The sequence below is a fragment of the Amblyraja radiata genome, unplaced genomic scaffold (assembly GCF_010909765.2).
Source record: "Amblyraja radiata isolate CabotCenter1 unplaced genomic scaffold, sAmbRad1.1.pri S31, whole genome shotgun sequence".
In the NCBI taxonomy this organism is placed as follows: domain Eukaryota; kingdom Metazoa; phylum Chordata; class Chondrichthyes; order Rajiformes; family Rajidae; genus Amblyraja; species Amblyraja radiata.
This window is the reverse complement of record NW_022630147.1, coordinates 755-144,933: the sequence shown is the minus strand read 5'-3', so window position 1 is coordinate 144,933 and position 144,179 is coordinate 755. Positions and strand designations below refer to the sequence as shown.

Sequence of the window (144,179 nt, the reverse complement as noted above, 5' to 3'; positions counted from 1 at the left end):
GCCGGTGTGGGTGCGCTTGTGCATTAGCAGTTGGCCGTATTGGGTGAAGCCCTTGCCGCACTTGGTGCAGGTGTAGGGGCGCTCGCCAGTGTGGAGGCGCTGGTGCTCCAGCAGGCTGCTGGAGCGGTTGAAGCCCTTGCCGCACTGGGCGCAGATGTAGGGACGCTCGTCAGTGTGGGTGCGCTGGTGTTTCAGCAGGTTGCTTGCGTAGGTGAAGCCCTTGCCGCACTGGACACAGGTGTAGGGCCGCTCCCCAGTGTGGGCGCGCTGGTGCTTCAGCAGGCTGCTGGAGTAGGTGAAGCCCTTGCCGCACTGGGCGCAGGTGTAGGACTGCTCCCCGCTGTGGGTGCGCTGGTGGGACAGCAGAAAGGCGGAGCAGGTGAAGCCCTTGCCGCAGTCGCTGCAGGTGTAGGGCTGGTCCCCGCAGTGGGTGCGCTGGTGCACCAGCAGGTTGTTGGAGCGTGTGAAGCCCTTGCCGCACTGGGCGCACGTATAGGGGCGATCAACAGTGTGGGTGCGCTGGTGCTCCAGCAGGCGGTCGGAGCGGGTGAAGCTCTTGCCGCAGTCGCTGCAGGTGTAGGGCCGCTCCCCTGTGTGCAGGCGCCTATGCACTTTCAGGTGCTTGGATGACTTGAAGCCTTTGCCGCAGTCGGAGCAGGTGAAGGGCCGCTCACTGCTGTGCACCCGCTGGTGCTCCCGCAGCCCCGACAACCGGGTACAGCTCTTGCCACAGGTGGAGCAGGCATAGGGCTTCTCGCCCGTGTGCACCCGCCGGTGGGTCTCCAGCTGACTCGGGCTCCGGCAGGCCTTGCCACACACGTCGCACACATAACGCTTCTCCTTGTTGTGCCCCGCCATGTGGTCCTCCACCGAAGCTCAGCCGCTCCAAGCTCAGCCCGCACACCGAGCAGATGGGTGGCTCACCGGCACCCTGGCCTCCCTAAATGGCCGCTCACGTCCCCGTCTCTCCGTCCACAGCAACGGCTCCTAAACCCTGCAGGAGGGGAACACAGAGGGTCAACAAACTGGCAAACAGGACATTACTAACGCATGAACATTACTAGAGCTTGAGGAGGGGGGGAGGGCAGGGGGGGGGGGGCGGTGTGAGGGGAGTGGGTGCATGAGGGGGGGGGAGGTGAAGGTGTGAAGGTGAGGTGGGAGGGAGAGAAGGGAGGCGGGAAGGAGGGGAGAGATGGTGAGGAGGCAAGTGGGGAAGGGGGATGAGGAGCTGCCCATCCCGCTCTAGCAACGGTTCCACGGTGCAGCTGGCCCCGCCCCCGTGGCTCCTACACCTCGTGGGGGGGGTGGGGGGGGAGGGGAAACAATCACAGCAGCTGCAGAGGCTGCAAACCTGAGATAAAACCTCAAGGGGGGCCAGACTACAAAATGCTGCAGTAACTCAGCGGGACGGGCAGCATCTCTGGAGAGAAGGAATGTGCGACGATTCGAGGTCGAGACCCTTCCTCAGACTGAGAGTCACGGAGAGATGTAGATGGTGATGTGGAGTTAAAAGCTTTTACATAGAAACATAGACAATAGGAGTAGGAGTAGGCCATTCAGCCCTTCGAGCCAGCACAGCAATCCAATATGATCAAGGCTGATCATCCACAAACAGTACCCCGTTACTGCCTTCTCCCCATAACCCCTGACTCCGCTATCCATAAGATCTCTATCTAGCGCTCTCTTGAAAGTATCCAGCGAACCGGCCTCTTCCACCCTCTGAGGCAGAGAATTCCACAGACTAACAACTGCCTGTGTGAAAAAGTGTTTCCTCGTCTCCGTTCTAAATGGCTTACCCCTTATTCTTAAACTATGAGCCCTGGTTCTGAATTCCCCCAACACTGGGAACATGTTTCCTGCCTCTAGCAAAGTGTGTCCAGGTTCAGCTCCTGAAGGACCGTGTTGGGACACTGGAGAAGCAACTGGATATCCTCAGGATCTTCCGGGAAAATCCTGGACAGAACCTGCAGTAAGATCGTTACACCGAAGATACCCAAATAGACAAGGGACAGGTCTGAGAGTCAAAAGGTGAAGCTGAGGCATAACCGAAGAGACAGACGTCAGGCAGAGCCGTGGTAGTAGGGGACAGACAGGGGTTTCTGCAGCAGCAGGTGGGAGTCAAGGATGGTGTGTTGCCTCCCTGGTGCCAGGATCCAGGACGTCATGGACCGATTGCAGAGCATCCTCAAGGGTGAAGGTGAGCAGCCAGAAGTGGTAGTGCATGTCGGCACAAATGACGTCGGGAAGAAGAGGAAAGACATTCTACAGCGCGATTTCAGTGAACTCGGAAGGCAGCTGAAAAGTAGGACCTCCAGGGTGGTTATCTCTGGTTTGCTTCCAGTTCCTCATGCTGGTGAGGGAAGGAACAGGGAGATAGAGGATCTCAATGTGTGGCTGAGGAGCTGGTGCAGGGAGCAGGGATTTAAGGGCCTGTCCCACTTACGTGTCCTTGGCAAGCAAATTACACGGCCTCGTGGTCGCGTTGAGCCGAGACGGTCCTGCGAAGGTCGGGCGCAATTACATGCGTCTCCGCAACCTGAGAAAAACAGAAACAAAGACATGGTGAGCACCTTGGTGTTAACCCTACTATGCTAGAGATAATAGATGCATTGGTATTGCAGTATGGTTTACTACTAACTAAGCCAGAAATGAGTAATAACATGCAGAGTGGAGTGGGGGTAGAGCCATTGTGATTGCCTCATACTCTGCACCATGTGAGGGTTCTGCAAGAGTGGAGCCTCCCACTTAGGGTATCACGAGGCAGGCAATGATATTAACACACTTTGTAAAACCGGCAAATCCCACACAAGAAACATTACAAAAATTGGCCTCCAGTGCTGAAACCTGGGCAAAGCAAACATGACAAAGTTTGATTGAACATTACAAAAACAGACTGGAAAATCTGGATGAGGTGTACCTGGAGGACCAACGAACTGATCGTGTGCAAGAGGCAGTCGCCAAAGCTTTAATCTGGAAGAAGAAACATTTTGGGTGATGAATTTAAAATCAGATCTTAGCGAAATAATTTTAAACCTGACTTCAGAGACTGGCTGGAACTGTGAGGCAGCCTGCGGGAGCCCCCTCCTCACAGACGGGCCCCGCCTCAACGTCCAATGTAGCTGTGTACATCCCGCAGAGAGAGAGACAGAGAGAGAGACAGAGAGAGAGACAGAGAGAGAAAGACAGAGAGAGAGATTGAGAGACAGAGAGAGAGATAGAGACAGAGACTGAGAGAGATAGAGATAAAGAGAGATAGAAACATAGAAAATAGATGGAGTAGGCCATTTGGCCCTTTGAGCCTGTACCGCCATTCAATATGATCATGGCTGATCATCCAACTAAGTATCCAGTACCTGCCTTCTCTCCATACCCCCTGATGCCTTTAGCCACAAGGGCCACATCTAACTCCCTCTTAAATATAGCCAATGAACTGGCCTCAACTACCTTCTGTGGCAGAGAGTTCCACAGATTCACCACTCTCTGTGTGAAAAATGTTTTTCTCATCTTAGTCCTAAAGGATTTCCCCCTTATCCTTAAACTGTGACCCCTTGTTCTGGACTTCCCCAACATCGGGAACAATCTTCCTGCATCTAGCCTGTCCAACCCCTTAAGAATTTTGTAAGTTTCTATAAGATCCCCCCTCAGTCTTCTGAATTCCAGCGTTTACAAGCCGAGTCTATCCAGTCTTTCTTCATATGAAAGTCCTGACATCCCAGGAATCAGTCTGGTGAACCTTCTCTGTACTCCCTCTCTAGAGAGAGAGAGATGTCTGTGCACATTATCCCACATTCGTTGTTTACTATTTGACAGTAGAGAGAGAGATGGAGAGAGGGGAAGGAATGATGGAGCCCACCCGAGATTGATGGTCGTGTTGCGGCGGCGGCGGGACCCGGCGCAGACCCGACCCCAGGCCCAGGCCCGGCTCCCCGAGCTCCGCCAACCCCAGGCCCAGTCACTGTCTCCCGGGTGCGAGGCCGCGGCCTGGACCCCCCGGCACCGAATCCCCAGCCAGCGCGCCCGCCCCGCCCGCCCTGATCCACCGGAGCCTCTCACCGCGTCCGGCCCGGCCCGGCCCATCCGGGTCCCCACTCACTCGCGGCTCATCCGCCCGCTGCCCGTTGCCCCGGAGACAGAGAGAGAGAGAGAGAGAGAGAGACCGCGCGGGCAGGGGCTCAGCCCGGACATGACGTCGCTGCCCCGCCCGTTGCCCCGGAGACAGAGACAGAGAGAGAGACCGCGCGGCGCAGGGGCTCAGCCCGGAAATGACGTCCTGCCCCGGCCCGTTGCCCCGGAGACAGAGAGACCGCGCAACGCGGGGGGGAGAGGGGCATCAACCCGGAAATGACGTCACGGCCCCGGCCGCCCGTTGCCCCGGAGACAGAGAGACCGCGCAACGCGGGGGGCATCAGCCCGGAAATGACGTCGCTGCCCCGGCCGCCCGTTGCCCCGGAGACAGAGAGACCGCGCAACGCTGGGGGGGAGGGGGGCCTCAGCCCGGAAATGACGTCGCTGCCCCGGCCCGTTGCCCCGCAGACTGCCAGGTCGAGCAGCGGGGCGGCCTCAGCCCGGAAATGACGCCGCGGCCAAGATGGAGCCGACCCGCACTAGACGGTGAGAGATAGAGGGGGAGAGGGACATCTGAGCGGCGGGGGGCTGAGAGGGGCAGGAATAAGAGGAGAGGGTCAGAGAGACAGAGAGAGGAGACAGTCCGGGAGAGGGTGAGAGGCTGGGGGTTGGAAAAGGGGTGAAGTGAGTAGCGGGGGGACAGGGAGCAAAGGGAGGGGGGAGGGATTCAAGGGGAAGTGGGTTTGGTGCCGAGGGGGATGAATTGGGGGTGAGAGAGGGGTCAAGTGAGTCAAGGAAGGGGGTAGGGAGCCTGGTGAGGGTTCACACTGGGGAGGAGGTGGGACGGAGCAAGGGGGGGTAAGGAGCAGGAGGCGGCAGCAGGGGTAAGGGGCAGGGAGCCACAGGGAGGAGGTCACATTGTTTGGGGGTGGGGATGGTGTTGCAGTTTAGGAAGTCAAATCAGGGCAGGATCTTCACTGTGAATGGCGGGGCGCTGGGGGAATGTGTGGAACCGAGGGATCTAGGAGTGCGGGTACGAGTTAGGCCAAAGGGCCTCTTTCCAACGCTGTATCACTCTCTGAGAAAGTGCTGTCTCTCTCTCTGCGGGTCAGAGAGTACCGGTGCGCCAGTGTGCCGCGCAGAATTATGAAACAGTTTCCTCCACCATAAACACACTCAATATGTGCCAGTAAAGTCCTGTTTGCCAGCTCTTTGTTCCCCTCCTGCAGGGTTTAGGAGCCGTTGCTGGAGACTCGGACGTGAGGGCCATTGACGGCGGCCAGGGTGCCGGTGAGCACCCCCTCCCCCCCAGCTCGGTGTACGGGCTGAGCTTTGATGGAGGACCACATGACCGGGCACAACAAGGAGAAGCGTTATGAGTGCGACGTGTGTGGCAAGGCTTGGCAGTACCCGAGCCAGCTGGAGATCCACCGGCAAGTGCACACGGGCGAGAAGCCCTATGCCTGCTCCACATGCGGCAAGAGCTTTACCCAGTTGTCGGGGCTGCGGGAGCACCAGTGGGTGCACAGCAGTGAGCGGCCCTTCACCTGCTCCGACTGCGGCAAAGGCTTCAAGTCGTCCAAGGACCTGAAAGTGCATAGGCGGCTGCACACAGGGGAGCGGCCCTACACCTGCAGCGAATGTGGCAAGGGATTCACCCACTCCAGCAACCTGCTGAAGCACCAGAACATCCACACCGGTGAGCACCCCTACAACTGTGCCCAGTGCGGCAAGGGCTTCACCCAATCCAGCTACCTGCTGGAGCACCAGCGCACCCACACTGGCGAGCGCCCATACACCTGCGCCCAGTGCGGCAAGGGCTTCACCAGCTCTAGCAACCTGCTGAAGCACCAGCGCACCCACAACGGCGAGCGCCCCTACACCTGTGCCCAGTGCGGCAAGGGCTTCACCCAATCCAGCAACCTGCTGCAGCACCAGCACACCCACAGCGTCGAGCGCCCCTACACCTGTGCTCAGTGCGGCAAGGGCTTCACCCAAACAAGCAGCCTGCTGGTACACCAGCGCACCCACACCGGCGAGCGTCCCTACAACTGTGCCCAGTGTGGCAAGGGCTTCACCCAATCCAGCAACTTGCTGAAGCACAAGCGCACCCACACCGGCGAGCGCCCCTACACCTGCGCCCAATGTGGCAAGGGCTTCACCCAATCTGGCAACCTGCTGCAGCACCAGCTCACCCACACCGGCGAGCACCCCTACACCTGCGCCCAGTGCGGCAAGGGCTTCATCTGCTCCAGCCAGCTGCTGTCCCACCAGCGGGTGCACGCCGGCGACCGTCCCATCCCCAGCCGGGTGTGTGGAGAGAGCATGGCCACGCACGCCCTGTCTCACCAGCACGTGCACACCAGTGGCCAGCCCTAGGACTGCCCTTACTGTGGTGAGGCGTTTGACAGCTCGCGGGAGTTGCGGCAGCACCGGCGGGCCGACGCCGGCGAGCAGCTGCTCCCACTGTTACAAGGGAGCATGGGGGCTGCGGGAGCACCAGCGGATACACACCAGAATGAGACCATTTGTGTGCGCTGAGTGTGGCAAGGGTTTCACCCGCACGTCCAGTCTACAGCAGTACTGGCGTACCCACAGCGGTGAGCGTTCCTTCCCCTGCCCGTCCTGTGGTTAGGGCTTCACCCGCCTTGTCCACGTGCTGGAGCACCGGCGAGTCCACACCGGCCGGCGCCTCTTCATCTACCCGCTCTGTGGCAAGGCCTTTGCCCGCTCCTCCAGCCTGCCGGCACACCGCCACGTGGATAGGCGCTGTTTAGGTAAACACAAAATGCTGGAAGGAATGGGTAACCTTTCTGGTCGAGACTCTCCTCTGTCTGACCCGAAATGTCACCCATTCCTTCTCTCCAGAGTTGCTGCCTGTCCCTCTGAGTTATTCCATCATCTTATGTCCTTTTTTGTAAACCAGCATCTGCAGTTTTGTTTTTAATCCTTTCGAGTTAACTGTATGCCATACTCCAAATGCTACCTGACCAATGCCCCTTAATGCTGCACATACACACTCCTCTCTCCTCATCTCACACGCTTTCTATAAGATTCTATAAGACCCCCCCTATATCTTCTAAATTCTAGCGAGTACAAGCCGAGTCTATCCAGTCTTTCTTCATATGAAAGTCCTGACATCCTAGGAATCAGTCTGGTGAACCTTCTCTGTACTCCCTCTATGGCAAGAATGTCCTTCCTCAGATTAGGAGACCAAAACAGTATGCAATACTCCAGGTGTTGTTTCACCAAGACGCTGTACAACTGCAGTAGAACCTCCCTACTCCTATACTCAAATCCTTTTGCTATGAATGCTAACATACCATTCGCTTTCTATCACTTGCCAGACTTTGTCCAACCCCCCATCTCTGTTTACCAGCTTCCTCCCCCCAGCCTCTCCAATCAGTCTGAAGAAGTGTCTTTACTCTAAACGTCGTCTTTCCATTCCCTCTAAAGTGGTGGAGGAACTCTGGGTCAGGCCGCATCTGTAGAGGGAAGGCAATCCAAGGCGACCACTCCCACCTCTCCTTTCCAACTTTCTCCATCCCCCACACCAAGCAGTCTGAAGAAGGGTCCTGACCTAGAATGTCGCCTGTCCATGCTCTCCAGAGGTGCAAGTTACGCCAGGAGATTGTGTGTCTTTTTGTAAACCAGCATCTGCAGTTCCTTGTACCTAGACTAGGCGTGCATTTCACCCTACACTTGCGCTCGGTCCGCCAAGACATGCTGGATCTCCCGGGTGCCAACCATTTTAACTCCCCTTCCCATTCCCACGCGATCTTTCTGTCCTGGGCCTCCTCCGTTGCCAGAATGAGGTGGCACGCAAACTGGAGGAAAAGCACCTCATAGCTTACAGCCCAATGACATGAACATTGAATTATCCAAGTTAAATGGACATCCTCCCCCCTCCCTCGTGGGCCAACTCTTTGTCATTCCTCTGTCTTTTTCTCGCTGACCGTATTTTAAGTATGTTTTAAAAGTGTGTTTTAGTGTTTCTAGGTTTGTTTTACATGGGGGGTGGGGGGGGGATTGGGGGAATCCCAATTCCATCATGCGAGGGCTTCGGACATCGGACCGTCGGCAGCATCGAGAGCGGAGGGTTCAACAGCCCCCACCACGGGTGAACAAACGAGGAAGATGATTGAACTTTATTACCTTCCATCACAGTGAGGAATGTGGATTCCGCTGAGGTGGATGTTTCTGTTTACATTTATTATATGTGGCTGTGTGTCTTGTTGCTTTTTACTTAGTATGGCTGTAAGGTAACTCAAATATCACTCTACCTTGATTGGTGCAATTTGAACTTGAAAAGCTTTCCTCTATATCTATCTATCTCCATAATTATAAAACTCTGATCTCGGATGTGTGTGTGTTATTGTTTTTTGTGTTGTCACATCTTCTCGAAAAAACAATGCGTTAGGGTATCAATTAGGGGAAGAGGGGAGAGGAGGAAGTATCAAATATTTATTTAGTTGAGTTTCCACGCTCTATCTCCAAATTAAACTAGTGTGTGAACGGGCGATCGCTGGTCGGCGCGGACTCGGTGGGCCGATTGGCCTGTGTCTGCGCTATATCTCTAAACTAAACTAGTGTGTGAACGGGAAATCGCTGGTAGGCACGGACTCGGAGGGCTTGTTCCCGCGCTGTATCTCCAACCTATACCCGCACTCTAACTCTGAAGTAAAAACAATAAAAGAGCAAGGGTGATATTTTGGGGTGAGAAAATGACCGTTTCCGCCCCATATCCTCGAAAAATGGCCTTTCTCGCTTTATTCTGCGGTCTTCTCTTGATGATCGTGATCTTCTCTGGAATTGTGGTGGGGTTTCGGATCAGGGTGAGTGGATAGAGAGAGAGAGGGGGATGTGAGAGGGGGAAGAGAGAAAGGCGGGAGAGAGGGGAAGTGAGAGAGGGGGAAGAGAGAGGGGGGAGAGAGAGGGAGGAGAGAGAGAGTGAGGAGAGAGAGAGTGAGGAGAGAGAGAGGGGGGGGGGGTGAAGAGAGAGGACAGAGAGAGAGAGAGAGAGAGAGGGATATAACTTAGCCAAAGCCCACAACACAGGCCCGGAGTCTATAGACCAGGCTTGGGGCCCACAACACAGGCTCGCCTGGAGCCTATAACGCAGGCTCGGTGCCTACAACATAACCATGAGGCCCACAAAACACAGGATTGGAGGACAAGAACGTAGGCCAGAACGAAGGCCAAAGCCCACAACCTGGCCCGGAGCCTTCAACACAGCCCGAGGCCTACACCACAGGCTCTGAGGACCAGAGCTTAGGCCAAAGCCCAGAACTTGGGTCAAAGCATAAAACACAGGCCTGTAGCCTATAATACAGCCCTGTGGCCTACAAAACACAGGCTTGTGGCACCAGAACTTAGGCCAAAGCCCAGAACTTAGATCCCAAGACTATAACACAGGCCCAGAGCCTATAATAAAGCCCTTCTTGCGAATGAAACATAAATAAACCAAGGGAATAGTTGGATCTCAAGCCGGGTGTTGAGCAGCCAGGTTGTCTCTGCCTCAATGTCTGCCAGGCCCTGAGTTCCATTTGTTTAGGAAGGAACGGCAGATGCTGGAAAATCGAACGTAGACAAAAGTGCTGGAGAAACTCAGCGGGTGCAGTAGCATCTATGGAGCGAAGGAAATAGGCAACATTTCTGGGCGACTGAAGAAGGGTTTCGGCCCGAGACGTTGCCTATTTCCTTCGCTCCATAGATGCTGCTGCACCCGCTGAGTTTCTCTAGCACTCTTGTCTACATGAACTCAGTTTGGTGGGTGGTAGAGCGGGCACTCAGAGATGACACGGTTGGCTGTCTGTTGTTCTGCTCCGCATCCACAGACTGGGCTCTGGCGGGGCCCCCATCTCCACATGCTGGCATTGAAACGCCCATCTCCAGTACCAAGTCTGTTGAGCTTCACCCATGCTCCTCTGGGGAGATCAGACCCTGGACAGCTTGTATCTGGTGAAGAGATGTAGCTGGGTAATGGAGATGAGGTTGCCTTCCATTTCTGTGACTCACTTGGTGGCTATCCAGTGTACATTTGTCTCAGTTGGCTGAATGGATACTAGGAGTTGTTTTCCATGTGGAGCAAAGGGGTGACGGGACTTCAGTCGGGCTGGTCTCTGCTCTCTGCTGATAGCCTGATGGAGGAGGTGATTGATCTGCTAGCCCTCAGAGCCTATAATACTGTCCTGTGGCCCTGAATTTAGGCCCAGAGCCTACAACACAGGCCCTGAGCCTATAACACAGGAATGGAGCCTATAACACGGGCCTGGAACCTATAACGCAGGCCTGGAGCCTATAACACAGGCCCGGAGCCTATAACACAGGCCCAGAGCCTATAACACAGGCCCAGAGCCTATAACAAAGGCCTGGAGCCTATGACACAACCCTGGAGCCAATGACACAGGCCTGGGGCCTATGACACAACCCTGGAGCCGATGACACAGGCCTGGGGCCTATAACTCAACCCTGGAGTCTATGACACAGCCCTGGAACCTATGACACAGGCCTGGGGCTTATGACACAGGCCTGGAGCCTATGACACAAGCCTGGGGCCTACGAAACACAGGCTCGGAAGTTTCAGAACTTAGGCGAAAGCCCAAAACACAGGCCTGGGGCCTAAAATACAGGACCTGAGCCGACAACACAGGCCCGGAGCCTATAAAACAGCCCTGAGGCCTAAGAAACAGGTCCAGAATCTCAGAACTTAGGGCAAAGCCCGGAAAACAGACCTGGGGCATAAAACACAGGCCCGAGGCCAACGTACAAAACCTCTGAACCAAAGAGCATTATTGCGAGATATTTTTGTGGGTGCTTACTGACAGATGTAATATATTTGTGTATTTATGCTTAGAACTAAATGTTTTAGAGTGCAGCTTTTTGGGCCAAAAAACAGCAATTAGATGCCGAAATAAAATAAAGCATGATTCCCCCTTTCTCCCCATCTCTCCCCCCCTCCCCCCTCGCTATCTCCCCACCCTCTCGTTTGGCGTAGGGCGGTGTCCGTCAGAGGGGCGGGGCTACGGCTCGACCTATAGGACGCAGTCGCCTGTGGCTGGGACGCGGCTCTGATTGGTCGGACGCATGGAGGGGGCGGTACCTGGTCCTTTGTGACGTCGGGGCAGGAGGGGAAGCGGAACCTGTCACGTGAGGTGGGTCCGACTGCTGCCTGGTGCGGGGCCGCGGCCGACGGGACGAGGACGCTCAGCGACAGGAGCTCAGGTGGGAACAGCCGCTGCCTCTCAGCCCCGCGTCCTCTCCCCATCCTCTCGTCAGGCCTCCCTCTGCTTGAAATGCTGTGAGATTGGAGTTGCTGCCTGGCCTGCACTCTGCTTGATGTGCTGTGAGATTGGATTTTATGCCTGGCCTGCACTCTGCTTGAAGTGCTGTGAGATTGGATTTGCTGTCTGGCCTGCACTCTGCTTGAAATGCTGTGAGATTGGATTTGCTGCCCGGCCTGCACTCTGCCCGAAGTGCTGTGAGATTGGATTTGCTGCCTTCCCTGCACTCTGCCTGAAGTGCTGTGAGATTGGATTTGCTGCCTGGCCTGCACTCTGCTTGAAGTGCTGTGAGATTGCAGATGTTGCCTGGCCTGCACTTTGCTTGAATTGCAGTGATATTGGATTTGCCACCTGGCCTGCACTCTGCATGAAGTGCTGTGAGATGGATTTGATACCTGGCCTGTGCTATGCTTGAAGTGCTGTGAGATTGGATTTGATGTCTGGCCTGCATCGAATGATGACTTTTGAGTGAATTCTCAAATTTTCTGTTAAAATTTGAACGCTCTATCTCTCTATTGTAAAATTATATATTTTTAATCAACAGCAAACAGCCATCAAGAGGCAGTGAACAGCAGAACACAACAAGAGGCACAACAAGAAATAACTGAATTTAATCAATCTCATCTTTAATATATAAATTGTTGTTATATTTTAAGGGTCATTCACATTTTAAACTTGAATAAACGTTTTACCTCTTGCCATGCCTGTATGTTCTTCGCAATTGGAACCTAATAGGCAGGAATGGCTGCGCTGTCAGAGAACCACTAATAGTGCATTTTGGGGGGGAGGGTGTGTTGAGGGGTGATGGACTGAATGCGTGGGGGGAGGGGGAATGACGAGCAGAGTGCGTGGGTGAACGGAGGAAGGGTGACAGTGAACTGGCACCACACCAGGCGTGAGTGACTGGAATGCCATGAGTAAGTGAACTACCAGTCCACCAGCCATGAGTAAGTGAACTGCCACAGGATCCCACTCGAAAGCTGATTGAAATGGCCATTAATTTACTGCAATTGAAAACTAAATTCCTTCCATTTGGCCTATACATTAATGTCAATGAGATTTAAAAATCATGTTTTTTGTGAATTCTTTGTGAATGTTCTTTGGACACTTAGGCTATTTAAAAATGTTAATCTTTCCTTAAGAAATGGATAGATGTTTAGATCTAGTAATTGAATTTTGATGAAACATGATTTTCTTTTTAAGTATTTACTATTTGTTTTAACGTTTAACTTTATAATTTCTACCCTTTTTCTAAAACTGCAAATAATAACTTGTTTCTGTTAATGCTGTTCAGTGTTTTTTTAAATTACATTGTAAACAGATGTCTCCAAAGAAGAAATGCAAAATTGTCAATCCAAAAGCCCAGCCAGGCATAGCTAGAGTTCAACTTGAAGTGAATTTCTCTGTCATGCCCGAGTCTATGAAGGATCATAAAAATGGACACATCTTGTACTTGTATACCTCATTTGGAAAAAGTCTGCCTGAAACAGAGAAATCGCTAAGTTCACATTTCTCTTTGTCAGATGCAGAAGGTTATTCATGTGGTGCTGTTAAGTTAAGAGTGCAGGGTCTCGTTAACCGGACTTTGCTTAAGTTTAAAAAACTCACCAATCCCAAGGAATTTGGTGCATTTATGGAAATTTGTGATGAAACTTTTAAACTCCAAGAAGGCAGTCAACACATTTATTTAGATGACATTCCACCGCCTGGTGCTCAAGATCCTGAACCCTTGACATCAGCTGAAAGCCAAGTGCCCATATTTCAAGACACTGAGGATATGGACGAATGAGTCATAGTCTGCATCCTCCATTGAATCTAGCAACGCCAACGACAGCTGCTGCCTCACCTGAACCAGTGCCATCGACATCTGGTGTTTCAACAAGATGTAGCAGAGAATTTCTAAGTCTTTCACCAGGGAAACAGAAATTGAAGAAAAGACTAAAGTTTGTGTTAGAATGCAGGGCTGCTCTTTCAACCGAGTATCACACAAAGATCAGTGAACTTAGGGCACGGTTGAAAACTCCCAAACGTATAGTTAATCAAGCCTCAAAGAGAAAGCAAATAGATTTAAAGGACAGAAAGATTCAGGAACTCAACACCAAATTACGTGATAATACTTTGGCACGAGAGCTCTCTAACACCAAGGCAGAGTTTTTGAAACTTAAAAAAGCACACAGACAATTGTTGATGTTGCGTGGCAGTACGAAAAAGAGGAAAATTGCTTCGATTCAACAGCTCAGAAAATGTCAAGAAAATTTAAAGGACAGGGAAGAGGATGTGAGACGCCTCGAATGTGACAATCTTGTCCTCAAAGAAACAATCAAAACTCTGCAGGCTGCCAGTATTGTCAAGGCAAAGGTGGGCCAGAAAACTTACTCCTCAACAATAAGGATGCATGTGTTTGACTGTATTTTAAACAAAACTCCCACAGCAAACATTCCAATCCTGATAAGCCAGTTCTACAAGCGGAGTGGACTTCATCTGGATTATGTTCCTCAACGCAGTGCAGTTGAAGTTATGGCCCGAGATTTGGGGGCTATTGCTGAGTTGCAAACAGCAGAGATGCTCCTTGCAACAAAGGGTTTGACTGTGGGTTTTGATGCAACCACCCAGGAAGAGACCCACATTAACAGCATTCATTTCACCACCACAAACAAATGTCTCTCTGCAGCAGTCGAGGAATTGGCTGGTGCACTGCTGAGGACTATGCACAACATATTTGTGAAACAATTGACAATTTGTGTAAAACCTACACATATTTCAATCAGCAAGCAAATTATCAAGAACCAGACAAAATATAATCGCCAACATTTCAAACACAATGAGTGACAGGTTGTGCAGCAAATCATGCTGCTATTACAATTGTGAGTAGTGAGTGGGGTAAATATTTGAATGAGCTCTACTGCCACTTACATCCTCTTGACTCCTTTGATACATCAGTTCGCTCAGCCCTAAAAATGCAGAAATAATCCGGAGGACAATTCTTGTTTGGGAAAGACTGTCTAGCAGTAAATGCCATTCGTTATAAAAACGGAAAAGGGGACCCAAAAGGATTTGTCGCATTTTTAGATGACAGGAACATCCCCCGAGGTGTCCTCCCACGGTACCGTGGCAACAGATTGCACATACTGTTTCATATTAGTGGCAAGCTAATAGAATATTATGATGACTTTGTTGCACTGCTGAATAGCGGAACATCCTGTTGAAAAGCGCCATCCTCCATGACTTCACCCAGGCTGAAGCAAAAGTAGAACTTCAGATATTGGGCTTACTTGGCAAATATCTGACTGGGCCTTGGATGAAGCGCTTCTACACTTCAAGCCAGAATTAGATCAACCATGTTGATGGCATCAAAGTGTTTAAAGGGGTGATTGCTGCTCTAAAGGAAACCACAGAAAATCCAGAGAAATTGATATTGGCAAGGGAAGATTTCTTCGGTGAGGAGGTACATCTTGATGCCACATTGAAAAAGCTTTGGGAGCTACCAGTGCATCCACAGTTCAGTTCAAAGATGAGGAGCTGTCTTCAAGCTGTCATCACTGTGTTGGAGAGGCAGTATAGTAAATATTTTGAACTTGATGTAACTGAGAAACTGAAGGAGGAGACTGCATCAGCAAGATCACACAACATTGATGCGGAGGAGATAATGGGGATGTTTAGCTCATCGAAACAAAAATCTCCCAATGCCACCATGTGTTATTTGTCATGTAGGATGCGGGCCTGCAAGAATAAAACAGTCAATTACCTTGATAATTTCGAGGAGCATCGTAGGGATGAAGTGCTCTGTAAGGCAGTGACATGGGGGAGAGTGCAGAGGAACACACGGAAGAAAAAACAGAAGGTATTGAGAGCAGAAATCATCAAGCGACAGAAAGGCAAGGAGCATGCTCGAGACACGAAAGAGAGGAAAAAAACAGGAAAAAAATTGAAAGAGACTGATTTAAACAGCATTCGCAGAGATTATCCGAATTTGGACTACTCCAAATGTGATGATCTACAGGACATTCTTAATGGGAAAGTAGTGGGCAGAAAGGCATGTCATGCGTGGTATGAAGATCAAATACTTGTAGTTTACAATGTCAAAATTGAAAAGTTGTAGCATTCATTCTCCCAAGCATAGAAATGGGGAGTGTTTTCCAGTATTGAATATTCTTATGTAGTTTATTCAGTAAGGGTGGGAAATTTAGTTTAAATAAAGAGGTATATGTCTTAGTTACATAGATTCCTAAGTATTTAAATTTATCTTTAACTATTTTAAAAGGGGATTGTTGTATTGTATGTAAATTGAATCTAAAAATGATTTTTTTACCGCAACTGCTGTACCTACTTCAATTAATTCCGATATATATCCCAAAAACTTTTTTCAAAAAAGTCGATTCCATTGTTACAAGTTTTGTCTGGGATTATAAGAATCATAGAATAAGTAAAAAACATTTATGTAAATCAAAGATAAATGGAGGTTTGGCTTTGCCAAATTTCTTATTTTATTTTTGGGCAGTCCATATTAAAAACATGAATTTCTGGCTGGAAGAAATGGATCAACAACCAGATTGGCTAATGATGGAAAAGGAAGACTGTCTACCTTTTGAAATTGGACCGATCATATTTGCCCCCACAAAACAGCACAAAAAAACCTATAAAGAAAACCCCATAATACATAGTGGAATACGAATTTGGAAACAAATAAAAAAAGATTTAAAATTGAATAATATACCACTCTGCCTTCCCATTGTAAATAATCCTTTATTCAAATCATCCTTTATGGACAAAGGTTTCACACAATGGAAAAATTATGTAATCAAAAATATAGGACATCTTTATGGGAAAGGTACTTTTCTTTCATTTCAAGAGTTACAACAGAATTATGGACTGCACTCAAATAATTTCTTCAGATATCTACAAATTAGAGATTATGTTAAATCTAATACACAAGTCTACAGGAATAGGGAATCAGAAATTCTTGATGAATGTCTGAACTAATACTGAAAAACTAATAGCTTATATTTATAACACCCTACTAAACAACGAGGTACCACCGACCGAACCATATAGATACAAATGGGAAAATGAAATAGGTCACCCTATCACGAAAGATATGTGGGACGAAAGTTTACAACAAATACATCAATGTTCATTAAATACCAGACATACTTTAATACAATTCAAGGTCTTACATAGACTACACTACTCTAAAATAAAACTAAATAGAATCTTCCCACAAATCTCTCCTATTTGTGATAAATGTCTACATCTAGAGGCTAATTTAACACATACGTTTGCAAACTGTATAAAACTTAAACATTTCTGGACTGATATTTTTGAAATAACTTCAGAAGTTATTAATACAAAACTGGACCCAGACACAAAATTAATAATACTTGGAATATCAGAACAAAGCTTAACACTCACAACAAACCAAAGAAATTTCCTCAACTACAGTATAACAACCGGAAAAAAAATAATATTAAAATTTTGGAAAGGCCCTACAACCCCCACAATTAAAATGTGGATTACGGAAATGTCGGAGACCCTATACTTAGAAAGAATTAGACTTGTCTTAATGGACAAACAAGATATTTTCCATAAAATTTGGGCTCCATTCATTAACTATCTGAAGGGATAGATTGGCACAGCACGAGGACCCAACTGAAACTTGAACTCAGGAACAGATGAAAAGCTATACTTTATAACCTACGAACCTATCTCCATTGACGTATTACAGGTAACCCATTCCACCTCCCTTGTTTTTCTGTTGTGTTTTTTTTCTTTTCTTACTTTTTTATTTGTAACTTTCTACCCTCTCTTTTTCCCTCTTTCTATAAAAAATAAAAACACTAGAAGCAGAAGTAATTGATAATGGAAAATTTTAATAATGTATGACTGATGTATATGAAAAGTTTTTTTTACTATAATATGTAACTACATTTTATAATATGTCTACTAATAAATTTAAAAAAAATAAAAATTGAAAAGTTGAGGAAAAACAACGTGTACAGAGTTGCTTATTGGTTGCAATCTGAGGAGTATGATGATGCTACTGATTATTATATGCCAATGTACCAGCTAGCAGCTGATCTTCTCCATAAAAACTTGGTATTTTGCTAGAAATTGTAAATTATTTACTCATCTATAACGGACTTACAGCATATAATACAATAATATTAAAGTTCTGATCTTGAGAATATCACATTTTTGAATTTTCAATGCAGTCTGGTTGTTTATTACTATTTCCGTCACAACGGCCGATTTTGTAATGAGCTACAATTAGGTAACTAATTATATGCTTTCATTTCAGGTCATCCAAGTAAGATTGTTTTATATTTGTTTCAGAATGCTTCAATCTATGATAACTGAAAATTTCATCCAGTTCTCTTAATTTTTAAGAAATTTATGGGCTTTTGACTGTCCTCGATCACAGCTTTTGTAGAATGTCAATAGAAAATCAATAGGGAACAAGATGCTAATTTCCGAGTATGAAAATGGCCATAACTTTTTTAATACTTGAGATATGAAAGTGAATTAGGTATCACATTAAACTTCTTTTTATGCTTTATCTGATGGGATAAATTGCAGACTTGATTTTTTAAATCTCAAAATTTTGTAACGTTGCTATCTAATTTGAGGAAGGACATTCTTGCTATTGAGGGAGAGCAGCGTAGGTTTCCAAGGTTAATTCCCGGGATGGCGGGACTGTCATATGCTGAGAGAATGGAGCGGCTGGGCTTGTACACTCCGGAGTTTAGAAGGATGAGAGGGCATCTCATTGAAACATATAAGATAGTTAAGGGGTTGGACCCGCTGGAGGCAGGAAACATGTTCCCGATGTTGGGGAGTCCAGTCCCTCGCGGCCGACCACCACCATGGGACTGGAGCGGCGTTTCCTGCCGGGAGCGGCCGGGACTACAGCTTGGGCGGCGGCGCAGCGCTGGGACCCCATCACGGAGAGAGCGAGCGGGCGGGCGGGCGATGCCCTCCCTACCTGGGTCGCCTCGCCATGCGGTAAACTCCGGAGCTGTGTGTGTGTGTGACCGCGCGCCCGCCCGCCCGCCGACTCCAACATGGAGGAGCTGTGGCTGCGGGAGTCGAGTGGAGCCGCGGGCGCGCGGGCGGCGCTGGATGTAAAACACCGTCCAGTCTGGGATCCCACACCCACGGTCCAGTTCAAACCCAAACTGTTTCTGTAACCGACTCCTCGCGCCTCCCGCCCTTTACGCGGCCAATCACACGCTGTCTCCAAGGGGACTCGCGTCCAATCACATAATGAGGTCACTCGGCGTCCAATCACACGCTGTCTCCAAGGGGACTCGCGTCCAATCACATAATGAGGTCACACTGCGTCCAATCACACGCTGTCTCCAAGGGGACTCGTGTCCAATCATATAATGAGAACACTCGGCGTCCAATCACATAATGAGGTCACTCGGCGTCCAATCACACGCTGTCTCCAAGGGGACTCGCGTCCAATCACATAATGAGGACACTCGGCGTCCAATCACATAATGAGGTCACTCGGCGTACAATCAGCCGCTGTCGTCAAGGGGATTGCGTCCAATCACATAATGACGTCAGCCGGCGTTCAATCACATAAAGACGTCAGTCTGCGTCCAATTAGCCGCTGTCGTCAAGGGGATTTGGTCCAATCACCGACCAGCTCCCCTTAAAATTCGCGCCGGTCTAATTTCAGGCCAATCACCCGCTGTCTCCAAGGGCGTCGCGTCCAATCATCAATCAGATTCCCTGCAGATTCCTGTCCATTTGACAAACCGGTCGAGTTCCAGGAGCAGAGGGGAAGGAGGAGAGGAGTCAGTAAAAGCACGCAAAGGTAGACCGGGACAGTTATTCCAGCACTTTGTGTCTATCTTCTCAACAGATGCTGCCTGACCCGCTGAGTTACTCCAGTAATCTGTCATAGAGTGATACAGCGTTGCAACGAGGCCCTTCGGCCCAACTCGTGCCCGCACTCCTCGATCCCTCGGCTGCACACATTCCCCCAGCGCCCTGCAATTCACAGTGAAGATCCTGCCCTGGTTTGACTTCCTAAACTGCAACACTCTCCCCACCCCCAAACAATGTGATCTCCTCCCTGTGCCCCCCTGCCCCTTACCCCTGCCGCCTCCTGATCCTTACCCCCCTTTGCTCCCTTCCCTCTCCTCCTCCCCACCCCACACAGCGAGAACCCCAACAGGCTCCCTACCCCTTCCTTGACTCACTTGACCCCTCCCTCCCCCCCGTTCCCTGCCCCCCAATTCATCCCCTTCGGCACCAAACCCACTTCCCCTCGAAGCCCCCCCTCCTTTTGCTCCCTGCGTCCCCCGCTACTCACTTCACCCCTTTTCCAACCCCCAGCCTCTCCATCCCTTCCTCTCTCTCTCCCTCTCTCTTTCTCCCCCTTTCTCTCACTCGCCCCCCACTCTCTCTCTCTCTCTCCTCACTCTCTCCCTCTCCCCCCACACTCCCGTCCCCTCTCTCCCCCTCTCTCTCGCACTCTCTTATAATAATAATTATTTTATCTAATGGTGCCTTTCAAGAAACTCACATAAGATGTAATACAATAAGCAAAAAAGCACCAGTAATTTACAAAATCAACAATAACACATCCAATAAGCAACAAAGCATAGCACAACAAGTTAAGATTGATATAACATAAGATGCAGTTGTTGCGGTTAGAATTAATAAGCTAGTTTAAACAGATGGGTTTTCAATTCAAGAGAGTTTATTGCCATGCGTCCCAGAGAGGACAATAACATTCTTGCTTTGCTTCAGCACAACAGAATATAGTAGGCATGAATAAATACGGAACAGATCAGTGTGTGAATAATCAATTGAATATACATATACACACATAAATAAGCAGATAAAGTGCAATGGGCTATTAACAATCTGAGTTTTGTTTGAGTTGAGTTTAATAGCCCGATGGCTGTGGGGAAGTAGCTGTTCCTGAACCTGGATGTTGCAGATTTCAGGCTCTTGTACCTTCTCCCTGAAGGCAGCGGGGAGATGAATATGTAGCCAGGATGGTGTGGGTCATTGATGATGCTGTCAGTCTTTTTGAGGCAGCGATTACGATAGATCCTCTCGATGGTAGGGAGGTCAGAGCCGATGATGGACTGGGCAGTGTTTACAACTTTTTGCAGTCTTTTCCGCTCCTGGACGCTCAAGTTGCCGAACCAAGTAACGATACCAGCGGGCAGCATGCTCTCTACTGTGCACCTGTAGAAGTTCGAGACAGTCCACCTTGACATAGCGACTCTCCGTAATCTTCTCAGGAAGTAGAGGCTCTGATTTCCTTTCTTTATAATTGCATCTGTGTTCTCGGACCAGCAGAGATCTTCAGAGATGTGCACACCCAGGAATTTGAAGCTCTTGACCCACTCCATCACCGACCCGTTGATATAAATGGGACTGCGGGTCCCCATGCGACCCCTTCCAAAGTCCACAATCACTTCCTTGGTTTTGCTGGTGTTGAGAGCCAGGTTATTGTGCTGGCACCATTTGGCCAATCGGCCGATCTCACTTCTATACTCTGACTCATCTCCATCAGTGAGACATCGCACAGCAGTGGTGTCGTCAGCAAACTTGATGATGGAGTTCGCACGATGACCGGCTACACAGTCATGAGTATAGAGTGAGTACAGCAGGGGGGTGAGCATGCAGCCTTGAGCTGGTGGTTGGTTAATCCTCGCTCCGGCCCAGGCTGCCATCGACCAGTCGCCGCTCGGTTCACCCTGGCCCTTTGGACCATCGGCGCTCAGCTCACCACACCTGGCTTCGAGGACCACCGGCGCTCGGCTCACCACGCCTGGCCTGGAAGACCATTTGTGATCCGCTCGCCTGCCCGGAGGACCGCTGGCTCCCATCACGGAGTGATATCACTCTGCATCGTCCCGTATCCTTCACTCCCCCTCTTCCCCCTCCCTCTCCTTTCCAGCTCTGTTCCCTCCTTTCTCTCTCTCAAACGGCCCGCACTCCTTCCCTCTCTCCATCCCCAGGACCTGTTCCCTCAACCCCTCTCATCCTCCCCCCCCCCGCCTGCCCCCTCACTCTATCCTCCTCCACCCCCTCATTCCCACTGTTCCCTCAATCCCTCTCATCCTTCCCCCCTCCTGTCCCCTCACTCTCTCCTCCTTTCCCCCTCACTCCCAGTTCCCCCAATCCCTCATCCTTCCCCCACCTGTCCCCTCACTATATCCTCCCTCCACTCTCACTCCCATTATTCCCTCCATCCCTCCCTTCTCTCTAGTCCTCCATCCCCTCACTCCCTTCCACCAGCTCCTCCCCTCACTCCTCCCTCCTCATGTTCCTGCACATGATGCACTCTCCTCATCCCTCCCTCCCTCTACCCCACGCTTGTTCACTCCCTCTACTCCTACTGTGTTCCCTCATCCCCTGCTCCTCTCTATCCCTGCTCACTCCATCCCACCCTCCTCTCTAGCCCACCTCCCTTTTTAACTCCTTAATCCCATTCTAGCCCTTATCTCTCTACTCCCTCTACTGCCAGTGTTCCCTCACTCACCCCCCTTCTCTAGCCCACCCCCTACACCCCAACATATTCCCTAACCCCCTTCAACGACTCACTCTCTGCTTCAGTTTGCAGCTTTATTTTATCTCAAAAATACTTTATTGAGGGAATAAAAATATGAAATATATAAATACAGAATATTCACCAACTTGCACAAGTAGTGAAGTGTTTCCTTCGCCATTCTTTTGCAAATGGAACGTGAATAGGAAGTGGGTTTTAACATGAATTGTAACAGGTTTGAGCCCAGAGACGGGAGGGTGCAGTCCCTCTCCCCCACTCCCCCGCCCGCACCCCCATCCCTATCACTCCCACCCCACCCTGTCTCTTACCCCCCCCCCATCCACCTCTCTGTCTCTCACCCACCCTGTCTCTCCCCTCCCCCTGTCTCTCTCACCTACCCGCCACCCCCTCCCATCTCTCCACACCCTCTGCCTCTCCACATCCCCATCTCTCCCCCACCCTCCATCACCCCATTTCCTCTCTGCCACCCCACCCTCTCACCACCCCTCATTCTCTCACACGATATATCTCACACTCCTCTCTCCCCCCCCCCGTCCCCACCTCCATCCGTCTCTCCAACCTCCCATCTCCCCCCCCCCCCACTTGTTTCTCTCGCCCCCCTCCCCCTCCCCTCCTCGTCTCTCACAGCTCAGCAACGTATTTATATGCAGCAGCTTCTCCAGCGTTGACCACACATTGTTGATGCTTAATCCATTCCTCGGGGGTGGCGGGATTCCAACTTCCTGCGCCCACTCCCCGGGACTGGAGGAAAGGGCTAGTGAATGGTCACCGCCACCACCGCTCTGTGACCGAACCAGTCTTGGCTCTCTGCGAGGAGGAAGAGTCCGCAGGGCAGCTCCATGTGGAGACCGAAGATAGACACAACATACTGGAGAAACTCAGCGGGTCAGGCGGCATCTGTGGAGAGAAGGAATGGGCGACGTTTCGGGTCGAAACCCTTTTTCAGGGGAGAGGGAGATAGAGATAAGGATGTGTAAGGTGTGTGAACGAGAGAAAGTGGAAGGAGATCAAGGAAAATGTAGGATAGAGCATTGTTGGAAAAGAGAGGTGGGGGCTGAATAAAGTCTGGTGAGTGATAGGTGGATACAGGTGAGGGAGGGGGTGATGGGCGGATGGGTGGAGTAAGTGACTAAAGCTGGGGGTGAAAAGCAGACAAGAAGGGGGTGAGATAAAGGGAGGGATCATAGAGTGATACATTGCGGAAACAGGACTTACAGCCCAACTCACCCACGCTGACCAAGATGCCCCATTGGTCCGCGGTTGGCCCATATCTTGCCACGGCTACAGGCCCTTCGGCCCATCAACTTCAATGTGACCGCCAAGTACCTATCGCAGGATTGAGCAATGCGGGACAGGAAACCTTTGGTCCATCCAGGTTTGAAGTGGCCAATAAGGCGAACCCAACATTGAGCCATGCCACAAGGAAATAGGCTCTTCGGCCCTTCGAGTTCATGGTGAGCGCCAATAACCCATCCCAATATTGAGATGTACAGGACAGGAATAGGCCCTTCGGTCCATCCAGTTGGTAGTGATCCATAAGGCTAACTTTACATGGAGCTCTAACGGCAGGTAAATAGGCCCTTCGGCCCATCAGTTTCATGGTGTCCACTAAGTATCTATCCAGAAGTATCGTGACTTGCAATACAGGACAGACCCTTCGGCTCATTATCCCCATGATGGCCGATTACGCCGGCTGGTGGCTTTCGCAACTGAGGGTGCAGCGGGCTGGTTAGGGGGGGGGGGGGGAGAGAAGGTGGGATGGGGAAGGTAGAGAGTGAGAGGAGAGAAGAGAGGGGCGGGAAGGAGAGAGGGTTGAGAGTGTAAGTATTGGTGAGAGGGGATGAAGGACAGGGACTGGAGAGAGGAGAGAGGGGCGGGAGTGGGGGAGAGAGGGTTGGAAGCAGAGAGAGAGAGTGGAGAGGGGCAGGAGGGGGAGGGCATGGAGGGAGGAGAGGTAGGGGCAAGAGGTGAGGGAGCGGACAGAGGGTATGGATGGGCGAGTGGGGAGAGAGGGGAAGGAAGGGAGAGAGTGTCAGGAGGGAGGGAAGAGAGGGGAGGCCTAACATCATGGAGCTGGAGGCTTTGCTTGAGACTGACTTGGAGCCCCATCGCGGGGCCGTGGACTTACCATCATAGAAACATAGAAACATAGACATAGAAATTAGGTGCAGGAGTAGGCCATTCGGCCCTTCGAGCCTGCACCGCCATTCAATATGATCATGGCTGATCATCCAACTCAGTATCCCGTACCTGCCTTCTCTCCGTACCCTCTGATCCCCTTAGCCACAAGGGCCACATCTAACTCCCTCTTAAATATAGCCAATGAACTGGCCTCGACTACCCTCTGTTGCAGGGAGTTCCAGAGATTCACCACTCTCTGTGTGAAAAAAGTTCTTCTCATCTCGGTTTTAAAGGATTTCCCCCTTATCCTTAAGCTGTGACCCCTTGTCCTGGACTTCCCCAACATCGGGAGCAATCTTCCTGCATCTAGCCTGTCCAACCCCTTAAGAATTTTGTAAGTTTCTATAAGATCCCCTCTCAATCTCCTAAATTCTAGAGAGTATAAACCAAGTCTATCCAGTCTTTCTTCATAAGACAGTCCTGACATCCCAGGAATCAGTCTGGTGAACCTTCTCTGCACTCCCTCTATGGCAATAATGTCCTTCCTCAGATTTGGAGACCAAAACTGTACGCAATACTCCAGGTGTGGTCTCACCAAGACCCTGTACAACTGCAGTAGAACCTCCCTGCTCCTATACTCAAATCTTTTTGCTATGAAAGCTAACATACCATTCGCTTTCTTCACTGCCTGCTGCACCTGCATGCCCACTTTCAATGACTGGTGTACCATGACACCCAGGTCTCGCTGCATCTCCCCTTTTCCTAGTCGGCCACCATTTAGATAATAGTCTGCTTTCCTGTTTTTGCCACCAAAATGGATAACCTCACATTTATCCACATTATACTGCATCTGCCAAACATTTGCCCACTCACCCAGCCTATCCAAGTCACCTTGCAGTCTCCTAGCATCCTCCTCACAGCTAACACTGCCCCCCAGCTTAGTGTCATCCGCAAACTTGGAGATATTGCCTTCAATTCCCTCATCCAGATCATTAATATATATTGTAAATAGCTGGGGTCCCAGCACTGAGCCTTGCGGTACCCCACTAGTCACTACCTGCCATTGTGAAAAGGACCCGTTTACTCCTACTCTTTGCTTCCTGTTTGCCAGCCAGTTCTCTATCCACATCAATACTGAACCCCCAATGCCGTGTGCTTTAAGTTGGTAAACTAATCTCTTATGTGGGACCTTGTCGAAAGCCTTCTGGAAGTCCAGATACACCACATCCACTGGTTCTCCCCTATCCACGCTACTAGTTACATCCTCGAAAAATTCTATAAGATTCGTCAGACATGATTTACCTTTTGTAAATCCATGCTGACTTTGTCCAATGATTTCACCACTTTCCAAATGTGCTGCTATCCCATCTTTAATAACTGACTCTAGCAGTTTCCCCACTACTGATGTTAGACTAACTGGTCTGTAATTCCCCGTTTTCTCTCTCCCTCCCTTCTTAAAAAGTGGGGTTACGTTTGCTACCCGCCAATCCTCAGGAACTACTCCAGAATCTAAAGAGTTTTGAAAGATTATTACTAATGCATCCACTATTTCTGGAGCTACTTCCTTAAGTACTCTGGGATGCAGCCTATCTGGCCCTGGGGATTTATCGGCCTTTAATCCATTTAATTTACCCAACACCACTTCCCGGCTAACCTGGATTTCACTCAATTCCTCCAACTCCTTTGACCCGCGGTCCCCTGCTATTTCCGGCAGATTATTTATGTCTTCCTTAGTGAAGACGGAACCAAAGTAGTTATTCAATTGGTCCGCCATATCCTTGTTCCCCATGATCAACTCACCCGTTTCTGACTGCAAGGGACCTACATTTGTTTTAACTAATCTCTTTCTTTTCACATATCTATAAAAACTTTTGCAGTCAGTTTTTATGTTCCCTGCCAGTTTTCTTTCATAATCTATTTTTCCTTTCCTAATTAAGCCCTTTGTCCTCCTCTGCTGGTCTCTGAATTTCTCCCAGTCCTCCGGTATGCTGCTTTTTCTGGCTAATTTGTACGCATCATCCTTCGCTTTGATGCTATCCCTGATTTCCCTTGTTATCCACGGATGCACTACCTTCCCTGATTTATTCTTTTGCCAAACTGGGATGAACAATTTTTGTAGTTCATCCATGCAGTCTTTAAATGTCTTCCATTGCATATCCACCGTCAACCCTTTTAGAATTAATTGCCAGTCAATCTTGGCCAATTCACGTCTCATACCCTCAAAGTTACCTTTCTTTAAGTTCAGAACCATTGTTTCTGAATTAACAATGTCACTCTCCATCCTAATGAAGAACTCAACCATATTATGGTCACTCTTGCCCAAGGGGGCACGTACAACAAGACTGCTAACTAACCCTTCCTCATTACTCAATACCCAGTCTAAAATAGCCTGCTCTCTCGTTGGTTCCTCTACATGTTGATTTAGATAACTATCCCGCATACATTCCAAAAAATCCTCTTCCTCAGCACCCCTGCCAATTTGATTCACCCAATCTATATGTAGATTGAAGTCACCCATTATAACGGTTTTGCCTTTGTCGCACCATTTCTAATTTCCTGTTTGATACCATCTCCAACTTCACTACTACTGTTAGGTGGCCTGTACACAACACCCACCAGCGTTTTCTGCCCCTAAGTGTTTCGCAGCTCTACCCATACCGATTCCACATCCTGCAAACTAATGTCCTTCCTTTCAATTGCGTTAATCTCCTCTCTAATCAGCAACGCTACCCCACCTCCTTTTCCTTTCTCTCTATCCCTCCTGAATATTGAATATCCCTGGATGTTCAGCTCGCAGCCTTGGTCACCATGGAGCCATGTCTCCGTGATCCCAACTATATCATAGTCATTAATAGCTATCTGCACAGTCAACTCATCCACCTTATTACGAATGCTCCTTGCATTGAGACACAAAGCCTTCAGGCTTGTTTTTACAACACTCTTACCCCTTATACAATCATAGCCTGTGATCCCTTGCCTGGGATCGACGCTCTAACCGCAGCCCGTGGTTTTCGACAGGTACGACTAGCCCCGAACCGGGGTCCGATCGGCCGGCGCGGGAGGTGAGATCCCGTCCGATGTGGGATCCTGATCACCCCCGCCGCGGAGGGTCTGACCGCCGGCTACGGGAGCCAAGATCGTCCCGACAACGGAAGGTTCAAGTGCTCCGACCGCAGGAGAACAAAGACGGCGGCGGGGAATCGACGGGCTGAAGGGCCTGTTTCCGTGCAGTATCTCTAAAATCAAAACAATAACCAGTGACTTGGTCTCCACCGCAGTCTGTGGCAATGAATTCCACAGATTCCACAATTCCACTAATGAAATCATTGGTACCCATGTAGTCGATAGTGTATTTGCTCACAGCTGTACCTAACAAACAAAAGTTGTTTACTGTTAATTGTAAAGATATGAAGCATAGGAGAGATATCTGCTCCATGTATACTGATATAGTAAGCGCGTTATATGTAGGCAGTAAGCCCTATTGCAAGCATAAAGGTAAGACACATAACATCAGGCCTGGCTGGAATAATTATGTAGCTGAGTATCACACTGAAGCCCGTGAAGCCACCAAATCACGGGCTATGGCAGGTAGACCCAGGCAGGGGCCTGTGTTTGAGTACAAGAAGCTCACTAATGCACGGTATAAGTATGCTGTTCTCTTCATCTGTAAAAATGAGCAGGCTACGATGGCTGATTCCATGGCTAAGAAGCTGCGAAGTAACCATGCTACAGATTTTTGGAAAGAAGTGAGAGTTCTTAACAGTTGCAAAACATGTTAAACTCGCCCATGCACTGTGGATGGATCTCCGGAACAGCTAAATTATGGCGACACCATTATAGTACTTTATTCAACTGTGTCCAAGGTGACTTGTACAGGGTGGACAATATTGAGAGTAATAACTCAATGGTGATTATGTCACATGAGGTGTCTCAAGCCATCAACAAGCTGTCCAACAACAAAGCAAGTGGCTTGGATCATATATCTGCTGAACATCTTAAGTATGCGAGTATGAGGATAGCTCCTCTCCTTGATATTTGTTTTACCGGCTTTATGATTCATGGCTTGTTACCAGACTCATTGTTGTCTGTTCTGTCAGTGCCGGTCATTAAGGACAAAGCTGGTAAAGTAGGTAGCCTAAATAATTACAGACCTATAGCTTTAGCCAGCATATTGTCAACAGTTTTAGAACGAGTTCTGCTGCTTAGAGTAAATTAGTTTGTTAACTCCACAGATAACCAGTTTGGCTTTAAAGCTAAACATGGTACTGACATGTGCATATATGCCCTAAAGGAGATTGTAAACAAATACAGAGGCAACAACTCTTCAATCCTTATGTGCTTTATTGATGCCTCCAAAGCCTTTGACCGTGTTAATCATAGAAAGCTGTTTGTTAAAATGTCAAAGAGGGGTGCCTAAATACATTGTGAGTATTCTGGCCTACTGGTATGCCCACCAGAATATGCAAATAAACTGGGGGGTATAGGGTCTCAGCCCCATTTAGAGTTAACAATGGTGTTAGAATTTTGTCTCCAGTCCTTTTTAATCTTTATATTGATGATCTGTCCAAGCAATTGAAAGCATGTAATACTGGGTGCGTGATTGGTAAAAATTTTATGAACCATATTCTGTATGCAGATGATCTTGTGGTCTTTAGTCCATCTAGCGCTGGTCTCCAGCAGATCCTATGTTCTGTGTATGGTGCGGAACATATTAAATATAATGCTAATAAGAGTGCTGTTATGATCTGTAGAACCAAAGAGGATAAATTTCTAAAATGTCCTGATTTTAAATTTACTGACAATAATCTTAGTGTCTGTAATAAGGTAAAATACCAGGGCATTTTATTACAGAACAAATGAGATGATGAGGATATTTATAGGCAACGACGCATGCTGTATGTACAGGCGAATATTCTCTTGCGTAAATTTGGTTTGTGTGTAGTTGTGGTGAAGATGTCGCTATTTAGAGCATACTGCACACCACTCTACACTGCGCACCTGTGGTTGAACTATGGAAAGACACGTTTGCAGAGACTATAGTTGTCATATAATGATGCCATGAGAACACTGCTACGGAAACCTAGATGGTGTAGTGCCAGTAACATGTTTGTGGCTACAGGAGTCAGTTCTTTAGAAGCTATCCTAAGAAATCATATGTATAAATTCATTTACAGGAGAAATGGCTCTAAAAATGTAATTATTGTGGCCTTGTCAAACATAAGGTTTAGCACTACACGCTACGAATCCCAACTGGGGAGACACTGGTATCGTTGTCTCGTTGTAGGACATTGATCATTCTTTTATTTTGGATTTTAATTCATGTATTGTGTTTTTTTTTAAATATATAATTTATGATGCTTTTATGTGATACACTAAGATTTTATATATACTTTATGATATTTTTTAATATGCAATGCATTTTTATGTAATGTTGCCCCTTGTCTGGACCTTGAGTCCGTAATAAAGTTTATTATAATTATTACTACACAGTATAACTGTCAGCTAATTCTGCTGTGAAGTCAGAGAACTGGTGAGCAGTTTTCTGCTGCCATCTCTCCATGATACCATGCAATAAAATCTCGAAGCAAATCTGCGAAGTGTCAGCTTTTCATTTTCCTGCAATTTCCCTCTGAAAGAATTTCTTCCACAAAAAGAGACATTTATTTCATTGAAATACAACTTGGCTCCAGCGGGTTGACGAGCAAAAGTACTTATTTACTGCAGACGGAGTCTTGCGGACGTTCAAAGGCGGAGAACGATATCCCAACATTTGGAGTCGAGGCGGAACTGCCGGGGAACGGAAAGCGGTGACTCCGGATTAATCCTGACGCCTTTCGCCAGGGAGGAGAAGACAGTGGAATGACAAAGAGATTGTCCACATTGGGGGATGTCTCCTTAATTTGGAGAATTCAATGTTCATGTCATTGGGCTGTAAGCTATAAGGTGCTGTTCCTCCAGTTCGCGTGTCACCTCACTCTGGCAATGGAGGAGGCCCAGGACAGATAGACCAGTGTGGGAGTGGGAAGGGGAGTTAACATGGTTGGCAACCGGGAGATCCAGCAGGCCTTGGCAGACCGAGCGCAAGTGTAATGGGAAATGCACGCCTAGTATAGATACAAGGAACTGCAGATGCTGGTTTACAAAAAAGGACATAAAGTGCTGCAGTAACTCAGCGGGACAGGCAGCATCTCTGGAGAGAAGGTCTGGGTGACATTTCGGTTTGAGTCTGAGGAGGTGCTCGACCAGAAACGTTACCCATAAAGGATTCAAACATCGCCTATCCACGTGGTGGTTTGCCAGCAGGCTGGAGGAGCGGGGAAAGGCCTTGCCACAGAGAAGGAAGACGAAGGGGCGCTGGCCGATGTGTACTTGCCGGTGCTCCAGCAGGTGGTCAAAGTGGGTGAAGCCCTTGCCACAGGGCGGGCAGGGGAAGGGATGCTCACAGTGTGGGTACGTCGGTGCTGCCATAGGCTGGACATGCAGGTGAAACCCTTGCCACACTCAGCGCACACAAAGCGTCTCTCTCTGGTATGTATCCGCTGGTGCTACCGCAGCCCCCATGCTCTCTTGTCACAGTGGGAGCAACTGCTCGCCGGCGTGGGCCCGCCGGTGCTGCCGCAACCCCCGTTTGCTCTCCAACGCCTCACCACAGTACGGGCAGTCGTAGGGCTGGCCACTGGTGTGCACGTGCTGGTGAGACAGGGCGTGGGAGGCCATGGCAAAGCGCTCTCCGCACACCGGGCTGGGGACGGGACGGTCGCCGGTGTGCACCCGCTGGTGGGACAGCAGCCTGGAGGAGCTGGTGAAGCCCTTGCCGCACTGGACGCAGGTGTAGGGGCGCTCCCCGGAGAGGGTGCGCTGTTGCTCCAGTAAGCTGTCAGAGCGGGTGAAGCCCTTGCCGAACTGGTGGCAGGTGTAAGGGCGCGCGCCAGTGTGGATGCACTGGTGCTTGAGCAGGCTGCTGGACCTGGTGAAGCCCTTGCCGCACTTTGTGCAAGTGTAGGGGTGCTTGCCGTTGAGGGGGCACTGGTGCGCTAGCAGGCTGCTGGAGAGGGAGACACCCTTGCCACAGTCGCTGCACGTGTAGGGCCGATCCCCGGTGTGCATCCGCCGGTGGGTCTTCAGGTCATTCGCCCCCTTGAAGCTCTTGCCACAGTCGGAGCAGGTGAAGGGCGTCTCGCCGGAGTGCACGCGGTTGTGACGCAGCAGGCTGCTGTAGCGGGTGAAGCTCTTGCCGCACTCCGAGCAATTGAATGGGCGTCCTCCTGTGTGAACCCTCAAGTGGATCTCCAGCTGGCTCGGGCTCCTGCAGGCCTTGCCACACACGTCACACTCATAACGCTTCTCCTTGTTGTGCCCCATCATGTGGTCCTCCATCAAAGCTCAGCCCCTCCAAGCTCAGCCCGCACACCGAGAAGTTGGGCGGAGGGCTCACGGGCACCCTGGCCGCCATCAATGGCCGCTCACGCCCCTGTCTCTCCGTCCTCAGCAACGGCTCCTAAACCCTGCAGGAGGGGAACACAGAGGGTCAACAAGCTGGCAAACAGGACATCACTAACACATATTGAGTTCGTTTATGGCGGAGGAAACTTATATAATTCTGCGCGGCACACTGGCGCAGCGGTATAGCCAGAGACCCAGGCTCGATCCTGATTATTGGTGCTGTCTGTGCGGACTTTGTACGTTCTCCCCTTGACCTGCGTGGGTTTTTACTCTGGGTGCTCCGGTTACCTCCAACATTTCAAAGGCGTTCAGGGTTGCAGATTGATCGGCCTCTGCAAAATAGCTAAATTATCCCTAATTTGCGTAGGATAGTGCAAGTGTACGGGGTGATCGCTGGTCGGTGCGCACGCTGCATCTCTAAACTAAACTAAAGAAGGGTGCCGACCCAAAACGTCACCCATTCATTCTCTCCACAGATGCTGCCTGACCGCTGAGTTACTCCAACACTTTGTGTCTATCTTCTCCGCAGATGCTGAAAGTGGGCTGAAAGATGGCAGATGGAGTTTAATGCTGATAAGTGTGAGGGGCTACATCTTGGCAGGACAAATCAAAATAGGACGTGCATGGTAAATGGTAGTGAATTGAGGAATGCAGTTGAACAGAGGGATCTAGGAATAACTGTGCACAGTTCCTTGAAGGTGGAATCTCATGTAGATAGGGTGGTAAAGAAAGCTTTTGGTGTGCTGGCCTTTATAAATCAGAGCATTGAGTATAGAAGTTGGGATGCAATGTTAAAATTGTACAAGGCATTGGCGAGGCCAATTCTGGAGTATGATGTACAATTTTGGTCGCCTAATTATAGGAAGGATGTCAACAAAATAGAGAGAGTACAGAGGAGATTTACTGGGATGTTGCCTGGGTTTCAGCAACTAAGTTACAGCGAAAGGTTGAACAAGTTAGGTCTTTATTCTTTGTAACTCAGCAGGTCAGGCAGCATCTGTGGGCAAGAGAGACACAAAGTGCTGGAGTAACTCAGCGGGCCAGGCAGCATATAACCATATAACCATATAACAATTACAGCACGGAAACAGGCCATCTCGGCCCTTCTAGTCCGTGCCGAACACTTATTCTCCTCTAGTCCCATCTACCTTTCAACCTCTTTCTGCAACTTAGTTGCTGAAACCCAGGCAACATTCTAGTAAATCTCCTCTGTATTCTCTCTATTTTGTTGACATCCTTCCTATAATTAGGCGACCAAAATTATACACCATATTCCAGAATTGACCTCACCAATGCCTTGTACAATTTTAACATTACATCCCAACTTCTATACTCGATGCTCTGATTTATAAAGGCCAGCACACCAAACGCTTTCTTTACCACCCTATCGACATGAGATTCCACGTTCAGGGAACTGTGCACAGTTATTCCTAGATCCCTCTGTTTAACTGCATTCCTCAATTCACTACCATTTACCATGCACGTCCTATTTTGATTTGTCCTGCCAAGATGTAGCACCTCACACTTATCAGCATTAAACTCCATCTGCCATCTTTCAGCCCACTCTTCCAATTGGTCTAAATCTCTCTGTAGACTTTGAAAATCTACTTCATTATCCACAACACCACATATCTTAGTATCATCTGCATACTTACTAATCCAATTTACCACACCATCATCCAGATCATTGATGTACATGACAAACAACTGTGGACCCAACACAGATCCCTGTGGCACCCCACTAGTCACTGGCCTCCAACCTGACAAACAGCCATCCACCATTACTCTCTGGCATCTCCCATTCAGCCACTGTTGAATCCATCTTGCTACTCAACCATTAATACCGATCAATTGAACCTTCTTAACCAACCTTCCATGAGGAACCTTGTCAAAGGCCTTACTGAGGTCCATATATACAACATCCACTGCTTTACCCTCATCAATTTCCCGAGTAACCTCATCAAAAAATTCAAGAAGATTAGTCAAACATGACCTTCCAGGCACGCGGTCTATAATACACCCCTTTCAGTGTTGCTACACCTTTCCCATTTCTCAGTTCCACCCAAATAGCCTCCCTAGACGAGCCCTCTAATCTATCCTGCCAAAACACTGCTGTACTATCTTCCCTGACAAGCAATGCAACACCTCCACCTCTTGCTCCTCCAATTCTATCACACCTGAAGCAACGAAATCCTGGAATATTTAGTTTTCAATCACAGCCCTCCTGCAACCATGTTTCACTGATCGCCACAACATTATACTTCCAGGGTACACAAAAATGCTGAAGAAACTCAGCGGGTGCAGCAGCATCTATGGAGCGAAGGAAATAGGCGACGTTTCGGGCCGAAACCCTTCTTCAGACTGATGGGGGGTGGGGGGGAGAAGGAAGGAAAAAGGGAGGAGGAGGAGCCCGAGGGTGGGGGGATGGGAGGAGACAGCTCGAGGGTTAAGGAAGGGGAGGAGACAGCAAGGGCTAGCAAAATTGTGATAGAGTCTGGGTAAGGATGTGGTCGTACAGTTGGAGGGCAGGGGGGATCACAGAGGTTGTGCAGTTAAAGAGGAGGGTGTGAAACTGTCTCCGGAGAGAGGAGGAGACCTTCTTCAAAGTAGGCATACCTTGAGGAGATATCGCGGTGGAGTAGACAAAGTATTGAAGAAGGAACTGCAGATGCAGATTATACTTCCAGGTGTCAATCCAGACTCTAAGCTCATCCACCTTTCTTACAATGCTCCTTGCATTAAAATATACACATTTAAGAAACCCACCCCCTCGTATTCTCTGTTTATTATATTTTTCTTCTTTCTCCCCTACATTTTGTGTCTGAGTGCTACCATTCTCTGCCTCCTGCCTCACACACTGACTACTAGCTTTCCCTATTTGAGTCCATCCCCCCAACCGTTCTAGTTTAAAGTCTCCGCAGTAGCCTTTGCAAATCTCCCCGCCAGGATATTGGTCCCCCTCGGGTTCAAGTGCAACCAATCCTTTTTGTACAGGTCGCACCTTCCACAAAAGAGGTCATAATGATCCAGAAACTTGAATCCCTGCCCTCTGCACCAGTCCTTCAGCCACGCGTTTATCCTCCACCTCGCTCCGTTCCTACTCTCACTATCGCGTGCACAGGCAGTAATCCTGAGATTGTTACCTTTGCGGTCCTTCTCCTTAACTCTCTTCCTAACGCCCTAAATTCTCATTTCAGGACCTCGTCTCTTTTTCTACCTATGTCGTTGGTACCTATATGCACCATGACCTCAGGATCCTCTCCCTCCCATTTCAGGATATTATGGACACGTTCAGACACATCCCTGACCCTGGCACCAGGGAGGCAAACTACCATCCGAGTCTCCTGACTGCGTCCACAGAATCGCCTATCCGACCCCCTGACTATAGAGTCCCCTATTACTATTGTCCTCCTCTTCTTTTCCTTACCCTATGAGAGGAAAAAGACCAAGTACTCTGTACAGGCAGCTGAAGCTGCCCAGAATGGCTGGAAGACCAAGATTTTCCCAGTCGAAGTGGGATGCAGGGGATATGTTGCTACATCGACGACCAGGCTATTAAAGAAAATGGAGGTGAGGGGTCGCTCCCTCCAACAAGCAATCAAGTCATCTTCAAATTCTGCAGAAAAAAGCAGCAATTGGATTTGGATCTAAAGGAGAGATAACAATTGTGTTGCAAGATGAAGACAGGAGGGTATGGAATTGTGGGAGGTGTAACCGGGACGCCAAGTCTCACCCTTGAGCCCCCTGGAGATATTGTGGGCGTATCAATGAAACGTCAACGAAGGAGGGTGCCCACCTGATGACCCCGATGACGTACCTACCGTACATTTCACCACTCCAATCCCACTGCAACTAGCAAGAGAGCCGACTTACTACAGGGATTGAAACATCAAGTCCTATTAGCTCTACTGTTACTAAACAATCATTCTCCCCCCACTCCCCTCTGCATGTTATTACTCATTTCTGGCTTAGTTAGTAGTAAACTATATGCAGTACTAATGCAGTAAAGTATAGCATCAATTATGTCTAGCGTAGTAGGCTTAAAACCACGGTGCTCACCAAGTCTTTGTTTTTCCCAGCTTGCGGAGACCACCTGCCGAACTCTTCCCGACTGGGCAACGATTATCCAGTTTCGCTATCACTCTAGCTTCATCAGGGAAAGAGATCAACTTCTAGCCGGTAATGGGTTTTAAAGAGTAGGTTGATGTTCCTCCCTATCTGGGTTTCCCCCTCCCATGTGCTGAGTCCTAGTGTTAAGGTTCAATTTGCTTCAAACAGATGACAACACAAAAGTTAGTAATACAGTAACGTCTTTATTTCGCCAGGTGGGGGTGGGAATCAACTCTCACAATATGTAAAATACAGACTGCAGAGTCCCTCTTTCCCCACACACAGAGGTACTGTTCAATCAGACATATTTATACCCTAATAATCAGCAATTCAGCAATTCTTTATCTTACAGAGCATTGTACAGTCTCTTGCCTGTTATTGTGCTGTGATCTCGATAGTGTTGCAGAAGAAAGGCGAAAACATTCATGTTATTGTGCTGTACTCTTGCTAGTGCTAGTGTGAGGCTTTACTTAAACTCTTTAACTAAAACTAAACTCTTTAAAGGCAGACCCTTTAAAAATAGCTCATTATGAAGAAAAAACAATTTCAAATTAACAGATTTTTTTTCTGAGATAAAGGCATTTCCAATTCTCATCCGACACCGCAATCTGAATCCCACATGGCCAGTGTGCAATTCAGATCTCTCTTGAATTCAATTCAAAAGGTAAGAAATAGGAAGAAATCAAAATTAAAATACCAACAAGGTCACCAATCCTAATGCCAGGTCATGCAGCGAAGAAAATGAGCAGTCTCTTTGCTGATCCACATCCGCTGTTTAATAAAAGTTGAGAAGATAGAGAATAAACAGTTAATTTCCACATAGATCGCCAATGCATTTCTGAAGAGCAAAGGAAAAGAAAATAACTGTGCGTCTCCACCCCCACACAACTGCAACTTCTTAGAGACACTACCTATTAAACCATATGAGACTCTACAAAGATTTATCACGTAAATGAGCACGCTCAATCAATGACATCCTATTTCATCGGAATTGTAGGATTCATTCAACATTCACCCAGAACCGGTTCCACAAACAAGTAACAGTCTTGAAACTCACTCACTCTGCATCCTCTTCTGTGACATTCACTCACAAATTTCCACACCTCACGCAATATGCTGAATCTCAGATATTCACACACTTTAAAGCAATAAAATTCTCACTCAAGAGTAAAACACAGTTATACACACCTCAAGGAAATCATGCAAAACTCTTAAAACTTTGATACGCCCCAAAATGTTCATAATTTGTTCATAAATACAGTACATACTGAACAACGGTCTCAATCCAAAACACACATTCCTTAAATCCCACTCCCCCTCTCTCCCCTCCCGCCCTCTCTCCCCCTCTCTCAACGGCGCAGCCCCCTTGTCTCCAAATATCTTTATACGTGGCAAAACGTTACAATAATTAAAGGTACACAAAAAAGCTGGAGAAACCCAGCGGGTGCCGCAGCATCCATGGAGCCAAAATTAATTAACTAAGTTACATTAATTAACTTTACATTCCCTTGTCTGACAGACTGTTTTGCCTACTAGAATCTTTGGTTCTGTGGGGACCGATGTGCAGAATTCGTAATCTGCTGTGTGGGCAGTAATTTCAGTTAGGGCATTTCCCCCCGGAGACTTTGTTGTGGCCATTTGTATGGGCATTGCACTTAATAATGGCCAGTTGGTCTAGGAGGGCTAAGGCATGCAGTAGCTGGTGCAGTAACCAGCGTTGTTTTTAAGTTGCGAAAGTCTTCTTCTTGTTGGAATGAGGTAGAATTGCTTGGCAGAAACACCAGCAACAGTAGTTTAATGTATCCTTCGTTCCATAGATGCTGCCTCACTCGCTGAGTTTCTCCTGCATTTTTGTCTACCTTCCTTATTTACTGAGTTAAATCTCCACATAAACTACAGGTCTGTGAGAAAAACTGGGGTCAATCATGTTATAAACCTCTGAGTGGATATATGAGGTGAATAATTAATAAACTCTCCATCTCCCGTCTCTCCATCTCCATCTCTCCCCCACTCTTCCCCCTTGCTGTACATAATCAATAAACCCCCGTCTAAGGGGGGTAATCAATAAACTCTCCGTCCACCCTCCCTCTCTCCACCTCTCTCTCTCTCTCCCCTTTGACTTATTCCTTAAGTACCATGGGATGTAGACCATCAGGCCCTGGGGATTTATCAGCCTTCGGTTCCATCAGTCTACTCAACACCATTTCTTCCCTAATAACCATATAACCATATACCAATTACAGCACGGAAACAGGCCATCTCGGCCCTACAAGTCCATGCCGAACAACGTTTTTCCCTTAGTCCCACCTGCCTGCACTCATACCATAACCCTCCATTCCCTTCTCATCCATATGCCTATCCAATTTATTTTTAAATGATACCAACGAACCTGCCGCTACCACTTCCACTGGAAGCTCATTCCACACCGCTTCCACTCTCTGAGTAAAGAAATTCCCCCTCATGTTACCCCTAAACTTCTGTCCCTCAATTCTGAAGTCATGTCCTCTTGTTTGAATCTTCCCTATTCTCAAAGGGAAAAGCTTGATCACATCAACTCTGTCTATCCCTCTCATCATTTTAAAGACCTCTATCAAGTCCCCCCTTAACCTTCTGCGCTCCAGAGAATAAAGACCTAACTTATTCAACCTATCTCTGTAACTTAGTTGTTGAAACCCAGGCAACATTCTAGTAAATCTCCTCTGTACTCTCTCTATTTTGTTGACATCCTTCCTATAATTGGGCGACCAAAATTGTACACCATACTCCAGATTTGGTCTCACCAATGCCTTGTACAATTTTAACATTACGTCCCAGCTTCTATACTCAATGCTCTGATTTATAAAGGCTAGCATACCAAAAGCTTTCTTTACCACGCTATCTATATGAGATTCCACCTTCAAGGAACTATGCACGGTTATTCCCAGATCCCTCTGTTCAACTGTATTCTTCAATTCCCTACCATTTATCATGTACGTCCTATTTAGATTTGTCCTGCCAAGGTGTAACACCTCACATTTATCAGCATTAAACTCCATCTGCCATCTTTCAGCCCATTTTTCCAAATGGCCTAAATCACTCTGTAGACTTTGGAAATCCTCTTCATTATCCACAACACCCCCTATCTTGGTATCATCTGCATACTTACTAATCCAATTTACCACCCCTTCATCCAGATCATTGATGTACATGACAAACAACAAAGGACCCAACACAGATCCCTGAGGCACCCCACTAGTCACCTGCCTCCAACCCGACAAACAGCCGTCCACCATTACACTCTGGCTTCTCCCATTCAGCCACTGCTGAATCCATCTTGCTATTCCTGCATTTATACCCAACAGTTTAACCTTCTTAACCAACCTTCCACGAGGAACCTTGTCAAAGGCCTTACTAAAGTCCATATAGACAACATCCACTGCTTTACCCTCGTCAATTTCCCTAGTAACCTCTTCTAAAAATTCAAGAAGATTAGTCAAACATGACCTTCCAGGCACAAATCCATGTTGACTGTTCCTAATCAGACCCTGTTTATCCAGATGCTTATATATATTATCTCTAAGTATCTTTTCCATTAATTTGCCCAGCACTGAAGTCAAACTAACAGGTCTATAATTGCTAGGTTTACTCTTAGAACCCTTTTTAAACAATGGGACAACATGCGCAGTACGCCAATCCTCGGGGACTATTCCCGTTTCTAATGAAATTTGAAATATTTCTGTCATAGCCCCGGCTATTTCTACACTAACTTCCCTCAATGTCCTAGGGAATACCCTGTCAGTACCTGGAGACTTATCCACTTTTATATTTTTCAAAAGTGTCAGTACTTCTTTTACTTTGAAACTCATAGTATCCATAACTACTCTACTCGTTTCCCTTACCTCACATAATTCAATTTCCTTCTCCTTGGTGAATACCGAAGAAAAGAAATTGTTCAATATCTCCCCCATCTCTTTTGGCTCTGCAGATTGCTGCCCACTCTGTTTCTCCAATGGACCAATTTTATCCCTCGTTATACTTTTGCTATTAATATAGCTGTAGAAACACTTTGGATTTACTTTCACTTTACTTGCCAAAGCAACCTCATATCTTCTTTTAGCTTTTCTAATTTCTTTCTTGATTCTTTTTACATTCCTTATACTCCACAAGCACCTCATTTACTTCATGCTGCCAATTTTTACTGTTTCCTTTCAACCGAACAGGAACATAAAGATTCTGTACTCTTAAAATTTCCCCTTTAAATGTCCACCATTTCTCTTCTACATCTTTCCCATAAAACAAAATGTCCCAGTCCACTCCTTTTAAATCATCTCGCATCTCATCAAAGTTAGCCTTTCTCCAATCAAAAATCTCAACCCTAGGTCCAGTTCTGACCTTCTCCATAATTATATTGAAACTAATGGTATTGTGATCACTGGACCCGTAGTGCTCCCCAACGCATACCTCCGCCACCTGTCCCGTCTCATTTCCTAACAGGAGGTCCAGCACTGCCCCTCCTCTAGTAGGTACCTCTATGTATTATGCAAAACCTATCCTGCACACATTTCGCAAACTCCAAACCATCCCGCCCATTTACAGAATGTGTTTCCCAGTCTATGTGTGGAAAGTTGAAATCTCCCACAATCACTACCTTGTGCTTACTACTAATATCTGCTATCTCCTTACATATTTGCTCTTCCAATTCTCGTTCCCCATTTGGCGGTCTATAATACACCCCTATAAGTGTTGCTACACCTTTCCCACTTCTCAGTTCCACCCAAATAGCCTCCCTAGATGAGCCCTCCAATCTATCCTGCCAAAGCACTGCTGTAATATCTTCCCTGACTAGCAATGCAACACCTCCACCTCTTGCCCCTCCAATTCTATCACACCTGAAGCAACGAAAGCCTGGAATATTTAGTTTCCAATCACAGCCCTCCTGCAACCATGTTTCACTGATCGCCACAACATCATACTTCCAGGTGCCTATCCAGACTCTAAGCTCATCCACCTTTCTTACAATGCTCCTAGCATTAAAATATGCACATTTAAGAAACCCCCCGTCTCTTCTTATCTGTTTATTTCCTTTTTTTTCTTTCTCCTCTTGTGACCGAGTGCTTCCCTTTTCTGCTTCCTGCCTCCCATTCTGTCTACTAGCTTTCCCTATTTGAGTCCCTCGCCCCAACCATTCTAGTTTAAAGTCTCCCCAGTGACCTTTGCAAATTTCCCCGCCAGGATATAGGTCCCCCTCGGGTTCAAGTGCAATCCATCCTTTCTGTACAGGTCCCAACTTCCCCAAAATGTGAATTTTCTTCAGTTGTTCCGTCACCCTAGATCCTCTGGCCATTAGTACATCTCGGAGATTGTTTGTGAAGACAGATCCAAAGTACCTGTTCAAATCATCTGCCATTTCCTTGTTCCTCATAACAAATTCACCGTTTTCAGTCTTCAAGGGTCCGAATCTGGACTTAACTAATTTTTTCCTCTTCACATACCAAAATAAGCTTTTACTATCCTCCTTATATTCTTGGCCAGCTTACCTTCGTACCTCATCTTTTCTTCCCGTATTGCCTTTTTAGTTATCTTCTGTTGCTCTTTAAAAGTTACCCAATCCTCTGGCTTCTCGCTCGTCTTTGCTATGTTGTGCTTCCCTTTTATTTTTATAATGTCCCTGACTGCCCTTGTCAGTCACGGTCGCCCCTTACTCCCCTTTGAATCTCTCTTTCTCTTTGGAATGAACCAATCCTGCACCTTCTGTAGAAATACCTGCCATTGTTGTTCCCCCGCCTGTTAAGGTGCAACCCATCATTTTGTACAATTCGCCCTCCCCCCAAAACAGATCTCAATGGCCTAAGAATCTAAATCCCTGCTCCCTGAACCAGCTCCTCAGCCACACATTGAGATCCTCTGTTCCTTCCCTCACCAGCACGAGGAACTGGACGCAAACCGGAGATAACCACCTTGGTGGTCCTGCTTTTCAGCCGCCTTCCGAGTTCTCTGCAGTCACGCTGTAGAATGTCTTTCCACTTCTTCCCGACGTCATTTGTGCCGGCATGCACTACCACTTCCGGCTGCTCAGCTTCACCCTTGAGATGCTCTGCAATTGGTCCGTGACTTCCTGGATCCTGGCACCAGGGAGGAAACACACCATCCTTGACTCCCACCTGTTGCCGCAGAAACCCCTGTCTGTCCCCAACTACCACGGCTCTGCCTAATGTCTGTCTCTTCGGTTATGCCTCAGCGTCACCTTTTGACTGGCAGACCTGTCCCTGCACTCTTCAGGTATCGTCAGTGTAACGATCATACTGATTGGGAAGATTGAGGGGGGATCTTATAGAAACTTACAAAATTCTTAAGGGGTTGGTCAGGCTAGATGCAGGAAAATTATTCCCGATGTTGGGGAAGTCCAGAACTAGGGGGTCACAGTTTAAGGATAAGAGGGAAGTATTTTAGGACCGAGATGAGAAAATCATTTTTTAAACAGAGAGTGGTGAATCTGTGGAATTCTCTGCTACAGAAGGTAGTTGAGGCCAGTTCATTGGCTATATTTGAGAGGGAGCTAGATGTGGCCCATTTGGCTAAAGGGATCAGGTGGTATGGAGAGAAGGCAGGGATGGGGTACTGAGTTGGATGATTAGCCATGATCATATTAAATGGCGGTGCAGGCTCGAAGGGCCGAATGGCCTACTCCTGCACCTATTTTCTATGTTTACTGTAGGTTCTCTCCAGGATTTCCCCGGAAGATCCTGAGGTCATCCAGCTGCTTCTCCAGTGCTCCAACACGGTCCTTCAGGAGCTGAACCTGGACACACTTTGCTAGAGGCATGAAACATGTTCCCGGTGTTGGGGGAGTTCAGAACCAGGGGTCATATTTTAAGAGGTTGTAAACCCTTTAAGAGGTCTGAAGAAGGGTTTCGGCCCAAGACGTTGCCTATTTCCTTCGCTCCATAGATGCCGCTGCAACCGCTGAGTTTCTCCAGCACTTTTGTCTACCTGCCATATTTTAAGAATAAGGGGTAAGCCATTTAGAAAGGGAATGAGGAAACACGTTTTCACATAGAGAGTTGTTTATCTGTGAAATTCTCTGCCTCAGAGGGCGGAGGCGGCCGGTTCTCTGGATACTTTCAAGAGAGAGCTAGAGAGAGCTCTTAAAGATAGCGGAGTCAGAGGATATGGTGAGAAGGTAGGAACGGTGTACTGTTTGTGGATGATCAGCTGTGATCACATTAAATGGCGGTGCTGGCTCGAAGGGCTGAATGGTCTACTCCTGCACCCAATGTCTATGTTTCTTTGTAAAAGCTTTTAACTCCACATCACCGTCTACACCTCTCCTGTGACTCTCAGTTTGAGGAAGGTTCTCGACCTCGAATTGTCGCCCATTCATTATCTTCAGAGATGCTGCCCGTCCCGCTGAGTTACTGCAGCATTTTGTAGTCTGGCCCCCCTTGAGGTTTTATCTCAGGTTTGCTGCCTCTGCATCTGCTGTGATTGTTTCCCCTCCCCCCCCCCCCCACGTGGTGTAGGAGCCGCGGGAACGGGGCCGGACGCACCGTGGCAACCGTTGCTAGGGCGGGATGGGCAGCTCCTCATCCCGTTTCCTCACTTGCCTCCTCACCATCTCTCCCCTCTTTCCCGCCTCCCTCCCCTTCCCCCTCACACCTTCATCTCTCCCCCCCCCCCCTCACCCACCCGCCCCCCTCACATCCCCCCCGCGCCCCCCCTCCTCAAGCTCTAGTAATGTTCATGCGTTAGGAATGTCCTGTTTGCCAGCATGTTGACCCTCTGTGTTCCCCTCCTGCAGGGTTTAGGAGCCGTTGCTGTTGACGGAGAGACGGTGATGTGAGCGGCCATTGAGGGCGGCCAGCGTGCCGGTGAGCCCCCCATCTGCTCGGTGTGCGGGCTGAGCTTGGAGGGGATGAGCTTCGGTGGAGGACCACATGGCGGGGCACAACAAGGAGAAGCGTTATGAATGTGACGTGTGTGGCAAGGCCTGCCGGAGCCCGAGCCAGCTGGAGACCCACCGGCGGGTGCACACAGGCGAGAAGCCCTATGCCTGCTCCACCTGTGGCAAGAGCTGTACCCGGTTGTCGGGGCTGCGGGAGCACCAGCGGGTGCACAGCAGTGAGCGGCCTTTCACCTGCTCCTACTGCGGCAAAGGCTACAAGTCATCCAAGCAACTGAAGGTGCACAGGCGCATGCACACCGGAGAGCGGCCCTACACCTGCAGCGACTGCGGCAAGAGCTTCACCCGCTCCGACAGCCTGCTGGAGCACCAGCGCACCCACACTGTCGCTTGCCCCTATACGTGCGACCAGTGCGGCAAGAGCTTCACCAGCTCCAGCCACCTGCTGGTGCACCAGCGTACCCACACCGGGGAACACCCCTACACGTACACCCAGTGCGGCAAGGGCTCCACCTGCTCCACCAGGCTGCTGTCCCACCAGCGGGTGCACGCCGGCGACGGTCCATCCCCAGCCCGGTGTGAGGAGAACCCTTTGCCATGGCCTCCCGCGCCCTGTCTCACCAGCACGTGTACACCAGTGGCCCGTCCTACGACTGCCAGTTCTGTGGTGAGGCGTTTGACAGCTCGCGGGGGTTGCGGCAGCACCGGCGGTCCCACGCCGGCGAGCAGCTGCTCCCACTGTGACAAGAGGACATTGGGGGCTCCTGGAGCACCAGCGGATACATACCAGAGAGATACCCTATGTGTGCGCTGAGTGTGGCAAGGGTTTCACCCGCATGTCCAGCATGTGGCAGCACCTGCGTACCCACAGCGTTGAGTCTGCCTTAACCACCTTAACACCTTAACCACCTGCTGGAGCACCGGCACCCTCCACACCCGCCAGCGCCCCTTCACCTTGGTTCTTGGTTCTTGGTCCTCCAAAATATTCCAAATGGAATTTAAACTGGAGGTGGAATTGGACCTGCCCGCTCTGTGGCAAGGCCTTTGTCCGCTCCTCCAGCCTGCTGCCACACCGTCACGTGGATAGGTGCTGTTTAGATAAATACAAAATTCTGGAAAGAATGGGTACGTTTCTTGTCGAGACCCTCCTCAGTCTCGACCCGAAATGTCACCCAGTCCTTCTCTCCAGAAATGTTGCTGTCCCGCTGAGTTACTCCAGCATTTTGTGACCTTTTTTGTAAACAAGCATCTGCAGATCCTTGTTTTTAATCCATTCTGGTTAACCGTCTCTGCATCTTCCCCAAAGCCTCGACATCAGACCTGTAATGGAGTGACCTGAACTGTATGCAATACTCCAAATGCTACTTGACCATTGGCGCTTAAAGCTGTACATATACATTCATCTCTCCTTATCTCACATCATTTTATCTCATTTTCTCTCGCCTATGTCACTTACTTCACTCATCTGCCGATCACCCCCTCATCTGTTAACATAGTGTCAACCTGAAGAAGGGTCCCGACCGAACTGCCACCTATCCATGTTCTCCACAGATGCTTCCTGGCCCGCTTGAGTTAATCCAGCACTCTGTGAAGTCTCACCTATCCATATTTGCCACTGATGCTTCCTTACCTGCTGAGTTACCCCTGCACTCTGAGAAACGTCACCTATCGATGTTCTCCATAGATTCTGCCTGTCCCGCCGAGTTACTGCAGCACATCATGTGACGACAGATGGCGCAATGGGCTAAATGTTCGGCTGGCGACCGGAAGGTGGCCGGTTCGAATCCCGCTTGGAGTGCATACTGTCGTTGTGTCCTTGGGCAAGACACTTCACCCACCTTTGCCTGTGTGTGAATGTGTGTGAATGTGTGTGAGTGATTGGTGGTGGTCGGAGGGGCCGTAGGCGCAGAATGGCAGCCACGCTTCCGTCAGTCTGCTCCAGGGCAGCTGTGGCTACAGAAGTAGCTTACCACCACCGAGTGTGACTGAGGAGTGAATGAATAATGCGATGTAAAGCGCCTTGAGTATTAGAAAGGCGCTATATAAATCCCATCCATTATTATTATTATTATCACGTTAGAGTCATAGAGTGATAGTGGAAACAGGACCTTCGGTCCAACTTATCCACATTGACTAATATGTCTCGGCTACACTATTCCCACCTGCCTGCATTTGGTCCCTCCAAACTTGTCCTATCTATGTACCTGACTATAACTGTTTTTAAAATGTTGGGATAATCCCAGCCTTAACTATCTCTTCCGTCAGCTCGTTCCATGCACCCATCACCCTCTGTTGAAAAGTTAGCCCTCAGATTCCTATTAAATCTTTTCCTCTTCACCATGAACCCATGTCCTCTGGTCCTCGATTCCCTCACTCTGGGCAAGAGTTCTGTGCATCTAACTAAATTTTGATCTATGCAAGATTCCAGCATCTGCAATTTCTTGTGTCTCCCGCACCTATATCCATCAATCACTTTTGGAGAAGCGTCTCAACCTGAAACATCACCCAATGCAGCCCGTCCCGCTGAGTTACTCCAGCATTTAGTGTCCGATAGGCTTTGTCCAGCCCCCATCTCTCTTTTCCATCTTCCTCCCCCCCACCCTCTCCAATCTGTCTGAAGAAGGGTCCTGACTCAAAACGTTGTCTGTCCATTCCCTCTAAAGCGGTGGAGGAACTCAGTAGGTCAGGCTGCATCTGTAGAGGGAAGGGAATCTAAGGCGACCACTCCCACCTCTCCTTTCCAACTTTCTCCACCCCCCACACCAAGCAGTCTGAAGAAGGGTCCTGACGTAGAATGTTGCCTGTCCATGCGCTCCAGAGATGCAAATTACTCCAGGAGATTGTGTTTCTTTTTGTAAACCAGCATCTGCTGTCCCTTGTATCTAGACTAGGCGTGCATTTCACCCTACACTTGCGCTCGGTCCACCAAGGCCTGCTGGATCTCTCGGTTGCCAATCATTTTCGGCAGCGGCAGGCCACGGCAGCTGTAGGCCACGGCAGCGGCAGGCAGCGGTAGGTCACGGCAGCGGCAGGCAGCCGAAGGCCACGGCAGCGGTAGCGGTTGGCCATGGAAGCAGTAGGTCACGGCAGCGCTACCTAGTTTCAATTGCAGACGATTATGCAATCGAGAGAGGGAGAAGGCGACTATTCTCATTTTTGTTGTTAGTTAGAGAAGACGACATTTTAAAGAATGAAGACGATGAAATTGTAATGCCAGAAGACATGGTTCTATCAGCAAAAACATTGTATTGATTTCATCTATCTTGCATTTGACAATCCTGCAGAATTACCTTCAGAATCAACATGGGGGAGAGAGGCCGGGCAGAGAGAGGAGGGGAAGAGGAGGAGGGGAGAGGGGAGGGGTTGGAGAAGGGGTGAGTGGGATAGGGAGGAGAAAGGTGTAGGGGATGTAGATGGAAGAGAGGTGGGGGTCGAAAATAGGCCGGTAGGAGAGAAGCCAAGGGGAGAAAGGCCAGGGGGAGAGAGGCCGGGTGGAGAGCGGCCGGGTGGAGAAAGGCCGGGGGTGAAAGTCTTCAGTCCACAGCCCAACTTCACCTCCGGTGGCGTCTTTTGAATAACGGTACGAGGAGTGAGCGGTCGGGGTTGGGACGTCACTCGCAGCGCCTCGGCACGCAGACCCTTTGTGAGCTCATCAGCGAAAGGCAGTCGTATTTAAATTCAAATTTTTGTCTTATTTTTGACCATTTTCAATAATAACTCGAGAAATAAAGCAGGAAATGTTCAGATAAGGCGGGTTGGACTCCACGGGAAAAATATCTCTCCCCCTGGCCTCTTTCCCCTTTTCCTTAAACTGTGACCCCTTGTTCTAAACTTCCCCAACATCGGGAACAATCTTCCTGCATCTAGCCAGTCCAACCCTTTAAGAATTTTGTATGTTTCTATTAGAGCCCTCCTCAATCTTCTAAATTCTAGCGAGTACAAGCCGAGTCAATCCAGTCTTTCTTCATATGAAAGTCCTGACATCCCAGGAATCTGTCTGGTGAACCTTCTCTGTACTCCCTCTACGGCAAGAATGTACTCCAGATGTGGTCTCACCAAGACCCTATACAACTGCAGTAGAACCTCCCTGCTCCTCTAATCAAATCCTTTTCCTATGAATGCTAACATACCATACGCTTTCTTCACTGCCTGCTGCACCTGCATGCCTACTTTCAGTGACTGGTGTACCATGACACTCAGGTCTCGTTGCATCTCCCCTTTTCCTAATCGGCCACCATCGGTATGTTTGAACTATCGGCGTGGATGAGAGAGTCACGAACGTAAAAGTGACCGAATTGCACTCACTGGGAATTTAACTGCGTGAATCAGCTCAGCCCTGAATTTACTCTGGGTCAACACGTAAATACACGTGTTGGTGCAGGTACTGAGCAGCTGCAGGAAGGTCGACGTGACCCTTGTGATATAGTATATACCGGTGGGGGTGTAGTCAACTCGCAGCTTCGCAATACCCGTGAAAATGAAAAATATGGCCTGTGCTGCCCACAGCAATATGAAAGTGCCCGTGATACTAAAGAGTAAAACCACAGATTTCCTGCGGTTCTCCATCTCCGGGTCCTTGTAATTCTCTCCATTGCTGCGGCCACGGAGACCCCTGCGGACTCTGCTGGCCGCTACAATCCGCCTGACAGTCAGCACATTGAGCAGAAGAATCAGAAAGAACGGGATACACGGGATTAGAACGCGGTGCATGACACGATATGCGACCCAAGCAGACGACGTATAGTAGGTGGATTTAACGGTGCAATCCCAGGGAAGATTATCAAATTCGTTCGCTGCTTCGTACTTAAACCACTGCGGGACATTCTCTAAACAGCCCAGCACAATCACTGCCCCGATAATCACAGCCGCCGTGTTCTCAGTGCAATATCTTGTTTTCAGCTTCTCACAACAAATAGCCACAAACCGATCGAAGGTGAAGGCGACCGTCAGCCAGACAGAGACCGCGGTGATTGCAAAGACCAGGACTTCGGTAATCGCGCATATGGGAGTAATGTTCAGCAACGAATATGGGAAGTGAATTTGAATAGTCAGTCGCAGAAACGGATCGGTGATGCCGACCAGGAGATCAGACGCTGCCATGGCCACCAGGTAGAGAGTGATGCATTTGGAGAGACCGCATTTACCTCGACAGAGAATCACAATCGCCAACAAGTTCACTGTGAAGGAGAGAAGAGACATTACTGACATAAGGCCCGCACAACAGTATCTGCGGGACGTCTGATTGGAAGGTTTTCAAACTTCAAATTTGGTTGATCAAATGACCTTTAGCCCAGACAAAGTTCAGAGACTGCAGCCTTTGGACCACGGTGTCCACACACCTCATCAAACACCAATGTATAGGAATGTTACACAATTTTCAGATATTTAAAATCAAGCCTGCATTTTGTCCCATCAGATAAAACATAAAACTAACTTTAATTTTGCACCTAATTCACTTGCATACCTTCAGTATTAAAAAAAAAGTTATGGCCATGTGCATACTCGGAAATTAGCATCTTGTTCCCTTTTGCTTTTCCATTGAATTAACACCAAAGTTGTGATCGAGGACAGTGAAAGGCCCATAACTTTCATAACATTAAGAGAACTGAATGAAATGTTCAGTTATTATAGATTGAAGCATTCTAAAACAAAAATTTAAAACATCTTACTTGGATGACCTGAAATTAAAGCATATAATTAGATCGTTACCTAATTGTAGCTAATTGCAAAATGGACCTACAATTGTGTGATGGACATAGTGATAAACACCCAGACTGCCTTGAAAATTCAACTTGTGATATTCACAAGATCAGAAATTTAATATTATTGTATTATATGCTGTGAGTCCGTAACGGATATGTAAATATATTACAATTTCTAGCAATAGACCAAGTCTTTATGGAGAAGATCAGTTGCTAGCTGGACATTAGCATATCATAGTCAGTAGCATCATCATACTCCTCAGGTTGTAACCAATAAGCAACTCTTGTTTTTCCTCAACTTTTCAATTTTGTCATTTTAAACTACAAGTTATTGCTCTTCAAACCACGCATGACATGCCTTTCTGACTACTACTTTCCCATTAAGAATATCATGTAGATCATCACATTAGGAGTAGTCTGCGAATGCTGTCTAAATCAGTCTCTTTTGCTGGGCATTTGGATTGACAATCTTGCCTTTCTTCTTCGGAGACATCTGTTTTAAATGTAAAGGAAAAAAACACAGAACAGCATTAACAGAAACAAGTTATTATTTGCAGTTTTAGAAAAAAGGTAGCAATTATAGTTAAACGCTAAAACAAATAGTGAATACCCAACAAAAAATCATATTCATCAGTTAAATTCATCTAATCAATCATCTAAATTCATCTAAATTCAATTACTAGATCTAAACATTTGTCCATTTAAGAAAAAAGGCAAAAACTAATTAAATAGCCTAAGTATCCAAATAACAAACAGAAAAATAATTCACAATATAATATGTTTTTTTAAATCTCAGTGTCATTAACTTATAGGTCAAATGGAAGGAATGTTTAATTCCCACAAATTAATCAAGAAACATCCTATCTCAATATAATCAAAATTATTATGTTTTGCACAATACATGTGAATAAAACTGCTGTGGATATTTGGTACGAAAATATTGATTATGAATAGTCAATAACACAAATATAGACGTTGTAGATGCTCTTATGACACGAGTGTCCAAAAAACCGAGGATTTAAATCATCTTGCGAGTGTGTGTTTCTGGAATGTGATCGATTGGAACGTTGCCATTGCCATAAATTTTAAGCCCATATCGAAAGGCAAGACCCGCCCGCTTGATATCGGGTCCAAATAACATTTTCGCATCGTAACATTAGACTAAAGCCACCTGAAGAAGCAAGATGATATGTGAAATAAACGACTTATCTTTTGATTTATCCTGATATTACGATCTGTCACGTTGAAGGCGTTGAGGACGGTAGAAGTCGCGTTTTACTTTAATCCAACGATTAAATTGTCCAGCGATTAAAAACCCCCCATCTGGAATGGAAGTCCAATCGATTTTTCTTCATCGACAAGCAGCCCGAGGAAATTCTTCGCCGACGAGCAATACAAACCTGCATTTAAATCCCCCTCCCCCGCCTCAAAGGCTCCGGAGTCGCACACACAGCCAATGGCATATCTGGAGCGCCGCTGATGGTAGGTTTTGTAGCAACGCTACAATGTATATTACGTTCACAGCTTTTAATTCTGCCCACATTCTTATCAACTGTCCCCAGATTGTAAAATCCATCTACACTATCCCGTGTACAGTAGTTACTTAAACCATTAATAGGCAGATCAATTACATGTGGGAGGAACCAAGATTAGCGTGTAGTAGGAGTACGAGATGCTCATAAAGCACGGGAGGGCAGAGATTGAACCTGCGTCCCCGGAACTGAGTGACACCGTCAGTTAGGCACGGACATCGATCTCAAAGCATGGGGGGGGGGGGGGGGGGGGGGTGACCTGGTTGGTGACCGACTACGAACTTGAGCAACAGCAGCTTCGTCAGCCCCGAATCGTGGGGCTTGAAATGGCCTGTTCGCGGGGCCTTTCATCGACCGGCGGGGGCTTCAACATCGGGTGCCTCGATCGCCTGGCTGCAGCAGGTTCATTTTAAGCCGCACCGGGAGGTGAAGGGCCCCGCCAACGGGCCGATTCAGCCCTAACAAAGCATCTGATAAATTCCGGAGCACTAAACATGGGTGGGATTGTCGCCATCTCTCAAAGCAAGGTGGGGACGTCCCCCCGCCCACCCTTCCCGCAGGATTTCCGCCCGTGCCGGCAGTACTGATTGTGGCACGGTGGCGAGCATGTACAGATACATCTGCGGATGTAAATTCCAATTTACAGAGCGTCCTAAGAAGATATCAACATACATAACATTAACTGATATAAAATTACGTGACAGCATCTGTTTACAGCTGAATTAACATCTGAGGTTATATCATAGTAAAGTCGTGACACTTTCATAGAGTCAGATCCCAGCTCGTGACATTCACTTGCTTTATCTCATGAGCTGTAGCATTACAGATCTAAAGCGGGATTACACTTCACGCAGCGACGAGTGCAGAAAATATATCGATTATATCTTAATTTCAGCAGTGTTGTCCGATTGGGAACACATGTAATGTCACTAACTCGTTTCAGACTTTCCACGGAAGGAACCCAAGTTGCCATTCTCTCAGCTCCTGACCAACATATCAGGATGTGATTGCCTGATACGTGCTCTCTGGTCATGCCTCTATCCGGCGCACTCAGTACAAACAGTGATCCACGCCAGGATATACAACGGGCATTATGTACACATTGCGGCAGCTGCAGTAGGAAAATGGATGTCTGACCAAATTAAACAAGTGAATTATTGAAACAGAAACAATGTTTGTTTAACGTCGGCAGCGCCGGAGTTTGCGGAATGTCTCAAAGCTAATGCGCGTACATGAAAATCAGAGACAAACCAAATTACCGAAAACAGCGACAGTCGCTATTGCAGGGTAATATATATCTTCAATTCGATAGATCAATGGATAACCCATAGCTGGAAGACACTAACTCCTGTGACTCCGTCAGTCCGCCATCGCTGCAGCTCTGTGGCGATGCCTTCTGGTGGGCTCCGAGATATATAGAGCGATAGGTCTCCAGAGACATGACCTCATACTTGCTGATTGTCATTAGTGACACTCACGGAACAAACACCTTGCCTCATTGACTGCACCATGGAAGATGACAAGAGTATAATTTAAGGATCGAGTAAAAAAATACGCAAAGCGAGTCGCTGAAAAAAGAGTCTGGAGAACGGTCTCTATCCGAAACGTCACCTATACACGTTCCATCCATCCATCCATCCATCCATCCATCCATCCATCCATCCATCCATCCATCCATCCATCCATCCATCCATCCATCCATCCATCCATCCATCCATCCATCCATCTATCCATCTATCTATCTATCTATCTATCTATCTATCTATCTATCTATCTATCTATCTATCTATCTATCTATCTATCTATCTATCTATCTATCTGTCTGTCTGTCTGTCTGTCTGTCTGTCTGTCTGTCTGTCTGTCTGTCTGTCTGTCTATCTATCTATCTATCTATCTATCTATCTATCTATCTATCTATCTATCTATCTATCTATCTATCTATCTATATATCTATCTATCTATCTATCTCTCTATCTATATCCGCAATCTATCTTCGATACTTTACTGAAATTCATCTTGTTATATTCTGGTTTGCGCTGTATTTACATTTGCGCAAAGACGGTCACCGACGGCGGTACTATTTCCCCCCGCCTAACTCGCCGGACCCCTGTGCTACAAGCGCACTAATGTTTCTTCCCATCGGTGGAATATTACAAACGTTACGAAGGTTTAAAATCGTCAGATCAGCGGATTGGTCTTCTCTCCTGACGTTCGCTGGGACGACCACGACCCTTCCGGCACCCGCTGTCAGTCACCGGGACGAGGAGAATAAAGCAACGGTGGCCGGGCTTAGTCATTGAGCCGCGCTGAGCCCCCCAGCCGTCCCGCATCCGTCCAGCCGCCGTCCAGCCGCCGTCCCGACGCCGTCCCGCTCCGCCGCGAAGCTGTCCGGCCCCGAAGCCGTTGAGCCCCGCAGCCGCCGGGGAGCCTAGGAGCCGCCTCGAGTCGGGGAACCCCGGAGGCGGCCCAGTGTGGTGAGCGGTCCGGAGCCTGGCCGACTGCAGCAACCTCGAGATCCTGCGGAAGTAAGGAATAGGTGTGGGGCGATTGAGGGAGCCGGGCGCTGGCGGGGGCCGGGCGCTGGCCCCGGCACACACACACCCACGTACTCCCCTCCCCTCGCACCCCCCCCCCCCAAACGTAGGCCACTGCAGCGCCGGCAACAGGCCCGGCAGCGCTGCTCCCCCCCGGCTCCCACCTGAACCCGTCGCTCTCCCCGTCCCCTGCAGGATTAGCCCAAGAAAAGTCCATTCGGCCCTCAATGCCTGTACTAGCCCTCCGAAAATCAGTACCTTCGAACCACAACACTAATACCAGCCCTCCAGAAAAACCCACGCTCTGGTCCCCGCCATCCCCCTCCCCCGGCTGCAGGTCGCTCGCCCCCCCTCCCCCACCGGCCCCTGACGGCCCCCGACTGAAGCCGTCATCGACCCCGGTTACAGGACGCTCCCGCTGGGCCCCAACTGAAGCTGTCCCCATCCTCCAGCTACAGTGCGTTCCCGGCAGCCCCCGCCTGAAGCCGTCCCCGTCCCCAGCTGCATGACACTTCCCCCCTCCACCTCCATCGGCCCCCGCCTGAAGCCGTCCGTGTCCCCAGCTGCAGGATGCAACCAACAGGCCCGCTTAGGGAGGGAGCCGGTAGGGAGTGGTAGCTTAAGGCCATGGCAGCGGCAGGCCACGGCAGCTGTAGCGGTTGGCCACGGCAGCTGTTGGCCACGGCAGCGGTAGCGTTTGGCCATGGCAGCGGTATGTCACGGCAGCGGCAGGCAGCCGAAGGCAACGGCAGCGGTAGCGGTTGTCAACGGCAGCGGTTAGGTCACGGCACCGCTACCTAGTTTCAATTGCAGACGAATATGCAATCGAGAGAGGGAGAAGGCGACTATTCTCATTTTTGTTGTTAGTTAGAGAAGACGAGATTTTAAAGAATGAAGACGATGAAATTGTAATGCCAGAAGACATGGTTCTATCAGCAAAAACATTGTATTGATTTCATCTATCTTGCATTTGACAATCCTGCAGAATTACTTTCCGACAATTGTACCTTGGTTCCGCACAACGATACGATGAGAAGCATTAATTATCCATGTATCAGATGCTTCCCTGGAATTATTAAGGAATACTTTTCTATCAATGGTGTCGCTGAGGGAACTAATGCTTCCCAACAGCTTTCCTTGATTCACTCAACATCTCTGGATTATCACCACACACTGGAATTGAATAAAGGATCTCCGGTCATGTTAATGAGAAACCTGGAAGCCCTAAAGCTATGCAATGGAACGAAGATGATTGTGGAAGAGCTACACAATAATCTGATCGTTGCAAGAATCAACATGGGAGCCTTCAAATATGACATTGTTCTCATTCCTAGGATAACGCTCAATTTGACAGAAGGCGAACACATTCCCGCTGCAGTCAAGTTTTGCTATGGCGATACATAGAGCACAAGGCCAAACCATGGAGAAAGTGTAGATATACACTAGATGGGAGGGAATACATCGAATTCCCTCACCCTGAGCACAGGATCGCCCAGGGGTGCGTCCTCAGCCCCCTATTGTACTCCCTGTACACACATGACTGTGTGGCTAGGTTCAGCTCCAACTCAATAATGAAGTTTGCTGATGATACTGTGGTGGTGGGCCTGATCTTAGACAACGATGAGAAAGACTAACGGGAGGAGGTGGCTGATCTGGCACTCTGGTGTCAGGACAACAGCCTCCTCTTGAACATCAAAAAAAAAAACAAGGAGCTGATCGTGGACTTTAGGAAGGCGCATCGTCCGAGGACGTACACACCACTGAGGGTAAACGGGGATACTATGGATAGGGTGAGCTGTTTTAAATATCTGGGAGTCCACATCTCTGAGGATATGACATGGACATCACACGCCGCAGCACTGGTGAATAAGGCAAGGCAGCGCCTTTACCACCTCAGGCAATTGAGGAAATTCAGAGTGTCTCCGAGGATCCTCCAGTGCTTCTACTCAGCGGCTGTGGAAAGCATCTTGTTCGGAAATATTAAAATCTGGTTTGGGAACTGCTCTGCCCAGGAAAAGAAGGCTCTGCAGAGAGTAGTGCGTTCGGCCGAACGCTCTATGGGAACTTCGCTCACCCCCTGCAGGAACTATACATTAGGAGGTGCAACTCCAGAGCCAATAAAATCATGGGAGTCCCCTTCCACACTGCAACGGACTGTCCCAGCTACTACGGTTAGGCAAACACCTCCGTTGCCATGCTGTGAGAACGGAGAGGTTGAGAAGGAGTTTCTTCCCAGAGGCCTTTACGACTGTAAACTCCTATCTCAACAGGGACTAACGTTTACTGTACCATTCTACTGCTTTTTTTTCATTGCTCCTTTTTCCCCCCTTTTCCTTCCGCGCACAATATTTAATATGTAAAATAATATGTGATTCTGTTCCATTCTGTTTGTAGTTTGTTTGGTTGTTTGTTTGTTTGTCTTTTTTCACAAAGTCCGCGAGCATTGCCACTTTCCATTTCACTGCACATCTCGTATGTGTATGTGACGAGTAAACTTGACTTGACTTGACTTGACTTGACTACCTTGATAAACCGGTATTTCAGCATGGACAACTTTATGTGGCTCTTAGCCAAGGATAGGTGAAGAAAAATGTTAACGTTTTCCTGAATGATGGAACATCGAGCAAGAATGTTATTAAAAGTGTCCTTGGTTGAACGATGACTTCTGAGGTAAATTCTCAGATTTTCTTCAGTTAAAATGTAACCTTATTAATGTCTCTATATTTAAATTGTGTGTCTTTTTTACATCAACAGCAAAGAGCAGACCCATTGTAACTGGCCGTCGCTTTTAAATTGAACGTTTTATCATATTTTTAATTATTTTCAGTAATAAGTCAAAACATAAAGCATGACATTTTCAGTTAATTGGGGTTTGGACTCCATGGGTCCATAATTAGTCAGATTAGTAGGTTTTGGACTAAACGGTCTACGGGAATATGTAGAAAAATGTCCGTTACCACGTGGTTTTTCGCGAAGATGTGATTGTACACAAACGCCTCTCTCTCCCTCTCTGCCCCACTCACTACCCCCTCTATCCCCCCGCTCTCCCCCTGTCTCCCCCCCCCCCCCCCCCCCCCCACGTCATTGTACCTGCAGTGAATCAATTTAAAATCATATGCAGCTGAGACCCTCACGGACGCAAAGGGTGGGAAACCCAAGCCTGAAATCCAGGTCAATTTAGATTTACAAGGAACCAAAAACGATTGGGGGGGGTTAGAGAGAGAGTGGGAGAGGGGATAGAGAGGCCGGGGCAGAGAGAGGAGGGGAAGAGGAGGGGAGAGGGGAGGGGTTGGTGAAGGGGGGAGTGGGGTAGGGGGGACAAAGATGTAGGGGAGGTAGATGGAAGAGAGGTGGGGGTGGAAAATAGGCCGGTAGGAGAGAAGCCAAGGGGAGAGAGGCCAGGGGGAGAGAGGCCGGGTGGAGAGAGGCCGGGGTTGAGAGGCCGGGGGAGAGAGGCCAGGGGGAGAGAGGCTGGTGGAGAGAGGCCGGGTGGAGAGAGGCCGGGTGGAGAGAGGCCGGGTGGAGATAGTTTTCAGTCCACAGCCCAACTTCACCTCCGGTGGCGTCTTTTGAATTTTCGGCCCGAAACGTCACCTATTTCCTTCGCTCCATAGATGCTGCTGCACCCGCTGAGTTTCTGCAGCATTTTTTGTGTACCTGGCGTCTTTTGAATAACGGTACGAGGAGGGAGGGGTCGGGGTTGGGACGTCACTCGCAGCGCCTCGGCATGCAGACCCTAACTCGTTTCAGACTTTCCACGGAAGGAAGCCAAGTTGCCATTCTGTCAGCTCCTGGCCAACATATCAGGGTGTGATTATCTGATACGTGCTCCCTGGTCATGCCTCTATCCGGCGCACTCAGTACAAACAGTGATCCACGCCAGGATATACAACGGGCATTATGTACACATTGCGGCAGCTGCAGTAGGAAAATGGATGTCTGACCAAATTAAACAAGTGAATTATTGAAACAGTGTTTGTTTAACGTCGGCAGCGCCGGAGCTTGCGGAATGTGTCAAAGTTAATGCGCGTACATGAACATCAGAGACAAACCAAATTACCGAAAACAGCGACAGTCGCTATTGCAGGGTAATATATATTTTCAATTGGATAGATCAATGGATAACCCATAGCTGGAAGACACTAACTCCTGTGACTCCATCAGTCCGTCATCGCTGTAGCTCTGTGGCGATGCCTTCTGGTGGGCACCGAGATATATAGAGCGATATTTTCCCAGCGACTTGACCTAATACCTGCTGATTGTTATTCGTGACACTCACGGAACAAACACCTTGCGTCACAGACATTGACTGCACCATGGGAGATTACAAGAGTATAATTTAAGGATCGAGTAAAAAAAAATCACAAAGCCAGTCGCTGAAAAAAGAGTCTGTAGAACGGTCTCTATCCGAAACGTCACCTATACACGTTCTGCAAAAATGTGGCCCGGCCCTCTGTTACACCAGCACTTTGTGTATTTTTCACTGAAAACAATATTGCATGCTTTCCAATGAAAGAATAATCAATGACACTGTGTTATTTCATTTAATGTTGGTGTGATTTCGATGGACATCTCCAGTTTTGTTTTTTTCCAAAAATAAATCAGCATTCTTACCATGGCATCACTGATATTGCAAGACAGATACTGAAATATTCATAGAAACATAGAAACATATAAAATGGAGGAGGCCCTTCGGCCCTTCGAGCCAGCACCGCCATTCATTGTGATCATGGCTAATCGTCCCCAATCAATAACACGTGTCTGCCTTCTCCCCATATCCCTTGGTTCAATTAGCCCCTAGAGCTCTATCTAACTCACTTTTAAATCTATCCAGGTATTTGGCCTCCACAGAGAAATCCACAAATTCACAACTCTCTGGGAGAAAAAGTTTGTTCTCACCTCAGTATTAAATGGCATCCCCTTTATTCTAAGACTGTGGCCCCTGGTTCTGTACTCGCTCAACATTGGGAACACATTTCCTGCATCTAGCTTGTCCAGTTCATTTATAATTTTATATGTTTCTACAAGAAATGTCAGTCTCCTTTACTCAGTCGGATTGTGCACAGTCTGACCGTGTGCTATATTTCGCTCAAAGATGGCTTCCCTCCGTAATCTGCCGACCCCCCCCCCCCCCCACCCTCACACACACACGAGCACACTGTGCGACATGGCATGTGTGATTTGGTTTAAGTTAGATACAGCGTGGAAACAGGATCTTCGGCCACTGGGTGGAAACTCACACGGTCACAGAGCGAATGTGCACACTTACACACAGACAGCAGACGAGGGCAGGATAGTACCCTGGTATCTGGTGTTTTGTAGCAGTAGTGCAACCGACAGCGCCAATGTGCCGCCCTTGGCGTGACACAGCGTGGAAACAGGCCCTTCGGCCCAACGTCCTAACCGACCAACGTGTCCCAGCTGCACTCGTCCCTGGCGTCCGGTCCATATCCCTCTAAACCCGTCCGATCGGTGTAACCTTGTAGCTGTTTCTTAAACGTTGGGATAGTCCCAACCTTAACTATCTCTTCTGGCCGTTAGTTCCATATTTCCACCGTTACTTCTAGATTCCTGTTAACTCTTTTTGTCCTTCACCTTGCAACAACATCGTCTGGTCCTCGATTTACCTGCTCTGATCAATCTGTTGGGAGGTTGCACGACAGTCGAGGTCACGACGCGATACCTGTACTGTTGCCACGCAAAGCCAATGAAGTACATGCGGTGAACGTCGGGTAAGCACTTACCACGGCTTCCAGTGCAACGGGCCCGTTTTCTGTCCCAGCATTCGGACTCCACGCTGACTGGGTCCACACTGACGTACCCCGGGCCGTCTATCCCCGCGGCTGGGAGTCGGAGGGTGTTCGGGGGGGGGGGGGGGGGGGGGGGGGGGGGGTCGGGGCCAGTGAGGCGAGGGACCGGACTGTCACCAACTCTGCTGGCTGCCCAGAGCCGCGTCACCGCTCCACCCGGCCCCGTGTGTGTGGGCGCTGCCGACCCACTACGCGTGACAGTGCGGCCGCACAGGGGAGACGGGGTGGGGGGGGGGGGGGGGGGGGGGTGCGGCCGTGGATAGATCTGTTTGTTTGTCTGTCTGTCTGTCTGTCTGTCTGTCTGTCTGTCTGTCTGTCTGTCTGTCTGTCTGTCTGTCTAGCTATCTATCTATCTATCTATCTGCAATTTATCTTCTCTCTATCTGCGATACTCATCTTGTTCTCTTCCGGTTTGCGCTTTATTTACATTTGCCCAAAGACGGTCACCGATGGCGGAACGATTTCCCCCCGCCTTAGTCGCTGGTCCCCTGTGCTACAAGCTCACTGAGGTTTCTTCCGATCGGTGGAATATTACAAAAGTTACGAAGGTTTAAAAATGTTAGATCAGCAGATTGGTCTTCTCTCCTGTCAGTCGCCGGGCCAACTACGTCCCATTCCGGCACCAGCTGCCAATCACCGGGGCGAGGAGAATAAAGTAACGGAGGCCGCGCTCAGTCCGTGGGCCGCACTGATCCCCGCAGCCGTCCCGAATCCGTCCCGCCGCCGGCCCGCTCCGAAGCCGGTGAGTCCCGCAGCCGCCGGGGAGCCTAGGAGCCGCCCCGTGTCGGGGCACCCAGGAGGCGGCCCGGTTTGATGAGCGCTCCGGAGCCTGGCCGACTGCTGGCGATCCATAGCGCACAAGGCCAAACCATGGAGAAAGTGTAGATATACCTTGATAAACCGGTATTTCAGCATGGACAACTTTATCTGGCTCTTAGACAAGGATAGGTGATGAAAAATGTCAACGTTTTTCTGAATGATGGAACATCGAGCAAGAATGTTTTTAAACGTATCCTTGGTTGAACGATGACTTCTGAGGTAAATTCTCAGATTTTCTTCGGTTAAAATTTAACCACTTATTAATGTCTCTATATTAAAATTGTGTGTCTTTTTTTCATCAACAGCAAAGAGCAGACCCATTGGCCGTCGTTTTTCAATTGAAAGTTTTGTCATATTTTTTAAATATTTTCAGTAATAGGTCGAAACATAAATCATGGATTTTTCAGTTAAGTAGGTTTTGGACTCCACGGGATTCCAAAATTAGAATCAGATAATAAGGCTTTGGACTCCACGGTCTACAGGAATATGTAAAAAGAAAATCCGTTACCACGTGGTTTTTCGCGAAGATGTGATTATACACAAACACCTCTCGCCCCTTCTCTCTCCACCCACTCTCTCCCCCCTCAACCCCCGCTACCCCCACGCCCTCCCGCCTCTCCCCCCCCCTCTCCCATCCCCCATGGGTCCCGCATTGAATCCATTCAAAAGCATATGCAGCTGAGAACCTCACGGAAGAAAAGAGAGGGAATCTCAAGCCTAAAATCTAGGGCAATTTAGATCCATAAGGAAAATGGATAAAGATCCATAAAAAAGAGGGGGGGGGGGGGTTAGAGAGAGGGCGGGAGAGGAGGGGTGGTGGTGGGAGAGGGGGGATAGAGGGCGGGGACGACGGGTTAGAAGGGGACGGGGGTAATTGGGATGAGAGAGGAGGAGAGGGGGGAGAGAGGAGGAAGGGGTGGGAGGGATGGGGGGTGGAAGATGGGAGGCCCTGGGTGAGAGAGGCCGGGGCAGAGAGAGGAGGGGGGAGAGGAGGGGGGAGAGATGATGGAGATGGGGGAGAAGGGGGGAGGGGCCGGGGGGTAAAGGCGGTGGGGGACGCAGATGGAAGAGAGGTGGGATGAAAGAGAGGCCGGTGGGAGGGAAGCCAAGGGGAGAGAGGCCGGGCGAAGAGAGGCCGGGTGGAGAGAGGCTGAGGGGAGAGAGTCTTCAGTCCACAGCACCACTTCTCCTCCGGTGACGTATTTTAAATGACGGTACGAGGAGGGAGGGGTCGGGGTTGGGACGTCACTCGCAGCGCCTCCCATTGTGACCTCATCAGCGAAAGGCAGTCGTTTTTAAATTCAAAGTTTTGTCTTATTTTTGACCATTTTCAATAATAACTCGAGAAATAAATCATGAAATGTTCAGATAAGGCGGTTCGGACTCCACGGGAAAAACATCTACCGGAATAAGTAAATATTTAATTGTTAACGCGTAATATTTTCGCAAAATGTGATTACACACACTCATCTACTTACAAGATCAGACTTTTAATGGTTACTAGACCAAATGCAGACCCGTTGGGTCTGTTCCCCGACGCGCGTTTGCGGGGGGAGGGGGGGGGGGGGGGGTGCGGCATCACACTCACACTAACTACGCCCCAAACAGACAGGCGGGGGAGGGGGGAGAGGGGGACGGGGTGGTGAGAGAAGAGGGGAGGGAGGGGAGAGGGAGAGGAGGAAAGGGGAGAAATTGGGGAGGGAGTGGAGAGCGGGGTGGGGGAGAGGTACTGGGAGGAGTGTGGGGAGTGGGAGGAGAACGGGGAGGGCAGGAAGGGTGGGGAGAGGGGTAAGGGGGTTGGAGAGGAGGGAAGGGTATGTTCGAGTTGGGGAGAGGGGTAGGGGAAGGGAGGGGGTGTTAGAGGTGGAGAGAGGGGATGAGGGGAATGGGAGGGAAGGGAAGGGGGAAGGGAGGGGGAGCGAGAGGGAGGGGGAGGGAGAGTGGAGGGGGAGAGGGGGGGGGAGTGGGGAGTGAGGGCGCGAAAGGTAGCGGGGAGTGCTGCAAGAGAGATGGGAAGGGTTGGGGGGGGGGAGATGGTGGTGAAGAGGGATGGGGGCGGGGGGAGAGGAGTGGGAGGTCAGGCGGGAGAGGGGTGAAAAGAGAGGGAATTGGAGAGCGGGTAGAGAGGGGGGGAGGAGAGTGGGGTGGGGAGGGGTGAGAGAATGGTGGGGGAGGTGGAGAGAGGGAAAGGGGAAGGAGAGAGTGGGATGAGTGGGGAGGAGGGAGGGGAAGCAGGAGGGAGAGGGGGAAGGGGAGAGAGGGGGTAGAGTGTGGAGGGAGGGCGGGAGTGGAAGGAGGGATGGGGAGAGTGGGCGGGAGGGGGAGAGGGGTAGCGGGAGAGAGGGGAACAGTGATGAGGGAGGAGGGTGGAAGAGTGGGAGAGGGGTAGGGGCAGTGGGGGAAGAGGCAGATGGGTAGGGGAGAGGTGCGGGGAGAGATGGGTGTGTTGGGGTTGGAAGGGGAGGAGGGAAAGGGGTGAGGAGAGAGAGAGGGGGAACGAGGGGGGAAAGGGATGAGGAGAGAGGGAGGGAGGAGGGAGAGGGGAAGACTGTAGAGGGAGCGGAGAGAGGGGGAAGAGTGGGGAGGGAGATGGAAGGGAGGGGTGCGAGAGGAGTGGGGGAGGGAGATGGGGAGGGGTGGGGGAAGGGGGATGGGGGAGATAAGTGGAATAATGGGGAGGGAGGGGTGAGGTGTGGGGGGAAGTGGTGGAAGTGGGAGAGAGGGAGATGGAGGTGAGTGGCGGGAGGGTGATAGGCGGAGTGGTAGAATAGGCAGAGAGGGGTAGGGCAAGGGGTAGTGGGAGAGACGAAAGGAGGGGGAGAGAGAGGGCGGTTGAGGGAGGGAGAGGGTGGGGGAATAGTGGGGAGGGAGGGGTAGGGTGAGAGGTAGGGGGAGTGGAGTAAGAGGGTCCGTGGGGTAGGGGAAAGGTGGTGGGGAGAGTGGGGAGGGGGAGAGTGGGGTGGGGGAAAGTGGGCTGGGTTTGGTGAAGAATGAGGAGGCGAGGGAGAGGGGTGAGGAGATGGAGATGGAGAGGGGGGAGGAGAGAGGGGTGGGAAGAGAGGGGATGGGGAGGAGAGAGGGTGGGGGAGGGGAGGAGAGAGCGGAGGGGAGAGAGGTGTGGGGAGGGGAGGAGGGAAATGGGATAGGGGAGAGAGGAGGTGGTATGAGGAGGGAGGAGGAAGGGGGTGGGGGAGATTGGGACGGGTGTGCGGGGTGGGAGGAAAAGGGGGTGGGATGAAAGGGAAGGGGGAGTGGGATGTGGATGGGAGGAGGAAGAGAAGGAGAGGCAGAGGGGTGATGAGAGGGAAAGGGAGAGGGGAGGAGAGAGGGGTGGGGGAGGGGAGGGGAGAGGAGAGGGGGAGAGATGTGGGGCCCTCACTCCAGCCCCAGGCTGTGCTCCAGCACAGGCAGCAGCCTCCCCACCAGGCGGTGGGCGGCGGACATGGAATCGAGGGAGACCACGGGAGGGAATCGACATGAGGACCCCGAGCGAGGCGGCGGGCGGGCGGGCGTCGAATCGGGCTTGGGCGGCGACAGCAACCTCCCCACCAGGCGCCGGACCCGAGCGAGGATGTGGACGGGCGTGGACCCCGAGCAAGGCCGCGGCGGGCGGGCTTCTGTAGAACTTTCTGGAAATGTCTGAGCTCCATGGGCTCGCCAGAGGGTCACGGCTCTCTTAGCTGCGAATATATTTCACGGTGAGTCCCCTTGATGTGGTTTTCAGCGAACGGATGTTTTTTGTCGGCTTGCTCAGTGTTTTTTCTCTGAGCAAGAGGAGAAGTTTCTGGGCGGTGAGTTTTTAAATCGAGCGCGGGGCTTGCTTTCACAGAGGCCCGGGAGCCGTTGGAGCAAAGGAGGAGTTTCTGGGAGGTGAGTTTTTAAATCGGGTGCGAGTCTTTTACCGGAATCTGTAACGTTCCACACTTCATAGGAAGGGTTCTGGTGGAATCCGCTGATTGGTGAAAGCAGACTAGAGGAAGTAGCTGATTGGGTGCAACATCAGGTTAGCATTTCTGCTTTCTGGTTAAATGTACAGTGCTTTAGTAAAGGGACAGTGAGCTAAGGGTACAGTGTTTCTTTTTAATAAAGGTACAGTTTAAAGGACAAGAGGGAGAAGCTGATTGTGAGTCAGATCCCTGCTCATTTCTTCCAGTAGTTTGTATTGTGGTGTACTTGTATTGTATCCAGGGTAAGGCTGGAGAATGAGGGCCGGGACAGTTTATTGTTCTGGATATCAGATGTGGGAGGTCATGGAGTCGGATAGCCCTCCAGACGTCCACATATGCGCCAGGTGCATCGAGATGGGGCTCCTAAGGTACCGTATTAGGAACCTGGAACAGCAGCTCGATGACCTATGTCTGGTCAGGGAGAGTGAGGAGGTCATAGAGAGAAGTTATAGGGAGGAGGTCACTCCAAAACCACGGGAGACAGACATGTGGGTCCCGCTTAGGAAGGGCAAGGGACAGAGGCAGGGATGAGTGAGTACCCCAGTGTCTGTACATCTTGAAAATAAGTACTCCTGTTTGAGTACGGTTGGGGGGGACAGCCTGCCCGGGGGGTAGCGACAGCGGCCGGCCCTCCGGCACAGAGACCGGCCCTGTGGCTCAGAAAGGTAGGGAAAAAAAGAGATGGGCAATAATAATTGGGGACTCTATAGTTAGGGGGTCGGACAGGCGATTCTGTGGACGCAGTCAGGAGACCCGGATGGTAGTTTGCCTCCCTGGTGCCAGGTCTCGGATGTGGCTCAACGCGTCCAAGATATCCTGAAATCGGAGGGAGAGGAGCCTGAGGTCGTGGTACATATAGGTACCAATGACATAGTTACAAAAAGAGAAGAGATCCTGAAGGGAGAATTTAGGGAGCTGGGAGGAGAGTTAAGGAAAAGGACTAAAAAGCAACAATCTCAGGATTACTGCCCGTGCCACGCGACAGTGAGAGTAGGATGGAACGAGGTGGAGGATAAATGTGTGACTGAAGGACTGGTGCAGTGGGCAGGGATTCAAGATTCTGGATCATTGGGACTTCTTTTGGGGAAGTTGTGAACTGTACAGAAAGTACGGGTTGCACTTGAACCCGAGGGGGGCCAATTACCTGGCGGGGACATTTGCAAAGGCTACTGGGGAGACTTTAAACTAGAATGGTTTGGGGGAGGGACTCAAATAGAGAAAGCTAGTAGACAGAGTGTGAGGAAGGAGGCACAGAAGGGAAGCACTCGGACCCAAAATCTAGGGGAGAAAGAAGAAAAAGAAAATAAACAGAAAATAAGAGGCGGTGGGTTTCTTAAATGTGCATATTTTAATGGTAGGAGCATTGTAAGAAAGGTAGATGAGCTTAAAGCCTGGATTCACACCTGGAAATATGATGTTGTGGCGATCAGTGAAACATGGTTACAGGAGGGATGTGAATGGAAACTAAATATTCCAGGATTTCGTTGCTTCAGGTGTGGGGCAAGAGGTGGAGGTGTTGCATTGCTTGTCTGGGAAGATATTACAGCAGTGCTTTGGCAGGATAGATTAGAGGGCTCGTCCAGGGAGGCTATTGGGGTGGAACTGAGAAGTGGGAAAGGTGTTACAACACTTATAGTGGTGTATTATAGACCGCCAAATGGGGAACGAGAATTGGAAGAGCAAATATGTAAGGAGATAGCAGATATCTTTCTCATCTACCTTTCTTACAAGGTAGTGTGGGAGATTTGAATTTTCCACACATAGACGGGAAACACATTCTGTAAATGGGCTGGATGGTTTGGAGTTTGTAAAATGTGTGCAGGATAGTTTTTGCAGCAATACATAGTGGTACCGACAAGAGCAGGGGCAGTGCTGGACTCCTGTTAGGAAATGAGACAGGTCAGGTGGTGGACGTATGCGTTGGGGAGCACTTCGGGTCCAGTGATCACAATACCATTAGTTTCAATATAAATATGGAGAGGGTCAGAACTGGACCTAGGGTTGGGATTTTTGATCGGAGAAAGGCTAATATTGATGAGTTGCGAAAGCATTTAAAAAAGGTGTATTGGGACATTTTGTTTTATGGGGAGGATGTAGAAGAGAAACGAGTACATTTAAAGAAGGAAATTTTAAGAGTACAGAATCTTTATGTTCCTGTTCGGTTGAAAGGAAAGAGTAAAAATTGGAAAGAGCCATGGTTTTCAAGGGAAATTGGACACTTGGTTCGGAAAAAGAGAGACATCTACAATTATTTTTGGCAGCATGGAGTGAATGAGGTGCTTGCGGAGTATAAAGAATGCAAAATGAATCTTAAGAAATAAATTAGAAAAGCTAAAAGAAGATATGAGGTTGCTTTGGCAAGGAAGGTGAAAGTAAATCCAAAGGTTTTCTACAGCTATATTAATAGCAAAAGGATAACGATGGATAACATTGGTCCATCAGAGAGACAGAGTGGACAGCTATCTGCAGAGCCAAAAGAGATGGGGGAGATATTGAACGATTTATTTTCTTCGGTATTCACCAAGGAGAAGGATATTGAATTATGTGAGGTAAGGGAAACAAGTAGAGTAGCTATGGATACTATGAGATTCATGAAAAAGAAGTACTGACACTTTTGAAAAATATAAAAGTGGATAAGTCTCCAGGTCCTGACAAGACATTCCCTAGGACATTGAGGGAAGTTAGTGTAGAAATAGCAGGGGCTAAACAAAAATCCAAAAATTCTGGAACGAAATATTTGAAATCTTCACAAAACTATCTATATTACAAAAACACTGTTCTTGACCGCTTTTGCCGATCTGTGCTGCGATTTCCGAGAGAACGCCGCCACCTACGGCCGTCATTTTGGCCACCTCGCTCAGAGCCCCCCTCTGCCGCATATGTGCCGATGATTTTTCCCGTCGATGAAATATGACCGAGATATTAATGTTTTTACAACATTCCCCATTCTCTCTGCTGCCCCCGCTGGCGGCAGGGGAGGAGTGGCTATAAAACCCGGAAGTGTCCTGCTTCTATCACTTTCTGCCGGACCACGAAGTGAAAGGGTTACGGCTCTCTGAGCTGCAGCTCTACTCCAAGGTGAGTCCCCTGCATATGCTTTTTCAGCCAATTGATATGTATGTTGTTCACCATTCACCATGGTCTGAAGTTTCTTGGCATTTTGTTGGAAAGAGCTTGTAAATTTGTCTATCTATATTGTGTTTGAAATGTGTATTGAACATGAAGTACATTTCTATATTTGTCTATATTGTCTTTGAAATGTGTATTGAACATGAAAAGCATTTGTATACTTGTCTATCTATATTGTGTTTGAAGTGTGTATTGAACATGAAAAGCATTTGTATATTTGTCTATCTATATTGTGTTTGAAGTGTGTATTGAAAATAAAAAGCATTTACAAATTTATCTATCTATATTGTCTTTGAAGTGTGTATTGAACATGAAATGCATTTGTATATTTGTCTATCTATATTGTCTTTGAAGTGTGTACTGACCATGAAATGCATTTGTTATTGTTATAAAGCGTTTGCAATTTTTTTTCTCTTGGGTTTTAAAATGGTTGCACCCGTTTTCAGGTGACTAAAGCATGATGTCTTTGAAATGTTCATGTAAATTGAAATGCATTTGTTGCAACGTTTTCAGGCGAGTAATGCACGAATAAAGCTTTATATTTGGGCCAGAACTGTGTTTAAATTTAAAATTGGCGCTCATTTTGTGATTTTGGCGGTTGCAAGATGGCGGCGATGACGTAATTTCCGGTGATCGGTAAGCCGCCGGCGATTACGTCATTTCCGGTGATCGGAACCCCAGCGGCGATGCCGTCATTTCGGATCGGAGGCGAGATGGCGGCGATGACGTCGTTTCCGGTCGGAGGCAAGATGGCGCTGCCTGCTGAAGACGGAGTGCACGAGGTGTTGAATAATACTACAGAACTGGTAAGTGTTTGTTGCAGCAAAAGTTGCATTGTGTTTCAGCCACAGACTACAACAGGATTTGAAGATTCGTTCAAATATTCGGCTGCTTTCTCTATGGTAAGTCTGTGTTTGTTGGACATTATTTAAAATCAGCATTTTCTTTCAGCAAAAGACTCTACAGCAGGATTTGAATATTCGTTTTGCACAGTGTATTTTAGTGTTGTGTGTGTGAATGTGTGTGTGTGTGTGTGTGTGTGTGTGTGAATATATGTGTTTGAATATATATATGTGTGTGTGTGTATGAATATATGTGTGTGAATATATATATATGTGTGTGAATATATATATATGTGTGTGTGTGTGTGAATATATATGTGTGTGAATATATATATGTGTGTGTGTGAATATATATGTTTGTGTGTGTGTGAATATATGTGTGTGTGAATATGTGTGTGTGTGAATATGTGTGTGTGTATGAATATATGTGTGTGAATATGTATGTGTGTGTGAATATATATATATGTGTGTGTGAATATATATATATGTGTGTGAATATATATGTGTGAGCGAATATGTGTGAGTGTGCGAATATATATGTGTGTGTGTGTGTGTGAATATGAGTGTGTGTGAATATGTGTGTGTGTGTGTGAGAATATGTGTGTGTGTGTGAATATATGTGTGTGAATATGTATGTGTGTGTGAATGTATATATATGTGTGTGTGTGAATATATATATATGTGAGTGTGTGCGAATATGTGTGTGTGTGTGTGAATATGTGTGTGAATATATGTGTGTGTGTGTGAATGTGTGTGTGTGAATATGTGTGTGTGTGAATATATGTGTGTGTATATATGTGTGTGAATATATGTGTGTGTGTGAATATATATGTGTGTGTGTGCGTGGATAGATGTGTGTGAATATATATATATATGTGCATATATATGTATGTGTGTGTGAATATATATGTGTGCGTGAATGTGTGTGTGTGTGAATAGGGGGTTGCACGTAAGTTCACAAGGTCATAGGACTTGACGCACGGAGACGCTCAATCCATCTGGAAGACATCCGTCACTTCCACTATATGTTATTAATGCTAGAAACGAGTACTTTCCTATCTGTTAAAAACCGCCAAAATGTTGAATTTGTGCTCTGAAAAAAATTGTGGAAGTTGGGGTAAGTGTGAGAGACATGTACCCAAGATTAGAATTCCAAACGTGAAATGAAATGAAGGTAAAGAGAAGCGAGAATGGAAGGGACAACAGCAACTAAAGTGCTTGGTAAACATTGGCTGTGCAGATATCGTAATTGAAAATATTGGAATTCTCGTGTTTGCTCACTGCATTTCATCAACACTAAGGCATTATTCGTGTTTTTACTTGATTCCTTTGGTATCTAAAAATTCTCAGAAGTGATAAATCTGGCTGTAAATTTTTCTTCAGATGCGTTTTCATTTTGTACGTAAAAATCTACTTGAGAACCATGGGCGATTTCAAAATAAAAATTAAAAAAATACAGCCAGATTTATTACTTCTGAAACTTTTCAGTTGCAAAAGGAATCAAGAAAAACACAAATAATGCTTTAGTGTTGATGAAATGCAGTGAGCAAACGGCCTGTGTTCGCTAAGCATCTCCCTGGAAGATGGAGTTGGAAACAATGGTAAGTGCCTACCAGCAGTACATCGCGTGTAATCCATTTGGTGTAGCGTGGCCCGACTGCCGTGAAACCTCCCTATATGTGTGTGTGCGTGTGAATATATGTGTGTGTGTGTGAATATATGTGTGTGAATATACGTATGTGTGTGAATATGTATGTGTGTGAATATGTGTGTGTGTGTATGTGTGTGTGAATATGTGTGTGTGTAGGTGTGTGTCTGAATATGTGTGTGAGTGAATATGCGTGTGTGTGAATATGTGCGTGTCTCTATATGTATGTGTGTGAGTAAATATGGGTGTGTGAATATGTGTGTGTGTGTGTATATGTGTGTGTGTGCATGTGAATATATATACGTGTGTGTGTGAATATGTGCGCGTGTATATATGTATGTGTGTGTACGTGTGTGTGTGCATGATTATATGTGTGTGTGAATATGAGTGTGGGTGTGTGTGCATATGTGTGTGAGTGCATGTGAATATATATATATATGCGTGTGTGTGAAATAATATAGTATTTCGTAGTTCAGAGCTTATTTGATATGTTTAATAGCGTGATGGCTGTCAGGAAGAAGCTGTTCCTCAATGTAGATGTTACAGTTTTCAGTTTACAAAAGTCGGACGTGCCTCCAGAAGGCGGGCATCAGTCAGTCCACAAGCTGTGAGAGTCAGTCCAAAGGCCATGAGTTAATCCCAAGGCAGTGAGTGAGTCCACAGGTCATGAGTAAATCGCTCACTGCCCCCCTCCTCCACTGACATCCTCCACCTCAAGACGCTGCACTCCGCCTGGCTATAGGATGCACCCCGTACTGAAGCCGTCCTCATCCCCTGCATGAGGACACCCCACCCCCTTCTCATCAGCTCACAAGAACCCCCGCCTGAAGCTGTGCCCCTCCCTTGGCTGCACGATGTTTACCTCCCCCCACCCCACCGTGACAGCCCCCACCTCAAAAAAATATTTTGCACAAAATATTCAGTGTTCATTAACAACTGAAATTGTCTTTAGGCTGCTTTTTCAAAATATCATGTCAGGAAATGTTAGAGGTCAAGGTGATGTGGCTATTGCCGTAGTATCCTCTGGGATAGCATCTACATTTCTGCCTGGTGGAAGAACTACACATTCTCGATTCAAGATACCCATCCAAGTGGCCGAGGATACATTGTGCAACATCGAGCAGAACTCTAAGACGGCACATTTCACGAGGCAAGTGAAAGTCATTGTTTGGGATGAATGTCCAATGATTAGGAGAGAATGCTTTGAAGTTGTGGACAGAACTCTTTCAGATGTCTTCAGCAACACCAAGCATTTTGTTGCCCCCCTGCCAGTACAGGCCTCAGTGACTGAGCTGCCTGCCCTCAGTGACTCAGCTGCCAGCCCAACAATCCATTCCGCCCACAAACTCCATATTAGCCTTCTGGAAACCAATACATTTGGCCCAACATACTAGCTCAACAGAAATATGAAGGGAAATGTCAAAGGTTTCCTGAAGGATGGAACATCGCCCAAGAATGTTGGCATTAATAGCGTGCTTCGTTCAATGATGACTTCTGAGATATTCTCAGATTTTCCTTCTTAAAATTTGACCGCTGACTTTCTCTATATTAAAATTGTCTCTTTTTATCAACAGGAAATAGTCATCAAGAGGGAGCGAGCAGCAGAACACAACAAGACGCAACAAGACACAACAAGTAAAAACTTAATAAATGTCATCTTTAAAATTTAAATTGTTCTTATATTTTAAGAGTCATTCACATTTTCAACAAGTTTCAACAAGTTTATTCATGGATAACCCCTTGAGATGGACGGTCATCTCGTTTTCGAGGGGGTCCAACATAGAACATACAGCACAAGACATAACATACATAAAGGCTCTCATTGACCCACCTACCCACACACCAATCCCATAACCCCTCCATCCCCACTTGTTACAGTTTATAACAATTGTTAATTGACTTTACATTTCCAATAATAATAACAGTTATATGTTACAGCACAAATGATCACACAGAGAGAAAGCTAGATAAAGGAGCTTGAAGATTCTAATACTAGAAACAGGTACATGGTTTTATAAGCAAGGGTAAAAGTGTATTTTTAAATAGACGAAATGAGCTAATAGTTCTTATGGTACTAGGCAGAGTGTTCCAGTCAGAAGGAGCTTTGAATTTAAATGCACGTCTCCCAATTTCTTTGTTAGTTCTTGGAATGAAAAAGAAGGGTTGCTGAATATGTCTTAGTGAGTATGAGGGTGTGTATTGTAATAGGTCTTGTTTTAAATAAGAAGGGTAATTGAGATGGATGCATTTAAAGATGAACTGGAACCAGTGGTAGCATCTTCGAGCGTGGGGGGATAAACAGTTTAGAATTTCGTACATAAAACAGTGGTGAGTTATATATGGACACCTTAAATTAAATCTGCAGGTATAAACTACATTGAGAGATTGAAGATGTATATCAAATGTATTCTGATAGACAATATCAGCATAATACAGTGTTGGTAGTAGTAGTTGAGAGACAATTATTTTTCTCATCTGAAAGGTGAAACAATTTATATGGCGGTAAAGAATAGCTAGATTACAGCTGAGTTTTTTAGTAATCGTCTCACTGTGCTTCGTAAATGAAAGCATTGGGTCGAGCCAAACACCAAGATATTTGAAGTTCAATACTTGTTCTAATGGTGATCCTTCAATAAATGATATAGTCAGATCTACAGAATTACCAAGGCCTTGTCGAGTACCAAATAACATACTGCATGATTTATTTTTATTTAAAATTAATTTGTTAAATAATAGCCATTTCTGAACAGAAGTAAGATCTGATTTAAGGGATCTTTCAATTTCAGATTTGTTAATACTAGATGTATATAGCACTGCATCATCGGCATATATTTGTGTTTAACAGTCAGAACAGATATTAGGGAGGTCGTTTATGAAAATAGAGAAAAGGAGTGGTCCCAAAGACGAACCTTGCGGGACTCCCTTCTCAACAATTAAGAAATTGGATTGACTTCCAATGAAGGTGACACATTGGCGTCTGTTATGAAGGTATGAGTTAAACCACAGTAGATTGTTTTGAGAAAGACCAATAGAGTTAAGTTTAACAAGCAGTAGGTACCGGTCAACAACATCAAAGGCCTTGGTTAAATCAAGAAAGATGGCACCGGTGAGTTTACCATCCTCAGAAGCAGTGAACACATCGCTGGTGAGTTTTAACAGAGCTGTAGTTGTGGAGTGATTAGATCTGAACCCAGACTGGCATGGAGATAGAATGTTGAAAGTTGAGACATAATGTGATAGCTGGTTGAACATTAGTTTCTCGAGGATTTTAGCCACCGAGTTGATAATTGAGATGGGGCGGTAATTGTTAATATCGTGTGGGTCGCCTCCCTTATGCAGTGGAGTAACATTAGCACACTTCCACGCGGAAGGGAGGGTACAACTTGAAAAGGACAAATTAAACAGGTCGCATAGTAGGTACATTAGAATATTAGTTCCTATCTTAATGAATTTAGTCTCAATACCAGCTTGTCCAGATCCACAATCATCCTTTAATTCATTAATAGCATGTTGAACGTCAACAGGTTTTATTTTTTGAAAAGAAAAAGAGCTTCTACATGTAGAGATAGCTGGAAAGTCACATATAATAGATGTCAAATACAATAGAGCTACATAAAGTGGAGAAGTGCTGGTTGAAAGCATTGGATATAACAGCAGGGTCCTGAATGATGTCATTGTTGACCCGAATCTGAGTGCTGATATTTTGATTTGATTTATTAAGAACATTATTTAGTCTTTTCCAGAACTTTTTTGGATTATGCATGTCTTCAGAAAGATGTTTTTTAAAATGACTTGATTTAGCATTACGTGTTTTAGTCGTACACTGATTCCTTAAGTACCTATATTTTCCCCAATCAGCAGGGTCCTTTGTTTCCCTGAAAGTCTTCCAAACTTTATCCCGCTCATTAAAAAGGTTGATCAAATCAGCACTAATCCATGGTAAATGTTTTCCCTTGACTTTTATTTCTCTCCAGGGGGCATGCTTATCGATAACTCTTGTGACTTCAGTGTATAAATAATTCCAGGCATCCTCGACAGTTGGTATAAGTTGAAACCTGTCCCAGTTTATTGCAATCAGGTCATGCATAAAATTATCATAATTAAATTTTCTACGTTGTCTAACACGAATATGTTTAGGAGGGAGACGGGAAGGTTTAATCTTCCACGTACAGAAAATAGCAGAATGATCGCTAAAGCAATCTGACAAAACACCAGATGTTAAGATTCGGTCAGGATGGGTAACAAGAATCCAATCTAATAGTGATGTAGAATTGCCATGAACTCTGGTAGGTTCGTTGATTAACTGGGTCAGGTTTATACTTTTAAGCAAGTTTTTGTCGTTAGAAGAGGAGCGATCGAGCCAGTTTTTATTGAAGTCACCAAGAAGCACTAAATCACATGGGTGTTCAATAGAAGTGAGAGTGGAAATTAGGGACTTATTTGAGTCAGGATGAACAGGGGGGGGATCGATAGATAGTGCCGATAATTAGGTGTTTATTCTCATGAAGTTTTAACCTAATGAAAAGGCTTTCAAAGAGAGATGAGGTTACTTTAGGGATAGTAGATTCAGATATAACGCGAGTTGACACATAACAAGCCACACCTCCTGCTCTCGTAGGCCTATCTGCTCTATATAATGCAAAATTATCAATATGAATATCATTGTCACAAATTTCACTATGTAACCATGTTTCTGAAAATGTTATTATGTCAGTTTTATTCTGTGCAATCCAAGCTCTAATTAAATCTATCTTTGAAAGAAGACTCCTAATGTTCAAATTGATAATTTTTAGGCCTTTAGCTGTACCAATTATGGATCAATTGGGTGTAGATAAGGTTGGGGGAGTGGGGCAGGGAAATAGCATGAGAAAGGGGACGGGAGAGCCACATACACAGGTTGACACAAACACACACACACAGAAGACAGGACAGACAAAGCACACAAGATCAGACTGCGTCATTGAGAGAGAGAGAGAGAGAGAGAGAGAGAGAGAGAGAAAGGAAAAAAAAGCGAGCATACACACCTAAGTGCATAGCTCATGTTTATGCAAATAGATCAAAGTATGAGGTCCTGGACCATTTATGATTAAATTAAATTAATTGGGCATTATGAGGCCGAAAATAACAACTCGTATTATCACATTTCAGTCATAACAATATGGTAGCAGTCTTAAAGCATTTAGGGACAGTGCACGTATTAATCTGCACTTGATATTGGTGCCCTTGCACCCTTGCTTGAAATGGAATTTCAAGGAATAGCCGGGAGTCAACTGCGAGTCCACCAGCCGTGAGTGAGTGAGCTGCCTGCACAACAGGCTTGTGTGACTAAGCCGCCAGCCCAAGAATCCATTCAGGCCACAGTGTTCATACTAGCCCTCTGGAAACCAGTCCCTTCAGCGCGCAACACCCACACTAGCGCTCCAGAAACCCCCCCCCCCCCCACCCGACCCCCATTGGTCACCAATATTGGAATTGGTAGAGAGGTGGAATATTGCGTTGGGGGACTAGCACTCCCGTGTGATGCTGGGAACCAACGGGTCCCACTTAGTCAAGTCAAATTATAAAAGGACTGGTCAAGATAGAAGCAGGAAAATGTTTTCCCAATGTTGGGCGAGTCCGGAAACAAGGGCCACAGTCTTGGAATAAAGGGAAGGCCATTTAAGACTGAGGTGAGAACAAATTATTTCACCCAGAGAGTTGTGAATTTGTGGAATTCCCTGCCACAGAGGGCAGTGGATGACAAATCACTGAATGGATTTAAGAGATAGTAATATAGAGCTCTATGGGCTAGTGGAATCAAGGGATGTGGGGAAAGGCAGGCATGGGTTATTGATTGGGGACTATTAGCTATGATCACAATGAATTGCGGTGCTGGTTCGAAAGGCCCAATGGCGTCCTCCTGAACCTATTTTCTAAACCTTTGCAACCTCAACTGGCACAGGAAATACCAACATGCATCAGCAGAAAAAGATGCAACTCGTTAAACTCGTAACTAAACAAAAACGAAGTGACACAAGAGAAGAAACTAGAATTGATGCACAGAATGTACGCACTGAAAATAAAAACATTTCTGAAAGAAACATCATCACAAAGACTAGGGGAGGAAGAGTTGTCAGACCCCCGGAAAGTTACGGCGAGTATGCCCAGAAGTAACGTGTTTTGTTTTGACATATATGCATGCTTATGAGAAGGAAGCATTTGAAATTATTTTGTGTTATTGAAATCAGTCTCAAGTGTGGCTATGTTTAAAATTGTGAAATAAGACAGAACAGTTGTTTTATTCAGTTAAGTTAAACCATATTACTACGGTGTAATATTACGAAAAGCGTTTAAGTTTGTTTGGATCGTTGGATTTGTAATCGAAAAATGTCAAAAAAGGAAAGGATGTGACAATATCCATGTAATTTATGCTCAGACTTATGCTAGTCAGTCAGTGACCCTTTACTTGGAAAGAAAATCATTCTTATTATTGATCCTAATTCGAGTGTGTGTGGAACCATCTTTCTCCGTCTAATATGTGCGAGTTTTACATATATTGTCAGCAGACACATTTCGAAACAGAGAGTAAACTATAAAAGGGGAAATGGGAAGTTAAGAGAGAGGAGGGTTTGAACGATTACGACAACGAAAACAACGATTACAACGAAAGGTTGGCAAACGGGTGAGAGGGAAGGGTCAGATAGATAGAGAGGAACGGAGGGAGAGATGCAGTGAGAGTGATTGGGGAGGGACGGCTATGGGCAGAGAGGTTGACAGTAAGAGGGCGGCGCAGACATGAAGAATAGAGAGGGTAGGAGAGAGAGAAACAGTTCAGAGAGAGGACAGCAGTAATGATGGAGGGAGAGAGCAATGGAGGAGGGAGATGTGCTGAATCATTTGCTGTTTTATTTAGGTTTAGGACAATTCTAAGGCGGCAATGTTTCTGTTTTAAGGGTGTTGTAAGTATTTGCGTCGTCCCTCCTGAGAGGTAAAAATAATAATAATACATTTTATTTGTTGGGCGCCTTTCAGCCATTTCAAGGACACCTTACATTGATTAACAGGAATATAAACATATAATCAGAGTAAAATAAATAATAAAGACATCACAGAGACACAAACTAAAAACAGAATTCAGTCCAAAAACAGAAAATCAAAAACACAATGTGAAGAGAGAGCAGCGGCAGCTAAAGCGCGCCAGCGTCCACTCTCCCTTCACGGCAGCCATCTTGGACAAAGACTAACAGGATTACGTAGACATAAAATCATCCGCCCACAATGGTTACCACTGTGGGGGAAGGCACAATGTCAAGTCCCAACCCCAAGTTCACCCAAAGTCAGGCCTGCCACCGCAGTTGCCTTTACGGAGGCCCGATGTTCCTGGCCGTTCTCACTGGGTGGTCTTGCCCCGACGTCGGGAGAGTCCTCTCAGCGGCTGGGCCACCTGGAACGGCCGCTTCCAAGCTGTAGACCGCGGCTTCCGGAGACGACAAGGCCGCGCCGGTTTGGAAATTCCATGCTCCCGATGTTGAAATCGGCGCCGCCCGCTCCGCTCCGCAGACCCGCAACCCGGAGGTGTTGCTCTCGGCGGTCCAGCTCACTGGAGCTCCAGCGCGTCGCTCCAGCGCGGCGACCCAGGCAGGGCATCGCCCGCTCCGCTCCACGATAGCGCTCTAGCTCTGTGCCGCCACCGAGGCCGAGGTGCTGGGCGGTCCCCGCCAGGAAAGGGAGCTCCAAGCCCGCTGGTAGGCCGCGAGGACGGGTCGACGGGCAGGTGACGAAGGCAGAGGATTTTATTGTCCCAGGGAAAAGTGAGGTCCATTCCAGGCAAGGGAGGAATGAATGGTGTTTAAGAAGGAACGGCAGATGCTGGAAAATCGAAAGTACACAAAGATGCTGGAGAAACTCAGCGGTTGCAGCCGCATCTATGGAGCGAACGAGATAGGCAACGTTTCGGGCCGAAACCCTTCTTCAGAATGAATGGTTACCGGTGTTGTCGGGATTGTGGAATTGAGTTTAAAGTCAGATGATCCGCGATGATATTGAGTGGTGAAGCAGAGTGGAGGGGGCATTTCTGTCCGGGGATAATTGTTGAACTAATTCCTCAAATTCCTGGAATGTGGGATTGCCTTGCTGAGTGAAACGGATTGAATGAAATCACACAAACAACATGAGGTGGAGAGTTGGATCTGATGGAGTTTGAAGCAATATCCCCATTTGCTGGAACAATGCCGCACTCCCAATTTCCATTCCTCAGTATCGCCACAATTCCCAGTCTTCGTAGTTTCTCAAACAATTCCCTGAATAAATCACAACTTGTCACATCTGGGATTTCACTTGGCTGATGTCATCTGTTCGCGAATAATTTCAAAATCTTTATTTATAAACTCTGTTGAAACTCCACTGTCCCGGTGGAGACTGATCATGGTATAAAATGTCGGTGAATGTTCTGCCCCAGCATTTCATTCCGAGAGACTGCCGGGAACTCACGGAGACACGTCGCTGGGCAGAGAGCATGGGGGAAAAGCTTCTGGAATATGACAACGTTGAGAAAATCGTTTATGTAATAATTGCTGTCGTTGGTGTTCCTGGTAAGTGAGCAGAACGATACAAGTTTTATAACTCCGTGTGTTGACCTGATTTTCATCATGTTACAGGCTCCCCTACTGATAGTCGAAGTACAAGAATATGGGAAGTATATCGAGTCACTTAGTTTTTGAATTAACGCTGTGATTCGTCTTATTTCACTCAGCCGAAACTAACCCTCTTTTTCTCTCACTGCCGCGACCCACAAGAATGTTGTTCTTGCCTTCAGTGGGACCTTGCTCAGAGTTGTCCCAGTGCTCGGGACAGGCAGCTCTCCAGGACGGTGTGGCTGAGAGTGGTTTACATTGTTCACTGTGCCTTAGTTATTGATCAGAGTGAACACCCGCTCCTGTGAGCACGTCTCACAGTGGAGTCTGTCACAACCGGATACCACCACCTGTTGGAATTGGGTAATTGGATCCATCTCCTGAACCAGTGGCCGCAGATCTAACTACGTGCGTTGTTTCCGGACTGAACTCACAGAGGAATGGATCAATTAACCGCGACACGCTGCCGCCGGATTCTAAGTTGTCCCGGCCTTCACTCTGGAACCCTCATCATCACCATCAGACGCCGAGTTCCCAGAGCCCTGGTTATACGCGGCCGGTCACGGTTAAGTCTGTGAAACCGGCCCGATCCGAGACTCTGAGCAGGATTAACTACAGAAAGGAACATTCCGCCCGGTATGGATGCGGGTGGTTGCTCGAACCCTCCCTGCTCTTTACTACGCCCGTCGCCTTATCTATTCTCAGTTGAAGCAGGCAGGCGGGCACAGTCGGAGCCGGTTCTGCCATTGTTAAACTTGCATCCGCGCACCGACTCCAATAATTCTGATCTTTATCTGAAAGTGGAGCCGGTGTTCAGCCCCGGATAACGTGTTCAGTAATTTCAAGAGTTCGTTCCCTTCTCTTTCTGCAGTCAATTTAATGGCGACTGTGATCCTGTCCCGGGGAAAGTGCGGCCTCTCCACCTGCACCACTCGCTACCTGGTGGCCATGGCAGCGGCCGATCTACTGACCGTGAGCACCGAGGTCATTTTGTACCATATCAAATATCATTATTTTTCTTGGAGTTTCCTGTCCATCTACCCTGTGTGTAGTGTTATCTATGTACTGACGTTTGCAGCTACAGACTGTTCTGTCTGGTTCACCGTCACTTTCACCTTTGATCGGTTTGTCGCCATTTGTTGCCAGCAGCTGAAAACAAAATATTGCAGCGAGAAAACAGCGACTGCGGTTCTGGCAACAGCCGGCGTTCTGCTCTGTCTAAAAAACGTTCCCGGCTATTTCACACTGGAACCCAGTGATATCATCGACAATGTCCCGTGGTTCTGTGCCACGGTGGACAGTTATTTCACTGACCCCTGGTGGGTCGCATATGACTGGTTCGACATGGTTTTAACTCCGCTCCTCCCTTTCGCTGTAATCCTGCTGCTCAACGCTCTGACAGTCCGGCACATTTTAGTGGCCAGTCGGGTCCGTAAGGGGCTGAGGGGTGAGAGCAATGGGGATAATAATAGAGATCCGGAGATGGAGAGCAGGAGGAGGTCTGTGATTTTACTCTTCACCATCTCCGGCAGCTTCATCCTCCTGTGGCTGACGCTTGTTGCAGAATTCTTCTATTATCAGATCACAGGAAATGGAACTGGTCGGAATGATTCTGAAGATATCTTTCATTACCTCGGGTATTTGCTGAGGAATATCAGCTGCTGCACGAACACATTTATTTACGCGGTGACCCAGTCCAAGTTCAGGGATCAGGCGAAGAGCGCGGTGAAATATCCGCTCACCTTATTGCTACGGATCATTAATAAATCCGCGCCCTGAGCGCATCCCAGGATCCGCAACTGTCTCTCCGCTCGGGCTTCGGCTTCTGACATTGATCGCCGGATCTTCCAGATGTGAGTCCCGGCGGATGTTCCCATCGACGGCCCCGCCCACAGACATCTATCCCATCACAGCGAGATCTGTCGCATTTACCCAATCGTCCCGTCAACCTCCGCAGTGGGGACAGTTATTGCGTACACTCCACCCTGGGACCAATCGTCGCATCTCCCCACGCCGTGGCGACCGTTTTGGCGTAAAATCCGTCTTGGGCCCAATGTTCCCATCCACCTCCGCTGTTCAGATCTGCCTCTTGGACGTGTTTCGTCTGGTATAACCAATCCCAGAATGATGGTCCAATCTCCCAGTAGTAACTGGTCAATCTATGGTGCCTTTTCCCCTTGGCCCACTGTCCCCTCATGGAGTCAGAGAGTCATGGAGTCATGCAACACGGTTTAAGTCTTCGGCCCAACTCGTCCACTCCAATGCAACATGCCCCTTCTATCCCACTCCCACCTGCCCGGGTTTGGACCATATCCCTCTCATCCTGTCCTATCCATGCACATGTCTGAATGTTTCTTAAACGTTGCAATAGCACATGCCTCTGGCAGCTCGTTCATACCCAATTACCTTGTGTGTACATGCAATTTCTGCGCTATTTTGTCCGAGACTTGTACCTAATATCTGATTTTTCACAGATAGACACAGACACAAAGTAAAGCAGCTCGTAGTTCAGAGGCGTGTCTGTCTAGCAAGTCGGTTTATTAAATGACAATTGAAGCACATCATGAAACATTCTGAGGAGACCGGCCACTCTCCCCTCACCCTCTCTCCCGCTCCCCTCTCTCTCTCCTTCTCTCTCTGCCCCTCTCTCTCTCCCCCTCACCCCGTTTCTCGGTTTCCTCGCTTTTTTTCTCCAATTTGTTATGTAAATAAACCAAATTAAAAAAAGAGAAAGAAAAGAAAGAGAAGAAAGACAACAGAAAAAGACGCCAGACATAAATAACAATATTGGTGCAATCCACATGGTGCTACACAGTCAGGCATTGCAAGAGCACAAGTAAGCAGCACGAGACTACATCACTGCAGAAAATATGAAATGATACAATTATTGGCATTTGAGATGGTGGATAAATGGTCCCCAAACACTTAAGAAGTTGTTGTGAACTTTGGACTTGTGGAAGCGTATCCTTTTCATCTGTATGATTATTATCATTTCATTTCGAAGCAGGGGGTTGTGGATGATTTCCAGTCTGTTAGGATCATTTTATTGGCTGCCACCATACCAAGCATCAGCGCTTGTTGTTATTCAGACGTGAAGTTCAAAGCAGTGTCTGAGCATCCAAAAAGTGCCAGTTCTGGACTATTATAAACATAGAAACATAGAAAACAGGTGCTGGAGGAGGCCATACAGCCCTTCGAGCCAGCACCGCCATTCATTGTGATCATGGCTGATCGTACAGTATCAATAACCCATGCATGCCTTCTCCCCATATCCCTTGACTCCACTAGCCCCTAGAGCGCTAACTAACTCTCTCTTAAAACCATCCAGTGATTTGTCCCTCTGCGGCAGGGAATTCCACAAATTCAAAACTCTCTGTGTGAAAACGTTTTTTCTTACCTCAGTTTTAAATGACCTACCCTTTATTCTAAGACTGTGGCACCTGGATCTGGATTCGCCCAACATTGGGGACATTTTTCCTGCATCTAGCTTGACCAGTCCTTTTATAATTTTATATTTTTCTATAAGACTACCCTTATCCTTCTAAACTCCAGTGAATACAAGCCTCGTATTTCAATCTTTCCTCATATGGCAATCCCGACATCCCATGGATCAATCTCGTGAACATACTCAGCACTGCCTCAATCACAAGGATCTCCTTCCTCAAATTAGGAGACCAAAACTGTACACAATACTCCAGATGTGGTCTCACCAGAACCCTATACAACTGCAGAAGTACCTCTTTACTCCTATATTGAAATCCTCTTGTTATGAAGAAAAACATTACATTAGCTTACTTCGCTGCCTGCTGCACCTGCACGCCAACATTCAGTGACCGGTGTACAAGGGCACCCAGTTCTCGCTGTACCTCCCTCTTACCTAACCTAACCTAACCCCATTGAGATATTAATCTGCCCCCTTGTTTTTGCCGCCGAAGTGGATAACCTCACATTTATCTATATTATACTGCATCTGCCACGCATCTGCCCAGTCACTCAACCTGTCCAGGTCACCCTGCAACCTCCTAACATCCTCTTCAATGTTCACACTGCCACTCAGCTTTGTGTCATCCGCAAACTTGCTAGTGTTGCTCCTAATTCCCACTTCCAAATCATTAATATATATGGTAAACAGTTGCGGCCCCAACACCGAGCCTTGTGGCACTCCACTCGCCATTGCCTGCCATTCTGAAAAGGACACGTTCGCTCCTACTCTTTCCTTCCGGTCTGCCAACCAATTTTTTATCCATGTCAACACCCTACCCCCAATAACATATGCTCTAATTTTTGTCACCAGTCTCCCGTGCGGGACCTTATCAAAGGCTTTCTGAAAATCTGGATACACTACATCCACTGGCACCCCTTCAACCACATTACTTGTCACATCCTCAAAAAATTACAGAAGCTTAGTCAAGCATCTTTCATAAATCCATGTTGACTTGGACTAATCATTTTACTGCTGTCCAAATGCCCCATTATTACCTCTTTAATAATTGACACCAGCATCTTTCCCACCACCGAAGTCAGGCTAACTGGTCTGTAATTCCACATTTTATCTCTCGCTCCTTTCTTGAAAAGAGGGATAACAATAGCTATCCTCCAATCCACAGGAACTGATCCTGAATCTATTGAACACTGAAAAATGATCACCAATGCATCCACTATTTCTAGAGCCACCTCCCCGAGGACCCTGGGATGCAGACCATCAGGCCTAGGGGGATTTTATCATCCTTCAGTCCCATTAGCCTACCCAATACTATTTCTCGCCGAATGAAAAATTATTTCAGTTCCTCTACCTCCTTAGATCCTCTGTCCTCCAGTACATCTGGGAGATTGTTTGTGTCTTTCTTAGTGAAGACAGATCCGAAGTACCTATTCAACTCTCTGCCATTTCCTTGTTGCCCATAATCATTTCTCCCGTGTCTGCCTTCAAGGAACCCACATTTGACTTTGCTACTATTTTTCCCTTAACTTATCGAAATAAGCTTTTAGTGTCCTTCTTTATATTCCTGGCCAGCTTCCCCTCGTAATTTATCTTTTCAGCCTGTAGTGCCCGTTTTGTTTCCCTCAGTTGTCCTATGAAAGTTTCCCAATCCACTGGCTCCCGGCTACTCTTTGCTGTGCTATACATCTTTTATTTTAGTTTTGTTATATCCCTAACTTCTCTTGTCAGCCACGGTTGCCTCCTACTCCCCTTAGAATCTTTCTTCCTTTTTGGAATGGAATGATCCTGCGTCTTCCAGATTATGCCCTGAAATGCCTGCCATTACTGTTCCTGCCAGGCTCCCTTTCCAGTCTTCTTTGGCCAGCTCCCCTCTCATGCCTTCATAGTCCCCTTTCTTTAACTGCATCCCTGCCACTTCCGATTTAACGCTCTCCTTCTCAATTTGCAGATTAAAACTAATCATATTATGATCACTACCTCCAAGTGGTTCCTTTACCTCGAGTTCTCCTATCATATCTGGTTCATTGGGTAACACTAAATCCAGAATTGCCTTTTCTCTGGTCGGCTCCATTACACGCTGCTCTAAGAATCCATCTAGGAGGCATTCGACAAACTCTCTTTCTTGGTGTTCTGAACCAACCTGATTTTCCAAGCCTACCTTCATATTGAAATCCCTCATCACCAGAGCGACGTTAACTTTGTTACATGCCAGTTTTAACTTCTGCTGCAACTTACACCCTACATCCGGGCTACTATTTGGTGGTATGTAAATAACGCCTATTTGTGTATTCTTGCCTTTACAATTCCTCAACTCAATTCACAGTGACTATCTCGTCTGTCCCAATGTCTTCCCTCGCAAGGGATTGAATAACCCTCCCTCACCTGCAGAGCTACCCATCCCTCCTCTTGCCACCTGCCTGTCTTTTCTATAGGATGTATAACCCTCAATATTAATTTCCTTTTTTTTAAAAATTATTTTTATTAGAAGTACGGTAAATTACAATAATACACAACACATATATCTTAATACATTTTTTGTACCGCTTCATTTTTTTGAGCTTTAAGAACAAGATAGAAGTAAGGAAAGTAAAGAAAGTGCGCAAGTCGTGAAGTGCAAGAGAGTGTTGGGAAAAGAAAGCCCCTTAGAAAAGAAGTTAGAGAAGGAAGTAAAGTAAGAAAGTAGACCCTAGAAAAGAAAGAAAAAGAAAGTAGGAACAATCGCTCTATTATAACATTAAACTCCGCAGAAAGGGGACTACCAACCAAGTCTGTTTTTGTTGTTTTACCTCCCATTGCCAGGTCCTGATACCATTTATTTATTTATTTATTTTTAAAATTACTATTGCACCTCATGCTTGTAATAGGTCCATAAACGTAGACCACGTCTTTTGGAATTGGTTTGCTTTACCTGCTAAGAGGAATCTCATCTCTTCCAGATGTAATGTTTCAAACATATTTGATGTCCACATTTTTATTGTTGGTGTGGGCGCATTTTTCCAGAATTTAGTAAGAGCTTTTTTTCCCATCATTAGCCCGTAATTGAATAAATTCTTCTGATACACGTTTAATTCAGGGATACCTTCCGATATTCCAAAAATGATCCATTCTGGTTTTGGTACCAGTTTTATTTTAATTAATTTTGAAAAAATATCAAATATTTCATACCAGAATTTTTGGATTTTTGTACAAAAAACAAAAGAATGCGCTATGGTAGCTTCTTGACACAGACATTTATCACAGATTGGTGAAACATTAGGAAAGATTTTATTTAATTTAGTTTTTGAATAATATAGTCTATGTAATGTTTTGAATGGGATGAGCGTATGTCGTACGTTGATCGAACATTTATGCACCTGTAGTAAATGATTATCCCAGCTCTCTTTTGAAAATGTTATAGTTAATTCTTGTTCCCAGTCTCTTATAATTCCATCTGTTGTGGGTATTTCTATGTTTAAAATGATATTATATAAGTACGATATTAGATTAGCTGATTCCGCCTTTGTCTTCATTGCTTCATTCAGTAAGTCGGAAGGCATATTATGATGGTACACAAAATTGCTGGAGGAACTCAGCGGGTGCAGCAGCATCTATGGAGCGAAGGAAATAGGCGACGTTTCGGGCCGAAACCCTTCTTCAGACTGATGGGGGGTGGGGAAAGAAAGAAGGAAAAAGGGAGGAGGAGGAGCCAGAGGGCGGGCGGATGGGAGGGTGGGAGGAGACAGCTAGAGGGTGAAGGAAGGGGAGGGGACAGCACAGGCTAGCCAAATTGGGGGAATTCAATGTTGATGCCATAAGGGCGCCAGGACCCCAGACGGAATATGAGGTGCTGTTCCTCCAATTTCCGCTGTTGCTCACTCTGGCAATGGAGGAGACCCAGGACAGAGAGGTCGGATTGGGAATGGGAGGGGGAGTTGAAGTGCTGAGCCACCGGGAGGTCAGGTAGGTTAAGGCGGACTGAGCGGAGGTGTTCGGCGAAACGGTCGCCCAACCTACGCTTGGTCTCACCGATGTAAATTAGCTGACATCTAGAGCAGCGGATGCAGTAGATGAGGTTGGAAGAGATACAGGTGAACCTTTGTCGCACCTGGAACGACTGCTTGGGACCTTGAATGGAGTCGAGGGGGGAGGTGAAGGGACAGGTGTTGCATTTCTTGCGGTTGCAACGGAAAGTGCCCGGGGAGGGGGTGGTGCGGGAGGGAAGGGAAGAATTGACGAGGGAGTTGCGGAGGGAGCGGTCTTTGCGGAAGGCAGACATGGGGGGAGATGGGAAGATGTGGCGAGTGGTGGGGTCACGTTGGAGGTGGCGGAAATGGCGGAGGATTATGTCATATTATGATAGTCTTTTGTGTATTTTTTCAGATAATCACGAATTTCAAGATATTTAAAATATTGGTTATTTTTCAAATTATATTTCAGTTGTAGTTGTTGAAATGATAGTAATTTTTCCAATTCATACAGATCTTCGAGCGTTTTGATTCCCATTCTTTCCCATAGTATAAATGATTTGTCTATGATTGATGGTTTAAACGATGGGTTATTGACTATTGGTATTGAGAGAGATAGGTTTCTTAATTTTAGATTCTGTTTTATTTGTTTCCATGTTCTAATTGTGCTATGTATAATTGGATTTTTATTATAATTTTTATTATTCAAATTTATTGGTGAGAGGATAATCGCTCCTATATTACTCGGGGAGCAGTCCCCTTTTTCCTTTACAATCCAGTCCGTCTGCTGGGCAGAATTGTCCAGCAGGTGAATCATATTTTTAATATTTACTGCCCAATTATAATACATAAAGTTAGGGAGCGCTAGACCCCCCCAACTCTTTTCGTTTATTAAGGTGTGCTCTTTGTATTCTATGGGATTTATAATCCCATATAAAATTTGTAATGTCTGAGTCCAATTTTTTGAAAAACTTTTTTGGGAGATATATAGGCATTGATTGAAATAGGTATAGGATTTGTGGTAAGAAAATCATTTTTATAGCGTTTATTCTGCCTATTAAGGACATCGGAAGTGTTTTCCAGAATTTAATCAAATTATTTAATTTCTTAAGTAAGGGATTATAATTGGCTTTAAACATATCCTGGTAATTTCTAGTAATTTCAATTCCCAAATATTTGAATTTTTCTGTAGCTATTTTAAAGGGGAATTTCCTGAGGTGTGTTGAGTCTTTTGGTTTTATCGACATAATTTCACTTTTGTTCCAATTTATTCTATATCCTGAGAAGGATCCAAAGTCCTCAATTAAATTTAATATATTCGGTATACTAATTTGTGGTTTTGTGATGTACAGTAGTACATCATCGGCATATAGGGATATTTTGTTATTTGAATATTTTGTATTATAACCGTAAATATCCAGGTGTGTTCTTATTTTTTCAGCAAGGGTTCAATTACCAAAGCAAATAACAGCGGAGATAATGAACATCCTTGTCTATTGCCCCTTGATAGTTCAAATTTCGAGGATAATTTATTATTAGTTAGTATTCTAGCCGTAGGTTTGTTATATAATAGTTTTATCCATGCAATGGAGTTCTCTCCTAATTGGAATTTTTGCAATACTTTAATCATATAATCCCATACTACTTGATCAAACGCTTTTTCTGCGTCCAGTGAGATGATAGATAACTCTTGGTCATGAGATTTATGTGAGTGCATTATGTTAAGCAAACGGCTCAAATTATTGAATGAATGTCTCTTAGGTATAAATCATGTTTGATCCTCATTTATTAGTCTACTAACATACCTGCTTATTCGACTGGCTAGTGTTTTCGCTATTATTTTTTGATCCGTATTTAACAAAGCAATAGCTCTATATGATCCTGGTTCTTCTATATTTTTATATTTTTTAAGTATTAATATGATCGTTGATTCTGCTAGTGTTTCTCAATATTAATTTCCCAGGCCCAATTCTCCTGCAGCTACGTCTCAGTAATCCCCACAATGTCATATCTACCAACCTCTAACGGAGCCTCAAGCTCATCAACTTTACTTCTTATACTTCGCGCATTCACATACAATACTTTTAATTCCTTCCGCATCTCACTTTTCACATCGATCCCTATTACACTTGGCCATACTCTCCAATCCCTTTGTGAGCTTCCTTTACCGTTAAATCCGGGGTCATTAACTATCCCTTTACTCTCTTTCCCTTTAACTTCGTCCTCGACTATCGCATTTGACACCCCACCCCCCTTATTCAGTTTAAAACCATAGATAGATAGATAGATAGACAGACAGACAGACAGACAGACAGACAGACAGACAGACAGACAGACAGACAGACAGACAGACAGACAGACAGACAGACAGATAGACAGACAGATAGACAGACAGACAGACAGACAGACAGACAGACAGACAGACAGACAGACAGACAGACAGACAGACAGAGAGAGAGAGATAGATAGATAGATAGATAGATAGATAGATAGATAGATAGATAGATAGATAGATAGATAGATAGATAGATAGATAGATAGATAGATAGATAGATAGATAAATAATAATAATAATAATTAATAATAATAATAATACATTTTATTTATGGGCGCCTTTCAAGAGTCTCAAGGACACCTTACAAAAATTTAGCAGGTAGAGGAAAACATGTAAAAGAATGAGATAAATAGTAGAGACATGGCTAGTACACAAAGTAAAGACAGAATACAAGTCAAAACACAATATGAGGCAATTAATGCACAGATGAACATGGAGGGGAACGTGGGGCTAAGGATAGGCAGAGGTGAAGAGATGGGTCTTGAGGCGGGACTGGAAGATGGTGAGGGACACGGAATTGCGGATCAGTTGGGGGAGGGACTTCCAGAGACTGGGAGTTGCCCTGGAGAAGGCTCTGTCCCCAAAACTGCGGAGGTTGGACTTGTGGATGGAGAGGAGACCGGCTGATGTGGTTCTGAGGGACCGTGAGGGTTGGTAGGGGGAGAGGAGGCCAGTGAGATATGGGGGGGGGGGGGGGGGGGGGGGGGGGGGGCAGATGGTGGAGGGCTTTGTAGGTGAGCACCAGGATTGTGTAGGTGATCCGGTGGGAGATGGGAAGCCAGTGAAGTTGTTTGAGGACTGGAATGATGTGATGCCAGGATTTGGTGTGTGTGATGAGTCGGGCGGCTGCGTTCTGGACCAGTTGGCGTCGGTTGATGTAGGTGGAGACGATGCCAAGGAGAAGTGAATTGCAATAGTCCAGTCGGGAGGAGATGAAGGCATGGATGAGTCTTTCAGCGGCGGGAGGTGTGAGAGAGGGTCTGAGTTTGGCGATGTTGCGGAGATGAAAGAAGGAGGTTTTAATGACATGGCGGATGTGAGGCTCAACGGAGAGGGTGGAATCAAAGATCACTCCAAGGTTGCGGGCCTGGGGAGATGGGGAGTGTGGGGTTATTGATTTTGCTGAGTGTGGCTTTGGAGCCTATGAGGAGGAATTCTGTCTTATCGCTGTTGAGTTTGAGGAAGTTATGTTGCATCCAGGTTTTTATAGCTGACAAACAGGAGTTGATATGTGAGAGGGGGGAGGGGAGGGGGAGTTGTGGGGGGATTTGGTGCCGAGGTAGATCTGGGTGTCATCGGCGTAACAGTGGAAGTCCAGGTTGAAGTGGCGGAGTATCTGACCAAGGGGGAGAATGTAGATGATGAAGAGGAGGGGGGCGAGTACGGAGCCTTGGGGAACGCCTTGAGTGACTGTGGCTGTAGCAGAGGTGTGGTTGTGGAGAGAGATGAAGTGGGATCTGTTGGAAAGGTAGGAACGGAGCCAGCTGAGTGCAGAGCCTTCAATGCCGAGGTCTTTGAGTCTGGTGAGCAGGATGTTATGGTTCACTGTATCGAAGGCTGCGCTCAGATCGAGGAGGATGAGGATGTTGAGGGAACCAGTGTCAGCAGAGGTGAGGAGGTCGTTGAGGACTTTGAGGAGAGCAGTGTCTGTGCTATGGAGGGGGCGAAAGCCAGATTGGAGGGGTTCAAGTAGGTTATACGCAAGGAGGTGGAATGATGTTGCGACGCAACGATACGTTCCAGGGTTTTTGAAAGAAAGGGGAGGGTTGAGATTGGGCGGTAGTTAATGAGAGAGGAGGGATCAAGACCAGGTTTCTTTAAGATTGATGTGACAGCAGCAGTTTTGAAAGCGAAGGGGACAATTCCTTGGGACAATGAGGAGTTGAAGAGATTAGTGAGGTAGGGGCAGAGAACGGGGAGGCAGAACTTCAGCAGGGGAGTGGGGAGAGGATCGAGGGAGCAGGTAGTGGGTTTGGAAGAGCTGATGAGTTTGGAGATTTCAATAGGGGTGACCAGGTCAAACTGGGAGAGGAAGCAGTGTGGAGGAGGGGTAAGGAGGTCAGTGGAGATGTTGAAAGGAGGGGCCTTGGTAGGTGGTGGAGTAGATGCTGGGGAGTCGGGTACAGGGGATAAAGATTGATTGATGGTGCTGATTTTATCAGCGAAAAAGTGGAGGAATGAGTTGCAGAGATCCGGAGTAGAGGTAGGGAGAGTGTTGGCTCGAGGCTTGAGGAGGTTGCCCACTGAGGAGAAGAGGGATCTGTGGTTTAGGCAGGGATCAGTGAATATGGAGGAGAGGTAGGCAGATTTTGCAGCAATGAGGGCATCTTTGTAATCAGTGAGGTGGAGTTTGTAAGCTTCAAGGTGGACTGTGAGAGATGATTTATTTGTGAGTCGTTCAATTCGGCGACCAGTCTGTTTCAGTTTATGAAGTGCAGGTGTGTACCAGGGTGAAGATGTGTTGAAAGTTACGGTTCTTGTTTTGAGGGGGGCCATAGTGTTAAGGGAGGTAGACAAGGTGGAGTTGAGATGGTTTGTGAGATCATCAGGTGAGATATGGGTTGAGTCCAGGGGGAGAGTGGTGGAGAGGAGGTCAGAGAGATGGTGGGGATCAATGGATTTTAGATTACGGAAGGTGATTTCTCGGAGGAAGCGGGGGCGAGGTGTCGGAGAAGGGATGATGAACCGTATAAGCTTATGATCAGAGAGGGGGAAGAGGCATGGATGGAGGTCAAGTACCGGTTGATTTGTGGAGCAGACCAGGTCAAGGATGTGACCTTTGTCATGGGTGGGAAAGGTGACGTGCTGAGTGAGAGAGAAGTTGTCAAGTTAAAAGGCGAATTCAAATGCGAGCTTGCAGGTGGGGGAGTCCATGTGAATATTTAAGTCACCAAGTAGCAGCAGACGTCGGGAGAGGGATGAGGCAAATGTGAGGAGTTCAGTGAAGTCAGATAGGAAGGAGGGGTTTGGTTTAGATGGCCGGTAAATGAGGATGACTGTCATGGAGGAAAGGGTTTTGAAGGCGAGGAATTCAAATGAGGCTACTGGGGGGAAGGTGAGTTCAGTGATCTGAAAATTCTGGTTGAAAATAACAGCGAGGCCACCTCCATGGCGGGAGGGGCGGTGTTTGGAAATGTAATTAAATCCAGGTGGGGATGCTTGATTGAGGGAGAAGAAGACATTGGGTTGTTGCCAGGTCTCAGTGAGCAGAAGGAAGTCCAGTGTTGTCAAGGATTAGTTCATGGAGGGCAAGGGCTTTGTTGTTGAGCGACCAGGTGTTGAGGAGGGCAAAGTTGGCATTATGAGAGGGTGGAGGGATGGGGGCAGGCTGGAGAGATCTGAGGTTGTCCCGGTTGACAGTGCGTGCGGCCAGCTGGGATGGGGGTGACGCAGTTGAGGGGGGGGGGGGGGGGGGTAGAGCGCGGTAGTAGGCAGATGGATGGAATGGAATGTCCGTGGTTGAAGTAAACACGCTTGCGCCGAGAGCCTCTGTGGATGAAACTGGGTCGACGTAGAAGTCTAAGCTGTTTAATGACTTGGATGCAGGATGTGATGTGGTTGTTGAAGAAACCAGTCATTTGTAGAGTTGAATAATTGAGCATGATGGTGAGGGTGCAGAGAGGTGTGCAGCGGTGCAGGTGCAGGTGGAGAGAGTATCCAGCGGTGAGGGAGCAGAGAGGTTGTCCAACAGAGCGGGTGCAGCGAGGTGTCGAACAGTGAGGGAGCAAAGAGATTGACCAGCAGTGCAGATGCAGCGATGTGTCCAGCATTGAGGGAGCAGATAGGTTGTCCAGCAGAGCAGGTGTAGAGGTAATCCAGCGATGAGGGTGCAGAGAGTATCCAGCAGTGCAGGTGCAGAGAGGTTGTCCAGCAATGCAGGTGTAGAGAGGTTGTCCAGCGGTGCGGGTGCAGAGAGGATCCAGCTCCCTCACTGGTGCAGGGAGGTGTCCAGCGTCAATGGTGCACAGGCACAGGAGGTGTCCTGCGTCCAACGTCCAGCATCGATGGTGCACAGGCACAGGACGTGTCCAGCGTCGATGGTGCACAGGCACAGGTACAGGCAGGGAACAGACAGTCAGGTAGGTAACAGGTAACAGGTAGGTAACAGACAGGTGGGGGGGGGGGGGGGGGGCAGCGGGCGGAGAAGCGGCGAACAGTCAACGCCAGCGTCCTCTCCGGGCAGCGTGCAGGGATTCTAGCGGTTCTGGCGGCGAGCAGCTAGCAGCTAGCAATATAGGCCGCAGGGGGACGATCGTTCAACGGCCGAAAACGGCCAAAAGAACACCACAGACCGCCGCAACCGGATAGATAGATAGATAGCTGTAGGGAAGAAACTATTCGTTAACCTGGACGTTACAGTTTTCCATCCCCTGTACCTTCTTCCTGATGACAAAGGCGAGGTGCATGTGTGCCCAGAATAGTATGGGTCGTTAATGTTCGTACTACGATTGTTATAAGAATGTTCATGAAATTGAAACAATATTGATTAAACAAGATAAGGCGGTGCATGGCGGTTAACCACAAATAAACTGTTGGACACATGCGAAGACAAGGTGACGAGTGTGCGCGACCGCAAGAACACAGTAAAACACCCGATACCGTGTCGTGGACCGTAATTATTGCCTGGAACTTGCTATAGAACATAAAACATAATATACTCATAAGATTCAGAAAATTAATATGTAATTTCATAAGTAAATTATCGTACCTAAATCTTGTCCCTCTCATCTTAAACCTATGATATCTGATTTGTGATTCTCTATACTGGATAAAAGACTGCATTCATCCTACCTATTCGTCTCGTTATTTTACACACCTTCATATCATGACCCTCAACTGCCTTCGCTCCAGTGAATGAAGTTCTCACCTCACCCTACAGATGGGACACACAAGAACATGGCAGTACAGTCCTGCTCTAACTACTGACGGTGATACCACATGTGGTGAAACATGCAGAGACTCGACCAAGAGTCATACTCACACAGCAGAGAAACAGACCCAGCACTCTCTGTATTAATGCTATCCAATTACTGAATCGAATTTACCAGCACTTGGTCCACAGAATACTATGTCCCGGCTCTCTCTCTCTAAAAGCAAGTGATACTTGCATGTGAAGCAGTGTAGAGTCAGAAGTTGACGTAAAGTGGCTGTGAGACGACCAACAATTAATCAGATCCTCTACTGTGTACAGTTGCTAAGAACAAAAGGTGAATGTATTGAATGTATTAAGGATGATATAAATAATCTTTCGGAAATAGCAGGGGACCGGGGGTCAAATGAGATGGAGGTACTGAGTGAAATCCAGGTTAGCCGGGAAGTGGTGTTAGGTAAATTGAATGGATTAAAGGCCGATAAATCCCCAGGGCCAGATAGGCTGCATCCCAGAGTACTTAAGGAAGTGTTCCAAAAATAGTGGATGAATTAGTGATGATTTTTCAAAAATCTTTAGATTCTGGAGTAGTTCCTAAGGATTGGAGGGTAGCTAATGTAACCCCACTTTTAAAAAAGGGAGGAAGAGAGAAAACGGGTAATTACAGACCAGTTAGTCTAACATCGGTAGTGGGGAAACTGCTTGAGTCAGTTATTAAAGATGGGATAGCAGCACATTTGGAAAGTGGTGAATTCATAGGACAAAGTCAGCATGGATTTATCAAAGGTAAATCATGTCTGACGAATCTTATAGAATTGTTCGAGGATGTAACTAGTAGAGTGTATAAGGGAGAACCAGCGGATGTGTTATATCCGGACTTACAGAAGGCTTTCGACAAGGTCCCACATCAGAGATTAATATACAAACTTAAAGCACACGGTAATGGATGTTCAGTATCGATGTGGATAGAGAACTGGCTGGCAGACAGGAAGCAAAGAATAGGAGTAAACGGGTCCTTTTCAGAATGGCAAGTAGTGACTAGTGGGGTACCGCAAGGCTCATTGCTGGGTCCCCAGCTATTTACAATATATATTAGTAATTTGGACGATGGAATTGAATGCAACATCTCCAAATTTGCGGACGACACGAAGCTGGGGGGCAGTGTTAGCAGTGAGGAGGATGCTAGGAGGCCGAAAGGTGACTTGGATAGGCTGGGTAAGTGGGTAAATGCATGGCAGATGCAGTATAATGTGGATAAATGTGAGGCTATCCACTTTGGTGGCAAAAAACAAGAGAGTAGACTATTATCTGAATGGTGGCCGATTATGAAAAGGGGAGATGCAACGAGACCTGGATGTCATGGTACAGCAGTCATTGAAAGTAGGCATGCAGGTGCAGCAGGCAGTGAAGAAAGCGAATGGTATGTTAGCATTCACAGCAAAACGATTTGTGTATAGGGTCTTTGTGAGGCCACACCTGGAGTATTACGTACAGTTTTGGTCTCCTAATCTAAGGAAGGACATTCTTGCCATAGAGAAGTAGATACGGTTCACTAGACTGATTCCTGGGATGTCAGGACTTTCATATGAAAAAATACTGGATAGACTCGGCTTGTACTCGCTAGAATTTAGAAGATTGAGGGGGGATCTTATATAAATATACAAAATTCTTAAGGGGTTGGCCAAGCCAATATGCAGGAAGATTGTTCCCGATGTTGGGGAAGTCCAGAACAAGGGGGTCATAGTTTATGTTAAGGAGGAAATCTTTTAAGACCGAGGTGAGAAAAACATTGTTCTAACAATGAGTGGTGAATCTGTGTAAATCTCTGCCACATAAGGTAGTTGAGGCCAGTTCATTGGCTATATTTAAGAGTAAGTTAGATGTAGCCCTCGTGGCTAAAGGGATCAGGGGGTATGGAGAGAAGGCAGGTACATAATACTGAGTTGGATGATCAGCCATGATCATATTGAATGGCGGTGCAGGCTCGAAGGGCCGAATGGCCTACTCCTGCACCTATTTTCTATGTTTCTATCTTTCTATGACATTGATTTGTGGGACTTTGCGAGGCCCTGACAGGAGAGACCTTCAAAACAATAAAAAAAATGTGCATATGCATGATTACGTTAGGATCAGAAGATCAGAATATGAATTCACATTGGATTGACTGAGGTGAGATGTAATTTACTCTCGCTGATATATCTCAATGCAGAGTACCCTCTCTACCAGAAAACGTTGCTTTCATAAAACACATGCAAGCGAAGTTCCACGTGGACAAGAGGAAACTAAAGACTAATGTGACCAGGTATGGAAATGAACTTGACATCAGGACCATGTTGATAATTAATTGTCTGAACAGACCTGAGATTGGCAGTGTGCGTGTAGCCGTGTCTACCTGTGTCCATGACCACTGCATCATTGGCTCTATGGCCCACGGACCCGAGTCAGTGACGATAGGTGACAGCATCACCTCCACAATAAATCTCAACACCGGCGCCCTACAAGGATGATTTCTCAGTCCCCTACAATACTTTTTTTACATTCTGCACAGTTCTCAATGATTTCGTCAACAGGTTTGCTGACGACACCACAGTAATGGGCCAGATCAGGAACAATGATGAGGCGGAGTTCAGGAATGAGATAGTGAACCTACTATCATTGTGTCAGAACAATAGCATCTCCATCAATATTATCAAGAGAAGGAGCTCGATATTAATTTATGGAAGAAAGGTGAAGTACATGCGTAGATCAAGATTAGTAGCGCGGTATTGGATTTAGATGAGGCTCAAGTTATTTGACGTTAATATTAACACCGATGTGTCCTGGATGAACCACATAGTTCAGACAAACAAGAACGCACACTCGACTTCCGGAGGAGACTGTCAAAACCTCTACACACATCTCAAGATGTGACATTAAAAGCATAAGTTCATGATGTAGCAACGCCTGGTTTGGAAATAATTCTAGCCAAGACTTCAAGAAATTGCAGAGATAGTTTCTATTGTGCCCATGTATGGAGTGACTGGTCTGAGTGGATAGCATGCAAAACCACGCTTTTCGCTGCACCTCGATACATGAGACAATAATAAATCTAGCGTAACTTAGACAACCCTAATGATTGGAGATAAGTAAACACTGTGATCATAGCGTGAATATCAGTTCAATGATGGGGTCAAAGATTACCCATGTGACACTGTGGAGGATAAATTGAATACGCTGTACCTACATGCTCGATTAAAAGCCAAGCATTGAAATATTACTCCAAATTAAGAGTTGAGGATAGATACATTATGCAATCAGAATTGAGGAACTAGATGCAATTGTCAAGGCTTACTTATGTCATAATGCGAGCTACAAGCAAAGGCTAAGTTTGGACCAATTGAACGGTACTGTTAGGCTACGGGAGGAAACATCTGTATAGTTACACCGTATATAAAAGAAGTAACTGGAGAAAAGATAATTGCAGAAGGTGAACGTGTCTAGAGAACGGGTCGTTAGTGCAACGTGTCTAATCATTGGGGTCGTTAGTGTGTAGAAAGTTGTGGCTAAGCCAGTAACTGACTTAATGGCCATCTGTGCATCTATTATTGTAACATACGAACAACCTTGGCCGTTTGCATGATGTAACCGAACTCGTCGGCACCCTTAAGTACTTCTCGTTTATATATGTATAAATATACACTTCACCCGCGCCATCATTGAGTGGGTCTTACAGCGACAACCAGTATGTAACCATACTGACTGTATATCCCCACCCACCCCCCCCCCCCTGCTCCCGGTACCGTAATAAAGAGCGATTTGTTTGACTTAAATTGTTTGATGTACTCTGTTGTCTTCTAAACGAACTTTTACAACGCAGCCGGTGTTTATATCCAAGATAAGTTGATGAATCGTTGTTATCCAATGAACAGTTCGACAAATGCATGAGAAGTTAAGGTGTTGGGTTAGGAGACAGAATAGAGTAAAATGCTAATACTGTATTGCGGACCCCATTTAATGCCGGACATCGGAAATAAAAGAGGAAATAAGGATGAACACAGAAGATTCGGAAGACCTTCGCTTTTGAGAGGACAACGTATCTAATATCTGGCATAAATTACCTTATCAAAGCTCCGACCTTGTCTAAACAAATGCACGCTGTGTTACTGTTTCACAAAGAACACGTCGCAACCATGGGCGTTACACGGCGCTCTAAACGAGCTCGTCAGCGCACCTCAACATCAGAATCAGTTGATGTCCAACATTTATTACTCAACAGAAATAATCAAACCTGGCTAACTATTGCAACTGTCGAGTTTGAAATACAAGGACATAGTAGTGAACCCTGCTATAACTATTGACTACGTGCACCTACTGGACCAATAGTCATTGAGTCACAACACTTTGAAGTAGGCCAAAATACTGTATGTGCGTATTCTGTCCAATTACTAAATCCCAACTACCAGCACTTAATCTGCAGAATATTATGCCCAGGCACCATATTTTTTAAGGAAGGCGATACTTATCTTCGACTCGGGACAGAGACATAATGTGTGGCGTGTCCGTCGCATTAATTGGCTCTCAAAGGTGAACAATTGATCAGAACATCCATTACCATATAACCATATAACAATTACAGCACGGAAACAGGCCATCTCGACCCTTCTAGTCCGTGCCGAACACATAATCTCCCCTAGTCCCATATACCTGCGCTCAGACCATAACCCTCCATTCCTTTCCCATCCATATAACTATCCAATTTATTTTTAAATGATAAAAACGAACCTGCCTCCACCACCTTCACTGGAAGCTCATTCCACACAGCTACCACTCTCTGAGTAAAGAAGTTCCCCCTCATGTTACCCCTAAACTTCAGTCCCTTAATTCTCAAGTCATGTCCCCTTGTTTGAATCTTCCCTAATCTCAGTGGGAAAAGCTTCTCCACGTCAACTCTGTCTATCCCTCTCATCATTTTAAAAACCTCTATCAAGTCCCCCCTTAACCTTCTGCGCTCCAAAGAATAAAGCCCTAACTTGTTCAACCTTTCTCTGTAACTTAGTTGCTGAAACCCAGGCAACATTCTAATAAATCTCCCCTGTACTCTCTCTATTTTGTTGACATCCTTCCTATAATGAGGCGACCAAAATTGTACACCATACTCCAGAATTGGCCTCACCAATGCCTTGTACAATTTTAACATTACATCCCAACTTCTATACTCAATGCTCTGATTTATAAAAGCCAGCACACCAAAAGCTTTCTTTAACACCCTATCTACATGAGATTTCACTTTCAGGGAACTGTGCACAGTTATTCCCAGATCCCTCTGTTCACCTACATTCTTCAATTCCCTACCATTTACCATGTACGTCCTATTTTGATTTGTCCTGCCAAGATGTAGCACCTCACACTTATCAGCATTAAACTCCATCTGCCATCTTTCAGCCCACTCTTCCAACTGGCATAAATCTCTCTGTAGACTTTGAAACGCTCTTTATTACCCGCAACCCCACCTATCTTAGTATCATCTGCATACTTACTAATCCAATTTACCACACCATCGTCCAGATCATTGATGTACATGACAAACAGTGGACCCAACACAGATCCCTGTGGCACCCCTCTCGTCACTGGCCTCCAACCTGACAAACAACCATCCACCATTACTCACTGGCATCTCCCATTCAGCCACTGTTGAATCCATCTTGCTACTCCACCATTAATACCCAACCATTGAACCTTCTTAACCAACCTTCCATGAGGAACCTTGTCAAAGGCCTTACTGAAGTCCATATACACAACATCCACTGCTTTACCCTCATCAATTTCCCGAGTAACATCTTCAAGAAATTCAAGAAGATTAGTTAAACATGACCTTCCAGGCACAAATCCATGTTGACTGTTCCTAATCAGACCCTGTTTATCCAGATGCTTATATATATTATCTCTAAGTATTCTTTCCATTAATTTGCTCACCACTGACGTCAAACTAACAGGTCTATAATTGCTAGGTTTACTCTTAGACCCCTTTTTAAACAATGGAACAACATGCGCAGTACGCCAATCCTCCGGCACTATTCCCGTTTCTAATGACATTCTGTGCAGTTGGTAAGAAAAAAAAATAATGTGTTGACCCCGACATCGATATTTCTGCGAGGCCTTTGCAGGATAGATTTTGAGAGAATTACAGCCCGCCTATGGATGATCACATTCGGATCATCTTTCAGAATAAAAAAATCACCTTGGAGTGACTGAAGTCAGATGTAATCTATTCTCGCAGATATATCTGCATCTCCAGAATTAGCTACCCCAGAACACAAGAATAATCATTGGTGAAATACAAACAGGGTTGGTTGGAAGATTTGTGTGGCAAATAGGGAAATCAACAATTATGAGACATGAATGTGAAATCAAAAACAGTTTGCAATAATGATATTGAATTGTCAAACAGACTTGAGCTTGGCATTGTGCGTGTGACCGTTTGTACCCGTGTCTACTGGGAGGTGAATGGCTGTTATCTCCAAACCACGGGACCTCGGAAACTGCTCGCCCTCTCTCAATGCTACTAATGGTCTAATGCCCACGGACCTCCGTCAGTGAGGATAGAGGAGAGCATCTCCTCCATAATAACTCTCGACGTCGGTGCCCTGCAAGGATGCGCTCTTGGCCTCCAACTATACTCCCTTTACACTCTCGACTGCAGGGACAAGTTTTGCTTTAATTACATCTACAGGTTTGCTCACAACCCTATTGTGCTGGGTTAAATGGAGAATAATGACAATATGGAGTACAGGAGGTAGATATAGAAACAAGATACATGGTGTCAGAAGAATAATTTTCCGCTCAATGTCAGTAGGACGAAGACCTAGTTGTTTAAGAAGGAACAGCAGAATCTGAAAAATCAATGGTAGATAAACATGCTGCAGAAACTCAGCGGGCGAGGCAGCATCTATGGAGCGAAGGAAATAGGCAACGTTTCGAACCTAAACCCTTCTTCAGACCTAGACGAAGAACTAGTTATTGGCCAGGAAGCATGGTTCAGGACTTGCCCAATCAGCATTAATGGTGCAGAAGTTCAATGGATGACATCTTCCCCTTTGTGTTAATACGATCAAAGGTCTGTCGTGGATCATAGATGCAATAATCCAGAAGGCACACTCACCCCTTTATTTCCCGATGTGACAGCTACATCTCGGCATGTCTCCAGTGACTCTTCCAAATTTCGATGGATGCACCAAGCACAGCATAATGTAGGGATGCACCACAGCTTGTTTTGAGAAAAGCTACGCCAGAGAACGCAAACGATTGCAGAGATGTGTAGGTGCAGCCCAGTCCACCACGCAGTCCAGATTTCTCCCCAATGATTCCATCTGCACACCACGCTGCTTCGGAAAAGCAGCCAATATCATCAAAGACCTGTTTCACCCCGACCATTCATTGTTCTCCCTGTTCCAGTCCGCAGGAAGTGCACACCCGTGAAAACGCTCACCACCAGCAGGTTATTTTAGTTCTTATCGGGCTTATCGTGGTGAATCTCTGGAATTCTCTGCCGCAGAAGGTAGTTGAGGCCAGTTCATTGGCTATATTTAAGAGGGAGTTAGATGTGGCCCTTGTGGCTAAAGGGATCAGGGGGTATGGAGAGAAGGCAGGTACGGGATACTGAGTTGGATGATCAGCCATGATCATATTGAATGGCGGTGCAGGCTCTAAGGGCCGAATGGCCTACTCCTGCACCTATTTTCTATGTTTCTATGTTTCTATGTTTCTTCATGGTCCTTCCCTAACCTATGGTGCTGTTGAATTCACATGTACCCTTTGAGGATATTGAACTTAGTCGCTGAAGTTGATGGGCTACATTGCTGAAACTGTAGTCTGCTCTCGGTTTCTTCTCCTTTGCTCTATCTGTTCCACTTGAGTTTGAAATCATTGTACATATGCACGGAATATTCGGTTGCCTGGATACCATGCAAAACACCGTGTTTTACATTGTAGCTCGGAATATTTCACAGTAATAACCCTAATCCTAAACCTGTACCTGAAACCTAATGTGCCCCCATCTTAATCGTTTGCAAATCCGCCAAGCCAGTGGGTGGTCCCAAATGTGAGGTAACTTTTGCATCATCTGTCGCTCTAGGTGTGCACTTCAGATCAGTTAAATACAGTGTGAAAACAGGCCCTTCGGCGCACTTGCTCACACCGGCTAACATGTCCCAGCAACACCAGTCCCTCTTCAGAACAGTTAAATATGAATTTCTGCATCTTCTTGAGAATATTTTGTGTTTTCACAAAGCTCGAATACGCCAACTGTGCATGTCCGTTTCTCAGGACAAAGATATCGGAATTACGCAATGATTTTTGCGCAGATGTTGTTCATTCTTACAAATTTACGGATAAATCAGGGTTTCGATAAGCATAAAGAACGATATTCAGCATGATATTGTATATCATGAACTATATCTTCATCTTTGCTCTGTCTATTGTACACGTTTGAACTGGTTGCATCTACATATGGTGCTTCTGAACATTTTGAATAACATGCAAAATAAAGATTTCCACTATACCCCAGTTCCCCAGTACCCATGACGATAACAAACCAACCGAAGCTAATCAAACCTAATAATCGGCGGTGAGTAACAACCATGTCCAGCGCGGTAAAGTTCACACTATAATGGAGCCAGACGATAAAGATTGGAGACGATGTTGATGTATAAGAGAAGGCGATTAATGGTTGTTAACAGCAAATTATTTGTTGGAAAAGTGCAAAGGGATGGCGCCGTAAGGGGATAGGATGTATCATCGACGCTAGGCCCATCTACCAGATTAGGAAAATATCCTTCTAAACCTAACCTATTTATGTATCTGTCTAAATGTTTATTATACTGTGCGATAGCACCTGCCTCATCTCCGTTCTCCGACAGCTCGATCCGCACACCTACCATGCTTTGTTTAAACAATTTGGACCCTGTCCCACGGTACGAGTTAATTCCAAGAGCTATCCCAGGTTTAAAAAAAAGAAAACTCGTGGTAAGCACGGATAATGAACGTTGGAGGTACACAAAATTGCTGGAGAAACTCAGCGGGTGCAGCAGCATCTATGGAGCGAAGGAAATAGGCGACGTTTCGGGCCGAAACACTTCTTCAGACTGAACGTTGGAGGTCGGGGACGTATTTTACTGCTAGCGGCAGGTATTCGGGAAGACTCGCTAACGGCAGCTAAGCAGGGGAAGACTCGTGAACATTTTTCAACATGATCAAAAATGTCCAAGAGAGCCCCGAGTACCAACGAGTGGCCATTATCTTAAATCTCCCAGTTCGAATCAGGGCAAACTCGGGAGAACTCTTGGAATGAACTCGTACCGTGACAGGGGTTGATCTCTCACCCCACGCTTTGAACCATGTCTCATAGTTTTCGATTTCCCTACTCTGGTTAAAAAATTGTGTAATTACCCTAGTTTTTCCTCCCTTGGTCGCGTATACACGTCCTCCTGTGCTCCAATAAATTAAGTCCTAGCCTCCTCAACTTCATTTTGCTCAGTCACTCAAGTCCTGGCAACAGCCTAGTAAAATATTCTGTAACCTTTCCAGCTTAACACTGTTTCCACCAACAGAATGATCAACACTCTGTGAGGCCTCACCAATGTCTTGAACACGTGTAATATGACCTCCCAACATCTATATTCAATATTCTGCTTCCGTGGCAGATGTCTGGTCGCGGTGGCTCGTGCTGCAAGGCAACAATGTTGATCCGCTCAATCGCTTGTTTCCTCGTGGACGGAGCTCACTGCGATTTCCCTGAAGTTTTTAAGCTTCAAATTCTCAGGTATTACTCGCGATTGGGCGATGGACCCATTGCCCCGGCTGATGTATCCTCGGGGTGTCTCGGACTCCAGGAGAAACCGGGAAACCCCCGCCACTCTCCCCGGAACACTGCTCGGAATCTCAAGTTCAAGTTCAAGTTCAAGTGAATTAATTGGCATGTGTCCCTGATAGGACAATGAAATTCTTGCTTTGCTTCAGCACACAAAACATAGAAGGCATTTAATAATACACAGATAAGTGTGTCCTTATACCGTAATATAAATATATACACAGATGAATAAATAAACTGATAACGTGCAAATAACAGATAATTGGTTATTAATAATCAGAGTTTTGTCCTAGCCGGGTTTAATAGCCTGATGGCTGTGGGGAGGTAGCTATTCCTGAACTTAGTAGTTGCAGTCTTCAGACTCCTGTGCCTTCTACCTGAAGGTAGCAGGGAGACGATTGTGTGGCCAGGATGGTGTGGGACTTTGATGATACTGCCAGCCTTTTTGAGGCAGCGACTGTGATAAATCACCTCGATGGAAGGAAGGTCAGAGCCGATGATGGACTGCACAATGTTTACTACTTTTTGTAGTCTTTTCCTCTCCAGGGCGCTCAGGCTGCCGAACAATTGAAGCAAAAGTTAGGTTGTTTTTGAGTTAAGGGTTTGAACATGAACAAAGGCGGGTAGTTGGGGGTTTGATGCAGAGACAGCAGATGAGCAAATGTTTTTGTGTAGGAAGAAACTGTAGGTGCTGGTTTAAACCGAAGCGAGGCACATAAAACCGGAATAACTCAGCGAGTTAGGCAACATCTCGGGTGAATAGCAATGGGTGACGTTTCGGGTCGACACCCGTCTTCAGACTGAGAGTCAGGGGAGAGGAAAACAAGAGATAAGGATGGTTCTAGGAAAAATGATTGGAAGAAATGCCAAAATGGCGATAATCAAATAAATAATTTCCCCTCCCCTTTCCCCTCCCTCTGCCCCTCCCTCCCCCTCCTCCCATCCCCCTTCCCCCTCGCTCTTCTCTTCGCTCTTCTCCTCCCTCTTTCCCTCCCTCTTCCTCTACCACTCCCTCTTCCCCTCCGTCTTCCCCTCCCACGTTCACTCCCTCTTGCCCTTGCTCTGCCCCACGCACTTCCCCTCCTTGCCCTCCCTCTGCTCCTCCTTCCCGCTCCTTATTTCCACCGGTTCCCCGTCAAATGATCGCCCCTCTCCCACCTCCTCTGCCCCACCCACTCTATGTATCCCTGCCACACCGAATCTAGTTCGATCTCAACCTACATTTCCACGTCCCCTGTACCTCACCCATCTTTTCATCACTATTTATCTGTCCCTCCCAACCCCACATCCCCTGATCCTCCCTCTGGCCGTTCCTCTACTTATCCACCTATTCTCTCCCCTTCCTCTCCCCTAGCAAAGCACTCCCTAATCATCCCTCCCTACTTCGCACCCTCCGTCTATCCCTCCCTCACCACTCCCTCTGCCATCTTCTCCTCCCCAACCCTCCATTTCCTCTATCACTACCTCACCTCGCTCCCCTTCCTCTCCTCTCCTCTTCCCTCCACTGATCCTCCCATCCCACTCACTCACCTTCCTCTCTCCAGCCTCCTGCTCCCTCCCCCTTCCTCCCACAACCTTTTACCCCTATCCATCTTCCTCACCTCCATTCCGTCCCTCCACATTCCTCCCCTCCCTCCCCCTTCCTCACACCCTTCCATCCTTATCCCATTCCCTCCGCTTTCGTTTCCCACCACTACCCTTCACTCTCCTCTTCCATTCCTCTCCATCTCCCGCCCTTCTCTCCCTCTCCATCCCCTCCCGCCGCTCCCTCCCCATCCCACTTCCCTCCACCCCTTCCTCGCCCTCCGTCCCTCTTCCTTCCCCTTCTCCACCACCCGTCCCTTCCGCTCCCCTCCTTCCTCTCCTTCCTCTCCCCTCTCTTCCCTCTCGGCCTCCCTCTGCCTCCCATCACACTTCCATCACCTACTACCTCACCCCCTTCGTTGGACCGTCCCAGGTCCCTCCCCTTTCGTTTCTCACCGTCCCGCCCCTTCCTCTCACACTCCCCTTCCTTCCTCTCCCCTCCCTCCACTTCCATCCGCCTTCTTTTCGCTCCCCCTTTCCTCACACTCCCCTCCCTTCCGGCTCTCCCCTCTCTTCGCTCCCTCCTCTCTCTCTTCCTCTGCCTTCCCTTCCTCTCCAGCTCCCTCCACATTCCTCTCCCTCTCCAGCTCCATCCACATTCCTCTCCCTCTCCTTCCCTGTCCCCTACCTCTGCCCTTCCTCTACCCTTCCTATCCCCCTTCCTTTGCCCCTCCCCCTCTCCCTCCCCCTCTCCCACCCCTTCCCTTTCCCTTCTTCCCCGCCCTCTTCCTCTTCCCTTCGCTCCCTCTCCACTTCCTCCCTCGCTGCCTTCCATCCTACCTCTCTTTCCTCCCTCTTCTTTATCCCTCTCCCTCCACTTCCTCCACCTCCCTCCCCCTCCCTCCCCCTCCCTCCTCCCTCCCCTTTCCTCCCTCCCCTTCCTCTCAAACTCCCTCCCCTTCAACTTCCTAGCCTGAATAGGAATGAAGCTGCGGTCTGTCTATGACAACATGGGATTCAACCTGATGCCCTGATGTCCTTCCTCGTACCCATAGATGTCAAACATGGTAAGTTAGATTGGCGACTGCAAATCGCCTAGTGTACCGGTGAGTGGTAACAACTGATGGGATGGTAGAGACAATGCAGGAACTGTAGGGAGCGGGAGATGTGTGTAGGATTACTTAAATAGTGCTTCCAAGTTAGCATATACTACTTGGTCAGATGGGTTGATTCAAGTGTTTGTTCCTGGACTGGCATCCAGAAACCTTGAACTTGGCTATTGATCAACAACATGAATTCAAACTGCATCAAGATAGACATGGAATTTATACTGAAGTTATTAAAACTGGATAAATAAATTAGTCTCATTGATGTTGACCATGGATCTATCAGACTGTTGTACTTTGACGAAGAAAATCTGCCATCCTATACAAATCGTGCCTACCCGGGATGCTAGCAGAGCGGTACATCCCTAATAGTTTTGTTCATTCAGCCCTTGGAGGAGTGACAGCTTCAAATGCCTTTAGTATTATAAGAGCCTTGGGTTGGAACAAAGTCTTCCTTTAGGAAACTGACGGAAAATGAGAATCAAAGAAGGGAGGTCAGAGACATGGGGAGCGACAACCCTGGAACAATCATCACACGAAGGAGGGACCTGAGTTCGAAGCTCAGCGAAGACTAACTCCGTACTAACAGAGTCAATGTGGACAATGGATTCATAGGGCAATATCTGACCCCAAGTCATGAGTTTTGTGATTTAGTTTAAGAAGTGATACGTTGAAATTGTCAAATAAATGAGAAGTTATGGGAAGCCAATTGTGTGCATCCATGTTTAAGGTTACTCGAGTGTTAACTTGTACTAAACAAAAACTAAATTTTGGTTTAGAAAACTTTGTTCTACACGTCTGTCCCTATAGTGGTAATAGGGTCCATATGTACACTGGATTGGTGGTGTTTCAGATCACAGAGAGGGTGGAGAGAGAGAGAGGGGGAGAGAGAGAGGAAGGGGAGAGACGGGAACAGATTGAGGGTGACAAGGAGAGCGGATAGAGAGGGGGGAGAGAGTGATGGGAGAGAAGGGGGGAGAGAGGGGAGGAGAGATTTCGGTTGAGAGAGTGGGGGGCGAAAGGGAGGATGAGAGTGGAGAGTGTTGAGTGAATCATACATACACACTGAACTGGCACAACAGTATTTAATGAGTAATGCATAGACCACACTGTAGCATGTCACTCCTAACATGTAGCAGTACTGACTTGCAGCACATGTCGGGTTGCGATAACATGTGTGGTGGGATAGTAGGCGAAACTTATAATAATAAACACTACTTTGGTTAGTAAGTAAAGTAACCAATCTACATCTTTCCTTGTAAGAATAAAAAGAGAAACGTCTCTAAAATAAGTGATATATATATATATATATATATATATATATATCACTTATTTTAGATGCGTTTCTCTTTTTATTCATACAAGGAAAGATGTAGATTGGTTACTTTACTTAGTAAACAATGTTATATATATATATATACTAGACCAAGTGCAGACCCGTTGGGTCTGTTCTCCCAACGTGCGATTGCGGGGGGGGGGGGCGGCATGCAGCGTCAAACACACTAACTAATCCCCCCTCCCCGCACTCACGCTAATTACCCCCCTTGATATTATATTAATAATATTAATTTGCTCATTTTACCCCATAAACACCCTATCTCCTGACGCATAGCCTCCAACTTGCAGTCACACGTAGAGAGTGGGGGGGGGGGGGGGGGGTAGAGAGTGAGGGCAGAGAGAGAAGGGGCAGAGACAGAGAAACAGAGAGAGGGGCAAGAGGGAGAGGGGGATGGAGAGGAGGAGAAGAGGGAGGATGGGTGAGGGGGAAAGGAGGGGAGGAGAGAGAGAAAGGGTGATAGTGAGGGGGAGAGAGAGGGGGTGCTGAGAGGGGGGTGAGGGGGAGTGGTGGGGAGCAGGGAGGGGGAGGGAGGGGGAGGTTGGAGGGAAGAGTTTAGGGGGTGTGGAGGGGAGGGGGTTTTGGGGAGGGACGGAGGTTGGGGAGGGGTTGGATGGGAGGAGGGGAGAGAGAGAGAGTGGGAGAGAGGGGAAAGAGGGGGAGAGAGAGGGTGTGCTGAGAGGGGAGGGGGAGAGGTGAGGAGCAGGGAGGGGGAGGGAGGGTGGAGGGAAGGGGGTAGGGGTGTGTGGAAGGGAGGGGGTTTAGGGGAGGAACGGTGGGGGAGGGGATGGAAGAGAGGGGGGAGAAAAACAGGGGATCGAGAGAGAGGGGGAGAGGATAGGGGGGAGAGGAGAGGAGAGGGGGAGAGGAGGAGAGGACAGCGGGAGAGGAGAGGGGGGAGGGGAGAGGGGGGGGATGTGGGAGAGGAGGGCGGGAGAGGAGGGGGAGAGGAGTGGGGGAGAGGAGAGGGGGAGAGGAGGGGTGAGGTGGGGAGAGGAGAGGAGGGGAGAGGGAGGGGAGAGGGGAGAGGAGAGGGGGAAGGAGAGGAGAGGGAGAGAGGAGAGGGGGGTAGCGGAGAGGGGGAGAGGAGAGGGGCGAAGAGGAGAGGGGGAGGAGGAGAGAGGGGGGAGGAGAGGGGGTAGGGAAGAAGGGGGAGAGGAGAGGGGGGGAGAGGAGGGGGAGTGGAGAGGGGGGAGAGGAGAGGGGGGGGAGAGTAGAGGGGGGAGAGGAGGGGAGAAGGAGGGGAGAGGGTGGAGAGAGGAGAGGGGGGAGAGGAGAGGGGGTCGAGAGGAGAGGGGGGGAAAGGAGAGGGGGTGTGGAGAGGGAGGAAAGGAGAGGGGGAGAGGAGAGGGGGGGGGGGGGGGAGGAGAGGGGGGTGAGGGGGGGTGGAGAGGAGAGGGGGGTAGAGGAAAAGGGGGGACCGAAAAACATTGTAGAACCAAAAGAGACACTTTTTGCAAACATTTTAGAACCAATAGACACATTCTGCAAGCGTTTTAGATCCACTAAGGACACTTACATTTGAGTAGACATTTGTTCAGTGTTATTCACAGTTCAGAGAAACGTGACCCTCTGCCTTCCTCCAGCTTGCAGACTGATTGAGGCACACCACTTCCTGGTTTTATAGTCCCACTCCCCTGCCGCCAGCAGGGGCAGCAGAGAGAATGGGGAATTTTGTAAAATCATTAATATCTCTATCATTTTTCATCGACGGGAAAAACCCTCGGCACACATGCGGCGGAGGGGGGCTCTGAGCACGGTGGCCAAAAATGACGGCCGTAGGTGGCGGCGTTCTCTCGGAAATCGCAGCACAGATGGACAAAACCGATCAAGAACAGACTTTTAGTAATATATAGATATACCAATATACATACATATATATATATATATATATATATATATATACTGAATCAAGTGCAGACCTGTTGGGTCTGTTCCCCCAACGTGCGGTTGTGATGAGGGGGGCGGCATGCAGCGTCACACACACTAACTACCCCCCCCCCCCGCACACACGCTAATTACACCCTTGATATTTATATTAATATTATTAATTTGCTCATTTTACCCCATAACCAACCTAACTACTGACGCATAGTCCCCAACTTGCAGTCACATCTAGAGAGGGGGGCGGGGGTAGCGAGTGAGGGCAGGGAGAGGAGGGGCAGAGACAGAAATAGAGGCAGAGACAGAGAGAGAGGGGCAAGAGGGAGAGTGGTGTGGAGGGGAGGAGAAGAGAAGAGGGAGCGTGGGTGAGGGGGGAAACGTGGGGGAGGAGGGGAGAGAGGGAGGGGAGGAGAGAGAGAGGGGAGGGGAGGAGAGAGAGAGGGGAGGGGAGGAGAGAGGGGGTGAAAGTGAGGGGGATAGAGGGGGCGTTCTGAGAGGGGGCTGAGGTGAGGGGAGGGGGGAGAGGTGGGGAGCAGGGAGGGGGAAGGGTGGAGGGAAGTGGGCAGGGGGTGAGAAGGGAAGGGGGAGGTTTAGGGGAGGGAGGGTGGGGGAATGGATGGAGGGGAGGAGGGGGAGAAAAAGAGGGGGAAGAGAGACGGGGGGGGGGGGGGGGGGAGAGTGAGTGCCTTTTTACTTCAACCCACCCCCACACAACCATTTGCAGGCAGAGCCTTTTTACTTTAAACCAACAATATTTTCATTTTCAAACCACATTAAAGGCACTCACAGTTGAGTACACATGTGTTCAGTGTTATTCAGAGCTCAGAGATACGTGACCTCCATCTTGCAGAGACTAAGTGAGGTACACCACTTCCTAGTTTTATAGTCCCACCCCTTCCCTCCAGCAGGGGCAGCAGAGAGAATGGTGATTTAAAAAAAAACGTTAATATGTCTCTGATATTTCATCGATGGGAAAAATCCTCTGGTCCAGGAAGGCAGACGTGGGCTCTGAGCGTGGTGGCCAAAAATGACGGCCGTAGGTGGCGGCGTTCTCTCCGAAATCGCAGCACAGTGGGCCAAAAGCGGTCAAGATCAGACTTTTAGTAATATATAGATGTATGTTTAAGCATGATATATAAGTATAAACTCGTAACTAGATGCTGACTGTTTAATAGAGTAACCGAAATGCTAATAGCGCATACAGTGAAGTGCAGATGGTGCAAACAAAATTCCCGTATCTAAACGGCGGCCTATAAACCCGTCCCGCGCGCATACGGTACAGATCGGCATCTCCTCCCTTCACCTGCGGGAATGCCGGGGTCCCAGACGGCGGGAGCGCTGGTAATCCGGGGTCAAACACGGCGGGGCAGGCGAGCGGTGTACCGAACGTGGTGGTGAGGCAGCTGCAGGTCGTGAGGGAAGGGAATGTCCGTCAGCAGGTGGGTAGATCGGACGCGTCGCTTCAGGATACGATGCAGCAGGACGTGGTTCCTTCACAGGAAGGAGATGTTGACGGTTGCGCCTGTAGATACCCCCGTCTGCACTCACCAGGTAGGAGCGTTGCTCCTTTCCGGGACTGTGGATGAAACCCAAACGGCCCTAGCCCTTGTTGGTTTGAAGGCGAACATCTAGGCCACTGGCGTAAGTGATTTGCTGGACTTGTCAAAACATCGCTTCTGGACATCCCGTTTCAGCTGGAGTTGTTTCTGTGGTGAATGAACCTGTGGCTGCAGCTGTTGTTTGGGCACGGGCAGAGCAGCATGGGTCTGTCGGGACATCAGGCGTTGAGCAGGAGATCCCAGTATAGGGTCACAGGCTATGTTTGTTAAGTTGAGCAGTTCCAGGTAGAAATCGGTTTTGGCAAGGGGTGTGCACTCCATCAAATGTTTGGCGCTCCGGACAGCCCGGTCTGCAAGTCCGTTTGATTGTGGGATTTCTGAACTGCTGGTGACATGACTAAAACCCCAATACTGAGCAAAGTTTTTGAAACGCCGGCTGGGGAACTGACTGCCGTTATCTGACAAGAGGCGTGCAGGAGCTCCGTGTACGGCGAAATGGCGCGACAGATTTTGGATGACTGCATCGGATGTTGCCCGTTGGAGCAAGTCGATATCGGACTAGCGCGAATACGTGTCGACGAGAACCAGATCCTGTTTGCCACGCCACTCGAATATGTCTGTAACAAGCGTGTTCCAAGGCTGAGGTGGAACAGGGGCTGCTTCTGTTGATGTGGCGTCAGGCTGTTGCGGATAGCACGGCTTCAACTTTCCCACGCACACATTCGGGGTTTCCGGGCCAGAAAACATGCTCTTTGCTCGGCGTAGGGTTGCTTCCACGCCGGGTTGCCCCTTTGGACGGCATCAACGTATTTGTCCCGTACAGCAGCTGGGTTGCCTTCCACCACAGTGATGAATGCGGTGGTGGATGTTTGTGTAAAATTTTAATGTGGTTGTGTTCTTTATTATTGTACCGCTGCTGGCAACCCAAATACCACCGACCTTGGTTGTGTGGCAATAAAATTATTTCTATTCTATTCTATTCTATTCTATTTGTGACCCTTGATTATGACACCGTCCTGCAGCACCGGTTCGTCGCGGACCAGGTAGTTTGGGCGAATAGGAAGTGGTGCGAGATATTGTTTATCCGGCCAACCGCGCCTGGATGATTGAAGACAGTAGCTGTAATGTGGTATCCGCAGCCGTAAGCTCTGCAAGGTGACTTATGTATTCTGTAGGTACATACGGCACCGTCATTACTGTGAACTGGTCGTTTTCAGACGGCTGTTGTTCACAGTTTTTTTGTGGAGCTCTTGATAGCGTGTCAGCCAGGGACATGTCCTTCCCCCTTTTGACGTCTAGGGCAAAATCGAATCTCTGTAACTGCGTCATCATGCGTTGCAGGCGAGCGGGATCAGCACCAATGGGTTTGTGCAGAATGGTGACTGACGGTTTTTGGTCTGTTTCAACAAGCACGGATTTGCCAAAAATAAAGTGCTTGAATTTTGTGCTGGCAAAAACAGGGCTAGCAATTCCTTTTCGATCTGGTCGTATCGCTGTCCAGTCTCTGACAGGGACGGGAGGCGTTTATCTGTTTTCCTTCAATCCACTTCGCTCAGCAAGCCAATTCCAAATTACAGGGACCCTCTCAGGTCCTCTGGTGCTGCGTCTGAATATGGACTGGGCGATTGAGGAATTACTTCAACAGTTCGCCTCGGACTAAAATGCCCCTCCACTCACCGCTCAATATGATCGCGGCTCATCTAACGGTGACCTCAATCCGACACTCCCGCCGAGACGATCGCGATAACCATTCACTCCTTGCTTACCTTCAATGGATCTGACTTTGCCCTGGGACAACAAAATGATGTGCCTTCATCACCTCAAACTCACGAAAGAACAGAAACATTGCCGCCTCATAATTTTCTTGAACTTAAATATAACAGCGAATGATGCAACACATCACCGTCCTCTCTTTCTCTCTCCCTCCATCCTTACTGCTGTCATCTCTCTGACCTGTTACTCTCTCTCCTACACTCTCTATTCTCCCTCTCTGCGCCGCCCTCTACTCTGTCAACCTCTCCCCCATAGCCCACCCTCCCCTCTCACTCTCACAGCATCCGTTTCTCTGTATCTATCTGACACTTCCCACTCTCCCTTTTGCCAACCACTCGCTACGAACCCCCCCCCCCCCATCCCTTCATCTTCCCACTATCCGTTTGATTGTTCAATGTCCCTCCATCTCTTCCCCTTTCGTCTTCTCCGCTCTCCCTTTCATCTCTGTACTCCATATCTGTCTCTCCCTTACTCCAACTCTCCTCCTGGTCGCCCTCAGTTTTCTCCAACTCCTTTCTTGGGAAGTGCGGTTAACAGGCTTAGCCACTGTTATATCCCAGCCGGCAGAATGAAGAACCAGACTTACTGGGTGCCTGGATCACGAGAGAGAGATTCATTACCCAGCATTCCCAGCGTATATTGAAGACCTACTCATTAACATACACATGAATATGCGTGAATAAATTACACTGCTCTCCATTTTAAAGTATTACATCTAAGTACTCGGTTACAATTTTGTTGTTGTGATACTTGATTTAAACCAGTATTTATTTTACATATCTACACATTTTTGTTTTAATTGTGCAGTGAATTATTTAATTTACAAACCTAACCTGTACTCGTTTACGGATCCTGCCTGATCGTCTAACAGTAGCAGGTGTAAAAGGTTTAAGTGTTAAATCAACCGTAGGCTTGTTTGGCTCTGTTGTAGTACACTGACTTTGACCAGAGGAATCTGTTTCTTTGTCTGTACTAACGGAACTTTGTGTTTCCATCACAGTAGCCTCTTCCAATTCACTTTCAGATAAAAACTCAGGGATTAGGAATTCATACTCAGTTTTCGGTTCGTCTTTGGCTATAATGATTTGATCAACATGAACACTTTTGATTCTATCTCCAACTTCAACTAAGTATCTTGTTGGTCCACACACTTTCACTATTTTCCCAACATCCCATTTGTCACGACTGGACTGGGAGGCCTGCAATTGCTCATCTGCCTTGAAGCTCCTCTCCTTTTTGTGGGAGTCAAAATGGCGTTTTGACTTATCTGTTGTTCCTCAACTCTCAAGGCCAAATTGGGTTGAACTAGACTTAAGCGTATACTTAGCCTTCTCTTGATCAACATTTTTGCAGTTGAGTAGCCCGTTGTTGTGTGTTGTGTGGTTCTGTATTTCAGCAAGAATACTGCATTCCGCTCTAACAAGTCGAGTTCTTTCTCCGCTAGTTGCTTTAGTGCATTTGGTTGAAGTCTTGTTCGGCAATACACACAGGTCTCACATGATGCTTAAGTGGAATGTGTGCAGAGTACCCTGTTATTGTCCTGTAACTGTCGACAACATTTTCTGAACGTTTGCTTATGACGTTTTCAAGACGTGGTTTGGACAAATAGACGTGATAATGTTCTTCCACTTTAACTCTAATCTACTCAGCCAATCCTTTCCAAGCAGGGCTGGTATATTACCGCAGCTGGCCACGATGATGGTCTATGTTACTGACTGACAATTATGCTGAAATTTACAGTTCATTTGGGCGCATGTCTCCAAAACCTCGCCCGAGTAGGTTCTCAGCTTGACCTTACTCTCAAACAATGGTGTCTGATGGAACTTTGTTTCGTACACGTCTCTGCTCATGACCGAACAATCTGCTCCAATGTCAATACACATATCGATTAACTGTTCATTAATTCATAGTATAGTTCGAAAGTCCTTGCGTTGGCTGGTTGTATGCTTATCGATGTTGGTTTCATAAATAGTGTACAACCCAAGATAATTTCCATCTGGGTTCATCTCCAAGTAGTGAACTCCTTTCTGCTGTCGTCGCATGTTTCCGGCAGGTTTTTGGTTTCCTGCTTTAAGCTTGGCCCGACAAGCTGAGGCCATATGGCCTTTCTTCTGGCAGTTATAGCATTGGACATTTTGAACTGACAAAACTGGGATGAGTGATTACCGTTGCAACGATAAGAACTGGCTGAACTCGGCTCCCCACCGTACTTTGGGTTTGGTTTAGCGCCTCTTGGTTTGGCCATAGGCACTGCCTTGTGACTGTAAACTGCCACGGCAGTCTGTGGTGGACGAAACTCGCGAGCATTCTTTGATGCCATCCCCATTGTGGTAGCAATCTTGCATGCTTTCTAGAATGAAAGATCTGAAGTGTTCATGAGTTTGGACTGAGTTCGTTCGTGCGCTAGACCACAGACAAATCTGTCGCCCACTGCGCGTCCGAGAAAAGTTCCAAAGTTACAATGCAAAGTAAAGTTTTTCAAGGTAACAATGCACTCACTGATTGTCTCATTCTGCTTCTGGTTTCTAGTCGAATTCATAGCTTTCTGCAATTTCCGGAGGCTTTGGGTTGAAATACTCCTCCAACTTCTTCATAATGTCATTGAGAGGCAGGTCTTTTGCCTTTAAGGGAGCAAGGAGATTCACGAGTGTGCATGCTCGCATGTTCGCTCTCCATAAAGGAGCTGAACGTCTCTCTAATCTTGACGAAAGTGTCAATGTTTCCGATGTAGCCCGTACACGCCGCCATCGTACCGTTCTCTTTTTGTAAGCGTTCAAAACCCAGATTTCCTGTCTGTTCTGGTGTAGCAATTCACCTAAAACACACGGGTGGGTAGTAGTGATCGTGTAATAAACTCTGTGTTAGTACAGAGGGGGCCCATGACAGAAATGTCAGTATGGGAATGGGAGAGGGAGTTAAAGAGCTGCGCAACCGGGAGATCTGATAGGTTTAGGCGGACTGAGCGGAGGTGGCCAGCGAGACAATCGCCGAGCCTGCGCTTGGTATCGCCGAAATACCAGAGTCAACATCTGGAACTGCGGAAACAGTAGATGAGGTTAATGGAGGTGCAAGTGAATCTCCGCCTCGTCTGAAAAGACTACCGGGGTCCGCGGACGGAGTCGAGGTGGTAGGGGTGTATGCACAGGTGCTGAATCTCCTACGGTTGCAGGGGGAGGAGGTAACCAGGAAGTTGCAGGGGGAACTGTCTCTGCGGAAAACAGAAAGGGGTGGACATCGGTAGAAGTGGACAGTAGTGGGACGGTGGTGGTTAATAATTCGGAGGACTATGTGTTGTATGCGACGGCTAACTGTTGCTCAACACTTTAACTCCCCCTCCCATTTCCACCCTGCTATTTCTGTCCTGGGCCTCCTCAATAGTCAGAGTGAGGCCCAACGCAAATTGGAGGAACACCACCTCATCTTTTATTTGGGCAGATTACACGCATAGCGATACGAAGATAGACTTATTTAACTTCAAATCACACTAGCTTTCCCTTTCTCTCCACCCCCTGCTCCTTCCTAGTTCTCCCACCAGTCTTGCCATCTCCGACTACATTCTATCTCTGTAACGCCCACTCCATGGACATCAGTCTGAAGAAAGATCTCGACCCGAAACACCCATTCCGGCTCGCCAGCGATGCTGCCTGACCCGCTGATTTACTCCAGCATTTGGTGTGCTATCTTCGATTTCAACCAAAATCTGCAGTTCTTTCCTATACACTCTGTTGAAAATCAGAAACGTAACCCTGGTACCCCCTCCCCCCTCTTCCCAACCAATACAGCCAGACCACAGTATGCAAAGAATGGAACCTGCCCACTCTCCTTCCCATTCACCACTTCACACCGACGTAAGGCAAGAGGGAGAAAAAGGAGGGAAGAGACAGAGACTAAGACTTTTGCATCCATCACAGTGAGGAGGTGCTTGGTGAACGCACTGTGGTGGATGTTAATTTGTGTTTGTTGTATGTTTTTTTATTTATTATTATTGTGTATGACTGCAGGCAGGGAGATGGAGATGGAGAGGGTGAGGAGAGAGGGGTGGGGTACGGGACGAGAGAGGGATGGGGTGAGAGGTGTGGTGGAGGGGGGATGGGGAGGGAGGGGAGGAGGGATATGGGGTAGGGGAAGGAGGGGGTAGAGTGTGGAGGGAGGGGAGTGGGGTGGGGGAGAGAGTGGGGAGGGAGAGTGGGAGGGGGAGGGGGGAGAGACGTGGAAGAGTGGGTAAGGAGGGAGGGGTAGATGGGTAGGGGGAGTGGTGGAAGAGGGACAGAGGGGTAGGGGAAGAGGTGGGGGTGAGAGGGGAGGGAGGGGAGGGAGGGGAGAGAGAGGGGTGGGGAGGGAGAGGGTTGGGGTAAGTGGGAGAGAAGTGGAAGAATGGGGAGGGAGGGGTAAGGGGCGAGGTGGAAGAGGGACAGAGGGGTAGGGGGTGGGGGCGGAGGGAGAGAGGGAAGAGCGTGGGGTAGAGAGGGGAGGGAGGTGGGGGAGAGAGGGATGGGGGTGGGTGGATGAGAGGGAGAGGGGTGAGGAGAAGGAGATGGAGAGGGGGAGGAGAGAGGGGTGGGGGAGGGGAGGAGCGAGGGTAGGGGAGGGAGGGGGAAGATGGGGGAGGGGGAAGATGGGGTACCACCATGAGGTACCACCTCCAGTTTAAATTCAATTTGTAATATTTTGGAGGACCAAGAAACCAAGAACCAAGAAAAAATACATTGGGCGAAATCAGACACATTTCGGAACCAGCTTTAGTCTGATCTAACCGACCGTATCGGCTATATTGTGCTTTCGAATAGGAAATACACTCAGGGTGTTGGGGGTAATTGTAACAATTGTGCCAAATGAACAATGCCAACCATTTGCACGGGTTTATAACTGAAGGTGCCGGGTACAAATTCAAGGAGGTTGTGTTGAACTACGTTAAAACATTGTTTTCATGAGGGCTGGGATAATGGGTACTGCACTGGATAGGGCGAAAGCACGACAGAGAGCGCAGACAAGATTTACTAAAATAGTGCAGGACGGAACTGGGATGCGGGTTTACACCGAATGTAGACGCAAATCGCTGGAGTAACTCAGCGGGACAAGCTGCGTCTATGGAGTGAAGGAATGGGTGTTGTTTTGGGTCGAGATCCTTCAGATTGAACATAACTCTCGTCGGTGAGGGTACTTATGATTGTCTGGAGAAGGGTTTCCATCTGAAACGTCACACATTCCTTTTATCCAGAAATGATGCGTGTCGCATTGAGTTACTCCCGCATTTTGTGTTTATTGGTCAGTGAAAACCAGCATCTTAGAACCTTTCCACACAAAACCGCCCGGGGCTGGAGGGTGACTGGATACTCAGGACCAGACTTCCACGGTGTAAGCGGCCGAAGGAGCGCATCCCTCGCGACAGCCCTCACTCTCCCCAAGGTGTCAGCGCTGTCCGGCCACGGCCGCCATCCGCCTCGTCTCCCACGTGCGGCCGCACTGTGACGGGCTGTGGGTTGGCTGCGGACAAACAAACACGGGGCCGGGTGTAGCGGGGCCACTGCTTTGGGCAGCGAACACACTGGGGACGAAAACCCGGCAACGTCCCCGTCAGCTGCAGCAGATGTCCACTGGTCCCTCCGCCCACCCAGAGTCGCACACCGCGATGCACCGCCACCGGCACCCGACCTCCACACCGGGCTGCTTCACTCCCCCCCCCCGAACTGTAGGCCAGGGTGATTCCCCCCCCCCCGAACTGTAGACCAGGGTGATCCCCCCCCCCATCCCGCCGACCCCCGGACCCCGACCCACACACGGGATGATTCACCCGCTCCCCCAACCCCGACCCACACACAGGGTGATTCACCCGCTCCCCCAACCCCGACACACACACGGGGTGATTCACCCGCTCCCCCAACCCCGACCCAAACATGGGGAGATTCACCCGCTCCTCCAACCCCGGCCCACACACGGGGAGATTCATGCCCCGACATCCACACCGGATGATTCACCTCCACCGGCCGCGGGGACAGACGGCCCGGGGCACTGGCTGCCCATAGTAAGTGCTTACCTGACGTTCACCGTTTATATTCCAGAAAGCGTTGCGTGGCAACAGTACGGGTCACGGGTCGTAACCTCGACTGCTGTGCAACAGTCCACGACCCGTGACCCGTACTGGTGCCACGCAACGCCTTCTGGAATATAAGCGGTGAACGTCAGGTAAGCACTTATTATACAACGCCAATCGGTCAGGTAAGCATCACTGACGTCTGTAGTATCCCGAGTGATGCATGCTGGGTATTTGCGGGTTAATACAAAAGGTCGTGATGACGATAGGACATGTCTGAACACCAAACTGATATTACATTAAATAGGTGGTTATACATATGTAGAGTTGTGGACAGACAACAATCCCGTCAGTGTGTTGGGAGGAATCATGTTCCGATGTTCGTGCAAAAGGACGTATTTGCAGCTATATTCAACTCCTCTTGTTATAAAGGCCTAAATGCTATTTTCTTTCTTCGCTGCCTGCTGTACCTGCATGCTTATGCTGTGTGCCCTGGGAATTTTAATGCGCCGTTGTGGTGACTGTTTAAGTCTATGTTTAATCTATGTAGTTATATATCCTGCTGCTCTTTTTTTGTACGATTAATTCCACAGTATCTCGATACATGTGAAAATAAATACAATTCATCAAGATACCCCATGATGGTCAACATCTACACTGGTTTGTTGGTGGTGCTTCAGATCAGAGAGGGGGGAGATAAAGTGGGGAGAGCAAGAAGGGTCAAAGAGGAAGAGAGAGCGGGCAGACAGGGTGGAGAGATAAAGGGGGAGATGGAGGGGGGAAAGGAGGGGAAGCACAGAGAGGGGTTAACAAATATTAGTTTTCTTTCATGTAAATTGACTGTGAAGTGGAGGGGCGAGAGAGCTCCAAATATTAATTGTATTGATTATTGTAAATTTATTATAATGAGTGGGGAGAGGGGTAGAGAGATCGGGTGAGTAGTTTTTAGTTGAACTTAGTTCAGTTTATTTAGTCAAATGCGGAGAGAACGGGTGGGGAGAGAAAGAGGAGAGAGAGCGTGAGAGAGGGAGTTAGCAGAGAGATGGGATGTGGGAAGGGGAGGGAGAGAGGGTCGAACCAATCTTAATTTAATATCTTGTAATTTGATTATGAAGGGAGGAGAGAATGTATCAAATATTAAAGTTTAAGAAAGAACTGCAGATGCTGGAAAATCGAAGGTAGACAAAAATGCTGGAGAAACTCAGCGGTGAGGCAGCATCTATGGGGCGAAGGAATGCGTCCAACTTCGGGTCGTGACCCTTCTTCAGATTAATGTGGGAATGGGAGCGGCGGGAAGAAGAAAGGAAGAGGACGATACAGTGGGCTGTGGGAGAGCTGGGAAGGGGAAGGGAAGGAAGGAGAAAGCAAAGACTAGCTGAAATTGGTGGTCAATGTTCATACCGCTGGGCTGCAAACTACCTAAGTGAAATATGAGGTGTCGCTCCTACAAGATGCGGTGGGCCTCACTATGGCCATGGATGAGCACAGGACAGAACGGTCGGATACGGAATGGGAGAGGGAGTTGAAGTGCTGAGCCACCGTGAGATCAGGTTGGTTAATGCGAACTGTGCGGCGGTGCTGGACGAAGCGATGCCCAAGCCTACGCTTGGTCTCACCGATGTAGAGCAGTATATACCTAGAGCAACGGAGGCAATAGATGAGGTTGGAGGAGGTGCAGATGAACCTCTTCCGCACCTGGAAAGACTGCTTAAGTCATTGGATGGAGTCAAGTGGCGAGGTACAGCGACAAGAGTAGCATTTCCTGCGTTTGCAAGGGAAAGTACCAGGGGAGGGGGTGGTTTGGGTGGAAAGGGACGAATTGACCAGGGAGTTACAGAGTGAGCGTGTCGGTCAGTGTCATTCATACCATGTCAAAGTGTGGCTCCATCCACAGGTTTAATAGAACGCCCTTTTCCCTTTCTTCCCCCGCCTTGAGTTTTGAGTTAAGATGAAGTTACCTACGCTGTATTGCTAAAACAGTATATGGATCTTACTCACTGTACGTGAGTTAAGTCAGTCCAACATGTTGTCAGAAAAGACGGACTCACTCTTTGACTAATTCCATTGCTTTTATTTTAGATTTGTTTTTGTGTCCAGTATATGTTTTACTATGGGTTCTGCTATCATGCCATCAACGAGTTACCCACAGACGTGCTTTGTCTGCAGAGGTTCCTTGTCTGTTGAGCGGCAGTCGGTTCGTTGGCTTGTAGGCGGCGCTGCCTTTCGGGTCGGTGGCGTATCGACAGAGCGGCCATTCCGTGAGTTTGCTTTTAGGCGACGTAGCATTTCGGTTAGTAGGCATAGGCGTCCCGCCCTTTCGGTTAGTTTGCAGTTAAACGTCCCATTCTTTCGGTCAGTTGTAGTTTCGTCTTCGTTCTCATTCGGTTTTTTGGCATTTCGGCTTCGTTTCCATTCGGTTCTTTGGCTTCGACTTCTTTGCCACGGCTTATCGTCCGTCGGCGCCACGTCCGGGTTCTGCGTGAATGAGCCTGCTCCATCTCCTTATTGTACGGACCGTACAAGTGTACTTCTGTGTACTCGAGCGGCATCGGTCCGCCTGTTCCAGCACACCAACGCACTTCTGAAACGGCTGCTCTGCCAATGGCGACGCATCCTCCGCCTGTGCCAAAGTTCCCTAATTCATCACCGGGAATGCCGTTCCAAACTCCGCCACTTGTTTTACCACCGACACTGTTCACGGTGGTGAAAAACGGAAATGGTTTATTTCGCACTCGTGCTGGTCGTGTTTGCAATCCCACTGTGAAGTACCCGGGCTACGTTTGAATTTCCTCCACGTTATTTGGGGGGAGGGACTGAATAGAGAAAGCTAGTAGACAGTGTGTGAGGCAGGAGGGAGAGAAGGGAAGCACTGTGACCCAACATGTAGGGGGGGGGGGGAAGAAGAAAAAATAAAGCGGTAAGCTCCGGAGCGCTGTGGCCGTCGATCCAAACATCGCGGAGCTGGGGCTGCGGGCGTCCGGCCGCGGGCGGCGCTAGATTTGGAGCGCCGCGGAGCCAGGGATCGAGTTCGCCGGGGTCGGAGCTCCACCGGCGCGGCCTGAAGTCTACGAGTGCCCCGGTCTCCGGTCTCCGGGGAGGAGGCAGCCGCTCCAGACTTTCCAAGCCGCTTGAGGAATTGTTTCACCCGACGCCAGTGTTCCATCTTCACGGCAAGAGGGCCCTGAAAACATCGGACTGGCTGCAAGGCCACAAATGGGCCCCGACCTCGGGTGTTTCAGAGGAAGAGGACTTAACTTTCTGCTGCCTTTCCCCACAGTGGACATTTTTGATTCTGTTGTGGGGGGGGGGGGGGGGGGGGGGGGGGGGGGGGGTTGTGTTGAACTCTATAATGTGTTGTGTCCATTTTCTTTCTTTCTTCATTTTTAACCTTTTTCTATGGTTTGTATGTAAATGTATTATTTAATTTATGTAAAGCACTTTGGTGTCAATGCAAGTTGACTTAAAATATGCTATATAAATAAAGCAATAATAATAATAATAATAGAAGCAATAGGTAGCAAGGTGAAAAGTAAAAGTGGCAGGCAGACAAACCCAATGCAAAAATCAAAAAGGGCCACTTTTCAACATAATTTGTATAAGGGGTAAGAGCGTTGTAAATAAAAGCCTGAAGGCTTTGTTTCTGAATTCAAGGAGCTTTCGTAATAAGGTGGATGAGTTGAATGTGCAGATGTATATTAATGGTTATGATATAGTTGGGATCACGGAGACATGGTTCCAGTGTGACCGAGGCTGGGAGCTGAACATCCAGGGATATTCAATATTCAGGAGGGATAGACAGAAAGGAAAAGGAGGCGGGGTAGCATTGCTGGTTAGAGAGGAGATTAACGCAATGGAAAGGAAGGGCATTAGCTTGGAGGATGTGGATCGATATGGGTAGATCTGCGAAACACCAAGGGGCAGAAAAAGCTAGTGTGTGTTGTGTACAGGCCACCTAACAGTAGTAGTGGAGTTGGGGATGGCATCAAACAGGAAATTAGAAATGCGTGCAACAAAGGTAAAACCGTTATAATGGGTGACTTCAATCTACAAATAGATTGGGTGAATCAAATTGGCAGGGGTGCTGAGGAAGAGGATTTCTTGGAATGTATGCGGGATAGTTTTCTAAACCAACATGCAGTGGAACCAACGAGAGAGCAGGCTATTCTCGACTGGGCATTGTGTAATGAGGAAGGGTTAGTTAGCAGTCTTGTTGTGCGTGGCCACTTGGGCAAGAGTGACCATAATATGGTTGAGTTCTTCATTAGGGTGGAGAGTGACATTGTTAATTCAGAAACAAGGGCTCTGATCTTAAATAAAGGTAACTTTGAGGGTATGAGACGGGAATTGGCCAATAATGACTAGCAATTGATTCTTAAAGGGTTGACGGTGGATAAGCCATGGAAGGCATTTAAATACTGCATGGATGAACTACAACAATTGTTCATCCCGTTTTGGCTAAATAATAAATCGGGGAATGTAGTGCATCCGGGGATAACAAGTGAAATTAGGGATAGTATCAAAACAAAAGATGATGCGTACAAATTAGAAAGAAAACGCAGCCTACCAGAGGACTGGGAGAAATTCAGTCCAGCAGAGGAAGACAAAGGGCTTAGGAAAGGCAAAATAGTTTATGAAAGAAAACTGGCAAGGAACATACTGACTGCAAAAGTTTGTATAGTTATGTGAAGAGAAAGAGATTGGTTAAAACAAATATAGGCCCTTGCAGTCAGAAACAGGTGAATTGATCACGGGGAACAAGGACATGGCAGACCAATTGAATAACTCCATTGGTTCAGTCTTCACTAAGGAAGACATAAATAAACTGCCGGAAATAGTAGGGGACCGCGGGTCAAATGGGACGGAGGAACTGAGTGAAGTCCAGGTTAGCCAAGAAGTGCTGTTAGGTAAATTGAATGGATTAAAGGCCGATAAAAAACCCCAGGGCCAGATAGGCTGCATCCCAGAGTAATTAAGGAAGTAGCCCCAGAAATAGTGGAGGCATTCGTGATAATTTTTCAAAACTCTTTATATTCTGGAGTAGTTCCTGAGGATTGGAGGGTAGCTAATGTAACCCCATTTTTAAAAAATGGAGGGAGAGAGTAAACGGAGAATTACAGACCAGCTAGTCTAACATCTGTAGTGGGGGAACTGCTAGAGTCAGTTATTAAAGATGGGATAGCAGCACATTTGGAAAGCGGTGAAATCATTGGACAAGGTCAGCATGGATTTACGAAAGGTAAATCATGTCTGACGAAACTTATATAATTTTTGGAAGATGTAACTAGTAGAGTGGATAAGGGAAAACCAGTGGATGTGTTATATCTGGACTTTCAGTAGACTTTCGACAAGGTCCCACACCAGAGATTAGTATACAAACATAAAGCACACGGTATTGGGGGTTCAGTATTGATGTGGATAGAGAACTTGGAGGCAAACAGGAAGCAAAGACTATGAGTAAACGAGAGTAAAAGGAGAAGGATATTGAATTATGTGAGGTAATCCGGCCCGTTTGCGGAGCACGGATTCAGCCGCGGACTGACTTACCATCACCCGGCGGGGTCACAACATCGGAGGCTTGGATTGGCTCAGCGCAGAGGGAGAGGGAGAACAAGGAGGGAAGAGACAATGACTTTGGGACTTTAAACTGTGTTGAGTGTTTGTTATTTATTCTATATTATGACTGCAGGCTAAACCATTTCGTTGCACTGAAATGTGCAATAACAATAAATTGTATCAAATAAACAAATCAAATCAAAAAAGGGATACTATGAGATTCAAAGAAAAAGAAGTACTGACACTTTTGAAAAATATCAATGTGGATAAGTCTCCAGATCCTGACAATATATTCCCTAGGACATTGAGGGAAGTTAGTGTAGAAATAGCAGAGGCTATGACAGAAATATTTCAAATGTCATTAGAAACGGGAATAGTGCCCGAGGATTGGCGTACTGCGCATGTTGTTCCATTGTTTAAAAAGGGTTCAAAGAGTAAACATAGCAATTATAGACCTGTTAGTTTGACTTCAGTGGTGGTCAAATTAATGGAATAGATACTTAGAGATAATATAGGTAAGCATCTGGATAAACAGGATCTGATTAGGAACAGCCAACATGGATTTGTGCCTGGAAGGTCATGTTTGACTAATCTTCTGGATTTATTGAAGAGGTTACTAGGGAAATTGATGAGGGTAAAGCAGTGAATGTTGTCTATATGGACTTTAGTAAGGCATTTGACAAGGTTCCTCATGGAAGGTTGGTTAAGAAGGTCCAATTGTTGGGTATAAATGCAGGAGTAGCAAGATGGATTCAACAGTGGCTGAATGGGAGATGCCAGAGAGTAATGATCTGTGTTGGGTCCACTGTTGTTTGGCATGTACATCAATGATCTGGATGAAGGTGTAGTAAATTGGATTAGTAAGTATGCAGATGACACTAAAATAGGCGATGTTGTGGATAATGAAGTAGATTTCCAAAGTATACAGAGAGATTTAGGCCATTTGGAAGAATGGGCTGAAAGATGGCAGATGGCGTTTAATGCTGACAAGTGTGAGGTGCTACATCTTAGCAGGACAAATCAAAAGAGGACGTACATGGTAAATTGAAGCGAATTGAGGAATGCAGTTGAACAGAGGGATATAGGAATAACTGTGCATAGTTCCCTGAAGGTGTAATATCATGTAGATAGGGTGGTAAAGAAAGCTTTTGGTACGCTAGCCTTTATAAATGAGAGCATTTAGTATAGAAGTTGTGATGTAATGTTTAAATTGTACAAGGCATTGGTGAGACCAATTCTGGAGTATGGTGTACAATTTTGGTCGCCCAATTAAAGGAAGGATGTCAACAAAATAGAGAGAGTACAGAGGAGATTTAATAGAATGTTGCCTGGGTTTCAGCAACTACGTTGCAGAGAAAGGTTGAATTAGTTAGGTCTTTATTCTCTGGAGCGCAGAAGGTTAAGGGGGGACTTGATAGACGTCTTTAAATTGAAGAGAGGGATAGACAGAGTTGACGTGGACAAGCTTTTCCCAATGAGGGTGGCGAAGATTCAAACAAGAGGATATGACTTCAGAATTCAGAAGTTTAGGAGTAACATGAGAGGGAACTTCTTTACTCAGAGAGTGGTAGCTGTGTGGAATGAGCTTCCAGTGGAAGCGTTGGAGGCAAGTTTGTTTTTATCATTTAAAAAAACATTGGATAGGTATATGGATGGGAAAGGAATGGAGGGTTATGGTCTGAGTGCAGGTAGATGGGACTAGGGGGAAAATAATTGTTCGGCACGGACTTGTAGGGCCGAGATGGCCTGTTTCCGTGCTGTAATTGTTATATGGCTATATGGTTATATGGGCCCTTTCCAGATTGGCAGGCAGTGACTAGTGGGGTACCGCAAGGCTCAGTGCTGGGACCCCAGCTATTTACAATATATATTAATGATTTGACGAGGGAATTGAATGCAACATCTCCAAGTTTGCGGATGACATGAAGCTGGGGGGCAGTGTTAGCTGTGAGGAGGAAGCTATGAGGCTGCAAGGTGAATTGGATAGACTGGGTGAGTGGGCAAATGCATGGCAGATGCAGTACAATGTGGATAAATGTGAGGTTATCCACTTTGGTGGCAAAACAGGAAAGTAGACTCTAAACTAAATGGTGGCCGATTAGGAATAGGGGAGATACAACGAAACCTGGGTGTCATGGTGCACCAGTCATTGAAAGTAGGCAATGTACACACAATTGCTGGGGCATCTCAGCGGGTGCAGCAGCATCTATGGAGCGAAGGAAATAGGCGACGTTTCGGGCCGAAACCCTTCTTCAGACTGATGGGGGGTGGGGGGGGGGGGGGGGGGGGGGGGGGGGGGGAGAAGGAAGGAAAAGGGGAGGAGGAGGAGGAGCCTCGAGGGCGGGCGGATGGGAGGGTGGGAGGAGACAGCTAGGGGTTAAGGAAGGGGAGGAGACAGCAAGGGCTAGCAAAATTGGGATAATTCAATGTTAATGCCATCCGGACGCAAGGTCCCCAGACGGAATATGAGGTGCTGTTCCTCCAATTTCCGCTGTTGCTCACTCTGGCAATGGAGGAGACCCAGGACAGAGAGGTCGGATTGGGAATGGGAGGGGGAGTTGAAGTGCTGAGCCACCGGGAGTTCAGGTAGGTTATTGCGGACTGAGCGGAGGTGTTCGGCGAAACGATCGCCCAACCTACGTTTAGTCTCCCCGATGTAAATGATCCAGGTGCAGCAGGCAGTGAAGAAAGCGAATGGTCTGTTGGAATTCATAGCAAAAGGGTTTGAGTATAGGGGCAGGGAGATTCTACTGCAGTTGTACAGGGCCTTGGTGAGACCACACCTGGAGTATTGCGTACAGTTTCGGTCTCCAAATCGGAGGAAATACAATCTTGCCATAGAGGGAGTACAGAGGAGGTTCATCAGACTGATTCCTGGGATGTCAGGACTTTCATATGAAGAAAGCCTGAATAGACTCGGCTTGTACTCGCTATTATGTGGAAGATTGAGTGGGGATCTTATAGACATTTACAAAATTCTTAAGGTGTTGGATAGGCTATATGCAGGATGATTGTTCCAGATGTTGGGGAAGTCCAGGACAAGTGGTCACAGTTAAAGGATAAAGGGGAAATCCTTTAGGACCGAGATGAGAAAAAAAATTCACACAGAGAGTGGCGGATCTTTGGAACTCCCTGCCACAGAAAGTAGTTGAAGGCAGTTCATTGGCTATATTTAAGAGATAGTTAGAGGTGGCCCTTGTGGCTAAAGGATCAGGGGGCATGGAGAGAAGGCAGGTACAGGATACTGAGTTCGATGATCAGCCATGATCATATTGAATGGCGGTGCAGGCACGATGGGCCGAATGGCCTACTCCTGCACCAATTTTCTATGTTTCTACCTATGTTTCTATGTTATTATCAATGTCTATGCATGCATCATTTAGTCAATGGTTTTGTATTTACATTTAATTATTTCATAGGGAGGATGTGGGTCAGTGTCACTCGTGCTATGAGTCGTAGTGTGGTTCCTCCCACTGGTTAAATGAAAAACTATTTATCTTTCTCTCCCAGTCTAGAGCTTTGTGTTAAGATGAAGTTATCTTCCTTATATTGCTAAGAAAAGTATTTGCATCTTATTCAATGTGTGTGTGTTAAGTCAATCCAACAGAGAGGGCGGTAGAGAGAGGGGGAGAAAGGATGTTACACATCTCCTCAGCTTCTCCCTCACCCATCTCCCCTTTAGCGGAGAGAGAGTTGGACAGAGTGAGAGAGTGGAGAGGAGCGTGAGAGGAGAGTGAGCGAGGGGGGGGAAGAGGGGGAGAGGGGGAGATGGGGGAGATATAGAGAGAGAGAGAGGGAGGAGAGAGAGGGGAGCAGAGATGGAAGGGGAGAGAGAGAGTCTTGATCATTGTGTAATGTAAAAGTTAAATATAGATTCTATAATTCACATGAGATTCTACCTCACCATTGTACTTCCTTAGTAATTATATTTTGGTGTACAAATGCGCTGCTGTACCAAATTAATTTTAGAGTTGGGTTCACAGCCCTTGCCTGTGACTTTTCGCTCCTTGTGCAAGAAAAATTAATTCACCTTTGATGGTTAATCGTCGTCCACGTGTCTTATTGACGGGTTTGACTTCGACACCAATGATGAGCGTTTAATGACACTGGATCTGTACTCGCTATTGTTGAGAAGAATGAGGGAGACCTCCATTGAAACATACAGACTAGTGAAAGGCTTGGATAGAGTGGATGAAGAGAGGATGTTTCCACTAGTGGGTGAGTCTTGGGCCAGTGATCATAGCCTCCGAATAAAATGGCCTTTTTAAGGAAAGAGATGAGAAATATCTTTTGTCAGAGGATGCCAAAATAGAGGCCAAGTCTTTGGATATTACTAAGGCAGAGATAGATCGATTCCTGATTTGTAGATGTGTCAGAGTTTACGGGGAGAGCCAGGAGAATGAGGTTAGGAGGAACAACACGATCAGACATGATTGAATGGCGGAGTAGAATTGATGGGCCGAATGGTCTAATACTACTATTATCATTTATGACATGACATATATTTCCTGCACTCAACGTTGCGGGCACAGAAGCCACTCTACGGGCACAGTATGTCCACTACTCCCAGCTGAGCTTGATGGGGCGGAGAACGCGGTGACGCCTGCGGAATCCATCCGAGACGCAGTGTGTATCCTTAGAAAGTTCCGACAGCTGTGCCAGCTGCGAACTAACTTGGTCATGGAGCACCACAGATTATTTTCACATACTGGAATGTTGGCCTTCATAACAAGAGGATTTCAGTATAGGAGTAAAGAGGTTTTTCTGTAGTTGTATAGGGCCCTGGTAAGACCACATTTGGAGCATTGTGTACAGTTTTGCTCTCCTAATTTGAGGAAGGACATCCTTGTGATTGAGGCAGTGAATGTAGCTTCACGAGATTGATCCCTGGGATGGCGGGACTGTCATATGAGTAAAGATTGATAATACTAGGCTTGTATTCACTGGAGTTTAGAAGGATTATGGGGTTCTGATAGAACCATAAAATTATACAAGGACTGGACAAGCTAGTTGCAGGAAATATGTTCCCAATGTTGGGAGAGTCCAAAACCAGGGGCCACAGTCTTAGAATAAAGGGGAGGTAATTTAAGACTGAGATGAGAAAAAAACATTTTCACCCAGAGAGTTGTGAATTTGTGGAATTCTCTGCCACAGAGGGCAGTGGAGGCCAAATCACTGGATGGATTTAAGAGAGAGTTAGATATAACTATGGGCTAGTGGAATAAAGGGATATGGGGAGAAGGCAGGCACGGGTTATTGATTGGGTGATCTGCCATGATCTCAACGAATTGCGGTGCTGGCTCGAAGGGCCGAATGTCCTCCTCCTGCGTATATTTTCTATGTTTCTGTATTTCAATAACCAGAATGAAGATGGACCAGTTCAGTCCCACATCAGTGGCCAGAAGAACATCGCTGGCAGATGCAAATTCGCCAATCTGCGCGACAACCTCATCCGTGGCAGACTCGTGTACGGCATCCTGAATGACAAGGTGAGAGATGAGTTACTCTGGGACCAGCTCACTCTAGTATAAAATAATAAGATTAAACGAGAATTTACCAGTTTGAAGTTTGATCTGTATTTTATGAGGAGTTACGATGTGGGATTACGTGCAGAACCCGCTCAGCGCGCATGCGCGACATACTTCCAAGCAGCGGTGTGGAATCACAGATAGACACAGTTATTTGAAGTAAGCATAGTAAAGAAAAGGAGACATCAGTTATTTAGTTTGATCCATATAATGAGGGTGGGAGCGGTGGGCACGTAATCCCTCATCGTAACTCCTCATAAAATACAGATCAAACTTAAAACTGGTAAGTTCTCGTTTAATCTTACTATTTTACTTCGGAGTCACGTGAGTGACTACGTGAAGACTTCAAAGCTCTGTGATTTCAAACCGTGTAACAGTTTTATTTCACTCACTGCCGACGTTCTTGAGAGAGGAAGTGTTATCGTAACCAACCAATGAATCTGTTTTTCGAGAAACAAAAGGTATTTATTAACAATAACAAAAAATAATTGCTCCCTCGGGCTTAAATTAAATATTTGCAGCTTGTAATATTCTGGCTGCAAATAAATCAGGTTTCGTCAACGGCTTATTATAAAAAGTTCTGAATGTCGTTTCCCTCGACCATCCTGCTGTATTCAGAATATGGTCAACCGGGACGTCCATTCTCTCTGCCGTTGATATAGATGCTGCCCTAGTGGAATGAGATTTACATGTATTAGTATCTATTCCAGCAGCCTTCAGCACCTGTTTGAGCCATCTTGAAATGGTTTGGTTCGTTACCCAGCCATGAGGTTTCTTGTGGCTGACCCATAAGGCTTTTTCACTCACTCTGATATTATAGGTTAAACATAGAAACATAGAAATTAGGTGCAGGAGTAGGCCATTCGGCCCTTCGAGCCTGCACCGCCATTCAATATGATCATGGCTGATCATCCAACTCAGTATCCCGTACCTGCCTTCTCTCCATACCCTCTGATCCACTTAGCCACAAGGGCCACATCTAACTCCCTCTTAAATATAGCCAATGAACTGGCCTCGACTATCCTCTGTGGCAGGGAGTTCCAGAGATTCACCACTCTCTGTGTGAAAAAAGTTCTTCTCAGTTGTGTCGATGTAATGTTGTAGATGGGTCACCACACACAACTGTGGCTCTGGTGGGTAGGGCCGGAATACCACTACTGGATTGGCTGTTCCTGGCCTGCTTTGTTTCACCAGACCCTGTATGCTGAATGCAATCTGATCTGGGGTGGTCACCATGTTGTCCAGCCTCAGCATGTGTAGAGACTGGACCCTCTGAGCGGATACCAGTATCATCAACATGAGTGTATTTAGTGTAGCCTGCTCGAGGCCGAGGGATCTGGCTGGTGGCCATTCCCTGAGGTATGTCAGGACCACACTGATGTCCCAGATGTGGGTACACCTGGGCTTAGGGGGCTTGATATTGTAAATGCCCCTCATCAGCTTTACCACCAGTAGATGGGATCCCATCGCCTGTTGTCCTGGCGGTGGCTTGAGATAAGCAGAAAGCGCACTCCGCGCTGTGTTGATGGCACTGTAGCTGATCCCTGCACCATGGTGTAGATGGGCCAGGAACTCCAGTACATTGGTGGCTGTGGCTGTTGCATACGTTGTTCCTGTTTCCTGGCAGTACTTCTCCCATTTTTTGATGCTGGTTAGGTACTGCCTCTTGGTGGATGTTCGAAGGGATGCTGACATGGTGGTGATGGTTTGTTCCGACAGTCCCAGTTCTAGGTAAGGTCTGTTCAAAACCTGCAACCCAGGAGATTGATTTTCTCATGGCATGGGTGGCTTATGCCTGATACTGGTTGAGTTAATAATCCTGGATCAAAGGGAAAAACCATTGGTGATTCAACCACCATGTCATGCAGGACTGGGAACCATGGCTGTGTAGGCCAGTCGGGCACCATCAAAATACCTGAAGCAGAGTCCATCTCTATTTTGCGAAGTACCCGACTGATGAGGCAGAAGGGAGGGAAAGCATAGAAGAAGAAATTTCCCCAATCCAGCGTGAAAGCATCTACCGCTGCTGCCTCTGGGTCTGGTTCCCATGCGACATACATAGGTACCTGGTGATTTAGCCTTGATGCAAACAAATCAATATCTGGCATTCCATATTGCTGAATAACTTTCGCAGATACTTTAGGGTTTAACATCCATTCGATGTTATCATTGAATTCGCGTGACCTGGTGTCGGCCACCGTGTTTAGCTTACCTGGTAGGTAAGTAGCTGATAGCCAATTATGTCTTTCGACACACCAATGCCAAATTATATTGACCAATTTGTCGCATGATAATGATTTTATGCCGCCCATATGGTTGATGTAAGCCACCACCGTAGTATTATCAATTTGTAACCGAACATGCAAGTACCGCATATTAGATACATATGCTTTTAAACCATAAAAGGCACCCAACATGTCTAAATAGTTAATGCCCAGTGTGAGTAGTAATGATGACTCTATGTTAGTCCATCTCCCACCTGTGCTGGATATGGAGTTAGTCGCTCCCCAGCCTTGAGCACTGGCATCCGTTTGAATAACTAAAGTAGGGTTAGTGATAATGATACGACTGAAACTATGCCAAACGTTTTCTGCCCACCACTGTAGCTCTGATATTGCTGCAGTGGGTAATTTCCTGATACGATCATAGTGACCTTTATGTCGTTTTAGTGCCTGTACCTTTGCTATTTGTAAATTTTGATAGTGCAAGGGTCCGAATTGTGTAGCCGGAAATGCTGCTACCATTTTCCCAATTATTCTTGCTACTTGTCGGATAGTTGGTCGCTCGTTGACCATTAGATTGTTGGATGACTGTGCTAATTCAACCATTTTTGCCTTTGGCAAGGTAAGATAAGATAATCTTTATTGTCATTGTACAAGACAACGAAATTCTGTTGGAGCAGTCCTCCAGCTGCACAGGAATATAAGTATAAAAATACAATTTTAAAAAAAGAACTATTAAAAAATTTAACTATAACCATAAACATACAGGAGTATTGGCGGGTGTGTGAGAGAGAGGGGGGGGATCAATGTGGGAGGGGGATAGAGTTCAGTAGTGTCACAGCTCTATGGTAGAAGCTGTTTTTCAGTCAGTCTTGTCGTGCGGGCGCTCAGTATCCTGTATCGTCTTCCTGAGGGCAGAAGGGTGAAGAGACAGTGTCCAGGGTGTGTGCTGTCTCTAAGGATGCCCTTGACCCTCCGGATGCAGCGGGTCCGGTAGATGTCCTCCATATGGACTGAGTTAATTGTGAAGCCCAACTTGCCATGAAGTATCATTTGGAAATCAGTTGTTTGGCAGTAACAAATGTCTCCATTTTGAAATGTATATACTTAACAAATTTGTTTAGTGATGTTAAGTCAATGATGATGCGACAACCACCATCTTTTTTAGTTTTAGTGAATATATTCGATACAAATCCCAAAGGTTCATGTTTGGTCTTTTCGATGACCCCCTTTGTGATAAGTCTCACCAGTTCAGCTTATCCCTCGCATTTCTCTTTGACGGAGGTAGAAAATACCCTTTGGGGCAAATGTTGTACTGGCCGCGATTTTTCTGACATGAATTGTATTTTATATCCATTAATGCTGTTGAGTATATATTTGTCACTCGTGACATTATCCCATGCTGTTTTGAACAAGTGTAATCTCCCTCCTGTTAGTAAAGCACCCTTACTCTCTATATGCTGGCAGGAACCAGACCCACCTACCTCCAGGGTTATTGTCGTTTGTTCTGTTTCCTTGTGTCCGTGAAGATTTTTCTTGTCAGACGTGTTGGCGATGTTGGGGGTTGGCGCATTTTCCATGGGGTCCGCTCTGGGCCCTGATCTAAAAAATATATTTGGGGATAAAATGCGGTTCTTGAGCTTTCACCAGTCCCATATTGAGGACGTCGACTGGTGGATGCCGTGGGGTGCTGTCGCTTGGGAATTGTAAGTCTTGGTTTGCTCGTCCCGGGGCCTGCCCTCATGAGGTTGAAAGTTTTTGATGCCTCTTCCATGTCCTTCAACTTTTTGTTGAGGTCCGTCCCGAATAACAGAGCGTCCGTCTCTGCGGCTCAGGTTTTACACAAGCCAGCAAACTTGGGATTGAGGGCAGGTCTTATGATTTCCCGCCGGAAGTTGTTAATTTCGTGCTGCGTGTTGCACATTAATGCCAGTACATCCTGCTGGCAGGTATCCATCTCCGTGTCTTCCACAGAACGAGCAAAGGCTGTGATGGCCGACGTCAGGAGCCTTAGGATCCGCTGTAGCTTAACTTCATAGTTGCGCATGTGTGCCCCCACGTGCCCCCAGATTTGGATGTTTACAGTCAGCACTCTGAGGGCCTCACAGTTCTCTGGTGTTTTGTAGAGATCCATTGCCTCAGAGAGCACCTTGTCCTGCAAGGGCTTATTTGAAAGCTGATTAATGCTGGCTGCTAATTTCCGTTCCAGCGGTCTTCCCGCACGTGGGGTTGCTACATAGCGGTCCACCACACCCAGCAGCTCTTCCTGCTCCTGCACCTCCTGCATACTCCCGATCTCGTCCGCCAACCCCTGTTGCACACCAGCCCAGTCCTGGTCACCAATGCTAGCCTCCAGTAATGAGGGAGCAGAGGGCAGTGTACAGAACACTGTGGAGGGGGTGCCTGACCTCCCTCCGCGAGAGCGCTTTTCCTGCACTCGCTGGAGTGCTTGCTCCAAGAGCCGTTCCATGCGGCTCATGCGGCTGTGTCTCCTCCGTTTAGGTGGAGACGTGTCCCCGTCCGACGAGTCGGAAACCACCCCTGTAAAATAGAAAGAACACACACAATTCTCCTCTCCGTTGGTTTTACTGGCGGATTTATTCCCAGTCCGCTGTTCAGGCATTAGCGGGAATGGGCTTGGCACGGTGTCAGGGATGGTGGACCGCTGTACGAGCGGTCCCGCCGCCTGTTGCTGTCCCCCTGAGATTGAACGCTCCTCTGGTGGAGTTTTGCGGGGCGCAGTTCTCTTTGAGAGTTTTTTCCCTCAGTGTACTCATCTCTGTAAAATAGAAAGAACACACACAATTCTCCTCTCCGTTAGTTTCCACCTTCAGTGTACTTACCTAACGGTCCGTTTTTTAGACCTGCAGCTGGAGAACCTGACTCCAGCTGCCGCCGCTTGTTGCACTGCTGGCGTAATGTTGCGCATGCGCGATGAGCGGGTTCTTCACGTAGTCACTCACGTGACTCCGAAGTAAAATCCTAGCGTGCCTGTCGGGTTGTTCAGCTAACCGACACCCACATGCAGTGTCTAGGACCCGGGCCCCACTCCGTATACAGTATCAATAGGTCCCACACATTTCCGCGCCAGCGAAAGCTACCACGAAAATCATTTGGGACTTCATTTGAAAATCCTGTGAGGACAGCGGAAAAAATCATTGGGACTTCTCTTACTTCAATCATGGACATGGTGTACAAGCGCTGTCTGATTAGAGCTAAGGGCATTACCAGAGCCCCCACACACCCACAATTCGGACTGTTTATACTGCTTAACTCTGGGAGGAGGTACCGCAGCATGAAGAGCGGGACAACCAGGTTCTGCAACAGCTTCATCCCCCAGGCCATAAGATTACTGAACAATCAACAAAACCGAGGCTAGAACTTTTTAAATATCGACACTTTTTAAAAACTTTTTATATATATTTATTTTACAGAACCATGCACATGAGACATTTTTATGGACGCTCCTAGCACTTTTACTTTTACTATTTACCTGATTGGAGAGTCAAATGCAACGAAATTTCGTTCAAGGTGCACTGTGTCTAGGTGTATATCTGAATGACAATAAAGTTTTCATTCATTCATTCATTCATTCATTCATTCATTCATTCATTCATTCATTCATTCATTCATTCATTCATTCATTCATTCATTCGTTCATTCATTCATTCATTCATTCATTCATTCATTCATTCATTCATTCATTCATTCATTCAGAATAACTGCACCAATTGTGGTGGTTCGAATACAGGGATCCGTTAAATATGCCCCGCTATCGGGAACATTTGCCATTATTTTATAATGGAAAATTACTTTATTCGCTGCGTCGGCTCTCGTAGGAACAAAGTTGAGACAAAACAAACTCTCCACGTTCTTCAGCCCACAGTTTCCCACGAGGACATACCTGTACCTGTAGAAGGATAATCGCCTGAGCTCCACGCTGGCAGCCTCAACTGTATGCGGAGTGCGGTCCGGTTCCTAGACACTTCATATGGGTGTCGGTTAGCTCAGCAACCCGACAGTCACGCTCGGATTTTATACCAGTGTGAGCTGGTCCCAGAGTAACTCATCTCTCACCCTGTCATTCAGGATGCCGTACACAAGTTTGCCAGCGATGTTCTTCTGGCCACTGATGTAATGTTTTTTCCTGATCGGATTTCCAGAGAGTTCGAAAATCCGAAGTTTTTAGAAAAACAAGTGCCAAGTTCATATCATTTGGGGGAGAAGAGTTTCACCCAGTCGGGATAGTGGAACTGCAATGCCACCTGGTTTCACGTGTTTCCAACCTGCATATTTTCATTGTCCGTGAGAACGTGGCCCTTCTGCTGGGCATCGACGCATGCCATGACCTGGGTTTGGTCACCTTCGTCACAACTGTACACCAGCTCACCCCCAACCAGGGTCCTGCTCAACAATTCTTCTCTCAGTACAAATACTTATTTTATAACATGCTTGGCAAACTTCCACACAAGTACACCATTGTCACTGACCCAATGGCCACGCCAGTTGTCCGCGCCCCTCTCCGGGTCCCGGATGCTTTGCGAGACCGCGTTCAGAACGAACTGAACAGAACTGAACGAACTGAACAGGATCTAAGATGGCGCCTGCCTGCGTCTACTTTTGCGAAGCACCAGAACATAAAAGGTTCTATAACTTCCAACAACGCACCAGCATCAGGGAAACAGCAGAAACCGGTACCGTTTCGGACAACCTGCTTGGGCACCTGAAGGCTCTTGCGATTTCGCGACTCCCGCAACAGCGGGAGCCCCGGATTTTAAAATTTCCCACGCTCGCTGTAAAACTCCCGACCCGGCGGAGGAACGCAGGTACTCTACCTGGAAACTCCGGGTGACCTCTAGAGCCGACGAGCTGGATCTTCCAGCAACTACGGAGCTGGAGCTGCCGACTTTGAGGGAAACCCCGTTCGTTATGGAGCTGGAGTTGCCGTCTGTGAAGGAATCCCCGTTCCAGCGCAGGTTCGCAGAAACAGCAGGTACAGTAAACACAGTATCTCGAAACAAACGAGAGGCCTCCATTCTGTATCGAAACGTGGCCGACGGGCAGGACTTCAGGTCAGACTGAAGCGCAATGGGACTTCGACCCCCTCTCCCTATCATCCTACTGGCCAACGTACGGTCCCTTGAAAATAAAGTAGAGGACTGAAGGGCGAGGCTGCTTTATCAAAGGAAGCCGAGGGAATGCTCTGTGTTCTGTTTCACAGAAACATGGTTCACCCCAGCTCCCCTGACTCAGCAGGCCAGCATAAAGGGTTCTCCGTCCATCGCATGGACCGTACACTGGCATCTGGGAAAGGGAGTGAAGGGGGCGTCTGCCTCATCGTCAACTCTGCGTGGTGGCTGCGTCCTCTGGCCAATGTATATGCATTTTCCTTGGATTTAACACTATACTTGATTTCTCCCGTTACCCAATGTTGAGCCGCCTTCCTCGTTTTATTTTTCTGCAAGGAAATGTAGACTTCCTTATGAATAAATGGACCAGAGAATAGCAAAGCACAGGAACGGACATTTCGGCACAATATGTCTGCGCCAAACATAATACCAAGACAAAATCGTATCTGACTCAATTCCCTACGTATGTGCGATTCTTTAAGACTCACAAATAGCTTTGTTATGTTTGTCTCCACTACGACCCCCGGCACCGCATTCCAGCGCCCGCTACCCTCCGTGTAAATAACATGCCCTGCATCTCTGCTTGAACTTTGGCTCTCTAAAACTCTGCCGGCCAGTATCTGATATTTCCATCCTGGTACTAACGTTGCACTTACCTTCTTCGCAGCCATAATGCATTGGTGGGCAAGCCGCTGCTATCAAGTTTTAAACATATTATTCGTGTTGTAGGTGCCCTCCAGAGAAGGTGGCATGTACCCTTCGTGCACATGCCATCATATAGTTATGTACATCCCTAAAGGCATTTCCGCTGTCGGTATGAAGTTTCACTCTCTTTCCTTTAACTAACTTAAGGGCCTCCATCAAGGCTACTAATTCTGCTATATGTGCTAATCGTGTCACCTGAATCTGCTCACATTTCAAAATGTTCATTCTCTATCTATCGCTACCGATGCTGCTCGAAGGTAACATTGTAATATTTCCTTGATCCTTCCATATACCGATTCAGATTCAGATTCAGATTCAATTTTAATTGTCATTGTCAGTGTACAATACAGAGACAACGAAATGCATTTAGCATCTCCCTGGAAGAGCGACATAGCAAATGATTTGAATAAATAATAATGTGATAATAAGTGTCCGGGGGGTGGGGGGAGGGGGTGATTGGCAGTCACCGAGGTACGTTGTTGAGTAGAGTGACAGCCGCCGGGAAGAAGCTGTTCCTGGACCTGCTGGTTCAGCAACGGAGAGACCTGTAGCGCCTCTCGGATGGTAGGAGGGTAAACAGTCCATGGTTGGGGTGAGAGCAGTCCTTGGCGATGCTGAGCGCCCTCCGCAGACAACGCTTGCTTTGGACAGACTCAATGGAGGGGAGCGAGGAACCGGTGATGCGTTGTATAAGATATAAGATTCTTGTACATCTGACCCCTCCAAAGGCACAGTATTTCTACAATCCTCCCATTTTAAAAACATAGAACATAGAAAATAGGTGCACGTAGGCCATTCGGCCCTTAGAGCCAGTACCGCCATTCATTGTGATCATGGCTGATCGTCCCCAATCAATAACCGGTGCCTGCCTACTCCCGATATCCCTTGATACCATTAGCCCCTGTGCTCTATCTAACTCTCTCTTAAATCCATCCAGTGATTTGTCATCCACTGCCCTCAGCACTGCCCTTTCTTCTGCTTCTACGTTTTGCATGCACTCACGCTGTTTCCATTCCTTCACCATCACTGTTGCTGGATTCGCCACAGTGTGTTTGACTTTCTGCATGTGCTTGCCCACTGTTATAATACATACATACTTCCATTTAGGATTCCGGAGGTGGCGGCGCTGGGAACGGCTGCGGCTCGCCTTTGTCTTTACTTTTTTGTGTTGTTTTTTTTCGTTTTGTCTAGTTACGTTTTTGGTTTTTAGGTTGTGCTTATGTGGGGGGGGGGGGGGGGGGGTGGGGGTTGAAACGGGGCTTGCTGTCTCTCCCTTCGGGGGAATACGACTTTTTTGTCGTATCCCCCTTCTCTGCCTCCGTCTGCGCTGAGGCCTAATGGCGGAGCTGGCGACCTCGAGACTCCGGAGGCAGCCTGACAGGACTCGCCCTGGGCTCGCTCCCGTGCGGGCGGCCTGGCGAGGGGCTGAGACTCTCCCGTGAGGGGCTGTGGCACTCCCGTCGGAGCGGCCCAGCCCGAGGGTGGAACGGCACTCCCGTCGGAGTAGCCCAGCCCGAGGTGAAACGGTACTCCCGTCGGAATGGCCCAGCCCGAGGTGGAACGGCACTCCCGTCGGAGTGGCCCAGCTCGAGGTGGAACGGCACTCCCGTCGGAGTGGCCCAGCCCGAGGTGGAACGGACCTCCCGTCGGAGTGGCCCAGCCCGAGGTGGAACGGCACTCCCGTCGGAGTGGCACAGCTCGATGTGGAACGGCACTCCCGTCGGAGTGGCACAGCTCGAGGATGGAATGGCGCTCCCGTCGGAATGGCACAGCTCGAGGGAGGAACGGCACTCACGTGAGGGCGATCCGGCTCGGGGCTGGAACGGTGCTCCGGGAGCTGGGACGGCGTTCTGGCGGCGGTGACCTGAGTCCGGGGTTCAGCCGCGGGCCAGCGGCTGCGTACGCTGGACTGGAGGGCGGCAGCTTCGACCACCCCGGGCCGCGGTGTTTGAACCGGCCCGTTTGTGGGGTTCGGTGAGCCGCGGGACTGTTGTGCCATCGCCCGGTGGGGAATCGCCTCAGCGCAGAGTGAGAAGAGGAGGGAAGAGACAGTAACCCAAAGATTTTTGCCTCCACCACAGTGAGGAGGTGTTTGGAGGGTACACTGGGGTAGATGTTAATTTGTGTTTATTGTTGTTTATTATTGTATGATTGTATCTATGACTGCAGGCACGAAATTTCGTTCAGACCGTCAGGTCTGAATGACAATAAAGGTATTCAATTCAATTCAATTCAATTCAATTCAATTCAATTCAATTCATTAGTCAATTATCCGATATTGATTTTAACTTATCTGCATCTAAATATTGCACCGTACTAAGAGGAGAATGTAAAATTATATTCCCATCAAGGTGATCGGCTCTGAGAATCCAACTGCCTACATTGCACAGTCAAGTGTTGGAGCACATCAGTGCAGCCCAGATACTACTAGGCTTTGCTTAATTTAATAGTACGCTACCGGCCTCATTCTGCCCCCATGATTTTATGCGACCCCAGCTGAGCAGTACCTTCTTTCAATGCCACAGTACAATTGGAAGGGGTTATCTGCGAGTCCCAATGCTCGCGAGTAGGTCATGCGGTCAAAATGGATAAGTGTGGAATTAGCCCATTCGGCCCATTTAGTCCACTCCGCCATTCGCTCATGGCAGATCTGTCGTTCCCTCCGAACCCCATTCTCTTGCCTTCTCCCCATAACCTCTGATACCTGTTCTAATCAAACATCTATCTATATCTGTCTTATGAATGGATATTCATAAGACAGACATAGATAGATGTTTGATTAGAACAGGTATCAGACTTGGTCTCCTCAGCCTTCTGAGGCAAACCATTGCACAGATTCACCACCCAGGTCAGGGATGACTTGATATTTGTGAAAGCCTTACTTTTCGGAAGCAGTTTGGGTTTCTTCATACTTCGTTTCGATGAACATTGATAAGAACTATTAATAACCTGACGTTGGATAGACTCATCACTGAGCTAGGAGCTGTTTTATTTTGTGTTTGCGTCAATCGGAGTAAAGTCAGTTATAAGGTACGATAAAAACACAAAATTCCCTCCTACAGGGTACATAGAAGATTTACGAGGATGTTGCCAGGACTCGAGTGTCTGAACTATTGGGACAAGGTGAGAAGGTTGGGACTGTTTTACTTGGAGCGCAGGGGGATGAGGGTTGTGTTTTCAAAAGGGCATAAGGAATAGGAGGAGAATTAGTCCATTCGACTCATCAAGTCTATTCCGCCATTCAATCATGGCTGACCTATCTCACCCACCAAACCCCATTCTCTGCCTTCCCCCCATAACTTCTTAAACCTGGTCTAATCAAGAAACTATCTATCCCTGCCTTACAAATATCCACTGTCTTGGCCACCACTCCCTTCTTTGACAAATAATTCCACAGTGGTCTAAGAATCTAAATCCCTGTCCCCTGCACCAGCTCCTCGGCCGCACATTCAGATCCCCTATCTCTCTGTGCCGGACCACACCAACACGAGGAACTGGAAGCAAAGCGGAGATAACCTCACTGGCTGCTCTCTAAAGTCACGCAGCAGAATCTATGTTTTCTTTTATTCCCGTTAGGGCAGGTTACATCCCAGCGTTATGAATATTGATTTCTGTAACTCCAAGTAACCCTTACATCCTCACTCTCTCCGTCCCTCCCCACCAAAGTTGTTGTACAAGCTCCAACGTCGTCTTGTTGAGTCTCATTGGCTGTATCTAATTTTAACCGAGCTCACTGCTAACAATGCCCTGTTCCCTTGGTTATCGCTATTTTGTTGGATGTCGTTCATTCATTTCTACTTTTTTTTCTCGATATCACCGTCAATTTCTCTCGTTTCCCTTTCCACTTACTCAGTCTGCAGAAGCGTATCGACCCGAAACGTCATATATTCCTTTTCCCCAGGGATACTGTCCGACCATCTGAGTTACTCCAGCATTTTGTTTCTTGCTTCGCACAGCATTGAATTTTAGCGAATTGTTAAAGGCGTGGGTAGTGGATGTGTGTGTGTGTGGTGGGGGGGGGGGGGGTATCCACTACAGGGAGAGTCTAGGATCGCCGCATCAGAATAAAATGACGTACCTTTTGGAATGTGAAAGGGAGATGTATCTTTAACCAGAGGGTGGTAAATCTGCGGAATTCATTGCTGCAGACGGACGTGGAGGTCAAGTGGTTTGGTATTTTTAAAGTGGAGATTGATAGGTTCGTGTTTGGGAAGGGCATCAAAGGTGAGGGAGTGAAGGCAGGAGAATGGGTTTTAGAAAGAAAGATGTTTGACCCATGGTTGAATGCGGGAGCAGACACGATGGGCCGAATGGCATGACCATCAGCCGTCCTCTGATTGTTCCGGTTTCACTCCGGACCTCTAAGATGTCATGCCAGTTTGTAGGTTATCAATAACAATTTGCGCTCTCATAGAAACATAGAAAATAGGTGCATTCGCCCCTTCGAGCCTGCACCGCCATTCAATATGATCATGGCTGATCATCCAACTCAGTATCCTGTACCTGCCTTCTCTCCATACACCCTGATCCCTTTAGCCACAAGGGCCACATCTAACACCCTCCTAAATATAGCCAAAGAACTGGCCTCAACTACATTCTGTGGCAGAGAATTCCAGAGATTCACCACTCTCTGTGTGAAAAGTTTTGTTTTCATCTCGGTCCTTAAATATTTCCCCCTTATCATTAAACTGTGACCCCTTGTTCTGGACTTCCCCAAAATCCTGCATCTAGCCTGTCCAATCTTGTAAGTTTCTATCTCCCCTCAATCTTCTAAATTCTAGCGAGTAAAAGCCGAGTGTAGGGAGTGGAGGAGAAAGCGTTAGATCATAGAAATAACGTGAACGGGCGTTCGCTGTTCGTCATGGATTCGGTGGCCTGAAAAGTAATGTGCATGCTGTATCTGCCAAATAAATAGATACATCACTGCAAGCAGTCTAGTCCGGCGTAGCAATGCTTTATCAATATGTAGAGATAAATAATTACGCGTGCTGGTTAATTTACTAAAGGGCTGGACGTGTGGGAGTAACTCAGCAGGTCAGGCAGCATCTTGGAAGAAAATGCATAGGTGGCGTTTCAGATGGAATCTGACGAATGGTCTCGACCCTAAATGTCACCTCTCTTTGTCTCAAGAAATTCTTCCTGACCCTATGAGTTACTCCAGCACTTTATACCTATCCATGTTCTCCAGCGATGCTGCCTGACCCGTTGAGTAACTCCAGGACTTTGTACTTATCCATATTCTCCGGAGTTGCTGCTTCTCTTTTGTGTCCAGGCCTTCTGTCTGAAACTGCAGCTACAAGCAAGTCTGGGTTTGGAACGTGTTTGTCTGCACTTTTCACTTCATTTAATTTAATTTTCAATCGCTATTTCGGTATTTCGTTTTGTTCATTTGCAAGCGATGACCTGCACAGTCACAGACCGTCATATAGTCAAACAGGCCCTTCGGCCCAGTCTGTCCACAGAGACCAACATTCCCCATGTACACTAGTCCCAGCTGCCCGCTTTGGGCCGACTCTGGGCCTGCCCTATCAATGTACCAATCTAATGTGTCTTAGACGTTGCGATGGTAACTGGGACTCTCCCTCACTCCATTACAAGCCTATAACTGTAGAAGGATCGCGCCCCAAACAGTCTCGACACGAAATATTACATTTTCCTTCTCCAGCGATGTTGCCTGACCCATGAGCTTCTCCAGCATTTGTGCCTACGCTGTAAACCAGCATATAACCATATAACCATATAACAATTACAGCACGGAAACAGGCCATCTCGACCCTTCTAGTCCGTGCCGAACGCATCTGCCGTGAATTCCCACAACTCCCACAGATTTACACCTAGAAAAGTATAGTGACAATGGCAACGAAAGCGCGGAGACAGGATGAAGTAGAGAGAGGCAGATAGATGTAGAAAGAGAGATGTTAAAAGACAGATAGGGACAGACAGAGAGACAGACAGACAGTCAGACAGATATATAGTGATAGTCAGGGAGAGAGTTAGATGGAGATGGATAGATAGATGTATAGATATAAATAATGTATGAGGGAGAGAGAGAGGAAGGGAGGGAGGGATTGGGGAGGGAGAGAAAGAGCACGAGAGATACACAGTTAGAGATAACACCAGAGAGAGAAACAGATAGCGATAGAGAGAAAGTGAGTGGAGCAGTGAAACGGATAGACAAACAAACTGAAATAGAGAAAGAGATGGAGTGTGAAAGACCCATGTAATGTAGCAGGGAAGGTGGCGGGGAGGAGAGGATGGAGTGGGGAGAATTGACATAAAGCGAGGACATAGACAACGACGCTGGATAAATGTAAGTGGACGTGAATTTGGCTTGCAGACGAGACAGAAGCAGATTCAATATGAAGCAACGTTTCCACGGTCATGCGGGATGTAATGAGAGGTGAAAGAGTCGCACAGTTGTTGCAGGGAGGGGAAATTGGTCAAATTACGGAAGTGCACTACTTTGAGCCGGTAGTGGAGTGTCCCGGACAGTGACGCCACTAACTTATTTTGGAGACCCTGGTCTACTCAGACCCACTCACTCCACTACCGTCTAAAACCCGTCCACTTCCGCAATTTGTTCCACCCCCCTCCGCCCAACTGGTCGACCGATGCTTCTTCCTCAGGTTTAATTCTCGCTCTTGAGCCTCCATGCTCCTCTCACCACATCCTGCTCAACCGTGGGAAAGAAAGGCAAAGATAGAGAAAGCGGGAAGGTGATCCTGAAAGGAAAGCGTAACAGACAGACAGAGAGAGATAGTGGCAAATGGAGCGAGAGAGGGAGGGTGGCGGACGGACATACAGACAAAGATGGAGACGGGGAGATAATGGGAGAGACAGGCATATGGAGATAGATATGTATACAGACAGGTAGACAGACAGGCAGGCAGATAGACAGACAGAAAGACAGACGTGCAGGCAGGCATGTGAACAGACGGAGAGACGAGATTCACAAAGCGATATAGAGATAGAGCCAGGGAGAGGAACAGATCGGGATTGATGGACAGATGTACGTGTGCTGGGTAAACTAAGTGGACGTGCCTTTGGCTTACAGACGAGGCGGAAGCAGATTCACTCTGAAACAATGTTCCCAGTTCCCACGGTTATGCGGGATGTGGTGAGAGGAGCAAGAAGGCTCAAGAGCGGGAATACAACCTGAGGAAGAATCATCGGTCGACCAGTTGGGCGGAGGGGGTGGAACAAATTGCGGAAGTGGACGGGTTTTAGACGATAGTGGAGTGAGTGGGTCTGATCAGACCAGGGTCTCCAAAAGAAGTTAGTGGCGTCACTATCCGGGACAAGGGTCGCTGTTGGACATATGTATTTCAAGACTCAAGAGTCAAGATTGTTTTATTGTTCTAGGTCCCAGATAGAACAA

General features: G+C 47.5%; 3 protein-coding genes across 3 annotated transcripts in view; 1 reads left to right on the top strand and 2 right to left on the bottom strand.

Moving 5' to 3' along the window:
• LOC116969366 (zinc finger protein 239-like) overlaps positions 1-4,077 on the bottom strand; it is a 12,124-nt gene extending 8,047 nt beyond the window's left edge. The window contains exons 1-4 of the mRNA XM_033016228.1: positions 3,854-4,077; positions 2,918-2,970; positions 2,466-2,536; positions 1-351 (exon numbers count right to left, since the gene is read on the bottom strand). The exon at positions 1-351 is cut by the window's left edge and continues 189 nt beyond it. Coding sequence (XP_032872119.1) covers positions 1-351; positions 2,466-2,536; positions 2,918-2,970; positions 3,854-4,077 — 699 coding nt within the window. The remainder of the gene's footprint in view (positions 352-2,465; positions 2,537-2,917; positions 2,971-3,853) is intronic.
• The window catches only part of LOC116969375 (zinc finger protein 615-like), an 864,645-nt gene extending 860,236 nt beyond the window's left edge, over positions 1-4,409 (bottom strand). Inside the window, exon 1 of the mRNA XM_033016240.1 lies at positions 3,854-4,409. The gene's annotated coding sequence lies outside the window, so the exon portion shown is untranslated. The remainder of the gene's footprint in view (positions 1-3,853) is intronic.
• A 1,087-nt stretch (positions 4,410-5,496) lies between these two features.
• LOC116969377 (zinc finger protein 239-like) lies at positions 5,497-6,484 on the top strand (the record flags this gene model as incomplete). The annotated part of the gene is made up of 1 exon (XM_033016244.1): positions 5,497-6,484. A coding segment is annotated over one exon (948 nt), but the record flags the coding sequence as incomplete, so codon positions are not given.
• Positions 6,485-144,179: the final 137,695 nt, after the last annotated feature.